Source organism: Neolamprologus brichardi, chromosome 7 (genome assembly GCF_056152115.1).
Source record: "Neolamprologus brichardi isolate AB-2024 chromosome 7, ASM5615211v1, whole genome shotgun sequence".
In the NCBI taxonomy this organism is placed as follows: Eukaryota; Metazoa; Chordata; class Actinopteri; order Cichliformes; family Cichlidae; genus Neolamprologus; species Neolamprologus brichardi.
This window is the reverse complement of record NC_142110.1, coordinates 41,753,192-41,897,370: the sequence shown is the minus strand read 5'-3', so window position 1 is coordinate 41,897,370 and position 144,179 is coordinate 41,753,192. Positions and strand designations below refer to the sequence as shown.

Here is a 144,179-nt window from a genome sequence, read left to right as displayed (position 1 = left end):
CATTGTAATATTATCTTGGTAAAGATTCTTTAAAAAACTAAACGTAACACATGTTTATCTGTATATCATGAATTATTCTCATGAATATCTGTATTCATGTGAATAAAAATATCGGTCGTTATATTGGACTTCGCTTTTGAGTTTAAAGCTATAAGATGATTTAGAATAAGTTATGAATAAACCTAAACATGAACAGTAATAACCAATAAATTAATTGGTTATACATACACAAAGACAATCGAGCATGCTGCCATGTTCATCCCAAATAATCAGACCTTCTTTCTTTAGACTTTTTTTAGCCTGCTGCTTACAACATTCAGTCTTTTTTTTCCCATTTTATATCTCAGCATCAAGGATAGCTGTGGATAGTCATGTTCTCCACAGCTGTCACAAGTCAGGCTCAAGGTCAATATAGCAGCATGTTCAATAGAATTTTCTTGAGGATTTTCAAAAATTTGGCACACTGTTTTTTTGTTTGTTTTTTTGCTTAAAGGGGTAAAAAATCATTTGTTTGTTATTTTCTTTGTTTTTGCTTTTTTAATGTAAACATCAATGTCACTATGACCTTGTAACATCTTGCTGAAAGCAATATCTCAGGAACATGTAGATGAAATTGTATTCTGTTTGCGCATAAACAGTAAACCTAATCTGCTGGTCAAAGGTGAAGACCACGGTTATCTGAATACATATATTATATGAGTAAACGTAAACTGCAGTTTCACTGGTTGGCAGAGGTATACCACAAGGCAGAGAGTTTAGTCTCTACTTCTTTCTTAATCTTTCTCAGTCTTTTACCAAGGGTCTTTCTCCTATGCTGGCTTGTTCTTCTTTGCCATCCCTTCTTTCTTTCTTTCTTTCTTGCCCCTTAGCCGCAGTGTCCTTGAGAAAGCAGTGACTTTGCCGGTGAGTGTAGCAGAGCACATCACTCTCTCTCTTTCTCTCTCTCTTAGACTCTCTCTCACTGACTCTAACTCAACACCCTTGCACACAAACGCACCGACACACACACACAAACATTTGGTGGGTCCATAACACAACTGTCAAGCAGGACCACACTGTAAAAGTCTCTTTCCTTTATACTCCATGAATAATTCATCATCACTAACATTGGCTATATGGCTTTATGCAAATGTCGACAAACCTATTGCAGAGGAAAAACTGAGACAGTTGTTTTGTATCGAGCCAACCTTTTGCCCATTTACTTCTCTTTCAGGAAAAGATAGTAAATGATCAGCAAACTGCTGATACAACCAAAAGTTGTCATTTGTAGTCAACAGTAATATAAAATGTTGTGATGATGATCAGTAACTGAGTTACTGTTGAATTTGCTTGGTTTCATAATATGACGCTTTACAAAATTGGATTTATTGCTGAAGTTCAATTACTGTTTCTGATGGTTTGTTACCGAATTCTGACAAATTGCCCTCAGTAGATACTGGAGTTTGGCTGCCAGCATGGAAACACGATGCCTCTGTGCCCTCCCCCTCATTAAAACTGCCCTCCACTAATCTTGGATCATGACAGCCCATTGTTACAGTTTTCCATAGCTCTTAAAATATGGATGGGGTCTGATTGTCTGCTTGTAAGATGAGATGTGATAGACTCTTGTTGCTGTTTGTTCTCGCTCTCTGTTTTCCATTTGTATTGGGTCACCGCTTTTTCCTGCCGCCTTGCGTGTTTTCTGTAGGGGATCATGTATCTTGTGGATAAGTAGCTGCAGTCCTATATATGGAACATGAGATTTGCAACTTTATCTGCAATGTTTGCTCAAAAAAAGATTAGAAATCATTTATTTATCCCATATTTGAGAGTCTGATTTAAATAATATTTACTGCAGTGTAATTTGCATATAGTCTGATTCTTCCTAGCAACATTACATAGGTTCATTTGAGTAGCTCATGATAGTATCTCATTGCCGCCATGTTATCATTCATTCACTCCTTGTCTACGTGTGTCTTGTTCACACTTCCTTATGTAATACATACAGCTGAAAATGCTTCCGTAGCCATGGTGAGCAATCCCAATGGGAAAAGTTGAGCCTGAATCGCTTTCTCACTCTCTTTCCTTCCTTTGTCTAATGCCTTGGTGCAGTTTAATGCTTTCCCCGCATGCGCACACTTGCACACAGATGAGCAGGTCAGAATCTAAAAGCAGAGAAGATGCAGATTTTTAGTCACATGTTGTTTTAATTCATTTGACCAAGAAGTTGTTAAAAAAAACCAACAGACAGAGCGTGAGGATGGTTTTCTCTGCTGCCTGCTTTCCTTCTTGTTAGCGACCTTGACCGTGGTGGCTGGACATTTGGCTGTGAAATACTTGCACAAGAGTCTGCTTGAGAAAAAGGCTCTTTTCTCAACCAAAGCGCATTGGACAGATAAACACCTTCACCTGTTGGATGTCAGTCTTCTAACCTTATAAATTGTAAAACAGCAGCAGCATTTAAGTTCAAGTGACAAAGCCCTCTAGCAGCAAAAGTAGCCATGACAGAAGGAAAGAAGGAAGTCAGAGTTGTCACAATACTACAGTTTCAAACTTAATACCGACACCCAGGAAAATACTCGCATCTTGATACCATTTTTGCGACAAAAAACAACAAAATCAAGAGGCATGCAAATGTATTCACATATAGCCCTGTTTATTTCCAGTGCTTCTGGTGATTTAGAACCGTATTTGTGGTGTTGATGAACTAGAGTTGTTAAGTTCGGCTGCCACTCTTTCAGTATAGTGCTGTTAGACTTTTCTCACCTTCAAGGGTTTTTTTTAGGCGCACACGTAAAAAAACATGCTATCTTGTAAAATTAGCACCGTCTGTTAATGTTACAGACAGCCAGGACTGGCAATGTTTGCTGCCTAGCTCCGACACTAACATTATTCATTATTGTTTTATTGTTAGTCACAGCTGCTAGATCAGGGATGTCAAATATTACGTCCAGGGGCCAGAATCGACCCAGCAAAGACTCCAATCTGGCTTGCTGGAAGGCTTTGGAAAATGTGGGAAGAAAAACTCTATTTTTGGACTTTTAACTTCATTTTCACAAGTTTTAGAGCTTTTCCTACACGAAAGTAATTAAATTATAGATAAATCTGTAATTCTCCACATTACTTCTTGCAATTTAAGCCCAAAGTCATCCTGACAGATTTCTTTAATTTACTACAACAGCATTTCTTTATCAGCATTTCTTTATCTCTGCGTTATATTAAGATATCTCATTGATTAAATGCACAGTTAAACTTTTTACACTGACAGAATGGGAAGTATCACCAGTCTGGCCCACATAAAGTCAAAGTGGGGTCTATGTGGCCTGTGATATAAGTTTGACATTCCCGTGCTAGATACTGCTTTAATAATAACTTAATGGACAGCTATAATTGCTAATAGTTAAATGGTTAACGTTAGTGTGTGCCGGGTTAATATTTATAATAACAGTTTAATACAGTATGCCAATGCTGTTGAAACAGGAACTTTATTGACCTCTCATGATTCCTCATAAAGCTGAGCTGTCAGTCTTCAAGATGCACGCCAAGTTTGTTGCGCTACCGTTCACGCGTTCAGCTGCTAGTGGGGAAGGGGCTGTGTGCCTGCCTGTCCTGCTGCAGTGCTTTGTGAAGTTGTGTGAAGTTGGAGGAGGAGAAGACTGCACTGTTCTTATGAATACTGTTGCAATCATTTTTAATATCTATTAGTATCTGAGTATTAATGTTGTTTTGCACTTCTCAGTAAATATGGGGCCTACGGTACCTTTGCAATTAAAAAATGATCATGTGCTGTCACATTTCCAGAGTTTTGGTATTGAAAGGTACAGTTAGTGTCCGTCCTGTTGACATCCCTAGTTTTTATAGTAAACTTTTGAGTACAGATGTGTCAGGATACCAACTTCAGTCCAAGGGGGCACTGTTCCTTTCCTGTTCTTTTTTTCTGCTTAACTGTGACCATGATAATACTGTAACCTTAGTCAACTGTTTCTTTATTTTAATCAGTACAGTGAAGATAAATTCCCCCCGATGACTTGGTGGTGATTGGCTTCCATTTTGCAAGTCCAAAATATAATTGGTGCTTTTTGATGATTTTGTGCTTCCTTTTAGGAACTATTGAAATTATTATCAGGCCCAAATTAGGAACACATGCAGTTATGCATGAGCAACGATAAATGTCAAGTCAGTAGAGGTTTGTTATTTTTTATTTACTCTGTGACATATGTTAATCAAGCAAACCAGTGATCAGACACACATACACAAGGCTAGAGAGTCGATTTCTTGCTTTATGAGAGAGATCCAACTTGGGTTTAAAAATAACTAGAATATTCCTTTCATTTTAAAGTGTTAATCTTATATGGATATATCATCAGATTAGATATAAGATAATCAGATAATTAAAAAAATGGGTCAATCATAATTCATGCTAAATTGTTTTTAATTATTCATCAATAGTCCCTGTGGCTTGCACGCACGCACACACACACACACACACACACACACACACACACACACACGCACACACACACTCTGTAAGCCTTTTCTGTTTCCCTCATTCTGTATATTTCGATCTTTTCCCCGTCTTATCTTCTCATTTCTAACCTCCCTTCTGGTCACACTCTGCCCCCATCAAGTCCCACCCTTCCTTTCCTTTCTCTCTCTTCCTGTTCCTTCCTCTCGCCTCTGAGTCCCACCGTCTTCTCCCCTGAGTCGGAGAGACAGACAGGAAGGAAGTGTGTAATGAGACAGCCATATCGAGCACACAGCCCAAATTGACCTGCAATGAATGGAGGCACTGATCAGATGCTGCTAAAGCAGTGCAGATTAACAAGCAAGGGGGAAGGGAGAGAAAATGAAGCTCCCTAATGTGGCACACGTTTTAGGAATACTATCAGACATACACAAACCGTTTTTTTAGGTAACAGGAATATATGTGTTCACACAGGGCCTCCGGTAGCTGTTATTATTTAAAAATGAATGTGCTTTTTTCTTGCTTGTTGTTTTACTGAAATCAATAGTTGGTCACTTCATCTGAAAGGTAAAGCAATCTGCATTCAAGACACTGTTTTCTCTGCAGTATGAACACAAGACAGAGAGGAAATAGCTTGTGAGTGAAAATGAGAAAAACAATGACAAAAGCAAGAGAACGAATGGCAGGACACACTCCTATTACTCTTATTATTGTCAGAAGTGTTACTTTATATCCTTGCTGGATATGAAAATACTGGATGTGATTTAGCTTTTGTAGTAAATCTTGCTAATCTGCTCATCTGTCTCCACTCGCCACACTACTGATTTTATTAATGAAAATGGAACGATAGAGGGAGCGTGGACATATTATCACTAACAGTTCTTTGTGGTCGTGTGTGTGCGTGTGTGTGTGTGTGTGTCTGTGTGTGCGCGTGCCTTCGAGTTTGTCCAGTGTATCACAGTAGAAGACCATTAGGGGATTACTTCACATCTGGATAACCCTAGCTGTTCTAATGAGTTCACGACTGTAGTATGCATTTCATAATTTGGATGGCTTTAACAACATTACATATTAAATCATTTCTGGCCTCGATTCTGCCCAGATCATTTTTAATATTTAAGCCCAGTGAAAAACCCTGTTTTGGTGTAAAAAAGTTATTGTGAGGATTTACTAAATATGTGCACTGTCAGTTTTTTGACTGAAAGGTGTGGACACAGACATTTTTGTGCCTGGCCGTATTGCCAACGTGTTTGAGTTTCCCTTTAAGAGCACAACATTTGGAGTAAATCACAAACATCATTTACGAAGGTTTTCAGCAAGTAGTTCACTAAAACCATAGCTTATATTTGTGTCTGATGTGGGGATGATAGTTGCTGCCAGAAGTGCTGATATATTTGGAATTCCAGATGAAATTGTTGTCAGAATGACCACCTAACAGCACCGGTGGATTGCTCAAAACTGTGCGTTCAATACCAAATCTATGCCTCTGCTCTGTCACACTTCACTGACTCATCACCCCAAATGTTTAGGGCTTTGCAAGTCATATTTATGGTGTTCAAACATACTGGTATTTTGATGAAGTAGAGCAGAACTCAGAGAACTGAGCTTAACGTAGGGTGTCAGAGGGAAGTGAAGAATCACAGTACAAGGCACATGGAAGGATCTGTCTTTTAGTGGTTATTACAGTCAGCCAAGCTACGTTTTAGCTTACAGAGTATCAGGTTTTTTGACACATTTCTAAACATAAATTGATCCATAATGACAATGCCAAGAACACAAGAGCATCAGCATCTCACCAAAACTCTTTCAAGGATTTTGCTTCTTTATTATGAAAGTACGGAAGCTTTTTTTTGATCGGGTTATCTCAAAATGTAATTTTTATCTCCAAATTTCATCTCAATAATTCAACATTTTAAGATAATCTGAAATTTTAATACCTACAGCCTCACATCACATAAAGAAAAAAAACAAGTGCAGAGCATGCATTTTTCCACACTTGGCACAGTAACTTTAACTTGATTACCTTAAGGATGGTTTAGGATTCTGAAGTTAACAATATTTGATGTTTTTCTGCACATCATACAACTCAACTAACACAGATTTTAAGAGGAATAGTCTATAATGAAGTAGTCTTTCTTGGGATAAATTCCCCTTCTGAGGTGTCAGATTTATCCAGAGAACGTTTCTCTCACCCTACCTTGTGCAGTATAGAGTCTGGCCTTATATCAAACATGTGTTCATTCTCCTTCAGCTGCCTCACATTGATATGAAATGCCCAACTGGGTTCATAGGGAAACAGGAAACATGAAACCTACTCTTACATTGTAAGATACCATCTAAAATATGTTTTTTACATGGTATTTTGCAGTGTTGCTTGGTGCATTGTGTTATTACTGAAATGAAGTGGCTGCATGTGATTTTGTGAATTAGCGCATTGCTAGTAGATTAGCTAGAGAACTTTCCACTCCCACCGGCGTATGTTTCCAATTGCGACATCTTGCTAATTTGCCCTGGTTAGTAGATTTGGCACTTTGATCTTTCTGTGACCCATTTTTTTGGCTTTGGCCTTACCTGGATCTTTGCCAGAGTAGTTCCAGGTAAACATGAATAAAGTGCAGTTGTAGAATGTATGATAAAGTCCTTTAGGATTAAAAGATATTGGAATTGAAGTTGTTAATGGAATGTCAAAGTGGTAATAGCAGCAATAATACATTTTCATCCTATTTTTTCCCCCAACTCCTTTGTAACAGTGGTTTATTTTATGTAATTTTTGTGCTCTATATCGAGGAATTTAACTGACTTCATCACCAAAGCATTAGTTGTTGGGCGTGGGTTCTAGTTTCATGTAACCTTGATTCAAAAATCTTTTATATTTTGCTAATAAGCTGTTTGTTGGCGATACCCAGCCTTTTTATTGGTTTCTGGTGCATTTATATATTTTACTGGGCACATCAGTGCTTCACGTTATTTTTTTAACCCTTTAGCAGCAGTAATGTGTGTTTATAACCAGTCGCACATGCACGGACCTGCTCAGGCACACACAAGCAGAGTGGTGGGTGGCGCGACAGCTTTGTGTGTTGGCAAACATGAGCTTAGCAGTGAAGATCCTTTCAAGCAGGATTAAGCTGCTAAGTGTTAATGGAATAGACAAGTAGGCCAAAGACCACGAAGATATCACTTACACTGCAACAATCAGTGTCAGTGGGTCTGTGTATGTGTGTAGTCATATGTAAAATAGACAGGAAGTGTAAGTGTGGCAGATTATTTGTGGAAAAACACAGGAGAACATCAACAGGACACACACACAGTATGCACATTCACAAGTCCTCTCACACTAGAGGCCTGGCAGGACCATCTGTTCCTGCTGAAATCAGCACAGCAGGAGCCTACCAGTGTGCACACACACACACAGAACACACTCTATCACACACACACGGTTGCAGCATGCTTCAGTTCTGGCATAGTGATAGTCTATTTATTCCCCACACTGACGCAGGACAGTACTCATACAGTTGAGTTGAGTAAGTTGATGTGGATACACAAATACATACTATACGTATCAGATATACAGTAAATATATCTGTCTGTAGTTTTACACATATGTGGAGAGATTGAGAGATAAACTGCTAGACAGACAGGTAGATGGTCTGACCTACTGTCAGCAGGAACTGCATACGTGTTCAGCTTTCTCCATTTTAATAATCGACCGAGGGGACTAACACTCCCCTGTCAATGTTATCTATTTCCCTTGCAAAGGCAACATCAGCATTTTCTATGCTTTCTCCCATCTCATCAGCACTTTGCTCTGACCTATCCTGCCCTGCACCTGGACACAGTCAAGGAAGAACTACAGTGTAGTCATTTATAGTTCCCTGTAGGGTAACTGAACACTATCATTCTTCAAGAGAAACAGTAAATGCATATTTTTGCAGCCTACAATTTCAGATCGCAAGAAAGTCATCACCCAATAATAAGGGGTGAAGGAATCAAAATGGTAACTAAAGGGTCATATGTGGCCTTAGAAATCAATTAATGGGTTCAAAAAGTTTGACCTTGCCTTGTCTTGTTTATTCTGCAAATTGAAAGATCAATTTTAGTCAATAAAGTGATGTATCATAAATTATCTGTCTCTTTCAATTCTCTTTTGCAAGGTCCTTGCAAAAGAGAATACTTTAGGTATGGTTTGTTTTGGTCTTTAATAACTTCTCAGGTGGAATTAGTTACAAATGGTTAATAACTGAACTGTTAAACGGTGATATTAGCATCTGCACATTTTAGTCATCATATCAGCAGGATGAATAATTAGCAATGAAAACACCAATTTATATTGCGCAATTAAAAAAAGATCACATGCATCACATTTTAAAATTGTTTCTGGTACTAAATTGATTTTCTGGATATAATATTAATTTCATATTGTGCAAGTATTAATAATGATCTTGAAAGACATACTAAATAAACATGAACCAGTATAGGCTGCATGTGAGGATACTAAATATACCAAGAATACTGAGACTGAGACTGAAAAAGAACTGAAGAGAAACAGCAGCCAAAATAGAAGAGGAGAAGAAAAGCTCGAGTAAAATGAACAGATCAGGTGAAATGAGCAGGGAATTCAGCAAATCAGGCGAGTTAGTAGGTGAAGTAATTGTTTGTGTATCCATGACTATTTGTATGTGTGCTTTGTGTGTCTAGTAAATGTGTCATTCAGATGACTTACAACAGGGGTCCCCAATCCCGGTCCATGAGGGCCAGTGTCCCTGCAGGTTTTAGATCTCTTTTAGATTGTCCCTGGGTCAACACACCTGAATCAAATGATTAGTTCATTACCAGGCCTCTGGAGAACTCCAAGAAGGTAATAAATTTAGAAGGTAATTTATCCATTTAAATCAGCTGTGATGGATCAAGGACACATCTAAAACCTGCAGGGACACTGGCCCTCGTGGACTGGGATTGGGGACCCCTGACTTACAACATGGGTTGTTCTAAAACATGTCAATAAACATTTACCTCAATATGTTTGCTAGTCTGCCATTTCTGAAAATACAAATGTTAAAACTCTTTTCATTAAAATCAAATAAAACAATTAAAGGTTTAGTCTACAAATTAATTTCCTTGGAAAATAGGTTGTACCATAACAATTCGATGGAAGTATAAAACCAACACCCACCAAACATTTGATAAGAGTCTAGTTGAAAGTAGCTGTGGCACAATGATTCTCAGGTGTAAAACTAATCTTAATAAAATACTGTGCACTGTACAGTGCTCTCCATTTTGGTGACTGGATTGAGGGTCATAGTATTAATGGGTTCCTCCTTGGCACTGTTTCCATGCTGCAATTTGCAGTTGGCATGACTCTTAATTACACTCAATGTGAAGTTCCCAAAGTTAGCAGTGTGATTTGAATGGAATTGACAAGAAAAAAAAAAGTCAAAAGACAATAGTGACCGCCTGGGGTGTTACAGAATGTGTCCAATCACAGACACAACACCTGCCAAAAGTACATATAAAAGTATTATATGTTATTTCCTAGTACAGCAAGTGTCCCCAGCAGTTCCAATTTAATGGATTACTATAATCATATTACAGTTTCTGCAAAACAGTAATATAACACAGTGCTAAATTCACTAATCGCATAAACAGTTGTGTCATTACTGAGATTACATAATTTATTAAATTATCTGTACAATTAACAGATAGAAAAAGAATCAAAACATGCCCTTTTCCTCCAACACTTCAATAATAGCAGAGCTATAATTATTAAGGAGTGGATGTATACATTAATTGTTATTACACAAAAGGTCAAGAACACAGCTGCCAGAAACGACAATCCACTCCTCCTAACAAAACATAGACTCAAAGATAAAAAAAAAAGCTAGTAGCGACAAACCCCAGACCCACTGGGATGTGTATGACTGTAGCCGAGCAGCTGCTAATAAAAGCAGTGATGAGCAGTGAGTCTCATAGCATAACTGTTTTTACAATAAAATCTAGCTTTCATAAGCTTTTCTGTTGGCTAAATAACTAAAGGGAAGTATGTGTCAACTGTGCCAGTTTGTGGACATGTTCTTTCCTGTGACAGTGCATCTCAGTCCAAGTGCATCCTAATGAAAAAGTCTGTAACTAGTAGTGCAATTAACTCATTTCTTTAGGGGAGTAAATTAGTAAGAAAACCATTGCTGTTGTTTTTTTTTTTTTCAAAATCTAATAGATCTATCTAATAGATTAGCATTTGGAGTAATAACCCCAACATTCACCAGAACCACATTTTGCTATGATGACAAAGTCACACACATACACACACACAAGGTGAAAACAACAGCAGCACAAATGACCTGTCAGTGAAGAAAGTCTTGATTATCTGTCTAGCGGACAGACTGTGCAATGTTAATGAGTGGTTGAAGGTTGTTTCTCCCACTGATAGATGGTAAAAAAGAAAACGCAAAAGCAACCAGTTGACATGTCTGCAGAGCACGATGATCGTAGCCTCCACAGTAGCACCAATAAACCTTCTCCAGTCATAATGAAGACAATGGGCCTAAATAAAGAGGGTTTCCTTTTAAGTGTCTTTCATCCCATGTATGTGTTTTTTTTGGTATATCAAAGACTCATTAATTTTCCTGAAGTGTGACAGTTTTTGCATCCAGGTTTCTGTCGCTGTCTTTTTCTTCATCTCTTCTTTTTAAATGCACACAGCACAAAATGCAACGTCTTGTCTGAGAAAGAAATCATCGAGTGTTTATAGAAGGAAACTCATAGTTCATTATGTGAAGGAGAATCTCCTATAGCCTGAGGCTGAATGCTGTTTACTTGAGCTATTTAGTCTTTGTCTAAGCATCATGCTTTGTTGACATATTCATAATGCTTCCAGTGGTTGTTTGCCTTGATGACTTTAATAAAACCATACACCTGGCAGGTTGTCCTTACCATTCTGTACTTTAAAAGTCAACAATCACAGCGATCAACAAATCTTTGTTCACAGAGTTTTTATTGTAGCAGTAAAATAAGGCCCTCAGCTCTGACCTATACAGGCCTGATTATATTTGAGTTACTACTTCGATTTCGGTCAGCATATTTGAAGAATCAACTTATAGTCATTCTATAGTCTAATCTGCTGTATGAGATATGAAGGTATTAAAGATGCTTTCTCGAGAGAATAAAGATAAGAAGTAATCCAATGAACTTGGGGAATCAAAATAATTTATTCAAGAAATTAGATGCTAAGGTTGGAGGTGGAACATAAATTGAAAAAAAGGACATCAAAATTCAGATGTGCATTTTTATGTTTTTAGAAAGACAACACACTCATTAGTGTCTCCTTTGAGCATGCCACCGCTTCTCTATGTTATCTCCTTTGCTGTCAAAAACCCCCTTCCCTCTTCTCTACCACAGCTGTCCATGTGCATCTCACTGTAACGCTTTCTGTGTTTCTGTCTGTCCATTTGTGTCTGGATCTATCTGCCCTGCTGTCTCACTGCAGTCGAGAAATAGACTGAGTAAACAGACGTCTCAGTGAGCTAGCACCTATTTACACTGTGCATGCTTCATCTCAACAAAGGTGCTTAGAGACATGGCTTTGGTGCATGATTCTGAATTTATTCTGAATATTATGCACCGCCTGGACCCACGTCTTGCGCTATTTTTGTGTGCTGGTTTCTGTGTGGCATGTTTGTCTAACTAATTAACACACGCATTTGCAGATGTTTTCCCAGATGCAAACATTATGGCACCAGTCACCCTCGAGATATCCACACATCAATAATGATATAACACACTGGCTATTCAGGTACCCGAGCAGCCTTTCAGGTGTTTGAGTGCCTGTGTACCTGTTTTATTTAAAGGAGATATGTGGGAAACTGTGTTGGTGAGGAAAGTATTCATGAGACCTAAAATACTACGCCTTGCAAATAGTTATGGGAGAGAAAAATCAACAGTTTAACAACTTACAACATAGTCTTAGCTTCCAGAAACAACATTCTTATTTATACCTGCTCATTTTCCTGAAGAGATTAGCCTGATTGCAGGTCTGCCTTACTGGAGTTTATGTGTTTGTTTAGAAAAAAGGGTATGACAAGCAACAGCAATCTTCCTACATTAAGTTTTAGCTTTTTCTCATGCCGTGCAGCATCTTTTATCTCACAAGTGCATAGATTAATCTCAAAACCGTCAATTCAAGTTAGCAATCTGATAATCAGATGCACTTGATTAATTGATCATCAGCAAGTGTGAGCACCTCTTTAAAAGCAGATTTTTTGTCAGTTTGCTGATCTGAAGCATTCAAGTGTGTGTCAAGGATAAAGGTCATCAGGAGTGATTTTTAAAAAGTTGCTACCCATCAATCTGGGAAGTGTTGTGAGATCATTTCCAAACAGTTTGATGTCCACCGTTCTACAGTGACAAAGATTATTTACAAAAACAAAAAATTCAAGACACCCCAAATTCAGATCATGCGATGCTCAGAGAAATTGAAAAAAACCTAAGAGCTACATCTCAGACTCTACAGATCTCAGTTAGCATGGTAAATGTTAAAGTCATGCACTCAAAACAATGTGAGAGACTGATATATAGGGATGGGAAGTGATAAGAATTCAGCGTTTCCAGTCCAATTATTGATATCATTTATTGATTTGATTCCTTATTCGTTCTGTTATGGATTCTCATTGGGCTCTCACTGGCCCGTCTTTGAGTGTCACCAACATCGCTAAGCAGTATATCTTAGATATTCCTATTATTTGTTCATGTTAGAGGTATTTCTGAACTTTTTGTTGTGATTAGTGTTGGGGTCGTTATAATGTATTACACATATTACACAAAACATTAAATAGACTACGCGTTACATTCCCATCCCTAATCATATAGTCATACAAAATATGATTACTTTATTTTAATTCAAGTTAATGCTGCTAGATGTAGTTCTACAAGCTATTGAATCATGAGCTATAGTTAGCTACAGTATATACTGCTTCTGCAGCTTTTCTATTTCTGTTAAATAAATATTGACAGGGTTTAATATTTCATCTGTTGTACATTTGAGGTTCTATTTAACTGATTTCAAGAAATAGGTGATTTTTTGTTCATGCCTTGATATGTAAAATCTTGAAATTGAACGTGGGCATACTTTCTTTTTACTAATACTGCACAAGACACCACAACTTCTTTACTTATAGTTGCATGTTTTTCATGTCAAATCAGTAATCTAGGAGTTCTCTGCAACTGTCTCAACATAAACAAAATGCACTTTTCTCATTTCAAAATATTTGTTGACAACAATTTGTTTGTTTTGTAATATATGCTAATATCTACTCTGATATCAGACAGAATTGTCAGCTGGTTCCACTCAGTTTCCATCATCAGTGTCACATTAGCTCCACTTTAACTGATTTCCATGGGGGAGATCATTCAAATTCCCCTAAATAATCACTAGAGACCCACTTATCTGCCTGATGTTAACATCATTTTAGGTCGACATTGATGGCTAAAACCCCCCACTAACTGGTTTGGCTGGTTTCTAAGAATTAGAGCAGAGTGAAGTAAAAATAGTGGTGTGGGTTTCTCTATATGTTGAATAGTTACCACGACATGCGTGTCCCCAAAACACTGGATGTTTAAAATATCTCTGTCTTTGGTCACAGAGCTAGATGATGCTAGAGAACAGCTTGAAAATTGCATTGATCCTGTCCCTATCACAGATTAGCTGATCGTTGTCCTCCCGTAGAGCTCGTTGGACCAATATTGTTAAAAATGCCAGAAATATCAAATATCAAAGTTGGATATAATTGGACACAATATTAACATATTTTATATTAGAAGAGAATGCCCTAAAGGTCTTCTCATCTGATTGCAAATACTAAACAAAAACTAAACTCTGAAAGGGAATACATTGTGAAAATTAGCTCTGCCAACGCTAATTAGCACACTCTGTCTTTTGTCAATCGTCTCCCTCCCTTCAGTCTGACTATTCCACCGTTCATCACATTCGATGGTTATCAGATGAGAAAGGTGTAAATTGCTACTCAGAGCCATCTCAGCTAATTCCCAATCTCCCTGCTATTTTGCCTTCATTTTTCTGTCTGTCCTCGTCCATTGTTTCTTATCCTCTGCATTATTCCTTTCTTCTCTGTATGGATGTAGTCACAAACTCTTGGAGAAGGAAGGGCATATTACAGGTGTGTTTTCCCCTATGCATAAACTTCTGGGATGAATATATTCAGTAAATGGAATGAAACTGAGATCATTTCTGCAAGTATGCCTGTGTATGTGTGTGTGTGCGCCATTTGCAGATATATCCATGTCTGTGTGTGCACATGCTAATGTCCATGAGCCACTGCTAGCCAGCATTAATGAGGTAAAGCCCCTGCCAGTCCCCAACCCCACCGCCCTTCTCAGGAGAGTAACACACAATCACGTGTTAATGACCCACCAGCATGGTGTGAATAAGAGGGAAGATGAAGCAAGTGGGGGCAGGGGTGTACAAAAAGAGATGGAGGGTGGATGCAGAGGAAAAATGTAATAATGGGTCAGTGTGAGTCCAGCACCACAGGAGACTTTATAAACAAACAGGCGGATATAGTTTGTCCAGGCAGCACACAGCCATTCATGTGAAAACCTGGTCTACTTAGACACCCTAGCTCCCAGTGGAAGACAGAGGAGGTTGTGCACACAGCAGACAACATGTTGTTAAAGGAAAGTATCAGTCCCTTTTCAAGCATTTTCAGTCTTCTTTAATATTAGGTTTAGATTATATTTTAGATTATTTATCATACTGTGTTTCTATCACTGTACACTTGATTTTAATTAAAGAAAAATGAGAAGGAAACTGCCATGAGAGAGAAGTAAAAGAGAGGGGATTGATGGGGTTGTTTATTACGGAATTGTTCTGGTAATGAGAATCAAATGGGGACTGGCACTTTGTTATTAAGCTTCTTGGCAGGGTGATTCTATTTTCATGTGTTTGTTTGCTCTATTATCATGTGCATACAGTCCTAAGTGGCCAAGGCATGTTGGAAGAAGACTCATCTCCCTCGCTCCCTCCAGCGACTAGCACTGGCTGTAAGTTAACTGGCAAAACACAAGTGTGCAGACACAGGCGCTGCTGCTGCAGCTGCTGCCAGGTGTATTGAAGAGGTAATAGTTAGGCCAGCGGCCAGTGGCTCAGAGAGGGAAAGCTGGAGAGAAAATGAGCTGCTGCTTCTGGTGGAGTCTGTTCGCCTGAGGGGCCAGCTCAATATCTGGAGTTGTTGTTTATCCGATTCCCCTGTCATCTTGCACCACTTTATACTTGTCCCATAGTTTACCACTTTCCTCCTTTTAGCCATTCTCTCTGTTCTACATGCTCCTATACACGGCCAATTCCAATTCTGTCATTTTTCTCAAGCCGTTCACTGCATCTTGTACTCTTTTCTCTTTTTCTCCTCTCTTGTTCTCATTCTTCGTGGGTCTCACTCACTTTTCTCAGAGGCTACAACATCACCACAGTTTAATCCCCCAGCAGGTCTAAGCCAGGAGGGATTGAAAAATAACTAGTGTGTTTATGCTCTCTGCCCCCTGACTTCACCCAACTAGAACCCTTTGGTGCCTTTAGTGTCTACCTGTCTGCTCCATGTGCTTCAGAGTAGTATTTTCAACAATGAAGACACTCTGCACACTTTTTCCAAATTACGACAAGAATTTTTTGTTTATTACACTATCTCAATGAAAAACAAAAAGGCTTTCATATTGCAATAGGAAGACCTTGATATCATTTCTCAAATATACGTAATAGGTCAGTATCGACTGATAATATCAGCTGATTTCATTTTGTCTTGGTTTGTATCCTAGTGCATTGTTTTCCATATAGATCAGAAGTCAGTTTTACTTTATTGTGTGTATAAAGTGTATGTGTATTTAATTATGTATTTAATTCTAACATCTGTCAACATTTTGGGGAAAAAATGTAAGCATTTTATTTGAAGATAAACTGCAAGCGTTGCAGCTGCAACCCGTTATTTTTTTACTGTTTTATTTTTCTTATTTTCAAGTGCTGTTTGTTCTGTGTTGTGTAAGTCATAACAAAGATCTTGTTAGCAGCATTTTTGTTTTTGTATTCATATAAAAAATGTAGTGAAGGAATAGAGGTGGACTGTCCCGCACCGGCATGAACTTAAGCCCCCTGACTCTGGTAGGGCTTTGAGCAGCCAGTTTGTGTGAGCACATTCAGACATGCACAGCTCTGTAAATGTCATTGCTTTGGGTTGAGTGTGGCCAGATGCGCCTGTGTACTGTCACTAGTGATACTGTTGACATTTCATTTTGTGAATAGGAACGTTGTGTATCTGTTCACCTCAGCTTGCTCCATGCTGATAAAACTGGCCTGCGTTTTCATAGAAACACGGGATATTTAGTCTGAGCCATAAGATGAGCTAAGGTAGTAGTCGCTTTGATTTACTTTTTATAGTCATGAAGTGATTATAAAAGCTTTAGAAAACCATAAAGGTCAGCTATTGAGCAGCTATTGAATCATTTGTCATTTGTTTGTTCTTGTATGTTCTGAGTTTCTGCAGGTTCTCTACGTATTTTCTTTTCAGTATTTCTTTACAGTCACTTCTGTTTTTATTTCTCTGAAGGTATTAAAAGCCAGGAAGAGATAAGGTTAGAAGAATCATTACTGTCACAGTTTTTGGAAGGCACGCTCTGCAACATAACAACCTGCTTCACCAAGCCCTAAACACTGTATAAATTTAAATAGATTTTTAGGTCCACTTCTGAGTTTTGTCAACCGCTTCTTTTTTTTAAAAAAAGTTTCTCCCTCTTTGTTTTTAAACCTGCAGTGAACTGAAACTCACTACTTTAGGATAAAGCAGAAGCCCTAAAGTGATTTTTCACACAGTTTTGGCATCGTATTCGCTTATACGCTGAATCTAGTGACACAATACAGCCATGTCTTTTTACAGATAAAGACAATAAAGAGCATCTTATAGAAGTGTCGACTGGTTTGCATACATGTATGAATCAAGGAGAGCGTGTGATGCGTGTAACCAGCGTATGAAAACAAGCACATGTTTGTAATACATCTCCCACCCTCGGACTCCAGCCAGCTGATGAAAAATGAATGAAGGCCTGTGCGTGCGTGTCACTGTGTTTGTGTCCACATGCCTAGCTCCGCCAATCAGCCAATCTGTCAGATCTTTTACACAAGGACAGACCTTGCACTCCTGCTGACAGGATTGTGTACATGTGAGTGAGAGACAGAGAGCGAGTGAGTGCAAGTGAGTTCAGCTGGCTTAGACAGATGTAGGTTGCAGATGCGAGTATGTGTGGTAAGCATGCAGTCATAATTAATCTGTTTTTTGATTGTTTTTATTTTGTGTCTGAGAAGAAATGGTGTTGCAATTCATCTGTCACACATCCTCTTGTGATCAAACTTTCATCCTTTTCTCCTTCTTTTTTTTCTCCATCTATCAGAACTTCCCTATTGTAGAGTGGCAGCCAGAGTTAAAGAAGAAGAGCACATGAGGAGCGGAAGCAACGTGGCATCAACATCCTGACCGGTAACCTTGCTTCTGCACCCCACCACGTGCCCGGCAACTCCAGAAGTGACCGTCAGCAGGAAGGAAACAAGTGACCACTCCTCCTGCAGGCATGGTAATAGACTCTGTGTCTGTAAGTGCTGGAGGCTTGTGTGTGTGTGGCTGTGCTAGTGCATTATCGGCAGTAGAGAAAGGACTTCTTCAGATTGTATGATGTAAGATAAGTTGTACTAGATATGACAACAGAGAGTGTGTGTCAGAGATAGAGAGATACTTGATAATAGATTGTGCTGACAGGAGTTTTTGAGTGTGTAGTAGAAAATTTGAACTTAATCATTATTGTTGGGAAAAGAGGAGAAGGGAATGAAAGAGGAAAAGGAAGTTATAAAAATGAAGAAGAGCCAAGGAAAAGGTGGGCGGTGATTAACAGAAAGAGAGAAAAATGAAGGTTTAATCATTGTTTGGCATTTTCTAGATGACATTCTTGTAACTTTGCAGATTTGTTCTTTTTTATATTTTCATAATACTTGTTCTACATTATTACACCAGTGCGCAGTCACTTGCTGACATGCTAAATGAGGCGTAGATTTGAGGTTCGTTCCTTACATAAGCAAAGGCACAAGTGAGAGAGATGTTACACATCTGCCAAAAAAGAAAAAGATGCCATAAAAAGAACTACCATGTTGTTTAGGAGGAGGAGAGGTTGGCTGAACAGATCAAAGAGAATAGAGGAGGGAGAGGATGACAAGTGGAAGCAGATAAGACCATAAAAACATAAATCAGGGACAGGGGCATGAGACGTGAAAAGTATGAAGGATGTTGCAAGCAAAAAAGTGGGGTAGAAAAGGAAGGTTAAGAGCCTGAGAGAGGTAGAGGTAGAGCACAAGTGAGAGAAGGGATTGATTAATGGTCTTGGCCTGTGACAGTGGGAGCTGTAACCCTGAGGGGGGAGGGGAGTAGAGCATAAGATGAATTATTAAAAACTAGAACAAGAGGAGAATGGAGGAAAAATGAGGACAAAAACAAAGTAAGTAGAAGAGTGGTTTGTAGAGCAGGGAGAAGGGAAATAAAGAAGGAAGAAAGGAAAAAGGTGCTAGGGAGGATAATCATGAATGATTGATAGAAATGGAAAGAAAACAAGATGTTACTGAAGGTGCTGAGGCTGGACGTTACAGAAGAGGTCACATGACTGAGCTCATAAATAACCAAGCTTAATACGACCAGTGCATGCTTGTGTTGCAAAAACAGTACTGTGATTAATCCCGAGTTTTGGTGATGCAGCAAATACTGACCTTGGCAAGGGTGCCACTGTATTAAAACAGAAAGTACACAAACAGCTTCTTCAACCTCTGAGTTTTCTGGATTTGAATAATACACCTGCCCAAAATTTTGGTTGTGGTTCCTTATTCTGTATTTGTCTACCTTAATGTTTAGGTCCCACTCATACAGGGCTAGAGACTGGTTGTGTATTCCCTTGGCAACAGGTTGAAAGAGGCTGCTGGCTATTGCTAGTTGAAAAGAGCATGAAATGAAAAGTATGTGGTCTAAAACCTGGTTCATGGTGGTGGCTTTCATACATCTAGGATTTAACAATAAAAAATTTGCATTTTTTCCTTGCAGCCGATAGTTGCCAGTGGATCAGTGATCTGTCTCTAGCTCTAAATGAATGGAGCTATCACCTTATCGTTTGGCATTACCAGCAACCTCCAGCAATCACTAGTTGTTATGAAACGGCTGTGTGCAGGCAGGAAAAGGACCCAAAGTCCACACTCCGGAGACAACGTAAACTCAAAACAACAGCTTTAATGCCGAACTCAAAGTAACAAACTTCAAAATACAAAGAATAAACGCAGGCATGGAGCCAGAACACGCAGCATGATCGCGACACGGACACAGAGAAACACAAGGCTTAAATACACAGAGGGAGCAATCAGGGAATGGGAAACAGGAGGGAAACACAGCTGGGGCAACTCAGGCCTAACGAGACAAAGGAAGCCAAACCAGACACATTAACATAAGACCTGGGCCTTCAAAGTAAAACAGGAAACATAACACAGACACGCAGACTTGACATGGGGATACAGCAACTATGGATCACAGACAGAAAACCAGAACACTAAAACTCTATCAAACCCACATAGAAAACCTAAACTAAGAATAAACCTATAACCCATAATATAATGAAATGAATAAAATCAAAGAACCAAAACTGCAAAACACTGGGCCGATGACCCAGGCACCCTAACACTAGTAACCAGTCAATAAATACTCATTTTTCCCTAGCAACTGGTGGTTACCAGTCACCAACCAGTCTCTAGGTGTGTGGGATTGAGGCCCTAGTTGTGTCCTTGTACTTTATTTGCTAACTCCTTCATTTCTGGGGAGTGCACTTTCGAATCTGAAATGTGAAGCACTGTTTGTTCATTTGTTTTTTTACATTTAATAATAAGCATATGAAAACTAAATTAAAGTTTGTATGATTTTTATGTTTTTCAAAGTGACATAATCTCATGTTATTTGTTTTTTATACACAATATTCTGGTATATTTTTCATGTGCAGATATGCCATTATTTAATACTTTGTAAGTGTGCCCCCAAAACAGTGCAGTGTCAGTTCGTTTGCTTTAAGCACCCAGGTCATTATATTTTACAGGCAGGCAATAAACCTATAAGCCATGCTGACACATTACCAGGAGCAAAGGACAGAGATTTAAAAAAAGAATTCAATCCTTTATCACAAAGTAGGTTGGGTACTGTAGTTTCGGATTGGGGGATAAATAAACTTGACTGATTACACCAGGCTTTAGATAAATTAGATGAATGTCATCCTGGCTGAAGCACATTTGATAATATTAATGGCATGCTTAACACGCCATAAGGTTTTATAGTAGTCTCCATTTCCCATTTCATCCCATGTTTATCAGAACTCTTGAGATGCTTGCTATGAAGTACCTATTTGATATTTTGCTGCAGCATGGAGTGTGATTTTTGTTTATATATTTTGATGTATGTGTACCCTGCTATTGTGACCATGTGTGCGTAATTTGAAAAACTGCGAGGAAAAGGGAGTGAACAATAAAACAGAATAGAGGGAGTGTGGCAGGCCAGCGTGCCAAGCAGAGTGCAGATAAATCACAGGCTGAATTTTTAATGCAATCTCCCCTAGGCTGTAGTTGTTGCAGAGGAGACACCGAGATGTTTGTTTTTTTAGTATTTCTTCTCCCTTCACTCAAGGCCTCTATTGTGACAGCTCTTTATCTCCTTCGACTCTTCGTGGTTTCATGTGGTGTTAAAGACATGTGACATTTTCACAAGCACCACTTCTGATTTGTTTTTTCCCAGATATTTATAGGTGGTGATTTGTTTTTCTGGGTTTTAGAGTAGCTTCACTGTGGCCTGTGTTGTCAGCTACAGTACATACAAATCTTTGCTTCCTCTGTAGCCTGGTGAAAATATTAAAATCCTTAATTTCTGACCTCCCTCCATCTCCTGCAGATGTGTCACTTTTATTTTCTTTGTTTGGTCCTCTTTTCTCCCTTATCTCATAGTCTCTCCTCACGTTACCTAGTTCTGTGTGCTGAGCACTCACATATCATGTTAGGCACATGCCTTATTAAAAGGAAAAGCACACATCTCATCAGACCCCCCCACCCGTGTGAGCAAACACACACATGAAGTACACTGAAAAAAAATTGGCTGTAAATGTATCCCTATCTCCTTCCCAATGCAACTAATATTGCTCCACCAAGTCTTGTCCTTGGCATTGGGTCACATAATTTATAGCATATGGCTACAGAGAGACAGGACAAGTCAGGGGGAGCCTAAAAGAGACTGGCAGTAATGGAGAGGAAAGACATCAGAATCTGATGCTTCTTGTGTGAAGTAGCTGCTACTGGCAGGGTGCGTGCCTGGCTGCAACACCTTGAACTCAAATGGTTTTATTGCAGACCATTAGGGACTGGATGAGTGGTGATGGATGGAAGTAATGAAAGTAATGTGTGTGTGTGTGTGTGTGTGTGTGTGTGTGTCAAACACACTGCGTTCGATGTGATTGTGTGGGTTTCATGTGCGTACGTCATCCAAATTTAAGGTGTGATGCGAGTATTAAATATTTGTTGGATTTTTGCTGTGACATATACTAAATTGTCTTGCATCGGTGTATCTGCATGCTAATAGAGTAAACATTAAGCTGTAAATGCTGTGTAATGCAGTTATGTAACATCAGGCTGCCAGCTGGTTAGCTTCACCAGAGCTTGAAATGGAGTGTAATTGGTAAGTGTGTGGTCTAAAAGCTTCATGCAACAATGGCATATGAAGGTATATGTGTACACACATACACAGCATGGTGTGTGCTGGTGGCTTGCAGACAGTTAGGATTTAACTATTAAAAATGTGCATGTTTCTAATTCAGTTTTCAGGAAAGAATGCCAGGTAAAAGTTTACTTCACAATGTTGTTAGTTATTTTGGATGCTTGATAGGCTTGGATAGTCATACCAGTGCCACCCAGTGAATTTGATGTTGCTCCTTTGGATTGTGCCACAAAAATATGCCATCATAAGCTTGGAGGCATGCTTTGATGGGATAGACTGTCAGGAACCAGCTCCCAATTCTCATCCATAATGTGAGAGCTCTGGTGGAATGATCTTTGTAGTTAAACAGTGAAGTTATGTTTAAACTGTGTTAATATAGTACATGATTGAATTTTCATCACACCCTTACTATATCATGTCTAGCATTAACCTCCTAAGACCCGGACTCTTCCACGGCATCCATTTTTAATTTCTCTTTGATATTTGGGCTGATTGGGACCTGATGAATGTAAAAACAAAGAATTCCCAGATTTTTTTTTACCTGATTTTTGTTTCTAAGAAAAATGAGATCCATATATGAATATATTTTTTTTAACGACCCCTAAACAAAAACAGTCACCAGAGATCATTTGTAGCAGACACAGCTCAGTAACAGCTGCATTACACGTTCCAATTAACAATAACAGTGAGAGACCTGAACGTCTCTAAACCTGTACGTCTGCGAGAACAGTCCTGAGATTCATAATAATAACAAATACGTTCTAATACCCAGTAAGCTTTTGTTTATACACCGACTTTATTTTCCAACTGCCATTAAAATGCATACCAAAACATAATGTGCTGATATTGGACACAAACTGATTTTGACACTGGGGGCTGTTGCAGATATCGAGATCATGATCCTCGTGTTATAATTATCATGTGTGATATGCACACATGCTCGCAGGACTGGGAAGCATACTATCCAATTGACCTCTAATTTATATAACAGTCAGGTTTATCTCAGTAATCCCTAACAGACTGATGGTACATCATCAACCTGCCAATGCAAAAGAATATTGATCAAAATGTCCCAAAATCACCTGTGAAACTGAGAAATCTCTAAACTCGTTCAGCATACTTATCATCTCACTAAATGTCTACAACATCATGTCAGTACACACTGACTCAGGGGGTTGATTCTTTACAGTGAGCCCCATTTAACTGCTCTGATTTACTTGGTGATCGGAGCAGCTGGGTAACAACTCCCCCCACCCTTGCAGGTCGAGTAGTTCTTGCTCACATACATAGATACAGACACTCTCCTCGCAATTTGGTTTATGGCTGCAGAAGCTTCCATTAGCAACAGCTCATAAAGTTTGCAACCGTCGGTCTGTTAAACACTGTTCTGAGAAGACACACAATATGTGGTAGTCACTGCACTTTAGGTACACAAAGATACTCTCACAGCAGGTACAATCATTTTCTCTTAAGTAACAAAACTGTTTTGGTTTTATTTTTTTTATAAAGGCAATCAATACTTTTTGTTTATTTTTTTGCATAAAAAATACTTACATTTTTTTTTTCATTTGGCCACAAATTAATTCAGAGAAATAATGCACTTTTAATTGATAAAAATTGTTCATGTGTTCTGTTTGTTAAACAGCTGTTTCTACATTATAGTACTGTGTCAACTAAGCCTGGTTCTCAGACCTTTTTTGGTATGTCTTCCTACGTCACCTGGCTGTCTGTGTCCCACCAATGGGGCCATCTCACAGATAACTTAGATAACTTATACCCATAACCTGAGAAGACAGCAGTTGAAACCACACCAAACTGACTGAATTAAAAAATTCAACCCGTCCGTTTAAGCCTCGGTACTCCAAATTAAGATATGATATCATGGTTTTTATTGGTGGTCTATTCTTTAAAGCTGTCTTAATTTACTCCACCAGTTTGTCTTACCAGACTGTTAGCAATTCACTGTGACTGGAGTGTGTAACCCTGCTAAATGTTCTTGTGACATTCGTTATACTGAGCTGCAGAGGCTGTAAGGCTGCAGTGTTGGTTTGTCATTCTGTTAATGGCTTTAGTTCACTCGCTCTATTGAAAGAGTGTCAGCAGTTGAAATACAAATTGGACTATTTAGTATTAAAGCACCTTAGCAAAGTTGGGATGTTTTATAAATATAAATATAAGCAGTGCTTTTCAAATTGCTTAAAGTTTACATGCAATTTCCTACTGAAAAATCTTGATTGTTTGAGCAAAAGGTATGCTGATTTTGAAGTTGACCAGCACATTTTAAATAAGTTGAAACATTAGTGGGGTTTATCAGGCTTCTTTTTATCAGAAAGCAGACAAAAAAGCAGGGAGCATAGCATGCAGTCTGGGGTGGACTCAGACACGGGCCTCTTTAGTGGCACCTGCTCAACCACGTGAGCCAGACAGCACCCTAAGTACTAGTGTTTTTACCATTATTTTGCATCATTTTTACAGCACCCATCATATAAGTCTATGACATTTTTTGACAGATATTCCAAAGAATATGATATCATATTTCTGAATATTAAACTCTTCTTTCTGTGACAGGTCAGCACACCTGTCAGGCATAAGCTTCCACACACATACTCTTGTAATATACCTTCTTGCAGCTGCTTCCTATATTTAGAGTGTATATATTATTTGTTTAATATCCGTCTGCCTGTTTGTGGCATTTTTGACAATATCAGTAATATATTCTAAAAAATATTATAGCAAATTTTTGAATATTAGTTTTAAAATGTATGAGAGATGTATACAGAAAGGATGATATCCATTTAAGAACCATACTTCCAATGTAATTTGTCAACAGACTACAGTGAATAGAGAACACCTTCAAATTGAGGGAAAAGCTCACAAATCCAAATGCAAACATCAGGCAGGACATAGAGAGAACTTCTGAACAGTATGGTACATCACTCTGTTTTTGTTTATTTAAAATAATCTTTAGTTATGAATCCCCATAGCTTCCCTAATATGTTCCATATTTTAGTCTTTTGATGGCAATTTGTTTGTGTGCCAGGATATTGCTCCCACATCAGTTTGATACATTCACTGGCTTTCATGTTAGATTAAATTATTATTGATATTCAGCCATCTGTAGTTGGTAACAACCATACACAGAAATCTGTGTTAAGGTAAATTGCACTAAATGGAATGTTATTAAAAATTTGTGGGCAACTTTCAACTTTCAAGGGTTTTTTTTGTTTTGAAGAGAAAATGTTTTCCAATTGTTGCTTGCTGTGCCAAAAGCCTTGGTTTAAGGTTAAGGCTGGGATGGTACTGGTTGGGGCTCGGGCTAGCATAGGTCCACAGAAAATGAATATCAATCATTGTGATGTCCTGTCAAGTGATAGGAAGACGACTGAGTGTATGTGTATGCATGAAGGCAGTCCTTGGATTTCAAGTAGATTGATAGTAGCACTCATGCTATACTGTGAATGCTACTTGAAAAAGCTCATCACTTCTGGGCATGTGTTTGCGTGCTGTTTCTGATGCCTGGTGTGCGGTTCTCTTTGAGTAGATGTGGGTATGTGTGTGCAGTGAATAAAGGAAAATGTGGGTCTTGGAGATAAGCAGGTCAGCTTTACAGCTTACTAACAGCACCCTCGTTTTGAACTGTATGTGTCGTATGCATCTCGGGCTCCCCAGAACAATATGATAACCCCGGCTGTTTAAAAATGAACCCCATCCTTAAGATCCAAGCAATCATGAAACAATATCTTGACTTCTTTTTTAAAATTAAAAAAAAAAAAAATTAAAACAGGAGAAAGCAAAGCGAGGGAAGTAAAAATAGACAAACCGAAAAGAATTCCAATGATCATAGCAGTAAAAGAGAAAAGTTGAAAATAAGCAAGATGAAAACCACAGTGACAACTCTAGTTGGTGTTCTATTTTCATGTACGGTCACAAAAAAATCCAGACAGTGAAAGAGAGCTGAAATTGAGATTATAACAGAAGTGATGTTGCTACTAACCATCCAAGCACTCAAGAACAGAACTGAAATAATGTCTTACAACAGATATTAATTATCTCTTGTATGAGTATTCCTGTTATTAATTAAACAGCTGCCACAGAGATTTTACATTATGTGTATTGCAGCAAATTGTATGCATTGATAATAGATTGTAATACATTTTCAATGCAATTATGCTGAGCAAAATTAGAATAGCTAATGCATAACACTCAGATGTTTAAATACTTTAGCACTGCAGTTTTTTCCCCGCTGAACAGTTAGCCTTGTAAACCTCTATCCACTGAACTCTGTGAAAGGATGAGGAGTGTTTTCATATGAATCCACATAAGCACCGTGGACCCATCTGGGTGGTATTAACTGCAGGACACAAATCACAAAGGCACCGTTCCACCTGCTCCTCTCCTTCTTCTCTTTACGTCGCCAATTTGTCTCTGAATTTAGCCTCTGGTCGCACAAGCATTTCTGTCATTTATCCTTGTTAAAGATTCTGCACTGCTCCCTTCGCACTCCTCTGTTGTTATCTATTCTCTTCCTTCTTGGCCTCGGTGGTAGGTGCCTTCTATATTCTGTCATTTACCCTCCCTCTGTGCTACCCGTTTCTGAAGCCTTGCACCTGATATCTTTGTGGTGTTCCCCCTTAAACCTCTTACCAAGTAGAATCGAGCATGTGAAGAGCTGACATGAATTCCCAAGGCCAGAATATCTGAGTGACATGTGGGATGGACTCAGTGAGATGAATTTCTGATAGCCATGTGTGCGTGTGCATATGTGCTAGGGTCAGTGGCAGTAAATAGGAGCTGTCACTGAAGTTAGAATTGATTTCTTTCCTATAAAAGAGATAACATGTTCTGTGAGCACAAAAGCAACTTGGGCAGACAAAAAAGCCAGTTGCACGCACACTTTGTGGGATAGCTGTGTTGCATTTTAATTTTGTGTGAAAGTCCTTAGCAGGGCGTCTAAAGTGTTTGTTTGATGGATTAAAGCTCAGTCTGTTGTTGAAGAATCCTTGCTGCAGGGAAAGGAAGCTGTTTTTATGCGTGTTCGTTTTACAGGTATGCAAGCCCGTGTGTTATTGGTTCCTGTACGTTTTAATCTCTCTGTTATTTGTCATTCTCCCTTTCAGAGGTCCTTTCGTTCCTTCAGTAACGATGACCGCCACGTCATGGCGAAACACTCCACCATCTACCCCTCCTCTCAAGAGCTGGAAGCAGTTCAGACACTGGTATCCACTGTCGAGTGTGCCCTCAAACATGTCTCTGATTGGATGGATCAGAGCAGCTGCGAAGTCCACAACCAGTTTGACAGCCAACCAGCAGACAGCACAGAGGAGGACGACCCTGGTGATGAGCCCAGCGAAGAAACTGAGGATTCAAGTGATTGCTACAGGTAGGCAGAAGAAACGCACAGTGGGGCTTTAATTCATAATTTTTGTTGATGTTTTTTTCAGTTAATGGATTATTTTGTCACTCAAACACAAAATAATTATTTTGTCAAATCTACAAACCATAACCAAAGACGTGTAATGTATTACATCAACAGTTCAGTAAATATACCTATGCCTTTAAAGCTCACTAAAGACATTTTCACACATGAGCTTCGGACAACATCAGCATAATAATAATCAATCAAGTGTCTCACTACAAAAAATAAAGTTAACATGGGTCTATGCCTGGGTGGAGCATGCAGGAGGCATGGACACATGACATCCACGCCAATGCTGCTACGGACAGTTATCTGCTCTATTCTCTGAAATTTGCATTCTCACATTTGGTGCCTCCTAAATGAGAGTTCACTCCTCATTTAAACACTAAAGTGTCAAGTGTACAAGTTGTGGATTTAGTTTAGGTTTTGTACAGGGGAAATGACTTCCTAGAGAGATGTCATCACTTTGAAGCCACCAGGGACTTTACAAAAGATAAGATTGTTCTATCTCTCCACATGTTGAGGAAGTTCTGTGGCAAATAGCTGCATTTATAAAAAGAAAGGCACAGTTGAGAAGCCTGAATTTCTTCATTCTTACGTCACATAAACAACTTTAGATTTGTTGTTTATTCTTCTTTTGCAACCTAGAGTACTGAGTCACTGACAAAAAAATGTCGGCACTTATTAGTGTTGTTTACTTCTCACAGAGACTGTTCATGCTAAATACTTTTTTATGCAGAAGGAAGAAATGAGGTAAATACACTTCTCTGAGGTAGAAGGATCATATGTTGTTCAACAGGAAATGAAACAGCCTCCACTGGGGGCTCCTTCTTCTTGAATCTTTTTATTAATGGTTCAGTAGTTTTTACTGATATCTTGAATGGCCTTGTCTGATCTTATTTTGCTGTGTGAATTGGAATTTTAGTATTTTAATCTTTCAAACACTTTTGTGTTTGTTAGAGATTCAGATATTACGCTGATGAAAAGAGGTTTGGATGTCCCGTTGAGTCGACTTCATGCCTGCAGTGCAGTTCTGTTTTTCAGGTCTCGCACAAAATTGTAGGTTAATTTTATAACAAGGTTATTGTTCTCTTTCATCATATTTAACTCCCTGAGAACTAAGCATGGATTCCGTCTTTGATATTTACTAATTATGAATTAAAGTGTTCATATGCACATAGCTTAAAATCTCATACAAGAGAAGACTTTATATATTTATTTATTTATTTATGTGTTTACAGGGAGTCCAGCGGTGGCGGCTTGTTGTGTGGAGTGATGAGGATCGGCCTAGTGGCCAAAGGACTCCTGATCAAAGGTGACATGGACCTGGAGCTGGTGCTGATGTGCAGAGACAAACCCACACAGACATTGCTGGACACTGTCTGTCACAATTTACCCACACAGATTGAGGTTAGAGACACACACACAAATGCACCGAGGCATGCATGCTTCTCTTGTTTTTTCACTTTCACCTTTAATCTTTGCATTAAACGCACAATCACATCAGTCTGACAAATGTAATCCAGGAATGCACTATTTTTACATCACACTCTTCTTCAATGTCAGAAATTAAGCCGTTTAAATAAGCTTCTACATTTTCTTCCTGAATTCACCAGCTCTCACTGTGTTGTGCTTGTGAGTGTTGAGGAGAGTGTCATGAGTGGTAGCGTGAGCATAAGTAGGCAAGTGACAGCAATATTGTCAAGTGAGAAGTTGAGAGGTGTTTGAGTATGTATGAGTCATGTGTGATTAATACTCTCGTCATTACGTCAGTGTCACATTTCCTCATTAATAAGTCATGGCAAAGAAGTGAGGTCCTGACTTTCATACATACAAGATACACACGCATACACTTACAAACACACACACAATACAGCTCTCTGAAGGACAAGTATCTCTTGTTTACAACCTGTGACTTTGACCCCTGTTTGTTTTATAATCTAGGATTTATACCATGTGTTGTTTCAGTTGGGTTACACACCATTTAAATTATTTCATTTGTAGGATATACATCACTGCAGCTTGGTGAGGGGATCTGACTGGAAGGGAAGGATTTAGCAATATAACAACAAATGTAGGGAAACACTTTCCAACGTGGCTGGCAAGTGCAGAAATTACCCAATAAATAAATAGTGCCAGAGCACAACCTCTCTGCTCACAATTACATTTTGAGGTGGAGATGGAGAAAAAGAGCCTGTGTGTGTGTGTGTGTGTGTGTGTGTGTGTGTGTGTGTGTGTGTGTGTGTGTGTGTGTGTGTGTGTGTGTGTGTGTGTGTGTGTGTGCGTGTGTGTTTGTTTCCTGTGGGTGTGTGCACACAGAGAAATAATCTCATGTTGCGGCCCAGTGACCAGCGATTTTGAATTTCCCATCAGAGCCAAATGGGATGTAGATGGGCCCTCTGTGACTCACTGCTCATTTAAAGGCCAACTGGAATGTAGACATAGCCCAGATATACTTGTTTTTGTCACTTATAAAGACTAGGTAGCTTATTTTCCTTTAATGTTGTTTTCTAGACTTAATCTGGCTTAATCTTGTCAGCTACTCATGGCCAACTCAAGCTTAAATTTAGCTGAAGAGGGTAAGGTCTGTTTTGGGCTATTACAAAGACTTGAATTCACTGTAATTTCAACCATTACCAACCGTTACAGTACACTGAGACTTAAAGTGCACATAACAGAAGGCAGGCAAGAAAATGATTGGACTCAATTAATGATGTCAGAATTGTGTTTGACAGCGTGAGAGTTCAGACTTGTTGTAAAGAACAGACTAGCAGCCCGAACACTCAGGAACGCAGGCAAACAAGCGAATACAGATCTTCCTTATTTAACTTACACATAAGCTTTATTTGACATCCCTTTATTCAATATTTTTAATCACTCATGACTGTATATGCTTCATCTGGGCCTCTGTGTGTGTACTGATCTTTGCATGTCTTGTAGGTGATATTAAGCGTGTTAATTTGTTTAAGTTTGTTCTATACAGTACAGGTGTGTTAAGTAACGGTTGTGGCTGCTGCGTATGCTGACATGAACATATTAGCATAAGTCATCATGTCGTAGTGCTGACCAGCGAGGTCAACTGTAATTAATTTCTTCAGAACAAAGGTTGAATGATGCACAGTGCGGACAAGGAAACAAATGGGTGTTGAGAAAAATACATAAACAGTGTCTGAAAAACTTATACAGAAGATTTGCCAGATTTCATCAGATATTACTTGATATCTGTGTCTTCAGTAGATTTTACAGCTCTTCCAGAGTTTTATATAAAGGCTATTTGATAATTAGATGCAGAAATTGGGAGTCTATATTCTAACCTGCCAGTGATTTGAAAAAACAAAAAGTAAATATCTTTTGAAGAGTCCATGCGATCTTTCTGTCTTCTTACACAATCAGTTCTGTGGTCAGAAGTATCCCTGGGTGTTTTTATGGTGTCCACAAGACTAACTACCATCACTCATTTATTTTCACATGAAAACTTCCCCTTATTAAATCTATGTCTGTTGACACACAACAGAAGCTGACAGGAGAGAAATATGAGGTCACAAGCTCGTTGCCTGAGGCAGCCATCTTGGTAAAAACGACAACAGAGCCTAAACTCACTTTGAAGATTACCCTCACCTCACCGGCCATGAGGGAAGATGACGAGGAAGAAGAGGAGGAGGAGGAATTGGATGAGGAAGAGCAGGAGCTGGAGAATGGGGAAGAAGGAGAAGAGGTGGTGGAGGGGGAAGTGGAGGAAGAAGAGGAAGACCCAGAAAGCAAAAATGGACGAGGTAGGAACATAGGAATAGAAAAGTTGTTCTCTGTTTGGCCACACCTCAGCACATGCACAATCAATTGGTCTTTGTGTTAACTATGTATATGTTATTAGAAAACTCCACATTTTTTGTCAGACAAGAGGTTTGACCTCATGAACTGATGCTGACACAGGACAAGACAGGTACAGGCAGAGGTGGGTAGAGTAGCCAATCATATTTCAGAAAAACAAATACTCAAGATGAATGTTTTAAAAATGTCGATATTATTTTACTGATTTGACAGCCTGCTACACGGTGATCCAGGTTAGTTGCTTTCAAGTGTGTAAGTAGAACTTTCTTCATATGATAGAAAACTAGTATTACACAGTGCTTAGAGTCATCAAAGATGACAAAAAAAATCTCCACAAACAAGATGCTGCAGACAAAAATATATAAATGCCAAAACAAGGAAGCATTAATAATGATCTAAACCCCTGAGGATGGCTAGTCCCTAATCTAGGAGCCAAGAAAAATGCTCATTCACCACAAATCTCAAACTTTAAGTGGGCCAAAGCCAGGAGCTGTGAACCTATCAGGGCCCAACAGGCTGCTAATAGGTAGGAGATCAAAACAGCATTGTTCTTAAGAAGTAGTGAGTGGATTAACAGTTTTTAATGTCACTCCTGATTTTCACAGAAAACCTGTATAACAAAATCGAGGTGATAAGAGATTAAGCAGCTGAACTTTGGACCAAGTGCAGCGACATCTTGGCTGGAACAAGTATTAAGTGTATTACAATAGCCATTAGTCGATTCGATAGAATAGCGTTTGTTTGTTAAACCTTTTGGAAAAGGGAGACACAGTTTGTCAATAATTCTTAAAGGAGAATTTATTTTAACCTGGATCGTTTGTCATTAAGGTTGTAGAGATTTAGGGTAGCAAGGAGCCACACAAATCTGGCAACTCATCAGCTGACCAAATCATTGTTTGTGTGTGAGGGCATGGAATTTTATTAACATTATTCTACATTATATACACCAGTAAGTAAATATGTTTTTAAATTGCATATAATTTTCCTTTCCACCCTCGCTAAGTACTTGGTTAAATGGGGTCGTTTGATTTTTGTTTTTTTTTCTCTGTATTATTTTAGGATCTTTACTTTACGGTAAGAAGCACCTTGAGGCAACTGCTGTTGTGGTTTGGTGCTATATAAATTAAATTTAGTGAATTTCAAGTAGAGAGCTTCTCTATGCCCCATTCACAATAGTACTTTTTTTTTTGGCAACCAGGAATCGAACCACCACCCACCGTTTAGTAGATGACCTGTGCTACCTCCTGAGCTACAGACCCACTCGTGCCGGCCACACCTTGACTGTTCTTCAGTCTGTCTGGTTAATTTGAATTGGAAAGCCAAATTCCAAGAATAAAGCAGAATAAAGTTTGGCCAGTGATGTTTTGTCCCTTGAATCTGCCACTGTAGCAGCAGCAGTTTTTCATGGCTTGTTGCATTAATGCCTGAATTAGTCCCCTTATCCAAACCAATTATTACAGAAATACACTGCTCCTAAATGTTTCAGTTACTCTAGTTACTTTATGACATTTTACAAAGTAATTAAGGAAAATCGAGCTGAAAAGCTCTGGTGTTCAGTCTGCTAACAACCCATCCCCATTCCCCTGTTTTCATGTGTAGCAGTTACTGGTTATAATTGGTTGTGGGATGTAAGATTGGGAACCAAGGCCAGCAGGCCAGTGAAATCAATAAGCAGCCAGTAGCAAGCTGCCCATCTATCCTGTGGCTCTCATCCAACTAGACACTCAGGTCTCAGAGAGAGATGAGCGATAGCACGAAGGTTTGCCGTACATCATTCCAGATGCCTCGGCATGATAGAGAGGACCCCTCGTATTTTCTCACCAAGGGGAACACATCGGTTTGCACACATGTTCACTCAGCTGCAAGGAGGAGGAGGAGGCCACACACACACAGTCATATTTTGTAAAAATACCTGTCACACTGGATATCTAACTCTACAGGTTTATGGCGATCATATTTTAAAGTGCAGGGTCAAATACTTTTCACATTAACACATGCAACAGCCGGCATAAACACCAGTGGTTTAAGACTAGTGGCAGTGCCTGTTTTAGCTCTGTTTAGGCTTGTCAGGAAATGATTAGCAAAATATTAGGGAGATTAATTATCCCTAAAAAAAATTGTTAACAAAAACTTTCCATGTTTCCACGAATGCAGATTGTTTCCATAAGCTCTAGCTGAAATGTTAGACGGTGAATTATGTCTTCTCAGCTGATAACAGGTGATCATTTATACAGTATTTTCCAGTCACTTTAATCCCATTTGGGAATTGGGGTTAATGTTAGTAGGGTTAATTTTATACATTTGACAAGTTACATTTTTATGCTACAGATAAATATTTTATTGAAGATATGCACATGTTTTGCATGCATGTGTGTGTTTTACTCACTGATGCAGCTCACTTGCTTTGTGTGGTAAAGGTGGGGGGGTTCACTCCTTTTTTTAAAAAAAATCTCCCTCTGTACTCAGTTATAAAGGGTAATCCAGAGAGAGATAATGATAAAAGAAGAGCGCTGATTGAGAGAACAGTGGGAGGACAAGCGAGAGGAGAAAGACTAATGATCTGCTAGTAGCTGAGCTGTCCAACACACAGCTGGGCCCAGTCTGACAGACCTTAGGATTTACCAGGACACGTCACACTGAAACATAGATTGCACACTAAGGCATGCCATTGTCAGGAAACGCTACACTGCATTTTATAACGCAAGATAAATGCTTTCACTCCGGCACGCATCGGACGCATTTGACATTTAAAATTAATGCCTCTCGAGGCTAGGATTTTCTTTTTATGGGAGACTGATGAGGAAAATATTTACCTAGTTGTGTTTTCGTAGAGCCCCAAAGGGCTCTTTAATGTGTTTTATTTTATCTCCAGTTGGTCCCGCGCACAATAAAACCTTCTTTGGAAACCCCATGTAACGGCATTCATTCATACACAGCTGCGTTTGATTCAGCTTGCCGTGCATATCACTGACTTTGTGCTGTTTCTCGAGTAGCAGGCCAGTTGAAGCTGCACTAACCCAGCCAGCCCTGTGTGTAGGGCAGCATGAATCAAATGCTTACATATAAAAGTATAATGCTCTACTTTTACCAACCATGATGCTCTGACTAAACCCTGCCTTGATCCCTCTTGTGTTGTGTTTGTCTCAGACTGGGTCAAACTATCTTAGATTTTTTTTTCTTTTCCTTTTCAGTTCTACTTTAGGAGCGCTTGATTCTGTGTTTGCCCAGACAGGTTGTTGAATTGCTTTCTCTGCACCATCATTTTCTCTATGAGCCTGTGAAAATCAAGTGCACCTTAAGTAATGCAGAAGACAAACAAAACTGCTATTTTGACTCCTGCCTGGTGCAGACTGGATCAAAATAAATAAAATCCTTGTCAAATACATAAAGGAGAGATTGATTTACATTGCTGGGCACAATAAAAATGACTCGATATGCTCCAACTGTGCTCACACACAGTAAATCAAACACTCCTTAGGTATTTGTTTTGTGTATGTCTGTGGGGGGGGGGGGGGGGGGGGGGGGGCTCTCCATCCCACAAAGTTGTCTCTTCCTTTGTAACATTGGTTGCTCTGATGTTTTTTTTAGCCACTGAGTGGATTTAAAATACTAAACCGCTATTCAGTAGCTTGTGCAATTTTCAACACATCTCTTTCTAGGATGGACAGTAAATTTATGATAATATGTGGTGCAGTCAACACACATTTGACTCATCCTAGTGTTGAAAATGGCACTCCATTTAAAGAGTGAGGAGCCCTTGATGCGCATCCATTGCGGATCTGTAATCCGTGCAGCGAGTGAGCACTTTGTACAAGGAGAGAGCAACTTTATGGCATGAAAAGCACCTTGTATGTACCAAAAATATCCATGCATGTGTGTGTGTATGTATGCTCACACACACGACTTCGGGTGTGTCTGCGTACATTCACGCGCGCAACACTCAAACACACACACTCAAAGCTGACGTGTGTGTGTTTTACGTTCTCTATATTGGGTTGTTATTGTTTTGTGGCAGTGTTGGGTGCTGCTGCGCAGAGAGTGGAGGCTGAGGAGGAGGAGGAGGGGGAGGTGCTGGATAGACACAGATGTCTGTTGGCCCTGGCAGCGCTGCGACACGCCAAGTGGTTCCAGGTCGGCACCCACTCACTTCCTGTCTTCGTGCCCGATGCTTATTGTAGCCTGACGACTCACCCAGAGAGAATAGTCAGATAGAACTATACTGCCTGTTATGCACACCCAGGGAGTGTAAATGTACTGATTTTACTAAAATAGTAAAATTGAATGTGTATGTTAGAACAAATGCAAATGCACTAATGTTTTCTTTTGTCCTCTAATTTGCATTTCCAGTTTGCAGGATGTTGTTTTGCAACATCATGGCAAAAAAAGCCACTTTATACATACCTGCTCCAAAAGTTTAGTGTAGAACTGGAAAAGGGTAAGATTAAAAGTTTTTTGTAAAAAAGTATCGTAGGGCTACAAAAGCAATGGTTGATACTTGTTTTTCTTTTTGGCAATTATGTGAACCTGCCTGCTCCGTACAACATGTCAGTGCTTCCCTTCAATTCTCCTTCCATACCCCTTCCCATCTATCTCCCGACTCATTTACCTTATTGGCAAAAAGAAAGAAGAGGAAACAAAAGAAAATAGTGGTAGCCTGTGTATATTCTAGAGACAAACACAAAACACAAAGAAAAAAATAATAATAAGAAGAAATAATAATAAACATATATGTTCAGTAAACTAATTGAACATCTTTCGCGACGCAGAGTTTTAGAAAGATCCAGTCGCTTCCTTTTGACTGTGGCTTTGTGATTTTCTGCAGGCGGTAGCCTGTATGTGTTTGAACAAATACCACTGCTCCTATACTCAGTTTGTTCCCTTTTCTCCTCTCCTTTAATCTTCCTCTTTGCCTCCCTCTGTCTTTTCCTTCCACCATCTCAGGCTCGAGTGAACGGACTCAAGTCCTGCGTTATCGTTCTCAGGATACTAAGGGATATGTGCAATAGACATCCCATCTGGGAACCTCTGAAGGGATGGGTGAGTGTTGTGTTCGCCTTGTTGCTCCTGTGTTCAACTACTTATCATCTGTAAATCATGTGTTTTATGATTAAAAACTAGGCAATGTATGTAAATGAAACAGGTTACAAATTGAGCTACTTGTGTAGATGGTTTAAATACACTCACTGGACACTTTAATATGTACACCTTGCTAATGCCAGGTTGGACCCCCTTTTTCCATTCAGAACTGATTTAAGTATTCATGGCAAGGTGCTGGAAACATTTCTCAGAGATATCAGTCCATACTGTATGACAGAGTATTGGGGTCACATAAAGAAAAAAATGTTAGTGTTCATTTTGAGAATAAAGTTGAAATAATATTTTGAGAAAAAAGTCAAAATGCAGCGATTAAAGCTGTTGTTTCAAGTCAAAGAACTGCCACAGCTGCTACACCCTCTGCAATATGCCTTTTGTAGATACGCTATTGACATTGCACTTCACACTCAGTCTTAGTGACATGAAAACTGTTTCTCTTTTAGCACATAAGCACAATGTGGTGATAAATGTTGAAAAGATGGTGCAGAAAGCTACATCTAGTCAGAAGGAAAAACTGGGGGAGAAAGTTGTTTCACAAACTCATCTACGCGAGGCATTTTGTAAAGCTTATATCAGCCCTAGTAGTTGTTTCACTTAAATCTCTACATTTTGACTTTTTTCTAAAAACAATATGTTGAGTTTAATCTGGAAATTTTGACTTTATTCTCCACATTAACAATAATATTTTTGTTTCTTAATGTGACCTTCATGCTCCTTCATAATACATCACACAATAGCAGCAGATTTGTCGGCCACACTTTTTTCTTATATTCTGTGGTCTAATTTTTGGAGATCCCATACAAACTATAGCCTCAATTTTCTGTTCTTACCTAACAAGGGTGGCATCAAGTTCCTGCGGCTGGAGCCCATCTGCTCCAAAATTCAGAGTGTTGTGCATTCAGAGACACTTTTGTGCATATCTCAGTTGTAAAAATTGGTTATTTTGCATTCCCTTTCTATCAGCTTAAAGCAGTCCGACCATTCTCTGACATCAACAAGCCCAGCCAAGCCCATTTCTTTAAAGTTTACAGATGGTTGTGTGGAGAAACCCCAGTAGATCATCAGTTTCTGAAATACTTAGACCAGTCTGTCTAGCATCACCAACCATGCCACATTCACAATCACCTAAATCAACCTTCTTCCCCATGCTCAGTTTGAACTCTGTTTTTATGTCAACTTTTTTCACAGCCCTTGGAGCTTATCTGTGAGAAAGCCATTGCCACCTGCAACAGACCCCTTGGGGCAGGAGAAGCGCTGCGCAGAGTCATGGAGTGTCTGGCCTCAGGCATACTGCTCCCAGGTACTTGGTGGGGTGTATTCATGAAGGAATTTGGCTACATTCACACTGCAGGCGAAAGCCCATCAAATCCGACTTTTTTGACCCCATGTGACCCATATCCGATCATGGTATGACAGTGTGAACAGCACAAGTCCGATATTTTCAAATCCGATCTGTGTCACTTTCGTATGTGGTACTGAATCCGATACATATCTGATGTTTTAGAAAGCGACTGCTGTTTGAACGGTCAAGTCGCATTAAATCCATCTTTTACATCACTGACACAAGACAGACGCCAATTACCAGTGCCGGAGAAGCGCCCGAGAAGACATCGTGAACGCTTCCTGACCATCCACTGTAGATGTTAGAGAAACTGTTGGGAAGACAACGTTGGAGAAACGTGAACATTTTATTTGTACTGTATAATCTGCAGATTCTGACAGAAATCTGCAACTATCCTTTGAAGCACCGCTCCTCTCTAAAACAGCAATAAGGATAATTATTAGGCCATATGTAAATAACAAAATAACTTTATAACTTAAGGCAAAATTGGGAAACGTAAAGTCCGAAACAAGTCTTTATATTAAGGCCATCAGTCAAACAATACTGTTTGGTCTGGGTCTAAACAGAGCGCGTTGTGTGTGAAGTCTTCTTTTGCGCATGCGGGCCGCTTTGAGGGTTCACACTAGAGCGCGTTTGCTGTCACAAAAATCGGATTTGATTAAAAAATTGGAATTGAACATTAAGTCCTGCAGTGTGAACGTGGCCTTAGTGACTGCAAAGATTTGAGTAGATGAGGATGTATTTTCATACAGTTTTCTGGCATTTCTTACGAGGAGAGCTAAATAAAGTTCTTAATGTGGGTAGATGAGGAGATATATCACAGCTCTGCTTGACACATTTTTGAGCTGTTTTTAAGAGAGGTCGAGACATTATAAATGACCCAGCAGAGCACAGCTGTCTGAAGCAGGTCATCATTATGGAAGCATCTTAATTAGAGCTAGCTTAATGGCTTCTTTGCAAAGTGTTCTGCATCACTGGGTAAAATTGTCTTTGAATAAAGCTAATTTACTTTGGATCGAAAACCAGTGTTCTCCTCTCGGACTGGTGCTTTTCAAGTGCCTACTTTGAAGGACTGAAAGGAGCTATTTAAAAGTGGAAGAGTGGAAGTTTAACAAACTGCAAATAAAAAATAACCTATTTTAATTCAAAGGGAAATGTATGCCACACTAGAAGGTGAATGTTTATTTACCTACAAGATGTTTTTCTCCATTCATTTTAATTCTAAGATTTTCACTGTCTCTTTTAAAGTCATGCCCAATTAAATGCTGCTGAGCTGCACCGTCGGCACAGAAAGTGACAATGACTGACTTAGCATGTCTGTGTGTCATCTACTGTCACTTCCCCCAGGAGGCCCAGGTTTACACGACCCGTGTGAGAAAGAGCCAACAAACACACTCGCCAGCATGACTGACCAGCAGGCTGAGGACATTACCTTCAGTGCACAGGTACACACGTACAATGTAGTTTAACTATGGCATTGCTATCACCCAGTGCTTCTTGCCCTGAGCTGGCAGTTTGTGGGAATCACTCAGCAATATGCCCATTAGCAAGACAGGAAGACCTCATTGCTGCCCCAACCACTCATTCTGCGAGCACACACACACACACACTTACATTCAGTCACCAGAAAGAGCTGTGTGGTGCCGCATTTTAATGATTGGTGTAGGAAGCTATTGCCATTGCAAGCCATAAATCCATCTCTGACACCTCGAGGACAGTATTTATGCGCGTGTGGTATTTGTGTGTGTGTATGTGTGCGTGTGCCGTCATGTCCTTTGACACACACACTCGAGCGAGCAGGGCAGCCTCTGAGCCTCGTGGCTTAGTGAATCTTGCCGTCCATTTCCTTTTGAAGGCAGCCTGGACGAGGCTGGAATGTCAATGGGGATAATTGCATTGGAGCAGATACAAGAGCAGATAGGAGAGAGAGAGCTGTTCTGTCAATGAGCTGCACCAGGTGTCATTAATATCTGAGACACTCTACCCCCCTAATAGATTTATATTAGCAGAGTCTCTATGTGCCATTTGGTTATCTGTTTGTGTAGAATGGGGATGCATGTAAGACACTGAGCATGATAAGTTAACATAAAGACAAATGAGTCATTATGGCTGAATTTGGGTACAGTTTTGGTGCTGTGTGGTGCAAGATAAGAAAGTGTTTTGAGGTTTTTTTTAAATTGTATATTTAGAAGTTTGCCCATGCATTATCCAGCTTTATACTCCTATGTATTGCAGATTCACTTAAGTACAAAATGTCCATTGTTGTTTAAGTTAATTTTCTCGAGGTTAAGATTGTTGCATCAGCAGAATATGTGACTCCTCATCGGAACAGTTCTTCTGTCTCAGATATTCAGGATATAGCAAACAGCACAGACGTGCTGTGAGTTATCACAGTGTAAAGAGTGAAGGAGCTTCTTACATGTGTTTATCGACTCTAGGCTGTACATAAGTTAAATATTGTAGGATATTTTGACTCTCTTTATTTAGACCACCAGTTGCATCCTTTTTAATGTTTTATACTGTTTTTAAAATAATTTAATAATGTTTTATAATGCTAGTAAACATCTTAAATACTGCACGCTGTGCCTCTGTTGACATCCAATCTGTCTCATTTCAAATGCGTTTCTCAGCCTTCATCATCTTTCTTTTTGTGTATGGTGTGTGATTTGTGTTCAACAGCATGCTCTCAGGCTCATGGCGTTCGGACAGATCTACAAGGTGTTAGAGATGGAGCCTCTTCCCTCAAATAAACCATCGCAGAAATATCCGTGGTCTGATAAAGAAGGTGTGTATCTTTTTTTATTCCCTATTGCTGCTCTGCCTGTCCATCCAGTTCTAGATCAGACAAGGCCTTGGCTGTCTGCTCACACTTGTCATGACCTTTCTGGGTGTATTATGTGTTTTCTATGCACTTCTGTAGCACTGCCAGCATCATCAGAAAGGCTGACATATTAATCATAATAAAACTAGCTTCAGTGATGTAGCTATGTTATATACATTTTTTACTGACCCTGTCTCCAGTGCCACACTAAGGATTTTAGCTTTAGTGAAATTGCTTTAGGTTGTGCATGCTTTCTGCAGGAAAAAGAGAGACTCACAGAAATCTCATAAGATCTTGAGCTGGCACATAGCCAAAGTGACTTTCGTGGAAAATCGAATCGGGCCTTTTGAAATTTTGATGCTGACATGGAAAAAGCATTTATGGATTAAGGTGCACGTAGGGCACGATCTGGTATGTCTTCCTCATTGTTTGACTGTTTGCTGGTCTGCCTGTCGGCTCTGTTTATCTTCTCTGTGTGTTCATCCGTCCTGTGCTTGTTCTCTTGCATCGTTTGTTCTCTGTGACATTGCCTTTGTGTGTTTTTGTCATACACAAGTGCCACATGTGTGAGTTGACATAGACATCTCTTGTAGTTAGTGATTAATTAGTAATTCTCTCTGTGTTTATCTGTGTCTCTTGATTTTAGGGTTAGGTTTGAAGAGGCCATATGATGATGGAGCAATGGATGACAAGGACCTCATCAAGAAGATGAAGAGGAATCTAAGAAAAGGTACAAGGAGGAAGACAAATCTAATATTGTAGTCTGCTTGTTATATTTTAAAGCCTAACGGTGCGTATGATTCAAAGTATGTTCTTTCATCATTCGATTTTCATGATTTTATCTACTGAGAAGCCTCACTTATCTTCACCTTGTCTCTCTTTTGTTGCTCCCTTCCTCTCTTTTTCATTCCTCTGAGACACATCGATGCTATTGATTGTTGACATTTTAGTAGGCCACCCAACCATTCCTAGCATTTTCTTTGTACAAGGAGAAGATGAACCACAGCTAATCGAGGCAAAGAGGCATTTCTATATATTGGCAAAAAGGAGGAAAGTGATTAAAGGCACCTTTATTCCTCATAAAAACAACTTGGCAGAATGCTGAAAAACATTACAAATTACCCTGATTTTTCTCTACTCTGTCCAATTTCAGCTTTTATAACTTTTGCATTACAGTTATTAAATGTACCCTGGTTTGCTTTATGTCTTACTATTACTCTCTCTTACCTGTTTTTGGCCTTAGTCCTGGACAGTAAAGCCATAGACTCCAACCAACCAATGAATGCCCTGATGCGGCTGAACCAGATCCGGCCAGGGCTGCAGTACCGCCTGCTGTCCCAGTCAGGGCCGGTTCATGCTCCAGTCTTCACCATGTCTGTGGACCTAGATGGAACAGTTTACGAAGCCTCTGGATCCTCTAAGAAGACTGCAAAGCTTCACGTTGCAGTCAAGGTAAGCTTGATTTCTGTGTTTGATTACATTTGTGTCTATATATTTTTTAAACATGGTTGGTTAGAAATGTAGCCTCACAGCAAGAAGGGTCTGAGTTCAACTTGCTGGCTGCTGTCTTTCTCTTTAGCAGTTGCATGGCCACAGGTGTGAATGTGAGCGCGGGGGATGTCTATATCTCTATATGTTAACCCTGTGGCAGACTGGCATTGTGTCTAAGGTGCATATCTCCTCCCACCACATGGCAGCTGGAATAGGCTCCAGCATCACCACTAGGAAGAAAATGGATGGATAAAATAACATATAGAGAACAGTAAAAAATAGTCTTAATAATTTCTAATGCCTCTCGCGGTTGCTGTGACCTAATGTCTGACATAAGCATTCACTTGGACTCAAGGATGAACTGGCTAAAGGTCACTGTGACCTCAAAATTGCCACTCAACAACACCTTTGCCATTATTCAGTTCCATAACTGAGGAGCAGAAGATTTAGATTGTGAACACATTTTACATTTGATCAAATGCTGAAATAGTGACACTAATTTTTGGGGACCACCTATTCAAGTCTTCAGGCCACATGTCATATGAGTCTGGACGAGCACGGATTTAAACTCCAACTTGGCAGGTTGGCAGTAGCCTGAGGCCTCAAGGAGGTAATTTCAGTTGGCTCCCTGAAAAATTTCATAAGTTCCAGCTGACGCCAAACCTGTATGGCTACAAATATGTTTTTGCCTACATATACCTGCTGATGTGTTTGTGTGTGCGAGGAAAGATGGAGGTGGGCAAATCCATGTAATCCCAAAGTGGTTGTGAACAAAGAGGCTCTCCAGAGCACCGAGCTGGGATAATCCGCTGTCCGCTCCATTCCCATAAAAGGCTATTTCTCCCCACCTCTCCTTCTTTTCTGTTCTCCTTCTTGCTCACTTCCTTTCTCTCATGTGTTCACCTTTTGATCTCTCTTTTTCGCCTTCAGTTTCTTTACCTCCTGCTCTCGCTCTCTCACATATACTCTTACTATAGGGGCTGGTTGACCAGCTGTGACACAATCAACGTCCTTCCCTCCCTTCTCCTCTCCCTGTCTGTGTGCTGCTGTCTTGTAAAGAACTTACATTAAAGTGATATGATACTCAAATCAGCCAACCATTGTACAACTGAGCCATTAATACTGCAGTATTCCTGCCTCAAGAAGAAAGTTGAAATAGATTCTCAGCATGCTTCTTTAATTCAATCTTTTTTGCCTGATTACACTAATGCAGTCTTCTCAGAATGAAGTGATCTGACGTAAAGGAACATAAGTGAGTTCATCAGAAATCATGTTCATATTGCAAAAGCAATGTAAGATTGTTTGATTAGTCACTTTAAAGGTTTTATTTTTTATTTTGTTGCTTTAATGCATATTAGCTCTTTTAGGTGTCTTTGCTTGCCTTTTTCCTTCCTTTCCTACCTTTATTTTTACTTCCTTGCCTTCGATCTCAAGGTTCTCCAGGCAATGGGCTACCCGACTGGATTTGACTCAGACCTGGACCCCATGAGTTCAGACGAGAAGTCGGACAGTGAGGGGAAGAGCGAGACCTCCTCGCACACTAGCAATAACCCAACACACTCCTCGGACAGTTCCAACACACTTGAGGTAGGGAATGAGAAGTGTGTGTCAACAAATGAAAGCACACGCTTAGTTCAAATGCTTTTTTTTAATCTGGTAAAATTTGATTTGATTTGAGCTACTGAAGCATAATAGGAAGTCAGTGTGGTTTAACATGAAACGCACCTAAATCACTGACATTTTCATACCATGTGTCATCTCCCATGTTAACTGTCATATTTGTTATTTTATAAATAAATGAACCCACTTTTAAATTAAGTTACTTTAATACCTTTTCACTCTCCAGGTGCGAACTCAGGGTCCCATACTGACAGCGAGTGGAAAGAATCCTGTCATGGAGCTAAACGAGAAGAGAAGAGGCCTCAAATATGAGCTCATCTCTGAGAGTGGAGGCAGCCACGATAAACGCTTTGTTATGGAGGTGAGAGAAAAATGTTTTTGTTACGGATCTTGTCAAAAGCAAAAGTTTAAAAAAAAGAAGTTGCCTTTGAACATTGCCTGCTTTTTCAGTCATTTTCAGTGAGTCCAGTTTTATAAATCCATATATAGTTGTATCTATGTATATGCATTAGCCTTATGGCATATGGGTTGTCTGCTCAACCCAGTAAGGAATGCCGGTGTCCCAGGTCAGGCTGTGTTAAAAAAAATGTGGTCATACCAAATACTGGCTTTCATCTTGTTAGAATTGTAAAAATTCAGTTTTTACCATATATATTATATTTCTATTTGTGTTTGCACGTTTCAATAAATCAGTGCACTTATTTCCTATCAAAATACATGTATAAAGAAATGAGGTCTCAAGCCTTGTGCGCAGTATTGTACACAACCAGAAACAGGCTCATCACCCGGTAGAGTCAGTGGGGTGGTTTGTTTTCCGACATGCCTGGTTGCTCCATCGCTCTGCTGATTGATTAGCAGGCCTGCTTGACAGCAGGGCATCCTTAAACAAGCCGTCCTGTTCAGCAAGACTCGCTGACTGACTCACTGATGACTTCAAAAAACGTTGCCTTTGGCCCACATTGTGCGATTTTTAGCTCTAACAGATTTGTACTATAAAAAGTGTGAATACCCATAGAAAGACCTACATCAATAAAATAAGAGAGAATTAATTGTTAATAAATCACTACAGGTCCAAAATGTAGTATGTTTTTGTTTTTCCTTAAGCATAAAACACATTTCTGTGAATATTTGTGTGCATGTTAGGTGGAGGTCGACGGGCAGAAATTTCGTGGGGCAGGCCCCAACAAAAAGGTAGCAAAGGCCAGCGCTGCCCTAGCAGCTCTGGAAAAACTCTTCTCTGGTCCCAACGCAGCTGCAAACAAGAAGAAGAAGTTATTGCCTCAAGTAAGGAGAGACACACTTATGCAGCACAACCCTGACACAGAAGTCCCTGATTAACTCTGTAGTATGTGCATTTACACTGAAATAACAATAAACTATTAAACCAGTCTTTCTGTCCTATTTTGCATTACTGTTATACTCTATTTCTGATCAAAAAGCAGTTGGAGAGTTTGCCCAATGTGTTCCTCTATCAGTAATCAATAACACTTTGTTTAGACTGATTTAACAAGTTTAACAGATCAGTACTTTTATGAGATCACCCCTCTTCCGCTTATGTTGTCAATAACGCTATTTCCCATATAGATCTCTAAAAAATGAGACCCAAATGCATTAGAATATTGTCAGTGTTACATGCATGTTTGATTTGATATGTTCTTACAGTGCCACTGCATTCATGCGGTTCAAACACACATCTATCTAGCTTTATGGCCAGCTTCTGATCTTGGCATTGTGATTGTTAATATGTGTACTCTGCCTGTGTTCAGACCAAAGGAGCCCTGGCAGCAGCAGCAGCAGCCTCAGCAGTAGCAGCTCAGGTTGCCAGAGGAAGAGGAAGAGCGGCCCTAGCAAGAGGAGCCTTCGTCAGTGCAGCTGCACCTGGATATGTCACTCCAGGTAGTGAAGGGATTTTGTGTCTTGTTATGTGACAAAAGAAAAAGTCACCAGTTTGCAACACTGTAAATGTTGCATTTGTTGTTTTTAGATAATCAATAATACACAACTAGCACACTTAACATTTTGCATCTTAATCTTAATTTTTCTTCTTCGAAAAATGCACATCACATTATACTGGACATGGTTTTTAACTCAAATCTCTGTTCCCAAGCTTGCCGATTTCCCATTTTACCACTGTACAGAATTTCTTGGCTAAACTGTATTTTATATTATATTTTTTATTTGACATGACAGTTTCTGCAGATCTGGCATTTTCTTTTTTTCTTGGCCTTAAAATTCTGACATTTTCCTCTGCTTTAGGCCGCTCACTTATTTTCCTGTGGTTAAAAAAACCCCCATGCATTTCCCTGTAGCTGTATTGCAAAATATCACAAATACCCTACAATCACCTATAGAAAAGGGGATAGCAGTAATTTGTTGAGAGCAGATAAACTGTGTAGCATAAAAACCACTGCAAGATTTATCTTCATTATGCTTGAGGAGTACAGCATCTACTTAGGTCTCAAACTTTAAACCCATAGCTGTCTGCTAGAATTCAAAGTGGCCAAAATAGTCATCTGAAGTTACACAAAAGCTGAAATGTGTGTTAGTTTTGGATTTAACAAGTGCAGAATTGAATTAGACCTTGTAACCTCTTTCCCAACAGGCTTTGGGACACCGTATGGCTACAGCCCTGCTGCAGCAGCTGCTCCTGCGTACGGTACGTGCCTCTTCGCGTCCACTCCTCATCAGCTCAAGCCTCCTTTTTCCATCTGTAACCTCCCTCCATCTCTCTCTCTCTCTCTCTCTCTCTCTCTCTCTCTCTCTCTCTCTAGCCATTTGTGGGTAAATTAATGAATCTTCAGTAGGTTTACACTTACAGCCCTTGTCCTCGACTGCTTTTTATATCCATTTCTTCTCTTTTCTCAAAATGATTTTAAAATCTTGACCCTTTAAGATCCAAGTTTTAGCGTTTAACATTTAATCTCTTTGTTGTCTTTCTACAATCAGATCTGTGCTTTGGCTAATTGTCCACTCAGTCCTTATGTGTTAATCTGCCTGTTGCCTCTTACACCCTCATCTCTTATGGTTGGACTGCTGCTCTATCAGCACAGAGTGCTGTCGTCTGTTTCAGGCTTTCATCTAAAATCATCCAAAAAACAATCCTGATTGTGTTTATATCAACACATCTTCCGGCATTGCCTTCAAATAGTTTAAATGCAAAAGAGTAGAAAACTAAAAAAAATATTTGAATAGTTACCTTGTTTCTTGACTTTTATTAACCTTTTATTAACCTGAGCCCTGTTCGTAGAGCCATCATCCACATTTCTGTTTAGATTAGCAGAAGGAATAGAACGAGTTCCAATTTTTTTTTTTGCCAGTACTTTTAAGATACACACCAGCTTTCCATCAGTAGGACTGCTGCTACACTGTTTTCTTGTTCTCAGGACATAATATATACTTATACTTGACCTTCAATAGCATAGGTATTTATATACACATATTTACCTCAACAGAGTGAGTCCTGTGCAGTGGGACTTTACATGTAGTACTAGGAGGCCTCGCCGTCCATCTTACAGCCTAGTTTGAAAGGGTCTTATGTGCTAGAAGAAACTACCTTGAGGGCCCCAGGCAGATTTGTAACAACCCCCTGAGAACCCAACATCCCTGAAAATGAAATCCACCTCAGTTATATGTTTATGAAAGCTGGAACCCAGTGTTAGTTCCCAGGCAGTTTCAACTGGGTTTTTTTACATGTTAGTGCAACACCTTTCCTTGCTAAAATAGTCTGCCTTTGCTGGCGTTTTCAAATAGTTATTGTTTACCAAAACAATACATCAGTAGCTGGCCTCATACTAAGCAACTGAAAAACAGTAGTGTATAACTAGGCTATTAAATGCCCTGCATGTTCTGTGGAAGCACATAAATTGCTGCATATTGTGTGCACCTTTGACCCGTTACTCATCCGAACATGTCACGTATCCTGGCTTGTATAACTAGTCCTGACCTTGAACTTACTCTGAACCTTCCCACAAGTAAGTAGGAAGTTCAGTGGAGATTAAAAATATGCATTGAACTAGATAAAAATATAGACACGAAATGTTTCATCCACACAATTTGCAACAGCACAACGTTTGATGTCTCTTTAGTGTTTTGGTCTCTATCTCTGCACTTGTATTCTGGGACCCTGAAAAAAAATAGCTCTGCAAGAATAACAGGTAAAAAAAATAAAAAGCAACTTTTGGCTGCTCACTTATTCGCAGGGGGTCGCCACAGCAGGTAGCTCTGCGTGTTTGATTTGGCAGATTTTTACGCCGGATGACCTTCCTGACGCAACCCCAAAGTCACTTGTGTCTCCTCGCTGTTCAAAAATATTTCCCCTCTAACAGGCCTTGATGCAGCCTGATAGTGTAGCTCCACTCAATCTAAGGCCACACTTACTTTAGGCCATCTATCTTCTGATTATTCCATAAGCTGTTAGATTTATTACTACAGTGTCAGTTACGGAACAATGCAAGCACCAGCTTCTGATTCATTACCTATTTTTCAATTGATTCTTTCTCTTTATTTTACCCCTTCATTCCTAATTTTAAAGCCTTGATCATCATTATTAACATTACCAGTGCACACACTAGTGTGATTGTGTGATAGTGTGAAAAAATCTAGGAAAATCCAGTCTGATTGTCTAAAGGCCCTGCTGGTCACCATATTCCAAATCATAATAAATAACGGGATTGTGGAATCAACGCTTTTAAATTGACTCAAATAGACCAAATTAACAGAATTAAAATTAAACTTTAGCTTTTCTTTTTAACTCCCGCTTTGTCTTCTGTGGTAAACTACTAATAAAGGCTGTCACCTCGTGTGCATACATTCCTGCTTTTTCTCACGCAGTTACACTTCTACCTCTGGGAACCTGCTTGTCTAGTGTGACGGGTATTTGATGGACATGCTCTTAGCATAGTGAGCATTGGTTATTTGTTCCCCAGAACTCATGCAGAGCTATGCTCTTCTCATGTCTCCCCTCTAGGTTTGCCCAAGAGAATGCTTCTGTTGCCTGTCATGAAAGTGCCCGCCTACCCCGTCCCCCACTACCACTTCTTTTAGCATAAGAGACACGCCATACCAAAATGCACCTAGGTTTTCTGTAGAAGGGAGACAGTTTTTTTTTTCTTTTTCTTTTTTACAGTATGACGAAGGGGAAAGGATTAAGGACTTGAGCTGAAGATTTGTAAAAGTGCTTTTTTGCTTATTTTATATTGTTTTTGGTTCCAAAAACTTTTATGAATATTAAAAACCCTGCAGGTTTTAAGTTCTTAAGATATAAAAACATTTAAAAACTTGAAGGATTTGTACTGTGAATTGTTACCTCATTCTATGAGTCTAAATAGTAATATATCTATCGATCCATATTTCTATCGATATATATATATATATATATATATATATAGCCTTTTGTTATTTTGTTCTTTCCTTGCTAAAGACGATGATATCCTTTGCAATATGACACACACATCACACATATTCTGTGTACAAAGAAAATAATGTGAGTGGTGTGAAAGATGTATAGGAATAAATCATCAATGCTGCAAAATAAAGTTTATCTTCAATAAAAGCTGAACAGCTCCTGTTGTATATCTCATTTAAAGGCTTTCAGCTACGAAGGAACTTAATAGAGTAGCACCTTCCTCTTTGGTTCTGTTTGGACTGGATTTGTACTTATGTCACCTAACGTAGACAGATTTACCTATCTTTTTTCAAACCTGCAAATAGTACTATAAAACCTACACTATTAAACCTATAAATAGTACTAGTACTGTTAATATTCCAAGCTCATGCATTTGCAAATATTGAATTTCAGTACCTCGTCACCTCTCAATTCATCTCTTTGACCTTCAGCTTAAAGATTACTCAGAGAAAAAGACAAAGACGACAAATGATGAATTTAGAACGCCCTTGTTAGATCCTCCATCTTGCATTCAGCTGCACGATCTCATTACTGCATGTGGAATTAATATTCGGCAGGTTTCCCGCAGCTCTCAGAGTTAACGCCTACAGTATTGCATTTGTTGTAATGTGAGATAACGGCAGTCTTTTGCAACAGAAGAATACTGACATTGCTTAAGAGGACCTCACTAGCATAAATCATCCTACAAATAATAAACTTAATATGTTCTGCACAGACATTTAAATCAGTGTTTTTCATCTTTGCCTGACATTCGAGTTGTAGCTCCATCAAAAATTCATGTTGATCACAGACATTTACATAATCAAAAGCATGCAAATGAAATCATACTTCACCGTTAGCATTTTCATGTCGTTGTTTCATAATTTTCAGTGTCATTGTCAGTATGGTTTGTTGTGTTTGCTCTTTTTTTTTTTCCCTCGATGCTAAGCACCAGCACCAATAATACCACTAAAACCTGGGCTTAAAACTATCCTCTGTAAGATGACTGTAAAGAAAAAAACAGTCTTTACAAATAATAACTAAGAGGAAAATGGCTCAATGTAAATAGAGTGCAGTGAAGGTGAAACTCAAGCTTATTCCATCAACACACCAGTCAAAGAGTGCCAATCGAGACAGAGTTCTGCACGTGGCCCTTCAACCACGTCTTGGTCATCCAACCAGCAAGTGATAACCACACCCCCCTTCGAGGACGTCTCCATGGTTACGGCTATGAGGCGCAGCCATTGGATGAGAGGACCCAATGTCTTGTCCAATGGTTGGTTGAGCTCCTCTGAGTTGTTTTAAAGCCCTTAAATAATCTCTGTCCTTCTGAGACCTTAACTTCAATCTTACACGATTGAACACTATTACCACTTCTTCCATTTTGTGTTTGTTTGTTTTTTTTCTCTTATTCTTTTTGTTCAGGTTGATATTATTTCAATGCATAAAGACCCAAAGACCCATAGAGAATATTTACTGGTTTTAATATTTAGGGAAATATGTTTTATGGCTTTGTTGCACTTTAAGCTGCATTAGTTTAGCATAAAGATTGTAAGCAGGGGAAAAGCTAGCCAAGCTAAGCTCAGGAGCTCGCATTGTAGAAATGTGGCTGAAATTAAAGCAGCAGAAACTAAATTATCATGATTTAGTGTCTTACTCTGTGCACCTTTACAGAGGTGCAGACAACCCTTTGAGTCTGGTTGCAGGGTGGTGCCACCAAGGATCAGGCTTGTTCTTGGACTGTGCAGCCTGAATTAAAAGCTTGGGTTCTTTGTTGTGTTCCCCGAGCCTTTCCTCAGCAGTTTTTGCTGTGTAATAAGGCACATTGTCTTTCTGTCCTATCACGATGGTCCGACCCAGTGAGACAGACCTTTAACTAGACACTTCTTTTAATGTTCTGACTGGAAAATGTACATTTCTTCTAAAGCGACCAGTTTTCTTCTGAAAAATCAGCTCCACAGCCACGAGAGGTATTACAGATCCCAATAACACAATTTAGCACAGTGTGTTAAATAAACTAAAAGTGCAACTATTAGTCTTCCTGGTGCCCCTAGATGGATTTTATTATTTTTGGACAGAGAGAGGCTCGCTGTTTCCCCCTGTTTCTAGTATTTTTGCTAAACTAAGTGTCCTTTGGATGCATCGTCATATTCATTAGACAAGCGGCATTGATCTTCTCATCTTCTTATATTCCAAAAAAGCCATTAAGAATATTTCCCAAAGTGTTTTGACTATTGCTTTAATTTAATATACAGGACATTTCTACACACATTTCTACATTCTGCGCTATTTTAAATACACTCATATAGTTTATATACTTATATACCACTATAAAAAAGTGTACTAATTAATCAATCTTCCTTTTTCTCTGATCTTCGTCACTGCAGGTGGTCTATTTATTGACAATCCTTTCTACCAGCCGCGCACCATCGCTCCTTTTATCATTCATCTGGGTCCACAGGATCTCTTCTCTGACTTCTAGAGGCAGCACATTGTTGGAGGCGCTCTTCACACTTACCTGGCTGCACACATGCCCATCTGTTTCTCCGTCTAATGCGGGCTGCCTTTGAATCACAGCTGATGGATTCACACATTCAGAACGGTTTCAGTTTGATCAGTCTACTGACGAAACTTTCTTCCTGAGAAAAAAAGAAAAGGCAGAAACTATCTGAACCATCGACCGAGAGGCACAAAGCACCTCTTTCTGTTTCCTCGTCTCTTCACCCAGATCATCTCCTCAGAGGAGAGCGACTTTACAACAAGCAATACTCGGATTTTACGAGAAACGTTCAGCTGTGACTGTGCAGGGCTGGGCTGGTCTTTCTTATAGCAATACACCTGAACTCCTCTCTTTGAGCTTACTTATTTACTTGAGAAGATGTGAATGTCCAACAAAGTTTTACCCAACACAGCATTGCAATAGCTTATTTTGATTGTATATTCAATGTATGTGTGCGTGTGGCTATAATATAACATATATATACACACACACATATATGTATGGTGTATTTCTATAACAACGTGTTGACAATATTAGTATATGATGATGTATTTATGTAAATACTCTATAAAATATAACTATTGTTGTTATAAATTATTTTAGAATTATAAAGTGTAATGTAACTGTAATATCACAGTATAGCTTTCTTCCAATTTTATATACACTGAGCAATTGAAGCTAGTTCTAGGAGAGGCAATATTATCTTTGGTATTCCTATAACCTGTGCTGTTAGAATAATAATGCTTCCTTCTTTCCTTCCTTCCTACTTTTCCTCTATCTTTGATGTCTTTCTGAGCCTTTCTGAGCACGCTCTCTGCTGCCCGAGGTTTGTTTACACTGCCCGGACCAGAGGTGCTCGCTACTGAACACACTTATAACCACACACTGACACAGACAAACGCACACTATTCCTGTCAGAAAGCACATTTTCTATAGTCTCATTGCTGGCAGGGAATACTGTTGTTACAGTATGTGTATGCTTGGATGTACACGCTCCTCCCTCTTCCATTAATGGACACACCACCACCTCGGCACAGATCACACATCAGCTCCGTCCCGCAAGCCTTATAGGGACCAAAAGCACAGCTCACTGGCACTTCACTGTTTCTTCTTTCTGCAGACACACACATTCACACACATTGTTTCCTCCGGCTCTCTGTGGCTGTTCTCTGCTGAAAGTGATGCTGCTGGTAGCGAAATCACATTAACATCTTACAGGTTGGGAAAGATACAATACAAATTAATTTTTGGGACAGTTTTTTCACACAATGTGATTTGGGTCATCAGGAGTTTGGACTGAGAATGCAGTTTAATCATCGTTGTACATGAACGTAGTTAGTAGTGTCAAAGCTGTCTTTGGCCTCATGTTACCTTACCTGAAAATAATTTAAGTATCAGATTCGCATTTGGTGTTCAGCTCGGTTGTATAAGGGAAGAAAAAGTTCAATCTGTGGATACGGTCATAGCCATGTGTCTCTAAATATTGAGGCTAAGATGACCAGGTCAATGACCACAAACTTTTGACATAATTCTACAGTAAAGGAAGGCAAATTAGCTTTTCATGTCATCCCAAAATTTTGAGTAGTTGATTGTGTAGTACTACTGTTATAGCACATTGTAAATTTATGTCATAAAGTTACTGGCAGTTTAGGTAACTGTAAATTCTAAAGCAGTTCAATCAGATTTTGTGTGGATTTGATTTTGCGGCATCAAATTAAGCACAATCCGTCCAGATCAGCTGATATCAGTGCCAGCCCACGTCTGCTGGTTATACACAGCCAGTGGTTAATCTCATGTAAACTTCACTGTTTGAGGCTGTAGTCACTCAGACCTAGAGACTGGTAAATGACCCCGTGGCTTATGGTTGCTTTGGTTGCAGATGAACCTCTCCCCTTTTTCAGTTTACATGACACTTACTTCATGTTCACTACCGCTTGGACAGCAGTCAGTTGAGTGTTTGCGGACAAATCTGCTTCTGCACGCAAATTATAGGCAACCTGTTAGTGACGAATTAAAAGGAGGTTTTCAGTACGTCACTCTGTCTGTGATCGATTTCACCGGGCAGTGGTCGTCAACCATTCACTCAATACACACGTTTCCCTATCTATGGAAGGTTGCCTGTCTCTAGGCTTGTGTGGCTTGTGCACCTCTGCAGGCCACTTTGCAAACCACTTTCACCCCCAAACCACATTTCATCATGTATCTGACTTAATTAGTGTGTATGTGATCAATATGTTCGATAGTTTAAGACTTTTCATTGATGGCTGATCTGTACAAGGGATCTTGCCCACAACACAAAATGTAAATCGCCGTTGCTGTGCATGATGTTTGGGGTTTTTTTGTTTCTCACATGGTTTTGGAGGTTTTTTTTTTATCGCTGTTCTTTCTTATTTTTAACCTTTAGTAGAACCAGTCAGCAGAAGCTACAAGATGTGCATCAAAAACCTTTGATTCTCCTCACATTCGCCTTGATCTGGGCGCAAGTTTGATCTCCTGTGTTTCTGCTGGCTTTGATTCAACAAAAAAAAGACATCTGAGAAAAAGCCGATAGACACAGCATGACTCTAAAGTCAGCGTTTCTAAACAATAAGCCGAATTAGAGTGAGATTTTTTTGACATTACTACGCTGAAAATGAAAAGAACTTGACAATTTTTGCAAGGATGGTGATAATTGTCGTGCGACTGAGAGGTCGAGTAGCAAAATGGAGGCTGTTGTGTACTTCCTGTTCCCATAATGTGTCTATAATCTGTAATATACAGTTATTAAATCTTCAAACTTTCATTTACAGTTGTTTGAAATCCTAATGACAGCCTGGCTTTACAAGAGTAAATATTACTGCTCTGACATGGAGCACAATTAAGTTAAGATGTCTCACACAAACTAGATCTCGGTTTATTAATTGACTGTGGGTCTGTGCTGTGAATGACTGTTTCTTGCTTTTCAATCTTTTTATAGTGGTTTTCCATTAAAGAAGAGAGCTGCTCTTGTTTGATCTCTAAAAGTGTAGAATAAAGTTTAGAGCAGGCTTTGCTCTTACTTTTCATTTACATGTGAAATTCACGTGGAGGTGAATAACTTTGAGGTTAGCTGTGTGGAAACAGACCTCTATCAGCTGAGAATTTCTTGCCCTCCTCCCTGCCCTGCCTTCATCTCCCCCTCTCTGCCCCTTTCTCACTCTCCAGATGGCCCACATTAATAAGGCAGACAGTCATACCTCAGTGAGCAACCTTTTCATTTCCCCTCAGACTGTACAGACACATTGGAGGAGTCACCCTGACTACTGACCCAGTCCTTTTAGTCTGTTGGCCGGACAACCGTATTCAGACGAAGGGTGGCGAGGTTGAGAGCACAGAGAAAGCGGGTCAGTCTAAACCTGGCACAGGCAGCTTGGCGGGAATGTGCAGGCAGTGGCTCCTCCAGTCAGCAGTATTTTTTATTTGTTGGGGAGGGAGCTGCTGTCTCCTAAATGATACCACCATATCTAAAAGCATCAGTTTTCTTAGTAATCTAGGAGATGAGAAATCTGCTTGATGTTTCAGCTGAGAAAATATACTCCAAGTATCCAAGTTGTTTGGGGATTTAAAAGAAATTATCAAGAGAGAGAGAAAAATAAGAAGAAAGAGGAAAAAAATCGAAATATACTTAAATATAGTATATTGAGAGATTGAAGGGAGGCTGACTGATGAACTGACTAGATATCTTCCTCTTTTATTAGGTCAGTAACAAAACCAGCCGTACTCCACCAAAGTGTCTCAGAATAGAAAATATTGCAGTGACGTGTTTTTTCTGGAAACAAAAAATACAACACTTATGAGCGGCTTGAAAAGAAATGTGTGAATAATGTTTTAGAACATACTGGTTGTCTTTTCTGGATTCCAGTCCCACTGATGGATGTCATTACTACTCTAGTAGTCCCCAAGATCACTATAAACGAGTAAACAGCAGCACACAGACACATCCCTGTTATTCTACATCTACACTGCCTCTGGTGGGCGTTCAACAAAAACTACACCTGTAAATCTAAAAAGCACAAAAGACGCACGAGCAATACACTCACGCATTGTACTCAGGGCTACCTGACACGCACGTGTATGCAACAAGACAAACACACACACACAGAAGCACACATGTACTCAAATGTGTAAATATTTCAGCTTTTACCGACAATAACAGCCAAGCGCACTGAGTCGACATGACACTCTTTGCTCCATGGATTGAGTATTTGTGAACTATGTGAGTCACACAAGTGGTTGGACCTTGTTTGTACATTAGGATATGAGCCATGTATAGCTGAGAAAACACACCCACACCTGCTCCATTTATTAGTGCTTTATACTAGGCTGTCTGTAGCACTGCACATACATTGCTTTTTTGTTGAAATGGCAGTTACCTGTGTGATAAATTAAGCTATCAGAAGAAAAGAAGAAAGAGTGTTGTCTCCAAAAAGTGGCAACACATGCAGGAGCTTTGAGTGTTTAAATTCTGAGATAGGTTCAATGGTTTAAGAGATCGGAGAGATTTTGCTCCCCGTTTATATCTGGAGATATAGCCATGTTTCCCAAAGGCCCCTCTTCTCCTCCTGCCAGGTCAAAAAGGAAAATGCATGAATGCCTTTGGAAAACAAGGAGGGTTTTTTTTTTTTACTACACGATGGGATTCATCTACACACCAAAGACTACGAAGCCTTTGCTGCACAAATCTGATCATCCTGCAGTCTCAGAAGTGAGAGATGTGATCTGTCTAGACAGTTATGAAATGTCAGGAAAGAAGGGGGGAAACGAATGCTCTCCTGTGTGTAAATCTGAAAGAAAACCTGTCTTGCTTACTCTTGCATTAGCACAGAAAGTTGGGGTTTAAATCTGGGGATCATGCTAAATTTGTCTGGAAGCAACGAGAGAAGTGCCGTAGGAAGACCCGGAAAGTCCATCTGCAAGTGATTCTGAAACTCTGCAGAGCTGCAGAAATAGATCCTGGATTATGTTTCCACTGCTTAGGCACAGACTAACTGCAGAACAGATCATTTTCTCTGGGTGTGTGCGTTTATGTCAGAGGGTGGGGCGATGGGGTATGTATTAACACACCCACATGCAGACGCATGCATACACACATACATATACAGCACTGCAGTCACATCAAGCATGTTGTTGCATACTTCCTGGGCATAATTCATGGATTGTTCACGTCCATCGTCCTCCTGATAAATGAAGTCTTTTGGTTGGGAATGTACACAGTTGTTATGGTGATTGTAGAGTAGAATGTATTTACTCGTATAAAGAGTAAACTTGTTTTTTGTAGAGAAGCATATATACAGAATATATATGGATAAATACATATATATACATCTATATATCTTTTGAACTACTTGTGTGTAAGGGTTGTTTTGGGTGCATCTACCCTGTTAGGTTTCATATTTCTTTTTCCCCTTTTTTTAATTTTTAATAATGATGTTTTGGCAAAAATAGCATCTCATGAGTGATGATTGTTTTCTTTTTCCTGTAAATATCTTCCTTTTTTTTTTTGTCTTTGACCAAAAGGGGAATAAAATACACCGTTTTATGATGCTGCCTATGAATTTATGAAGTGATATCTGCTCACAGAATCTATTTGTTCCATTAAATGATCAAAGTTACATTTTGTGAAACTCTACAAGGTTCTGCTTAACAGAGGCCACTGATAAAGAATGACAAGCGTGATTTGAACTCGCTGTATAGTTTGTTTTAATTAGTAGCAGCATTAACATCAGTGATGATCTGTGGTTGTCACTGTTCTTGACATACAGTAACCAATGCTTGATGAACTGAAAATAAAACTGAGAAAGTGCTAAAATCAATATCTGAGTATCTTTTTTTTAATTGTCTCACACTGATGCCTATCAAAAGGGCCTGACCATAAAATAGATCTAGATTTTTTTTTTCCAAAATACAATACTGTGCAATAGTCTTGAGACAACATCATTTATTTGTATTTTGTTATGAACATGGGAAATGTGTACATCAAGGATGTCATACAGATTTTACATGGTGGGCCACGTACAGCTCACTTTGTTTCTACGTGGGACGGACCAGTGAACATTTCTGTCAGTGTTTAATCCCTGAGATGTCTGAATATAAGGTAAAGAAGTTCAACTGTAGTTTTTAGTTTTTCTACATAATTGTAAGAAATGTCTAAAATTACAGAAAAAAGCATTTTACTGAAATTCCTATAGAAGATCATTAAACAAACTGGGACTTTACTATCATTTAATTGCTTATCTGTTATTTAATTACTAGGTCTTTATCAATAGAAGCTGCAAAACAATTTAAAATTTGATATTGGACGTTGGCTTCCTTATGTTTCCTTCTCTGTCAAGATGATCCCACACTGCTTCAATATTGTTGAGGTCCAGGCTCTGGAGAGGCCAATCTATTACTGATAGTTTCTATCCAGGTATGCTTTTTATTGTCTGTGTGTTTAGGATCATTGTCATGCTGAAAAATGAAAGCAGTTTCAAGTCAGATGCTTTAAAGATGGTGGATCAAAGTCTGACGGTTTCTTTATGTCACGCCATAATGTCAGACTCAAGGTTATGGACAATAATTGGTAAGTTTGTCTAAGAGTTTCAGCACATAGTGGTTTAGAAACATAAGCTGTCAGTCCTCTCTAAAGCAGTACTGCTTATGGCTGAGTCTGAGTATCCAGTGACATCTCCAGTAGTCAACACCATCAACGCACAGCCATAGCCGCCAATCATCCAACTCAGCAATAAGTGTCTGTGCGTGCTGTTTCCTAAAAAAACAACAACAGAGAAAAACGACATGCCTTTTTCGTCTGACAGAAAGCAAAGAGGACAGCAAGGATGACGTCTAAACTCGCCAGACTATGACAGCCATCCTGACAAATTAAACCCTGCTCAGTATTAGTACATTGTGTCAATTGTGGTAGAATTAATGCATTAATTCAGGCTTAAAGTACAGTTTTATGGTATTATTTTCCCTTGAAAATGAAGACAGAGGTGTCAAAAATCTGAATGGGATGCTCCATTTGCATGCCAGCTTCCATTAACATGATAAAACCTTAATACAATGAAACAACTGTCTTCTATAAAGACTTGTTTTACAATGACTGCTCAGAAGTAGAGGAGGATGTACGTGATTAAAAATTAACTGAAGCAGAAACACCACAGTTTGAAACCTGGCTTTGTGCACGCTCGCTTATGTACACACTAATCTGGAAAACTAATAAGACTCAATATAATACCAGAGTCATCTGTATGCTAGGTGCAGACACTGTGGGGTAATAAATGACCTTGGACTGCCGACAACTTTTTGGGATGGCCTGTATTGTATTTCAGCTGGTAACAAGAAACGGCGATATGCTCACAAATCAGATTAATTGGACACGACTCATTCCTCTCCCCCTGACAGAGGACATCAGTGCCTGTTTATAGATGACAACATTGCTGGTGAAGATTTAACAAGGCCAGCAAACAGCTAAAGCCAACACAACATCAAATATCAGCTCTACATTTAGAGTAGCTATTTTATTCGAATGCCACAACCACACGGGATCTACATCCAGATTGTATGGTTGGTAAACTGTGTGATAATTCTAGCATATTTTGACAAATATAAGACTGACTGGTCTGCAGTTTTATTTCTTCATTTGAGCAAAAGAGGCCCATTTTAATTAAGCAGGTGTTTATGGGTGGTCTGCGGTTCGATCCCTGGCTGCATCACAAAGTATCCTAGGGCAAGATACCAGAGCCCGATTTGCTCCTGATGCGTTCTTTGGTGTGTTCGTTTTAGATAGATGAAGAAAAGTGTGTGAATAGGTGAATGAGACATGTTGTGCAAAGCACAAGCACATGTCATCACACCTCTAACTACAGTGAGGAAGCAGAAAACTATCTATTCTTCTTTACTTACTTATTTGGCTATGGTTGGCTTACTGTATAAGATTATCAACAATCTATTGCCACAACCACATAAACAGTTTGTAGCAAAATATACACACTTTATTAGTTACCCCTTGGTAGTACTGGTTTGGTCCCCTTTTTTCATCATTCATGGCATGACTTCAGAAGGTACCAAACATTCATCAGAGATTTTGGTTCATGATGACATGACGGCATCGTGCAGTTGCTGCAGATTTGTCAGCTACATGATTGGAATCTCCTGTTCTACCACATCCCAGATGTGCTCTATTGGACAACCATCAACAGCCTGAACTGCTGATACAGAATAGGATGGATTTATTCTTTCATGTTGAAATTTGGACCTTTCCATCTGAATGTCCCAGCAGAATCACGACTCATCAGACCAGGAAACATTTTCCAATCTTCTATGGTCCAGTTCTGGTGAGCACATATGAATTGTAGCCTCAGTTTCCCATCTGGTCTTCTGTTGCTGGAGCCCATCTAGGTTCAATGTGTTGTGCATTCAGAGATGCATACCCGTATGTAACAAGTGGTTATTTGACTTACTGTTGTTGTTCTGTCAGCCTGACCATTCTCCTGTGACCTCTGGCAGAGCAGACTGGCAGAGCAGCTCTAACACCTTTACAATAACACGTATAAATCCACATCTTTATTCCTATTTGCTAACATATTTGAAATCTCAGTAATTTAATTTAAACATTACCACCTTTGACTTTTATAAAAATCATATTTCTCAGTCCATTTTCCTAATGTGAGCTCAGTACACAGCGACCTCATGTATAAGAAAATCAAGTCCAAATATAAAGGTGCAGATTTGGTGGTGATTTGTCTACTGAGACTGATAGGAGAAGGCACCTAGTCCATCTGATATACACAAAATCACGACTGGCAAATGTTTTAGACAGGAAGTTTTCATTATTTTTCTCCAACACTCCAAATCTAACTCAAAAACCATGATAATCAAATGTCACGGCTCTCGGCTTCCTGCGAGAATACCCTCAGGCTTAATTGTTCATTAAGAAGGCAATGATAGCAGAGTAATTGGCCACAACAGAGATGTGTGAAATTTTAACCGAAGCACATATATTTCCTGAAGCGGTGGAGGGTTTACATTCTCCACAATCCTCACCTGAGCAAATGAGGCAGCAGAGATGAAACTAACAAGATCCAACGCTCAGGATTTTCACCTTAACACCTGAAAATATCCAAACATTCGCACACCATCCATAAAGGAAGAGGCTGAGTGTTATGTAAAAATTAGATTACAACTGAGTGTGAATAAGTGAACACTCATCTCTTTGTCTCCTTTCCCTTCCGTCAATAAGAGCAAAATAGGAAACACAAACAGATACATGATCGATGAAACAGAGAGCAGGGGGGGGGAAGTCAAAATAGCTGCAGAGAGATTAAAAATAAAACCACAGACAACTTACATCTTTGATCAAACAGCTAAATTCTTTATGTATAAAGGTTTTTCAAGAGCCTTATTAGCCAATATATATACCAACTAGCGGTGCAAACGATACACAAAATTCACGGTTCGGTTCGATACTTTGGTGTCACGGTTCAATATTTTTTCGATACAAAAAATGTTCATGCCTTTTTAATTTATCATTTATTAAAATTATAAATATATATTTTAACCCAAAAGTACAGTTTTTAAATGTAATATTGCTGAAACAACAAAATAAAAAAATAAATCGAGAAATCACTCATCTTTGGAAAACAGAGTTTATTACAGAGAAATGGCTCTTTCCAAAATAAAAGCTATACTATACGCTTCTTCTGGGCTATATTCTCAGCAGCATATTAAACATATCAGGTCCCCATAAGGAGAATCATGTGCTAACGGCTGTCTAAATGACTCGGGTTAAGTTTGTAGCATGTGTGCTTGTTGTTTTTGTCTGCTTCCACTTGTCTTTGCACTAGGATGATGTCGGCGTAAATGTGCAGTCATATTAGTTGTGTTCCCACTAGTGTTGTCAGCGTTAATCTCGTTAAAATGACATTAACGCCATAACGAGGCAAATCTCCATTAACAAGTTACCGCGGATCGCCCCGTGCTTGGGGCTGGGTCAACACTTTAACAAGCTAACTGCGCTAACGCACTAGTTCCCACCAATGTACCGGTAATTAAGCATTGCGTGCACATCCAACATACTGTTTTACTTTTGTCCATGACACGCTTACCATCAGGGTCATGTTTCACATGAAAACCATGATAGTTCCAAACACCAGATCTGAATGAGGGTGGGGGAGGCTCAATTTCAGGTAGCGTTGAGGCAGTTGCTATGTTGCCACGAGCTTAGCTTCTGTCTTGAGCTGCACTCAGTGGATCTGCACTCACGTGCAGCCTAGGTGGAGTAGTCGAACGCAGATCCACTGAGCGCTCAACACAGACAGCATCGACAGAAGAAAAGTTGATAAAATAAATTTAAAAAATTGTATTGTTCGATACATATGCGTACCGAACCGAAAGCACTGTATCGAACGGTTCAATATCGATACGAGTATCGTTGCACCTCTAATACAAACTACTTATTTTACTTATGATGTAGCCTGCTTTCCAGCTAGCTAACATGACTGAAGAGCTTGATTTTATTTGACAAAGTATTTAATATTTAATATTTACACCCAGTGATTAAAGTGGGATATCAGAGGTAGGGAAACCCTAAGATCGGGAGTAGCAATGCAGTGTGAGGATAATAATCACTTAGAAATCCATCTATCCACTTATCCTTTTCAGGGTCATGGGGGGCGCTGGAGCCTATCCCTGCTGTCTTAGGGCAAGAAGCAGGATACATCCTGGACAGGTCGTCAGTCTGTCGAAGGGCTAATCACTTAGAAATGATTCAGTTAATAATTCCAGTAGATTTTCTTTGTTTACAGGCTGTGATCACGTGTCCTGTGCTACTAATATTAAATGCTATTTGTGGATCTAACGACCTGAATTCAACAAGATATAAGCAGATGAGCCATACGGCTTATTTCCCATAGTATACAAGGTACAGTTCAGCGAGTGAATCTAATATGAATTTAAACTCTAAAGAGTCATTCATTTTTACATATTTATTAAATTAAAATTCTGAAAGTCTAAAAGTTCTTCCATGCAGATCTCCAGATATGCTACTCTGCGGAAACAGCTATCATCAAAGCAGTAGTTGTAGGAATCTACTGTGGCGGAATATATTTTTATTACATACTAAATTTGCAGCATTTACTGCTGTTGAATTTATGAATTCTGTTTTCTAACAGGCTCCAGAGGCTCTAGAGTGAAGTCAGGGTGGAACATTTTTCCACCTTCACCCTACCACTCACCCCTTTGACATCTGAAGCTAAGCCATATGAATATTTAGTCTCAGAGATAAACATATCAAAAGAAGCCAAGTTCAGTCTCGTGTGCGAGTTCACAAGATCAGGTGCCAGGAAGTTCATGAGGTTGTAAAAATACTGTCACGCTGCCCCTCTTAGGCACATTCTCTGACAGACACATAGAGTTCCATCCCTGATTCATACATCAACAACCATTAAAGTCCAAGACAGCACCCATCAGCAGTCCCTGTGACATTCTATTTTGGTGCTTGGTGCCATTTGTTTACAGTCCTATACGCAGGCTAGAAAAAGGAGGGGGATAAAGTGTGAAGCAGATTGCATAATGCTGGCGTTTGTTACCTCCAGTAGCTCCCGGTATGCTACCGGCTTTCCAACTTTTCATGCCTGCTTCTTTGCAATCTGCAGCTGCAGAGCCAAGCTCCCCACTGCCGTCGTCACTAAAGGTGTTAATTTATCGCCTAGATCTAAGTTATAAACACTCCAAATGATATATGTGAGACCTCCAGTTCAACTAGTGCACATTGCACATATCATACACTGAGGCGAAGGCAGAAAATAGCTCATCCCTGACACAGATAACAATGTACCCATCATTTTGAGGCACGTTCTTTGAGGGAGAAGATGAGCGATAGAACCGGCGCCAAAGTGCGTACAAGCTACGAAGAGCTTTCCATGGATCTCGAGGGAAAAGGCTTGTTTAAGTGTCTGACAGACAGGCTGTTTTCACAAGACATAATTAGCTAGCAGAAACAGGTTTATTTTCATCTTTAAAACTCTCAGAACCTCCCAAGAGGACACAAAGAGAAGTCTCATTATATCAACATCATGGGCCTCTTTTATCTCTTTCTCAATTCCAACTCGAGACACTGAAGAGGATATTGACATGTAAGGCTTTTTTTGTGTTATTTTATAGATGCTGCCTTCAAACTCAAGCGGTATAGGAGATAAAGGAGCAAAATACTAATAAGTTTTAGGTTTTAAGCTTTAATTCATTTTGTGGCTTCTCAATACTTTAATAGCTTTAAAAGTAACAGTGATTCCTTTCTCGTTGAAATTGGTGGAAGGAAGATATTGATGGGAGTGAGCAAGGTCACACACACTCAGAGGGTAAGGTGATGCATTTACCTATTAAAGTTCACAGTTACCTAAAACAGAGAAGCAGCAGTTTCTCTCACTGGACTTCAAGTTGAGCCCAGATAACAACACTTTTGCTTAACAATTATAATGGTTTACTTTAATGACTATCTTCTATCATCTTACCGTTTTGGCTTCTCTTACTGTGCAAACATAATTAATCTGTAGCATCGTCATGATCACAGGGCGGTCTGCTCCCTTCTGTTTTTCTTTCCATCCCTGTTTCATCTTATTCCTCCTAAAACCTAATCATAAAAGGTCCCAGTATGCAAAATACTGAATGTGACAACCAGGATAAAGTTTTTTCACATCATAAACAGTTGGCATTTCAAACCACAATATCATATTGAGACTTTATCACTTTAGCCCTGTGTTCCTGTAAAGTTCCTTTTAACCTTTATTCTATTTTATATTGTTTGTCTTTTTTTAATAAATGAAGATGCAAAATAACGGAAAGACACGCAGATATTCTTCTGTTGATATCTTTATATTGAAATTCATGAAGTATACACAGTGCATTCTACACTATTACAATTTGCACACGTTGATAATGTTTTTGTCGTTGGATGATAAAGCTACGTTTTGGCATTTAATTAACCAAACAGCAGTCTGACTGAAAAGCTTAGAGCCAAAAAAAAGAGCCCCAAATAAACAAACGAACATTAAAACATTGTTGTGAATCAAACTGTAGCACGGCAGCAGGTAGGTGGGTACAAGTAGGCATCATTAGTTATAGTTACAGAGTAGAAAATCATAAACAAAAACTCAATATTTAGGTTTTTTTTTTTTTTAAATGTTTCTTATTTACAACCCAGTGCCTTCAGAGGGATGGCCCTTAGTTTCTTTCAACTTCATGCGGACTCCTCCTCTGACATCACTAGAATACAAGCCAATCAGATTACACCTTTCATATTAGAATTTATACAATTTACAATAAGTTTGAAAAATTGCGCCTTTTCTCTTTTTTTTCAGTCTTGCAGTAAATTATGAATAGAAACTAGAATATTGATGAGCTCCCTTTTGAGTTGGCTAAATATGAAAACACACAAGCACTTTTTTACATCAACCCCCACAGACTGATTATCCTGATCCACACTCCTGAGCTGTTCACAGGTGTCTTCACATGTGTGGCCTTTCTGTCCCTGCGTTCGCAGGAGTGTCGGTCGCCACCTTAATGTTTAAGTCTCCTCAGCACTGTGATCTGATTGAGAACGTCGAATGCTCCGAGGCACGGATTCATCGATCTGTTGGGGTGTGGGGTTAGCGGGGCTTTTGCTCTGAGTTGGAAGCCAGTAAAGCAATCTAATCCCTCGATGCTACCTCTGACTGGATACAGGATTTAATAGCATAGAGACACACAACAACGCAAACTTTAACTTGTTGCATCATCAAGCACCCAGGTCTTGTGATGTTATGCGTTCTCTGGTTATTCCCCGCTCTCGTCTGTGTCTGTCATGCTGGTGTTTTGGACTGACCTCTCGTTGACAGAGCACGGTTTTGCTGCTGACTGCATACCTTCTTTCAGATCTCATGTTATTATAACCTTCTGTGCAGGTTGACATGAGGGACTACTTTTAACTAGCTTTTTTAAAAATATATATATATACACACACGTGTGTCTGCATTTTAGTTCAGTGTTTTTTAACCCCCAAAAGTGTGACTGAAATGTGCCTGGCGTGCTGCACAACCAAGGAGTAAATGGGACCTTGGTCAAAAGGTCAAAGATTGCAGTGCAGCTGGAGGCGTGGGTAGAAGGAGGCGGGGCTTAAAGGTGGGTTTCAGTGCAGTAGGAAATCAAACTTTCTGTCTGTGTGTGTTTTCCGATTCAGACTTGCTCTAAGCAGTGCATAAGCTTTCTGGCAAACGATGCATCGCTGTGGGTTTCAGCTATCCTCACACTCTCACAGTACGCTTGTGCAGCACACACAGAGGCCTGCGTGGTTTTGAGCTTTTCTTTGCGCCAAGTGACCCAAACCAAACAAACCCTGCGTGTGAAATTTGACACGAGGAAAGGTTAAGCTGTCGGTTAACATTACAGCAGCTTTTATCATAAATTACATAATTATACCAACCGCCTTTTACCAACCTTCAGATCAAGGCTTTGTCATCAAACCTCTCGTTAGCATCGTTCATATACACGCTTGAACATTGAAGCAGACTAGACAAACAGCTTGCATGCAGGCGTACACTCACAACCTTAGTGCTTTTTCTTTCCCTAGGGCTTACGCACACTTTCCAGCTCTTTCTTTTGAACACACACAGTTTTGCACATTATTTTAGTCAAATATTTATCCACTCAAACATCACCTCACAGTCGAAAACAAAGCAAATTAACATGCGCTCTTACATTCACACATACGTTTCCCCTTTACGCAAGCATATTTGACAAGATACAAGAATAAAGCAAAACAAAACAGACAACAACAAAAGGTATTGTTCAACGTAAATTAGAAAATGCTCCGTTTCAAAAAGGCATCTATTAGCTCTCGTACCTAAAACAAAACATTTACAGGGACTGGTAGTTTTGTGCCAGTAGTTTAGAAGAGAAGTGCACACAGAGCGGCAAGGAAGGACGGAGTGTTTTCTTCTCTATCCCGTAAGGACAAAGACATTTCAGGTGTCCTTACCTTCCTTCTGTGGGTCTTTAATATCAGCAGTACAAAGACAGAAATAATTATGCTGTTTTTTTGTTATTTTCATTTTTAAACACTTGTCTTTATGTGACTGCTGGAAGCACACTGTCTCAGAGAGTGGTACTGCTGTAATTCATTCATCTCATGTTTGCAACCCCTTCTCATCAGCGGTGGTTGGCTGCAGTCATTCGGGATTTGTGCTGGGCAGATTAGATCAGGAATGAGGGAAACACGACGATATTGTTGTTAGGAGGAACACAGCCTGTAGCAAAGTGATCCTGGGATTTAACGGCTAATGTTCATGTCAAAGTTATGGCCCGGTGGGTTACGTTAGAGGTCCGGAGGTTTCAGCGTGATGAGTTGCGCCGATCTCCAGACATAATCCGGTCGAAACTGGGTGGATAGGGAATGTTAGGTTAGGTGGTCTCCTTGCCCTGGGTCCCAGTGACGGTTTTGATGGAGCTGAGTGTGCGGTTGAACCAGGTCTTCTTGGCGGCCTGCACCTCATTCAGAGCCAGACCCAGGTGGTGCTCCAGATCCTGGATGAAAGAGAGCAAGAAATTACAGCCCAAACAGGCAATATATCTTATTTACTGCTTTCACTTTGCAGCTTTGAGTCCAACACAAAATCCTCAACTTTCCTCATCATCACTCCAAGTAATCTCCACACAGAGCGCTTTGTTGCAGTCACTTCAATGCATTTTCCCCCCTTAAGCCTCTATTTAGAAACTAGACCTCACTTTTTTCACTCTGCTCACATCGGTTTTTAAGAAAACACTTAACACAGCAATGTTTAAAAGCTCCCCGCTATAATAACAATGCTTCTTTTCTGATTCCATTACATGCTAACATTGATTCAGAGCCTGTAGTCACAGCACTGTCCTCAATTAGTAAATTAAATCGAGCTGTCGCATAAAGCTGCAGGTTTCTTCAACTCTGTCTTCTTAAAAGAAAATGTTCTGCTTTCATTTGTTGGGCCTGTGCTGCAGTTTACTGCTGCTGCGCCTGTTCAGGGGTGATAAAGTAATTAGAGCAGAAATGTGGCCTCCTTTTTTTCTCCTTTCAACACAGATGACACAATATTTTACTTTCAACTTTAAGAAACATCCCATGTCAGAATAATGAATGACTCACACTCTGACCTCTGGACCCTACCTGGATTTTGCACTCTGCCTCCACCAGCTGCAGTTTGGTCTGAGCTAGTTCCAGCTCCATCTCCCTCAGCTGGTTTTTCAGAGCCTCCTTCTCTTCATCGGTCTCCTCGGCTCCCCCGGCAGATGCTGTGGTCACAGCGACCCGTACCCGTCCCTCCTTGTTGAAAAGACTGCTGCATTTCTCGCAGCCTTCAACTTTCGCCTACATATGAGGGGGAGGAAGAAACAAACAGAAGAGGTAAGAGGACACTTTAAGCCTGAGCAAGGTTAGAGAAGAAAGAGAGACGGAGTGAGAAAAAGAAAAGTTAAAATGGAACAGGAGAATGCCCCAAATGTTTTTCCCCTCACCAAACAACTGTTGTCTCAATTGAATGCAGATATTTATAGCTACCCAGCTGTCTTCTCGCTGTAAAGTTTTCATAATGATCACCACTTAGGCTGCGTCCAAAAACCCCCATAGACTTATGTGTTAAAACAGATTTATAGCCTGGTGCTAAAAACAAAACAAAAAGAAAGATTTCTCTCTCACCCTTCTCATTTCTAAATAACTCATCAGGCCTGGAAGTCTGCTTCACCTCAGTGAATGGAACATCTCACCTGTGTAAAGTGTTGATGTCTTTAATGTAATTATCTGAGAAAATACATGCTGTGCTGTGTCACTGATTGTGATGTTCAGCCAGTCAAAAAGTGTGTGTATTAGTTTGTTACTTAGGATCTAATTGTTAGCCTAGGTTGACAGTGCGAGCTGATAACTCCACCTTCTCCTAAATAAAAAAACAAACAAACAAAAAAAGATGCTGACAGGTATGAAATTAAAGTCACCGCTAGAATCATAGTGTCAAAATTCGAAGGGTTTTTGTCCGTTTTTGACCCATAAATCATGAAAGTGACCTTGAAGACTTTGTTGAATATGATCCAAATTTTAATGGATTGTTAACATGACCTCGCTCTACACCCCTACAGAGTTTTATCAGAATTTATTGAAAACTTTTTGAGCTATTTGTTAAATTCCATGTTTTTGAAGAAGGCATATGAAGTCTGTTTGAGCAGATGAGGTAAGTAAAAGTATTATTTACTTTCAGTTGCTCTTTCTAAGTTTGGCTCAGGATAACCAGACTAGTAGGGCGACTCCTCCGAGATTATTCTAGACAGATCAGTGCCTGAGTTGGCACCAACATGTAGGACTGTCGACAGGTTTACATTCAGGGTTGCTTGCCACAGTAACAACAGCCGACTGAGGCAGCCGGTGGAGACGCTTCCTAAAAATGAATATTTTATGAGAATATTTAATTTGGATTAAATGTGGCCAGTTTTAAGCTGAATAGTAATTATATGTAAAGCTTCCAGTCTCATTGTTGCAGAAGTGGCCTTAATGAAGCAATGCTTGAGCTGCAATTGGTGCTCTTGTCACTTCAAATTCAGTTTTAGTGAGTCGCTGTCAGTGTGTTTATTTAAATATCTAAAAAAAAAAAAAAAAGCATCTGTGAGCAGCTACAGCAGTTGCTGACAGTTAACAGAATTTCTGCACCATTAGTAGTATAGAAAAAAACTGCACAGATTTACCTCCACACAGGCAGAGAGGTCCTGCTGCAACCTTTACATGACCTGACCTTGGTGCACTAAACATTTTGTGAGCTTCCTGCCAAAACTGCCCTTTTCTTATATCACCTACTGTTTGAACTAATAATTCACAGGCCACAGGTAAAACTGCTATGGCCTCCTCGGTCATACTCCTCACTCTTCCCCCCAAAAGATCTGATTTTAAACATTACATTTAACTACAGGTTTTACTTTAACCAGTAGGTTCAGTCAACTTTCTTGTTCATGTAATCTTTGACTCAAAGCTTTCCAGACAGTGCTAAGAACCACTCTCTAGACAGCCGGTTATCTCTAGACTAAGTAGGCCCTCTGTGCTGGGATGCCAGAGTAACAAGAGTTGATGCTCATTTTAAATATAATTGGTCAAAAAGGCTCACTGGTTTCTTTTGTATGTATTGGGGGATGGGGGTTCATGTCATAGATTTTACGGTAAATGATCCGTCCATCGGCCTCTCAATGCGGTGAAGTCGTCCCCTATCCAGAAAAACAGCTCTTAAGCATGTTTCCACGTCCATGCTTGACTATGCAGGGGGTGTTCTTTGGGTCTGAGTCAGCATTTCTTGGCCTGTACATGTGTCTTCCTGAGCACGGGGACCTTGTGCTGAAAAACTTCACACCATTACTGCATGGTGTGCTACCAGTGGAGGTGCCTCTTGGCGACTGTGCTCCTAACTGCCTTCAGATCATTAACAAGCTCCTTCCATGTACTTTTGGGCTGCTCCAAGACTTTTCTCATGATCTTCCTCCTCCCATGAGCCAAAATCTTGCATTGACCTCTACATCTATAACAACTGGTTATTTTATATTTCACAACACCAACTTCTTGGTGGTCTTGAAGTCCATTTCAGCCAATCTTGCCCCTGATGTCTTTTGATAGCTCTTTGGTCTTGCACATGGAGGTGGCGAGGTTGGAATGGAAGAAACTGATTCTATCGACAGGTATATGTTTAACAACATAAGTTCAGATCAGGAGTATCTACAATTGATTGATAATCTGTGGGATCTAGAATTGTGGCTGGTTGTAGGGGATCAAATACTTATTTCACTCACTGACAAGCAAATCAATGTATATGAGGCTGTGTCTCAGATGTTAAAACAGGTTATCTGTTCATCAGAAGTTTCTTTAAGCAATGAATTGAAACCTGCTGACAGAGGAGCCCCTTACATGACAGCTCATGGAGTAATGAGAGGTAAAAATTGTAATACACTTTGTAAACTCATAAAGTGACAAAGTTAATCCTGGCTTTACGTCATGGTTACGTCATTTGGATTGATGTAAAACTCACCCTGATTTTCTCGAGTTCTCCTCGCGTAGCCGTCTGTTGTTTCTCTAGTCGTTCGCTCAGCTGGGAGCAGATCTGCAGAAAACAGAAAAACAGCTTGGTTTGTTCACCCACTTTTAGACAGAGCTCGTCAATTAAACCAGAGGAACACTTTTCAATTAAAATGAATACTCAATACCAATATTCTTACAACCAGCAACAGAAAATCTGTACTTCAAGTCTAGCTTTTTCCGGTCTCTGGTGCTTCAACACAACTCCAACAAGCCACAAAAAGCCTGCTTAGTTTTTCGGCCAACAACAATCAAAGATTCAAATCATTAATTTACCTAAGCACCCAGCCACTGGGCTATTTTAAAACAAAAAAACTAATAGTAAAACAAAGTATACACAGGAAAACAGGAGGAAAAAAACTCCCTTTCAGAAAAAGTTTGATGAATATTTATGAATGAAAACTGTCCATCCCCATAATATGGTAAAAACACAATACAGACAGAGTTATAAGAATAACATCAGCACTCAGAGAGCACCACTCCCCCCGTAGGGCAGGGGCTATACTGAAACTGTGATGTTTTATAATGTTTTTATTATAACATGCAGATGTCACTCTGTTTTTATTATCCTAGGATGACATCAGTCAGTTATGGCATCATTGTGACCTTGTAAGGTGTTGAATTGAGGTGGTGTACAACTCTCTCCATCGCTTTTCGTATGACATATTTCTTGATATGGTTTCTTCTTCTGACCTTTTTATCGCTAACAATGAAGGTCAAGGTCAAGTGCTCATGCCCCCCAAGGTCTAGGATATTGTTGAGAAGTTTGAAGATGAAAACAAATTGTGGGTAATATACAATTTTTACTGGTTTTCACAACTGGTGTGTCTTTTACCAAAATTAAATCACCTCAAGGTGTTGTTGGCATCTACTGTCATTCAAAATTTGAAAATGATATATTGAAAACTGTGGATTGACTGCTAACAAATAGACAGGTGTGTTTCCCCTACTGTGTTTATAGGTTAATAAGTCTGTATGGACTTTATCCTCTTAGCTTTAAGTACATTAGTGGTGTCATAGGCCTTATGTATATTCAAATCTCCTTTCCCCCCCTTCTCCTTCAAACAGCTACAAGCATCCTGAGAGTCAAAAAACACCCACAAACTTTTCCTGTAGCTTGCAGACGGACAGAGAAATCAGAGTGCAACGAGTTATCCTATAAGAGACATCAGGCCATCTACAGACAGTCCATCTATCTCGACATCTACTTTTGCTCTTATTCTCTGTTTTACATACATTATATTGGTGACCCTAATCTCTCTTTTTTTACTATACTTATCATGCAGCTATCTTTCCGTCCTGTCACATTCTCCCTCATATTGGCCGTTACTATATCCAGCTCCGTCACTACTGACCTCTTATCTCTTCTTTTTTGATCTTTTGTCTGTAGTCCTGCAGTTTTAATCTCCCTGCATCCTTTTTAACTAGTGGAGCATCTGTTTCTTTTTTGCTTTTTTCTTACCCGAGCTGCTGAGCCTTAAGCCATTCAAGTCTTCAGTCAGTTTTTGTCCCCATTTCGGCAGCAGGGATTTTACTCTCCTTCAGTTTTTTTCTATAATTAGAAGGAGGACTCTAACAGGGACATAGTGAGGAGGACAATATGTTCTGATGGGATTTCAAGCCTGTGAAAGATGGGGGTACTTGTCAATCTTAGGGCAAGGAATCGTTATCGCTGCACCATCTGCAAGCAAGCTGTAAATGATTATTTTGCTCATTTAAATTCAGGATGACCACGGTAGTCATTTTCTCCATCCTTGTTATCAGTTTTCTATACCAATGTTTCACAGTAATAATGGGTTTTGCACTCGTTACTGAAGGCTCAAGACCCAGAGGGCATTTTTAAAAAAAAGTTTTTTATATTCAATTTATTCCTACAAAACAATCTCAGCCTTATTTATTTTAAATATTTTCACTTAATAATTTATCCGGCCCCACGGTAACTTTACTGCCTGAGGCACTTTTTGCTTTCTTTCTATTGAATATTGCATGTAAACATTATACTTATACTTACAGTGCAGGAACTGCAAGAACATGCAGCCTTAATTACTTCATCATATTTTCACAAGGAGCAGATAATTGTGCTGATGCACCCAATTAACAAAAATATGTTGTCCAGAATGAAAATATCTTATTAAAACCATTAAAAGTAAATCAGATCAAATTTATTTATTTAGTCAAAACTGACCAAAAACACAGACAATGAAAACAATCAGAATTAGAAAAGAGAAAACAAAGCAATGCTAACAGAACCCAAGAGACACGAGCGCTAGCACGTGCTGCTTCACCTGGCTAGCACCCAGCTAGCCTGCATCTATCTACAAAAGCTCCAGTCCTAGAACAGGGATTGCAATGCACCACTTGACACCGTTTTTAGCTCCACCGTTAACAGACTTGTCTTTGTCCTCATGTGCTCGAGGAGCAATTAGCACACAAAGCTTTTTTTGGCTATATTTCCACAGGAAAAAATAAATAAATAAATAAAACCCCCCAAAGAAACTCTTGGCATTCACACACATTGAAAAAGCAAATTGCTACGTGAATAATCATTCGCATTATCTATGTTGTAAACAACCCAGGCTATTTTAGGGAATTCCTCAACTTGTCAATCCCAGCGGATTGAATGTTCCCCCCTCCCCCTCCACACACTTTGTTCATTTTCCCCCTCTCTCCATCAATCACCCTCTTCCTTCCTGTCACACTTCAGTCTGCTCAACACAGCTATCAACCGCAAGCTAGAAACCCGTAATACACACAAAAACCATCAAATCCGGTCTCCTCTCCTCGGTGGCACATTCGATAACCGGTTTTCACACTTGCCGTCAAAGCCAGTCGACGGTTATTATTTTTAGACTCAGGTGAAGTTGAGGTCTGTTCCTAAATTAGTCTTCTTTCTATTTCTGTTTCCCTCCACAGAGAGGAATAAGAGGTGGATTGTTGCATAATGTCCCTGCGCTGATGGTAATAGCACTTGATCTGGGTGAGTTTATATTTAAGCACGAAGTGACAGGATGAGATCTGAAGAGGAATTCAGACAGACGGAACTTTAAATATGCTTGCAGGCTAAGCCATCAAAAGCTCCGGGTTCAGTTAAGGAACAGCTCTGCTTCAGAAATGAGATAAATGAAGGAAAACAGAGCGCTCTTAAAAAGTATATTATTTTTAAATATTTATGAGTGGTCCTGCCACGGTAATGGCTCGATAGAAGCTTAGATATGAAAAGACGGGCTAAGTAAGGAAAGATAAGTGGTGTAAAGCGTCTCAAAAGCTCACTTTCAAGGGAATCAGAGCTCCACATAATCTAATTCACAATTCAGTCACACACACAAAAACATAATTATAATCCAAAAATAAAAATACCATGATGGTTTTTCTGGTGAAGCTACTTGAGTAAAAAGCAGAACTTATCAACAATGACAGCCAAGCGTACGAAAAAAGTCAAAGAGAAACGAGTGGATTTAATTAGCATTATGCTTCGAGATATAAATGAACTAAAAAGTGACAAACATTCAAGCACTGGCTCAAAGTTATGTGAAGACTGCCAACTGCTGGCAGCTTATGCTCTCTGAATTTTTATCCCAACCTTCTGAATTATTCTTTCTGGGTCACTGTGAGACTTCAGTGGATTTCAGCCCGAAACCATTTCAGCAGTAAATGCTTTAGTCAATTTTCTGACACTTTTCCATTCTTTGGTTTTTGATAAGATTAGACAATATTGCATATTGATACATATATACTGTAGTCATTTTGGTTAGAATTATAGAAATGAAGAAACAGAAGCTGGCGACACCACCTCTGCTGGATTGTGTGTAAAAGGTGAATTTGCATTTTTAAAGTTCAGCGTACTATGAACAATGAAACAACTCTGGATGATTTGAATTCAATGTGAAAAGTCTGTCCCTGCCAGAGTAACATACATACAACATGCTCCCAGTATATGTGATTATGATGTTCCCATTTTTATCCTATTCTAAACTCTCGCATTATTTCATTAATTAAATATCCTATTACCTCATTCATTGCTTATTTCTGTATTTCCCTTCAGGTACACAGTCACCAGCCACTTTTTGGTATACCTGTTATACTGCTTTTTAAAAAAATGTAATCAGCCAATCACATGGCAATAACTCAGTGCATTTAGACATGGTCAAGACAATCTGCTGAAGTTCAAACCGAGGACTGGAATGGGGATGAAATGTGATTTAAGTGACTCTGAATGATACATGGTTGCTGGTGCCAGACAGGTTGGTCTGAGCATGTCAGAAACTTCTGATCTACTGGAATTTTCCCAGACAACCATCTCTAGGTTTTTCAGAGAATGGTCGAAAAAAGAGAAATTACCCAGGGAGCAGCAGTTTTCTAGACCAATTTGCCTTGCTGATGTCAGAACTGCCAGACTACTTTCAGCTGATAGGAATGCAACAGTAACTCAGATAACCAAGGTATGCACATAACATCTCTGAATGCACATCACATTGTACCTTTAGGCTAATGGACTAAAGCAATAGCAGACCACACCAGGTGCCACCCCTGTCAGCTAAGAACAGGAAACTGAGGCAAATGTTTGCTAAGGCTCACCAAAACTGGACAACACATTAGAAGAAAAACATCACCCAGTCTGATGACTCTCCATTTCTGCTGCAACATTCGGATTCACAGTTTGGCATAAACAACTTAAAAAGAGGGATCCATTCTTCCTTGGATCAACAGTTCAGGCTGGTGTTGGTGGTGTAATGGTAAAGAGGATATTTTCTTGGCACCCATTAGTGCCAAATGATGCTGATTTGGCCCACCACAGCCTATCAGAGAATTGTTGTCGACTCTGTCCATCCCTTTATGACCACAGTGTGTGCTCATTTTCTAATAGCTGCTTCCATCAAATATTACACCATATCTGTTATTTTGGACATGACATATACTCAAATGGCCTACACAGCCACCAGATTTCAATCCAATAGAGTACCTTTGGGATGTGGTGTAAGGGGTGATTCATATTATGGACATGCAGCTGAGAAATCTGCAGCAGCTCTGTAATGTTATCGTGCCAGTATGGATCAAAATCTCTGAGGACTGTTTCCAGCAACTATGCATTGACAAATTACATTAGCTCGGAAGAGAAATGAGGGTCTAAGAGGAACTAGTAATATGTACCTATAATAATAAATAAAGGCCAGTGAGTGTATATGCATTATGATCCACCTGTCTGTGAGGGTGGGGAGTAAAGATGTGGTTTTGAAGCTTGAACTAAACGGAAAACACAAACTAAAATAAGTTTATTTTTCCAAAATAAGCTTCAAGAGAACTGTGATAAAAACTAGGGTGTGACAGTTTCCACTTTTTTACTTACATCACATATATGAAAGTGGAAACACTATTATTAGACCTGCTAATGTAACTATTCAGTTGCACACAGTAAACTGAAAAGTGAAAGTAGGCATATAGTAGGCACACAGTACATACCTGCTTATATTCTCCAATAATGGACCCGTTCTTCTTAATTTCTGATTCAGACTTATCGAGCTCTCGTCTGCACATCTCCTTCAGCTGTAGATAAAACACAGAGATACAGTTCTGCTGTTACACGGCAGAAGCCAAGGACAGAAGTGGGGCCCCAGAGACTGTGTGACTGCCATGAAATGTAAAGGAGACATGGAAAGGTATTGGCAGACACCAAGTTCAGGGCAATGTCAGGGCCTCTATGCAACCTCTGCTCGAACACATGAATCAGTCACAGCTACACAAACTCAACAACACTACAGACACTTGGAGGACAACGTGAAACATGCACAGGATCAGAGGGCAGCAGGGTCTGTACTCTGAATCTTTACTTGAACTTGAGAAAATAACCATCAAAGACTGACAACCTTTGATATCTGAGGTTTGACTATACAGGAATGTGGTTTTAAAATAAATGATTTTCTGTATCTTTTTTTTTTCTCACTGGAACAGTTATTGCATTTCTGTAGCAACAGATACATGATCTGGACAGAGAAACCATAGTTTTCTTCTAACCATTATTAAACATGAGCAGTACTGAAAGAAGAATTTACAGCTCAAAACGTTACAAAATCCTAAATCATTTCTACTTCTATCCAACTCCCGGTAGGTGCATACTACTATCAGCCTACACATGTAATTCAGCTAGTAAGGTGTTTGACATTTCAACTCATTTTGAATTTCTGTGTGAAAAAGAAAAAAGAACCACAGTGAAATGCAAATATTGGCCAAGTTATAACAAGGGTCTGTCTGCTGCAAATAGCTCTACTTCAAATTTGATTAAGGGCAACTGCAAGCTTAGCACAACCACTGGTGGCCTATTAAGGAGGAAGAGATGCCAGCGCTGCAGCATTAAAACAGCAACTAGCTTTTTTGTTTGGCTCATGTTGTCACTACATTATCAGGTTGATATGTATGGCCAGGGAAAGTAGTTAGATGAGTTACTTTATTCCAGAGAGAATCCTGTAAGATAATGGATTACCTTTGGACATTATAGTATCATGTGAAACTTAAATCTCCATAGGGTTCAGTGCAGCCATGAAAAATTAAGTACACAACATGATTCAGTATTTGTAGAGCAACACTGAGGAGCAACAATAACTTGAAGTAATAATTTTCTGTATGACTTTATCAGTCTTTCATATTGTTGTGGAGAAATACACTCTTCTTTATAATGGTCCTTTAGTTCATTGAGGTTTGTGGGCATTCATTCGGCTCTCTTTAAAATGTTAAAATAGACTTTGACTGGCTAAACTAAACTAAACTAAAGACTATTTTCTTTTCCATTCTGTTGCAGATTTACTGTTGTGCTTGGGATCATTATCCTGTTGTATGATCCAATCCAGCCAAACTGTAGTCTCACGTTTGACTCTAAAATACTTTGGTATACAGACGACTTCATAGTCGACTTAACGAGTGCAAGGTACGCAGGTCCTGTAAATGTCAAAACAAACCCAAATCATCACGCCTCCGCCACTGTGCTTGACAGCTGGTATGAGGTGCTTGTGCGGATATGTTTGTATACAGCGTTTGGTTTTTGCCAAAGTGGCACTGTGCATTATGGCCAACTAGCTCCACTTTGCTCTCATCTGTCCAAAGGGTACTGGTCTAGAAATCTTGTGGTTTGTCAGAGGCAACTTTGTAAATCTAATCGACTGTTCAGTCATGTTTTTTAAATTGTGTGGTCATGAACTTTAACTTTTAAGGTGCTAACTGAACCTAAAGTCTAAGATGTACTTCTTGGGTTTCTGTAGTGTATTGGATCATTAAACAGTCTAACCTTGCTGGGACTTCCACTAATGGGGAAATTGTCAAAACCTCAGCTATTTTACAGAGATGGCTAGATTTGTAGATCATCAGTTAATCAAGTGCATTTGATTAGCAACACCTGGTTGCTAATTACTCTCTTAATTCCTATGGAATAGTATATTTTGTTTTTTACTGTATGTAGGTCATCAACACATTAATGTAGGTATCATTAATAATCAAATTGCTTGTAACACTTGAAGAAGAAGAATGTAGCAATAGCAAGCACCCATCCATTTTCTTTCTTCCACTTATCTAACTTTGGGTTGTGACTGGGCTGGAGCCTATCCCAGCTGCCATACGCCGAAAGGCAAGGTACACCCTGAACAGATCGCCTGTCTCTGGCAGGACTAACAGAGAGACAGACAACCATACACACTCACATCCACACTTCTGGCCAATTTAGAATCACCAATTAACTTAACCCTGTTCATGTTTTTGGAATGTAGGAGGAAGTCAGCATATCCGGAAAGAACCCACACAAACACAGGGAGAACATTAAACTCCACACATGAAGTCTCAAGCGGGCCAGTGGTTTTATTTTTCTTAAAATATTTCTGTAATTGAAAATATGTGGAGTTGTATGTATGTGGAAATGTGTCTCGTGCAGAGAAACTGCCTGAGAAGCAAATATACAGCCAGAAGAACATGTACAAAAAGATGGCTGTGCTTAACATTTCCCAAGTCTGATGTAAGGCTTCAGGTATGACAGGGGTATATTCATCACATAACGGCTGTTTTGTAAAGACTTGAAGGTCAGAAAAAAATCTGGTCTCATGCTCACTATGAGCTGTGCTTCTAGCTCAGGAAAGTATAAAATGTGGTCTTGTTTCAAAGAAAAGCAGTTCCACACAGGCTGTCATACCCTGCAAACGACAGAGACGAACAGAACTTCACTGATTGAGAGTAAATGCAATATTTCTTGTGAATCCTGGACCTGTCCACAATAAAAAACTGCTCAGTCATAGCAGGTCACCTTAATATTTCGACTTCTGTTTCAGCAGTTGCTTCCTGTAACCCTGTGTTTCTTATGACATTTTGAGGAAAAACAAACACATTAGGCATCAGCAGGAAACGTTTTTTCCCCTGGCTCCGTTTCACTCTAGATGAGAGCGCGTTACATGCTCTAACCTGTGCAGACTCTTCCTCCAGCCGCCTCTTCTCATCCTCCGACTCAATCAGCTTCTGTTTGGTCAGCAGCAACTCTTTATTTAGGGCGTCTGCTTTCTCCTCGGCCTGACACACACATGCACAGACACAAAAAAGACACCATAACCCAGTGCTCAGTAGGTCAATGAAAGTCAGAGTCGCCCTACTTTCTTCTTAGTTTTCTCTCTCTTTTCAGGGAATTGGGGAAAAAAAAGTTTCTGTTCAAAAACACTTGCGCTATCCTCTTTGCTATAACCTTTTTTTAGATGTTCTAACAAAAGTGACAAATGACAGTTTAACAGCCCCACCCAATCCTACACAAATATTGTTCTTCTTTGGCTTACATTGTCAAGGTCTTTGCGCAGGGCTATCTTGCTGCTAACTAGTTCATGTGCCAAGTCATCATTTTCTTGCTCCAGTCGCATGTTGGCCTCTTGCAAACGCCGATTCTCCCGCTAGATGGTGAATGTAAGAGAAAAAAAAAGCAGTGTTTAGAAAGAAGAAAAGAGAAAAACAACCACAAATCAACACAAAAATGTTAAAAATGAAATAATCAAAGCGTTTAAGACAGACGACACTGAACACGGAGAAGTGACGATCCACCAAAGAGGAAGGAAAGCGCTGAGATAGCTGAGCAAGGAAATGGCGTTAAGTTTGATTGTGCAAACATGTCTTACTGGTTCAGCAGTTTCCAGAGCGATGCGACAACACACATATGAAACCGGGAGTATAAAAGTTCACTCTGATCAGATGAAAACGTAGCCGCAAAGTAAGAGATGTCTGTAATGTTTAACAAGACATAACCGGTTTGTACATCATTAACAGCAATCTACAGCTGTAGTGGGAATAAAGTCGGAGCACTTAGCACAATTTCTAACACCTCTCCTTCTGTTTCTAGGTCAACGTTTCCATCTTTGTTAAAACATTTCATGTCCGTGTCACTTTTCTTCTTTTTAAGCCGTCTGATCCTGATCCATTTGTACATGGATTTACATATCCTTGTATTAAAGTGTGGACTACACAACTCCAGCTCGCCTTTTATTATCACTACTATGACTCAAACTGGCGTGAATATTTGACTTTACCGTAGAGCGGATGAAACCCTCTTATATGGCAAAAATAGAAACACCCCAAGATCAAAACACGTCTTTGGACACGCACCAAAAAAAAGAAAAAAAAAGAAGAAGTGATGGATGATCTTGTAGTGTACAAAACCATCTTGTTACCCTTGAAACCTTGAAATGACATAATGTATAGTTAATGGCTTTTCTATGGCCTTGTAGTTTTTATTTACTGAACAAGGACTGCCAAGGTCCACAAGAAATATAGATTTACTTTGTTCAGCTATGAATGTCACAGAATATAGTCGCTGCTTTACCACTATGTGGTAATCGTGGGGATGACACATAATTCATGAATACTGAAATGGTTAAACCAACCAACCACTAAAATAATAATGTTACTATATAAAAAGACAGAAAACAATATAAACAAAAGCTAAGCAAGATCTGTATCATCCTAATTCTATTAATATACGTTTTCTGAAGAACTCTAATCTGAACAGATATAATTTTTAAAAAATATTTTAAATTTTAATTTTACTGCTGAAAAGTTTTGTAAATTGTAAGTCATTTAGTAACCCACTACAAAGGCATGTTTAAATATCAACAAAAACATGACATTATGAGCTATAAAAGCATGTAAAAATATTTCATAATGTATTTTTAAATAATATGCACCTACAGCACTATATGAGAGCATGCCATCTTTTTAATTTCACAGCAATAACATCTAATTTATATCTATAAAAGTTGAATTATATAGACCTAGTAACTAGCCAGCAATGAGCTGAGACTGTCATATAAGCAACATCTAACACCCCACACTTTTAAACCTTTTCTCAGTGTTAAACATATCATTTTGCCAACAGAACAAACAAATCAAACAATACTGAAGCATGGGTATGTATAGGTAATTTATGCCACACCCCTTTTCCCCAGGGGGTCGCCATGGCAGATTTGTCCAGGCAAGTCTATTAAACACTACACCACAGAGCAATGCAATGAATGCAAAGAGCCAAAAGAAATAACGGTTCTGTGTATTTGGTAGTGGAGAAAGATCAAAACATTCTGGGGAAAGATTAGAGTGACACGTGAGAAGAACCAACATTAACAAAAATGATACAACATTTTTTGTTTTGTTTTTTTAAATGCCCTGCCCAGCAGATAAACAACAGACATAAGAGGAGGAGGAAGAGGAAGTTCAACAGAATAACTGTTTGTTATGAACCATGCAGTTTTTGTTCTGCCGTATTTTTATTGTTATTTTAAGTGATGCACTGTGCCACACATTTTTTCCCTGGAAAAGGAAGGATGAGACTGCTTTATGCTAAATAGGAAGAGCATATTATTCTTGTTTTGGCTGGTTTCTTTTTTCTTTTGCAATTTTTTTTTTAAAGAAAAATATACTCATCATTTTTTAACCATCCTGTATTGAACATATCGAGACAAGAAAAGGGACTGAAACACTTTGTTAGAAAAACCACGTACCTCATATCTCTCGATGGGGGCCTCCTGTTGCTCTTGCTGCTCCCGTATGGTGTGGTACTCTTTTTCATATTTCTTCAGTTTCTTCTGGCTGATCTGTTGAGCAGAAAGAGCAAAACAACAAATGATGAAGAAAGGAAATACAACTAGCTTACTAAGTTTGGTTTAATGTGATGGCCAGTGGAGAGGTTTTCAAGTCTTTTGCAAACAAAGACAGAAGACTTTTAATCTTTGCTCGCCTGCAGCTTTATTTATTCATGCATTTGAATAACATGTAACAACACGCAGGGTGGTATTATTGGCCAATTTGCTACTGTTTGTAACATCTAATCTTACCAGTAGCAATTTATAAAGAGATAAAATTAATATTGAGGAGAATTGAAGTCATCTCATTGGTGCGACCCTCCACGATAGACCCAGCTTATCATGTGGCTCCTTGGGAAAAGTACAGTGGGGCAAAAAAGTATTTAGTCAGCCACCGATTGTGCAAGTTCCCCCACTTAAAATGATGACAGAGGTCAGTAATTTGCACCAGAGGTACACTTCAACTGTGAGAGACAGAATGTGAAAAAAAAAATCCATGAATTCACATGGTAGGATTTGTAAAGAATTTATTCGTAAATCAGGGTGGAAAATAAGTATTTGGTCAATAACAAAAATACAACTCAATACTTTGTAACATAACCTTTGTTGGCAATAACAGAGGTCAAACGTTTACTATAGGTCTTTACCGGGTTTGCACACACAGTAGCTGGTATTTTGGCCCATTCCTCCATGCAGATCTTCTCAAGAGCAGTGATGTTTTGGGGCTGTCGCCGAGCAACACGGACTTTCAACTCCCGCCAAAGATTTTCTATGGGGTTGAGGTCTGGAGACTGGCTAGGCCACTCCAGGACTTTCAAATGCTTCTTACGGAGCCACTCCTTTGTTGCCCGGGCGGTGTGTTTTGGATCATTGTCATGTTGGAAGACCCAGCCTCGTTTCATCTTCAAAGTTCTCACTGATGGAAGGAGGTTTTGGCTCAAAATCTCACGATACTTGGCCCCATTCATTCTGTCCTTAACACGGATCAGTCGTCCTGTCCCCTTGGCAGAAAAACAGCCCCATAGCATGATGTTTCCACCCCCATGCTTCACAGTAGGTATGGTGTTCTTGGGATGCAACTCAGTATTCTTCTTCCTCCAAACACGACAAGTTGAGTTTATACCAAAAAGTTCTACTTTGGTTTCATCTGACCACATGACATTCTCCCAATCCTCTGCTGTATCATCCATGTGCTCTCTGGCAAACTTCAGACGGGCCTGGACATGCACTGGCTTCAGCAGCGGAACACGTCTGGCACTGCGGGATTTGATTCCCTGCCATTGTAGTGTGTTACTGATGGTGATCTTTGTTACTTTGGTCCCAGCTCTCTGCAGGTCATTCACCAGGTCCCCCCGTGTGGTTCTGGGATCTTTGCTCACCGTTCTCATGATCATTTTGACCCCACGGGATGAGATCTTGCGTGGAGCCCCAGATCGAGGGAGATTATCAGTGGTCTTGTATGTCTTCCATTTTCTGATGATTGCTCCCACAGTTGATTTTTTTCACACCAAGCTGCTTGCCTATTGTAGATTCACTCTTCCCAGTCTGGTGCAGGTCTACAATTCTTTTCCTGGTGTCCTTCGAAAGCTCTTTGGTCTTGGCCATGGCGGAGTTTGGAGTCTGACTGGTTGAGGCTGTGGACAGGTGTCTTTTATACAGATGATGAGGTCAAACAGGTGCCATTCATACAGGTAACGAGTGGGGGACAGAAAAGCTTCTTACAGAAGACGTTACAGGTCTGTGAGAGCCAGGGATTTTCCTTGTTTGAGGTGACCAAATACTTATTTTCCACCCTGATTTACGAATAAATTCTTTACAAATCCTACCATGTGAATTCATGGATTTTTTTTTCACATTCTGTCTCTCACAGTTGAAGTGTACCTCTGGTGCAAATTACTGACCTCTGTCATCATTTTAAGTGGGGGAACTTGCACAATCGGTGGCTGACTAAATACTTTTTTGCCCCACTGTAATCGCCCACTCCTGATGCAGACATGTGTGAGATGTGTGGATTTTCAATGCCCTTAGTTAAGGGTTCACAATCAATGCACTACAGTGTTTGCATACTTTGACTATATACTTTTCCCCATGTTGAAATCTCAACATTCATTACCTAATGATGTTGGAAGACTGAGGTAACATGACCTCCATGTTGTTCTCTCTCAGTGTGTTTGGTTGCACGTTCTCCTCCACAAAGTACAGAAGGTTATTCAGGGCAGCAGGTCTCTAATGCATCTATCCTTTTATTGTCTTTTTTCTCACATCTACGGCAAAAATTTGGTTCTCCAAAAGCTCATAATTAAAATACCAATGAAGTACAGAGAGTATCCACAAACCTCCCGAAAGGTTTCAATCAACTGCAACTACTAATACTGTATGTAGGTGCACAAACATATCTGCACACGCATGCTCATGTGTAGTAGCTCAAAAACAGAACTATAAGGTATGAACACAAGCTAAAACTTTGACGCACCAAACTTTTTTTTAAAGTGTCCAAGAAAGAAATTCAAACTTTTATGGTTTTATTTAAATTTCTGGGGTAATTTGCATATATTAGCATTAGAAGTCATAAGGCTGGCAGATGAGAAGAGGAAGCTGGTGCAACAAATGCACACTGAGACAACATAAATGACCTGGTTTGACCCTGAGATTATGTCTTGAATACAGTTTGTGAGCTGAATGCACAACACAAGTACTTATCTCATACTGACTTTAAAAATCTAATAATGATAATGACCTCTGACTGCAGTTAAGTAAATAGTTTGCAGACTCCCAACCTGGAAAGACACTTAGCACTGCTTTAACACTGCTGTGAATATAATGTAAAGTTGATAAGATATATATAAGATAATATAATTTAGATGATACAAATGGCCTTGGTTAGGTTTTGTATCTCTTATAGTTCCATGACTTAGGAAGCAGGATGTTGAATTTTTATATATATGTTCATTTTCCAATGATGTTGGTTATTTTAAAAATATGAATTAGGGTACATTAAGAAACTAAAAAAGGAGAAGGGAATACATTTGAAATTCAACGAAGAAAGTTATGAAAGTTGAACTACGAGAATAAATTTGGAGACATTTTTTATAATTAATTTCAAGATTCCGGTCACCTTAAAGGAAGCGACCTAATTGTTGCTAACTTAGCTATCTTAAGGATAAAGGACACTCTTTCGAGGATGCCAATGTTCACATTTTGGACAGAGAGGACAGATGGTTCGAAAGAGGAGTGAAAGAAGCCATCTATGTCCACTGTGAGCGACCATCTTTGAACAGAGGCGGTGGTTTACGACACCAACTCTCTGCCATCCATAATCCAGTTTTGAGATCCCTTCCCAGACGCCTTAAGGCCCACTCACACCCTGGGCCATCTGACCTCAGGAATTCGCATGATAAGGTGGGGCCAGGTTTCACAATGAACTCACCCGAAACTCTGGCTGATTGGGACCCACACCCAGTTCCACACCTTAGCTCAGGCGATTAGAGGATCATCAGGGGGTCCTTTTGTCCCTCTGTGGGGGGACACTCCCACTAGGTTTATATCTGGGACTCTCCACCATTTGACCTTAGAACTGAAGAAGCTTCTCGGATGAGAGGTGAAACATCTTCAAGTAACTTAAAGAAGTCCAGACGCTTTTCTTTGCAAGCTCCTTTGACTAATTGTTGCTACTTTGACTTCCCGAAATGAAATAAATACATTTAAAAAAAGGGGTGTACCTGGAAAAAGATCACATAAAGTCAAATCTGAGATAAAGCTTCCAACACAGCTGCAACCCAGAACAATTTGTAGTCCAGTCAGCCAGTATCTTCAGTCATTTCAGGTTAGTTACTGATACAGCCAGTCATTACCCCACATTGCTATCCAAGCTTCAAATTACTCTGCCTTGTAGTGATGGGTCGTTCGCGAACGAAATGGCTCTTAGAGCCGGGTCTTTGAAGTGAACGACGCGAGCCGACTCCTTATTGGGAGCCGTGAGGGTTTTTTTGTCTTTCTCTCACCCTCTCTCTCGCCCTTTTTTCCGCTAAACTCCGCATGCACGGCCTGTACTTTGCGCTGGGCAGAGGGGGGAGGGGCGTTAGTTACACTCGCAGTAGCATAGGAACAGAGCCAGAGAGAAAGAGAGCGAGGGACAACAACATCGCATTAGAAAGGTATAGTAATCATCCACTATTTTCAGTTGCAGATGATAAAGGATTCAGAAATCATGCAGGCCCATATGACAGAGAATGTGCGTCTTTTTTTTTGTTTTAATATTTTAATTTATATTTAATTGTGTTGTGGTTTGCAGTGTTTTGTGTTTCACGTCAAATTTGTTTAAAAGGAAAAACCTGAAAATTTAAATAGTTAAAAGTTTAAAATGTAAATAGTTGTTTTTTGTATTATATGATTTATTTATTACATTTTATGTGGAGTGTATAAATAAAGTATATTTACGGTGGCCCTTAGAGACAAAGCACGTACAAACTCCAAAACACGTACAAACTCCTAAGCACGTAAAAACTCAGAAGCACATACAAAAGACAACAGAAGTGCTCCAGGATGCTAGGGCGCAGTGTTGAGCTTTTGTTACCTAGTGGCTACACAAGCCAGGAAGTATCAACAACCGGATTTGGTGTGTGGTAGTAACAGGTAAATGAACTTTTTTTTTTTAATTATTTGAATAAATATGAGTGTTTGTCTATAAATACACAAACAATACACACATGCTTTCAATTGTGTAATTTAAGTGATCTGGGTAGCTCTGTTTTGGAAGTTCAGTAAACGCTAGAAATGTGTTTTGGAGTTTGTACGTGCTTTTTGGAGTTTGTATATGCTTTAGAGTTTGTACGTGCTTTGTCTCTAGGGGCCATATATAAACATATATGAATAAAACCACTTTTTTTACATTAGTAATTCATTTTCTGCATAATTTTATATTATTGTTAATGATTAAATAATTAAAGCAACAAAACAACCTGAAGAGCCGGTTCGGAGCCGAAAGAGCCGGCTCTTTGTAGTGAGCCGAGCCGAAAGAGCCGGTTCTCTAAAAAGAGCTGGAAATCCCATCACTACTGCCTTGACTGAGATTTAATTCCCAGTGAAGTCATTACAGTAGTCAGTGACCTCAAATGAATTCTTGGAATTATTTTCTCTTGCCAGATAACATACTTGCTACGGGGAATCCCTAAAGAAAAAAAGCAGCACAGATAAGTGTAATACTCAAAGACAGCATATAGAAGAAGTCAAATAAGCCAAAAGGAGTATAAGCTAGAAAATCTGTGTTTTTCTGGTGGTTATGATTTAAATTCAAAAGTGATACCTCTGATTTATTTCCAGCGGATATTTCTTTGCTGAAGATCATTACATGATCTGCCTGCTGCCCAGCTGTCTAACCAAAAACCAAAAACTTCAAATCTCTCGGCCTGCTGGCTCCTTTACAGAGTCTGTGCAAATAAATATCACTGCCCAAAGTTACCTTCAAAGTCAGGTCCCTTAAACTAGGCCAGACAGTTCAAAACAGGTCAGGACACAGGTGCGAGTGCGCCTGTTTGAGATAGTGAAAAAGACACGTGTGTTTGATTTATCTGTTAAGGTTGGGGTAAAGCACGGCAGTGACCCCTAGTGGTATTTGAGAAATACTGCTTGAAAATCTCTTTTACTTTTGTGCATAATGATCTGCGAATGATCAACTAATGATCATATATCACATATTTGGTACCATAAATTTTGTTTAATAATTTACTGTTCAGTTGGGTTTGAGGTTTTCTGAATATTTTAAGAAAATTATCTGTTTATTCTTATTAATACAAAATATGACAATAAGACACACGTCTACTATCTTTAAGAAAAAGCCAGGTTGAACAGGTATAAGTACTACATGCTCTGCTTTAAACTAACCTTCATGCTACAGGCCAGCTCCATCAGTTTCTTTGCGTTTTCCTCAGAGCGGTACCTCTTCGGAACAGGGACACGAAAGAATTTGAGAGCACCCTCGAAGTCTGTTTGGATTAGATCATCTTTCGATGTCTGGGGAAAAGCAGATAAAAGGTAAATTAGACATAAATTTACATTACTCAAGCCTAAACAGCCTGTCAAGGAAAGACTCATTTCCTTTTTTGTGAAATGAAGAAACAATTCTTAAGACAACATCCTGGGTTTGGTTAGGAACACGTGAGCACTAAGATAAAGACTGTGTTTGTGGCCAAGTCTATAAATCTATGGTAAAATAAAAGTTGTTTTATTTTGCCTGTTTATTTTATGGATGGAACTGTGTTCTTCAAGCACAACGTCCCCTTAACAAAAAGCACGTGCACTGCTTTTAGCACAGAACAGAGGGGTGAGGCCGCACATGTCTCACATGCATAAACCTTTTAGAATTTGAGGTTCTGTTGGCACAAGCTCTCCATTTCTGTTTCCACTCAAAGCTTCTGGCTATCTTTGAATGCTCATTGGTTTGATGCTACAGTCACACTAAGGAAGACGGCGGTTGGAGCACCACGACCAAATTTATTGCAATGAACTTGTGATCTCGTTGACTTTTCTTTGGTCACGTCGAAGACGGGCACCAGGTCAGTAAACCACTTGCAGTCAGCTGCCATGCTGAAAGCAACTTTTGTGTTTTAAAAATTAGACTGAACTTATTTGCAAACCTTCACCAATCTGCTTGAGAGTGACTGCAGTCTCAGGCTGCCTCCTGCCAGGCGACCTGCATAAATACTTTACCCAGATGTTGAGGGTGTTGCCAACAACACAACTGTAATCTACGCACAATCATCAACCAATTTCACCTCATCACAAGGAGGTTGCTGTCCCATTTTCACTTTGGTGTGGCTGAACAATAAAATAATTTGTCTGGGCTTTCTTACCTTTAAAAGTGCCAAGGCCACATTGAAGATTACACTAATGCCCTGAGGGGGGAAACAAACAAAATGTATTGATTAATTACTGTTGCTTGATGTTTTAATGAAAAAAGCGACTGACAAAAATCACACATAAACTTTGTCATATGCTTATTCTTGAAAATATAAAACACCTAAAGTGCTTTCATAATAAAACCCCATATTTAAGTGGTGTGCTTGTTTCTAGGGATATACTTTTACTAAGTTTAAGTATGTGGATAAGCACAACGGCTGCTCCTTTTCTTCCCAGATGATTTGTTAAAGCGGTCTGACTTAATGGGGTAACTTCATATCTCTCCACAGGATCTGAAGACAGCTGCTCAGCTTGGACCGCTACACCGGAAGGTCAGACTTTACCCTGGTCTGAGTTATTGTGTGATCTGAAACAAGTCTCCCTGGGTCTGGTCATAAATTCCTAAATCTTGAACCACATCCCAAGTCCTGCTGCTTTCTTCCACCATCACTGGACTGACATCATTCAGCAGATTAATGAGACGAGGGTTTCCCTATATTCAGAGTTTCAATTCCCTGGGTAAAAAATGTATATCTATGGTACCTACGGTGCTGTGAAAAAGTCTTTGCGCCCTTCCTGATTTACTACAGTTTTTATATTTGTCACACTTACATGTTTCAGATCATTAAACAAAGTTTAATATCACACAAAGATAACCCAAATAAATTGTGTTTTTAAACAATAATTTCACTGATTAAGGAAGAAAACGTATCCAAACTTATCCAAACTTACCTGGTTCTGTGTGAAAAGCAATTGCCCATCTTGTTAAATCATGACTTAACTGTGATTAACCTAATTTTTGGAAAGCTGAGTTCGGTTTTAGTAAACAATATATTTGCATAATGACTGAAACTAGCAGATCATTCTCCTTGATCAAGAAGCTGACCTCAGCTGAAAGTGAAGAAGTCACTTGGATGAGTGACGAAACATTTCTTCCACTAAAAACGCTACATCCAGATGAATCGAATCAACTTTTTGGGATTTCCTTACCTGGATGATTGAGCATCCATCAAGACATCTTTGTCTAATATCTGAATTTGTTTGATGATCTGAAACATTTTAGTGTGACAAGAAAAGAAAAATAAGGAAATCGGGAAGGGGAAAACCCTTTTTCACACCACTGTATAAAATTAATTTCAGAATCCGAGGTGATTTCCTTCTTGAGTTATCAATTCAAACAATTTCCAGAAGACTGGACCTCTGACCTTGACCTCAAGGTTTAGGTCACAGAGATTCAAACTCCTCCAATATTTTTTGTAGACACACCTATGGTATGAATTTAAAACGTCACTTCATTCTCGAGTTATCACACTCACAAACTCGGGTGTCCATGTCACATCATGTCACCTGCCGGATTGGCAGGGTAACCACAACACCCCATCAGCCTTTAACATCTGAGGGCATTTCTATGCCATGAGTTAATAAGTCATTACCTCTGTCGATTGAAGTCACTGAGGTTTGTGTTTAGATTACGAACCTCGCACAGCAGCAGGTCGATTATATGGAAGACCATGTAGAGGGGGAACTTGGCTGTGAAGAGTGTGAGGAACCACTGTGAGGCGTACATGTGAGCCTCCAGGCCCACATTCAGGAAATGGTTGTACAGGTCTGGTATATATTCCTGGAACAGACACGTTGAAAGCAAGAAAAGCAATAAAGACACAAAAGGACATGGCGTTAGAGAAGCAGATTGAAGAATGTGGAGGAGGGGGAAAAGGAAGATGTAATAAAGAAAAAAAGATAGCATATGGGGGGGAAAGGAAGGAGAGCAGCAAGAGGTCACTTCAATTCTACTTAAGTGCTAAGTAATACACCTTGCTGGTTTTATGTATTACATTATATAATATAATAGTATATATCAGTGCACAGGTGCGCAGAGCATTCAGTTATACAAGTTTATATCATACAAACCTGCATAAGTCTCTCAAGCTGAAAGAACTTGCAATGAAGATCTTCAAAGTTTTGCTTGAAAAGATCCCTGAGCCCATAATCAAACATGATCTTCACCAGGACACTGAATGCTTGCTCCTCTGGCATCTAAAGAAAACCAAGAGATTTACTTATTAGTGCCTTAAGTCAGTTCAGTCATGCTGAAAACAAGGGTTTCACATGAAGTCAACTGCAAAGTGCCCGAAGTAATTCTAAAATGTTACTTTAAAAAAATCCTCTGGTCGGATGCTTTATAAAAATGGCCATTGTTTCTACACTAGGTGGCACTGTAGGCATTTCTCCGGACCACAGAGGAGTTTTAAAACAAGCTACAGGTTTCAGATGATCACTGTGACCATATTGTACCAAAAAACCCCCAAAAAAACCCCTCAACCCCAACATTAAAGCCTTATGACTATGCAGAGTTCTGCGGTTAAAACCTTTGCTAGAGACACATGCGTGGGGGTTACTGCGACATATACTCCTGAACACAACAACAAGATTAGGAAGTTGGTCTGGACTCCAAACACCTTAGATCCCAATGAGCAATTGTAGGATATGCTTGATCCCAGTCAACACAGCCCATCCCTAGAGGGGACCTGTTTATTCCCCAGAGAGTCAGAGCTGTTTGGGCAGTGCAAAGGGAGAACTACTCAATATTAGGCAGGTGGTTTAATGTTGCCGTCTACATTACAGAAACTAATAAAATCTCTAAAATTTCCTTTTATAGGTACTTATTGACCAAGTTCTGAGAGACATTAAACATAGGATGGAGGATGTAATAAATTAAGCCAATCCTCTGGTGTTTGTGAAAGCTGGAAGGGTATCGATGTCAAAGGAAATAAAACATCCCCGCTCAGCTATGACACTATATTTGAAATACTTTTTTTTCCCTGGACATGCTGGTATGTAAACTCACGTGCAACAGCAGCACTGCAGCCAAGAAGGACTGTCCCTGGCAGTACCCGATCTCCTCATCGTAAACAGAATAAGCCTAAAAAAAAGAATGCAGACAGAAAGAAAGGTAACAAACTAGTGTCACGATAAATAATAATAATAAAAAAGAAATTAATGTATTTGTATAGTATAGCATACATTTTTTTTTTTTGGGAAGTTGCACCAAGGCTGCAAAGAAATGTGTAAATACTGATCTTGTGCTGCATTTAATTGATGGTGAGAACGTAATTAGTATACCATATATCTACATTTACAAGAAACATTAAACAAAACACATCAACAGAACAACCAGTGACTGCCCACAATTACAGTAAGCCAAACAAAATGAAACAAATATTTTATTTTATCACCCTCAGCACGCTGGTTTGGCTACAGAGAGCTTAAATTATAATGTGTATGAGCTGTGAGGCAGTATAATAATGAAGAAAAACTGAATAGGACCTAAAGAAATCAAGTCTAACTGGATAGATTCAGAAACAAACAGAAAAGCAAGAAAAAAGGTGACTGAAAGAAATGTTGGTATAAATGTTATGTATTAAATTGCTTTGGGAGCTAGGGAGAGAATCAGGCGAAAGGGCTGTAGTGGCCTACTGAGCTACAAACACAAATTATGAGCATGAATCAAACGGACAAAGTGTGGATCAATCCATACATGCAGGAGAGGGAGGGCCCGCTGAATTATTTAAACACACCTGAGGAGGTGGTTGTCTGGGAAGAGATGGATGTCCTCACCTGAGTTATACATAATAAATGACATGAAACTAAAAACTGAACGCACTGCAGTCGGGACATTTGTGACGAATTATGGAGGTATAGCTTCAGATGTATGTATGCATATTATTGACGCACGTGCTCGTTTTCATGAGAAAGAGAGCACAGATGCTCGATGATCAAAACGCCAACGTTTTGAATCAAACGCGCACACCAAACTACACGTTCGATTGAAAAACTTGTTTTGCTTTTCAGTCTTATGAACTCACTGAACCACCCAGTAACCCAGTGAGAAAGTAAATTAATGAGCGCTTGATTTTAGCGTTGGCACCTTCAACTACTGCTCTACAGACCTACTGTGGAGCCAGTCATTTACATAGTAATTATATCGTATTCCAGAGAAACGTGATTCAATTTCACATGGAGATTATTTTTATTTCTAACAGGTTTCATCAAGAACGACGGCTGCAAGCTAACCAACTGCGTGTTTCTCACCTGTAATTACATGCAGTTTTATAAAAAAACAACTTCAGTGGGTGTGAGTTTACAAATCTATGTCAGGACACAAGCTGTCTATTACAGCTATTTATACTTCTTAATATTTAAAAGATTTATTAAATATTATGTGAATTTTAGCTTTGATTCAATTTCATGTAGTATATTGAGCCAAATCACAACAACAGTTATGTCAAGGTGATTTATACCTTAGGTAAAGACCCTACAGTGTTAGAAAGACTACCCCCAAAAAATCCATTTTAACAGGAAGAAACCTCCAGACGAGCATGGAGGGTCAGCCATCTGCATCGAGTGGTTGCAGGTGAGGGGAAAGAGGAAAGAAGGAAGAGAGGATAGGGAGACGGGACAAAACAATCTATGGGAGGGAGAAAACAAAATTTAATGACCTGCAGTAGTGGTGCATAAACATCTGGCAGTGAAGTGAGTTGAGTGGGAAAGGAAAAAACTTCATGCATGCAAAGACCAAATGCTGCCTTTTATAAGCAGCAAAGTAAACTAGCAGTGCACATTAAAGGTACACTGTGTAAAATATCACTGCTACACATCAGTAGATTGCAGATTGGCCGCCATTCATCTGAAATAAGTACAGGATGTCAGTCCTCCATTTATCTCAGCTGGAGTCCACGTCTATTCACACTGTAGGAGGCTGTAAAACTTTGTGAAAGGAGTCTGATATGAGTCGACGAGTCAGTGAAACTCACTTCTGTCTCATACTGAGGTGAGTTGTCGAGCATATCTGGAAATTTTCTGTCGGTAGGTGTTGCTGTTTTGGTCACTGTTAGCCGGCGTTATTGAAACTGTCTTTGAAGCAGATCTGACATTCTGACACTCGGTGAATAACCTCTCTCACGATGTGAGACTGTAATAAAACTACTTAAGAGTTGCAAAGATTTTTAGGGCATCTGGTCCCAGCATTAGTTGACATTACGTTTAGGCTTACATTAGCTGGCTCGTAACCAGCTGTTGTTGTTTAGCCAGCTCGTTCCAGACATGGGACGGTCGCATGCCTAATCTGCTGACAATATCAGGAAAAAACAAGCATGTTTATGCACATTTTCATGTGTTCAGAGCATGAGGCTTGAGGTGAGGAGGAAGAGGATGAGGTGGAAATGAAGGAGCAGAGAGAGAAGAAATGGATGAGGCAGACATAATAAGAATGGGATAATTAAAATATCCATGTATAAATAAAGACTGAAATACCTATTTGTGATCTTTAAATTAAAAGTAATTTATGAGGCGTACTACATATGCGGCCGACCTCTAGCTTGAAACATAAAACATAATTAGGCGGAACAGCGACGCCCATCTCAGCTCAGATGGTGGGGCAACATGGCAAACATGGCAGCCACTGCTCCTATGTATTTTTAATGGATTAATTCCCAATTTATGACAATGCACTGATTATTGGAAGATATAATTATGCACTAATCAATGTCTATGAGTACGATGTTCTTTTTTCTATTGAATAAACTAAAAAAAAAATGACTCATTGTAATCTTTAAATGCAAACATATCAGATTATCTCCTGGAGTGTCTCTTGAAAACCTTTAAACTGCTCACTACTACTACTACTCACTAAAGCTTAACATTTATAATAAGTGGGAGCCTCATTTTAATCATCTCTACTTAAGCCACTGGCCCGATATCCTTGAAGAGCACTGCGAAGTATTACTACTATTGTTCTTGACCCAGTTTATCACTCCCTATTATTTCTTCATTATGTGTATTTTATGCTGTAAATTTACACGCAGCAGAAGTTAATGTGGGGGAGAGTGGGGAAAAGAGTGCTGCCGACTTGTTTCTGCAGTTCTGCTACCAAATGGTTTACACCTCATTTGGCATACAGCTGTTGCAGTAGCTTTGTGCACTGTGTGAATCCATTTTAATGACTGCCTGGATAATGCCCTCTGCTGACTTCAGAGGAAAAATTAACCTCCTCCTTGTGTGTTAAGCGTCTCACCTTGCAGATCTTATAGAGGGAGTCTTGTCCATCTCCTCCAGTGTCTTTGAAGTAGTCGTGAGCTGGAAATGTCCGGTTAATGTCCCTGGTGATGGCGCTGTCCTGAGGGGACTCCTAAAAGTGAAAAGAGAAGAGAGAGAGAGGTTAAAGTGGACTTAAAGGAGGTGAAGAGGCAGAGGCAGGGTGAAATTCAGTAACTAAAACATTCAAAGCCATTTTTATTATTCGGTCTCTGCAAAAAGAGAAAAATAAATCCGCAGAGACCCAGCAGTGGTCAGTGCTGTAGAGTATTTGCTGGCCTGCCTCACACATTACTGAGATTTACAGTATGGGGCAGGAATAAGAAGTGGTAGGACAGAGTGTTCCCTTCCACCATACAGACTGTCCACAGCTCAGTGCCTTTTTATTTGTCTGTATCTGCCCACCCCACTTTGAATCTAATAATGACCACTTCTTCTTATACGCATTATAAGCATTAGTTTCTGATGGTATAGTACATATGCAAACAACAGGCACATAACACAAAACAGATATTGTTATTTACTTGGTAAACATGTTCAGTGAAACAAATAATATACTAACAGCTTTGTTTTTTACCAAAAGTGGAAACTAAATTGTAATTTCATTTGTGAAATGTTGCATGTAAGTACACACTTGCTACAGATTCAGTTCTTGGTTTGGTGACTTACTTGATGTCAACTAGATGGTCATTTGGGAAGAAAATAAACTGAGACTGAAATACTTTACAGCAACTATAAACTGAATTTAACAACAGCATCAAGTTTAAGACATATTGTATTTAGAGAGGGATAGATGGATGGCTTAAGCAGTTATTATCCAAACTGCTGTGTGCTCTTAAGGTTTTGCTATTGCACGCTTTTTTTCTATAAAATTGAAAGCACATGCCATCAAGGTTAATTATTTGACTGTTAGGAAAAAAGAAGTTATGTAATTTGATGTAATACTATCATGCTACTGTAACACAACACAGTTCTATTTGGTCCCAACATCAATATTTTAGACAAATTCACATTTGTTTTAAACTAATAACCCAATTTTGCTAAAAAAAAACAACAACGCAGAATTCAAATTCAGAAAGACTACTTGCACTTTATTATTATTATTATTATCATTATTATAGTAGTAATAACTTTCATAGCAAGTTTATATAACCGGTAAGATATCTAGCAGCCCTGGTATATTTCAGTGTTGACCAACTAACTGACTTGGGCCATGCAGCAGGACAATGCAATGGCATGGCCGACTCAAAGTGCAGACCTCAACCCGACTGAAATACTGTGGACCTTTAGAGAGCTCAATATAAACAAATGCCCGCAAACCTCAATGAAGTAAAGCAATGTTGTAAAAAAGAGTGGGCCAAAGCTTCTCCACAACGATGTAAAAGCCTGATAAAGTCATAAAGAAAACTATTACTTCAAGTTATTGCTGTTAAAGGTGGTCCTACAAGCGACTAAATCCTTAAATGTGCTTAGTTTTTCACAGGACCGCATGGCTGTATGTGCGGAGATTGCACACAGTACATATACAAGCCTGGGGAAACTTATTTCTTTGGCATATCACTCCACAGAGTGGATATACTACACACACATAGATCAGTGAATAATATAATCTAAACTAGCCGTGCTTTGCAAAGATTAATCACCACTTAATTCATTATTCATCACAAGTGAATTTCAGAGACACGGCCTCTAATAAAAAAATCTTACTCTGTAACTCCCCATTTGTATACAACAAATCAAACACACTTTTAAACATAGCTTTATGTAGCATTTGTGGGTAAAATAAGTATAAATTTGGGAACATGTATTGGGTGATGTTCACTGAACTTTGTAATCTGGTACCGGGACCATTCTCTCATGCAAAATGAGGGAGTTGGCGCGACAACAGAGGGAAACACTTTCAGTCAGCGGTGTAAACCTATAATGTCTCAGCCAAAAATGTTAAATTAACTTTTTTTTTTAATTGTAAGGAAAATGTTTCCATTACATGCTGGAAATTCATAAATTACACCTAGAGTTATTTGCTTGTATGTTTTTTTTAACCATTGCTGAAGGGTACTTTAGCATAACTAAACCTTTATTAATCACTACAGGAGATCAAATTCTGTCTGAGAAAACAATCCTGCAAACCCATCCTCAAAGTAGATGTAAACTTAAAACTTAGAAAACTTAGAACCCTTCATTTATATCGTCAGTGTTTTCAAATCACTCGTGCTCCCTTTGTAGCTAATTATACCTTTTTAGTCACTCTGTTACTGTACCCATCAAGTCCCTCCTTTTTCCGAGGTTTCTGTTCCAACTTCCACAAAGGAAGAGAGTGTAACAAAAATAATGCAAGTATGAGAAGAAATGCAGGAAGAAAGGGATATTTAAACAAAGCAAGCTAATGGGGATAAGAGACCAACAACAGTGGTCCACTCCACGACTAACACCACACCCTAAAAAACACTGAGTGTGTATACATGTATGGTATTGTGTGAATTGTAGACCTTGGGAATATGGGATGAAGACTTTATGTTCTGTTCTGCCTTCAAACGACTGTTTTAGAGTAAATAATTGACTTTAAGGTTGAGGTTAAATGAGGTTATGTTGTGATAAAGGTTGGTGTAAGGCTCAGGCAGTTAGCTGTGACGGTTAAAAACCAGGGAAGGTGTTAAGTCAGTGAGTGAAAGTGATTTAACTAGATAAAATTCAGAGTAATTTTGGTGACTACAGAGTTGGTTTTTTGGTTGTCACAGAGCTGGAGCTCTGAATTACACTGTAGCTCTCCTTCAATCTGACATACACAGTAACATATCTAATTATCTGAGATTAGTCATGTTCACGTTTAAACACGGTCACCTTGCTAGCAGCAAGTTGGACCCCCATTTTACTTTTCCACGCCATAGCTTCAACCAGCTGCTAGAAATGTTCCTCACAACTTTTGGTCCACATTGACATGACAGCATCACACAGTTGCTACAGATTTGTCAGCTGCACATCCAAAAGTCCTCTATTGGATTGAAATCTGGTGGCCCGGTGTGGAGGCCATTTGAGTACAGTGAACTCTTTGGCATGTTCAAGACACCAGTTTGGGATGATTTGAGCTTGTGACATGATGCACTATCCTGAGGGAGAAGGCTATAAAAAGGTGGGCACACTGTGGTCATAAAGGGATAGACAAGGTAGACAACAGCACTAAGGGTCTCAAAGTATGTCAAGAAAGTCTTCTTTCGTTCAGGCACCTGAACGATGGATCCATGCTTTCATGTTGTTTATGGCAAATTCTTGATGTCACAGCACAAATCAAAACTCATTAAAAAAGGCGATCCTGTGTGAACTGAAGCTACAGTTTTCTGTTCTTAGCTGACAGGAGTCCCACCTGGTGTGGTCATCTGCTGCTTTAGTCCTCTGCTTCATGTTTCGATGTGCCCTCAGAGACGCTCTTCTGGGATCAATAAAGCATTTCCCCCCCAGACAGCTGCTGCTCACTGGATATTTTCTCTTTTTCTGACCATTCACTGTAAACCCTTGAGAGGGTTGGGTTGTGTGGGAAAATCCAAGCGGATCAACAAGACTCTGACCAGCCTGTCTGGCACCAACAACCATGCCACATTCAAAGTCGCTTAAATCACTTCTGTTCCCCATTCCAGAGCTCGGGTTGAACTTCAGCAGGTCATTTTGACCATATTTGCAAACCTGAATGCACTGAATTGCTGCCATGCGACTTGCCAATTCGATATTTGTATTAACAAGGACAAGAAGAACAAGAATACCTAATAAAGTATATCTTCTAAGCTTGGCAGGACCTCGCCATAAAGTGCATCAGTAAAATCCAAAGTGATTGAGATATTTAGCCTCAAGGGTACTAAAAAATCCTCACTTGTGTCCCAGAAATCTATTTATTCAAAGAGAAAACCATTGACACAGCTGATTTTAAAGTGCACATTGCATCCAATGTGGCACATCACACAGAGCTATAGTCTCTCTGTGAAAGATAACCATCCATGTTTATACAAGCACCACTTAGCCATACTTATCGTAAGTGTTTAGAGCATGCACAAAGACTTCTGACATAATGGCCAATTAGCTTCCTCCCTATCTGTCAGCTCAGTTAAAGAAAAGTTCAGAATTAGAGTAGCACGAGAGAGGAAGAAAATGCATTTAGTATCTCAACATAATGTACGGAAGCATGAGAGGAAGTGAGAAAAAGAAACACAGAGGAGTAGAAAGAGAGAAATCATGAAAGATAAAATGGAGCTAACTGGAAAATTATAAATGGAATTAGAGTACATTAGAGTACGAACAGAAAACAAACAAAAAAAAACAAGACCAAAAAAAAGACCTCAGAAAAAATTATATTGATTCATGTCAGAGCCCAACTAATATGGGACCAATATCACTACCGATTACCAATATTTAATGATTAAAAAAAACAAAACACTATCTGCTCTTCTGATATTTCAGCTGATATTTTTCTATAATTTCCCTAACATTTGATATATTTAGTTATTCATTTACTTGTTCACGTGCTACCTGACTCTCCTTCAGTCCGCTGCTTTTTGTATTTGTATTTATAAACGCCAATATGGACAGACTGTAGTACAAGCTACCAGTTAGTCAGTCTCTACTTGAGACCACTATGCCCATTAAAGAGGGCCTATTTTGCTAATTTACTGCTCTATATTGATATTCTATGACTCCACTAAATGAGCTATCCACAATTCCCAACTTAAAATAATTCCTATTTATCTTACAGTGGGCAATTGCACAGCTCCTCTCCTTGGTGCATACTCTGTCTAAAAAACACATTTTAGCTTCTTTTGCTCTCACTTTAAGCCAACTTGTTTTTCCTGATTGGAGCTGTGTGCCTGTGATGCCCTTATCAATGACAGACATTTTATACATAAGTTTACAGAGTAATCTCAAGCTTGGGCTTGCACATGTTACTGAGCTAACCTTTGTAAAAGTATTGCAGAATATAAGAAAAATCTTATTTCTTCCCCTTTGAAGCAGCCATTTTCTCTAAAGTGGACTCAGCAGATATGTTGTTCTAAGATTCTCGGAGGACTTGCCACAATTATTTATTCATTTGCATTTAGGTTGTCTCAGATCTGCCTAACTTGACACGGCCTTTTCTGTAGTTCTCTCTATTCTCGAGAACACCAGCCTGTTTCTGTTTAAAAATCTGTACAAACATTACAGATGCATCAGAGCACTTTTGACTATCAGTAACAAGTACTGCTGAGACACACACCACCCATAAACTGAGTGAAAGTCCAGGAACAAAACATTTTCTGACAGAACACCAATAAAATGTCTTCACTGGGGGTAAGCCAAAAATGGCTGAGCTACAGTGCAAGTGTGTGTGTGTGTGTGTGTGTGTGTGTGTGTGTGTGTGTGTGTGTGTGTGTGTGTGTGTGTGTGTGTGTGTGTGTGTGTGTGTGTGTGTGTGTGTGTATCTAAAGCTCGGAGTTAAGCACTAAACTAGAGCTTCCGTGAGAAGGCTGAATAGCTAGCTCTCTATTGTTTACGTCCCCGATTTTCTCTGACTCAACACAATAGCTGACATGTCACTCTGTTATTCTTTCTCTGCTCCTAAAGGACCCTACCAAGACACCAAGAGAACATGGGGTGATATTTATCAAGCTTGCCATAAACCTTTCACCCTGAACAAAATAATACAGAGTGCTGCATTTAGATTATTTAACTTGATTTAAATGTAAATGGCAGAATAAATGGTGAATGTTTTACTGTCCCGTTTTAAAAAACGTAAAAAACAACGTAAATATAACTGAGATGAATTCAGTGATTCCTTCTCTTTTCTTTAAAATGACTGGTAAATAACACTTGCTTAGGCTTCCCATAGTGCAGTTTCCTCACCTTAGCATCAGCCATAATTAAATCTTAATAGTCTGTCTCATGCCCTACTTTCTGTGCCATTTGTGCACTGGTTTCCCCGCCTCAGCAAAAGGAGAGCAGACAAAATATGAATCTCATCAGAATAGAAATGACAAAAGAACAAGTAATGTCAACTGCCACAATATTTTACATCAGTTTCAGCAGCATTCAAATTCAGCTGAATAGCTGCAGGCAGAAATATGCTGCTTTTCGAGAGATCTGACATTTTGACTAGTGAAAACTTGGGAAATCAACAACAAAATTCAAAATTTAACCTCAATTCTCCTTGTTTTAGTTCAGATTCAGTTGAATAGACTGAAATAACATCACATTTATTTGCCTAGTACAGATACACAATGCACAAAAATGCTACAAAAACAAGGCCACAAAGCATTGAGTAAATCAGAAGAATCTCACGTCCACCAACAGCAAAAAAAACATTTAAATTATCCCCACATTCATGATTCACAAAAGATAACATCTCACGCAAACCTCATCAGAAATTCAACACCTTTGGCAAATAAAATATTTTGCATTTTAGCATTATTTTAAAAATGGAGTGGCTCTATTTTCTCAATCTGAAACTTACATAGTTCCGACTGTTCATTACATGCATTATTCAGTGTTCAATGTGGGCAAGAGTAAAAATCTTTGGAAGCTTTCCAGAATACACCTCACTTACAGTGCTCAGGTTCCTCTTGTGTATTTAAAATAATCAGTTTCTTAAAACAGCTGCATCATAAGTCAGCCTTTAATGACACTGCCTGTTTTGACTAAAGCAGGACGATAAAATGATCTCGATCATTTTCCGGGGAAAGAAAACCCTCCATAACAATGATGATAACAGACGAGTAATTTACAAGAAAAAAAAAAAACAGATTTGAATGTGGGTCAGCCCTAATTTGCTGATTACACTATCAGACTACAAGAGGGCAATGTAGATGACACATGCAGGGCCAAATCAAAGGTAAAAAATAATTTTTAAACTAAAAATACAAAGCCAGTCTCAAGGCGACACAAAGACTTCTAAGATTGCTAAATTGCAGTTAAGAGAGGCCCTAAAACAAATCAACAATATGTCTTCACCACCATTTTAACAGGTAGTTGTACTCCTCACTAACTATAGAAAGACCAACGTACTAACACTATCTTTGCCTTTTTAGTCATAGCGGAATCGTACTTGTGACGGGAATTGGACAAATCACTTTATCATTAACCTTTTCCGTGACAAACGATTTGTTTATCCAAGTAAAAAAAATCCAATAAATGACACTTTTATCCATTAAAGTATGTGACTTCATTAGGACAAAAGACAAAGACGCTGTATGCTCATAAAGACATTTAAATTTATTCAAATGCGCTTTGATTACAGCCAAAGAAAAGGATATAAGCTTCTGGATGTTCAGAGTCATTTTAGTTTTCTTTCTTTGCATCTACTGAATACATTTTCATGACCTTTCTGAGTTTACTAATCAGTCTGTTGCAGGTGAACTATGTGCTCATTTACTATTGTGCCCACCAACAATTCTTTTCCTCTCTCTCACAGAAGAATGCTGCATTTAAGCTACAAATGACTTCCTAAACCAGCTGTAGCGGCCACATTTCCTCTTGTTCTTTAAAATCTTACCCAGCGTGCCATAGTTGTTCCTCATAGTCACCAGTGTGATGTCCTTGAGAACATGGAAGTGATTATTTTCCCACAAGACAAACTGAATGTGTACGCAAGATCAATGATGTGTCACCATTACACGCTCAAATTTACGACACTGTACCTTTAAGTTTTATAGTATCTTTTAAATTAGTCAACTTTAAAAGCCATCAGTCTTTACAAATTGTGTTTACAGCAGAAAATTTCAACAGAAATATCTAAAAACAAACTTCAGTCTTTTTAATCAGTAAGCATGCTGCTAATCCTACCTAGATTGCGCAACATTTATCACTTTACAAGAACAAAAGGAAAAAAGTGAGTAGAAAAGAAATTTGTATAGTTTAACAATCAAACATTCAGTACGGCAATATTGTACACTTGTTTAGAGAGTGAAACAAAAATAGGAAAGATTACAATATTTGGCATTGCTACGCAGATTACAGTATTTAAAGACAACATGTGAATCTATCTACCACCACAATACTTCATACTCACATACACTCACGAAACACAGAGGGGAAACACTTGAGGGAAGTGCAGCTAATAAAGAAATGAGCAAAGGGGAAAGCTTCAGTAGCACCCTTGCTGGAAAATCTTAAACAGTCCAAATTCAGCCAATGGTCGCATCCTGACATATCTGTAAACTCTCATACACAACAAGCACACATGAATGAATAAATGCAAAAGAAAAAAATAAATAAAATAAAAACATTTTTTAAATTGTTCTCAGTCATGTTTTTGCTCCTGGTTAATTTTGATTGTACAGAACAGATAAACAATGACAAAAGTGAACTTGTGACATAAGTATAATTTGCAAATATATTTCACAACTCGCGTGGTTCAGGTTACTCCACAGTGAATGTGGACCTGACATTTTCATTTCTGTACGTGTGTACAGTTTGTGCCTTCCAAAAACAGCCAAGTGTTAATAAACAGAGCCCTCTCTAGCTGTTAGAGGAAATCATTTCCCAACAGTTTAAAATCGTGTTTCTATCAAGGCAACGATATATGTCAGTAGTCTGAGAAACAGTCATATTCATGTACACAAGGCATCGCCGACCCACCGCAAACTTTGAATAAAATCCACTAGCATTGATCTTTTATACACTAGAGAAAAGTGGAAAAATATCCACGAATACCTATTGAACTCTCTTTGGTAGTTTAAATAAAATGTATAAAGCTCGAATTTCTCTAGTTAACCAAACGCATAAAAGAAGACTCCATAGCTCATCGCAAAAGAAATTCCTTGCAAATTTAGAGCTTAGGACGGTATGCACACCAGTCCCTCTTCTTGTTGCCGCACAGAGGTAAGCCTGCTGGCAGAGTGAATGGGCTATTTGTCTGTTCTGATTGCATGTGATCCCTGTTCGTTTGCGTACACGTGTACTAGATCCCAAATGCAGGCACAGTAATGCAGTCACAACACAGCAAACATCTAAGATTGTACTAAACAAAAAAAAAAAAAAGAAAAAACAAAAAAAGGAATCATTTGAGATTATTACAAATATCTGACTCAGGATGTAATAGGATTGTTTCTCCTTACCAATCCAAAAGATAAGGGGTAAGGCTCACAGTTGAATGGTTATTCATATGAATGCTAATGTAAATGCTTTTGGACAGTAACTGTGGGTGGAGCACTGAAAAATTTTGACTGGTCAAGTACTTCTGGCATTTCAGTCAGACGGTCTCGCAATCATAAAAATCTTTAAAGAACAATAGTCATTAGGAACAGCCCAAAGAAATTGTTCAGTTCCTTAAAAAAAGTTAATAAGTTTAGGCTTTTGTGGTTGAAAATATAGTTGTGGTTTTTTTTTCTTTGCTTCTTTGTTTTTCCTCTAACCAACAAGAAAAATCTCTTAAAAAAATAAATAAAATTAGCCCAAAGATGTACCAATAATCAATATAAAATAAGTGCAATAATACATCCTTCCTCGGCCTTTTAGTGCCCCAGAAACACAAAATCACATTTGCTACATAATCATAACAAAGGTGCAATGACATATTACTTGAAAGAGATATTCACTAATCATTACATCTGCATTTTGTCAGGTTAACAGTCATATGCCAAAGCTGGTTACCATACTATATTACAAAGAAAATGGATGTAGTGTGCAAACTCACAAATCATTTAAAGACATTTGTGAGCAACATCAATAAATAGGTTAATCTAAAATTATAAGTCGGTAAATCTAGGTGGGTCTACACCTACCTACTCCTTCAGCGACAAGAGAGAACAAATATTTAAAGAAAAAAGTTGCATCATTTTTAATATTTAACACTGATTTATGGTATGAGGACTGAAAACCATAATTAACGAGCTGGCTATTATCAGTTAGCTTCAGTACATCGATCCTTAATCACAGAAGTCACTTGTTCTGTTTGCATTCATCTATCTTGCGCTTCATTCAGTATTACTTATGTGACGATGATCTGGCAAATGAAGTGAAATCACTTGATTTCAGAAACGGCACATTTAGTTTTTCAACACAGTTTCAGTAAGGGTTTTTGTTATAACAATTTAAGGATTCACTTAAAAAAGGAACACTGGTAGATAAACATTTTGTTCATCCTCAAGTTACTTTACGTCTACGGCTCTCATATACTTTTTTTTTTCCTTATTTCAACCCCCCTCCACCTATCATGCCTGTCCTTGACCATTTTAAAACATCATAAAGAGCCACTTTTTTTTATTTTCATAGATTTACTCTCGACTTATTCTACTTGCCAGCTGTGGCTTGTGCAGAGAGGATGCCTGTCTAACTTCCAAATGCAACAGAAACGGCATAGGCTATTCAACGCCTTGTTCCATCTCTTTACAGCACATTTTAGCAGCATTTTAACAGCCATCACTTCAGCCGTTTCTTACGTGTCCAAATGCCAATTTGGCAAAAGTGTTTACCCTACACGTGACATGTTGTACCAGTTCTCATCTCCCCGTGACCATATCCCCACCCCTTTTCAGCAGAACCAAAAAAAGCCTTTTTGGTGTTCCTAACCCCACAGTTGCTGCCGCTGCGCTGCAAACAGAAAGAGCAGAGACGTTTGAGGCCCTTCCTGAAGGCAGAGTTGGAGAGGCTGTAAATGAGGCAGTTACAGAAGCTGTTACTAATAGCCAGCCATGTGGTAAGGAATGATGCTGCAGGGTGGTGGTAGATCCCTCCACTCTCCAACAGAAAGTAGAGGATATAGGGCAACCAAAGGATATAAAACACACTAGTAATGCGAAACAACACCATAGCATAACGTCTGTCTGGGTATGCTGATGTGGACTGCTGATACTGGGGTTGGGACAAGTGGGGTAACTGTCCTTGCTCTACTGTACTGTTGTCCTTGACCACAGAGCCAACTGCGATTCTTGGGCCCTGCAGTTGCTGAGGTCCATAACGTGCATGGCGCTCACTGATCTCCCGGGTGTGCTGTCGGCAGATCTTGAAGATGTTTGCGTAGGTGAAACAGACTGTTAGAGCAGCTGGAGCGTAGAGCAGCGTAACAATGAAGGTTGTGAAAGCCCGACTTGTCCTCCATTCCACTGCGCACCACTCCACAACATCGCCATGATAACCAGGTTTCCCCCATCCAAGAAAAGATGGGAGAAACACCAGAGCAGAGTAAAGCCATATCAACACAATACAGCAGCGCACTCGACAAGGTGTCACTAGGGATGCATAAGTCAGAGGCCGTGTGATGGCGATGTAGCGGTCTACACTCACGCATGCTAAAGACGCCATTGAAACCGACTTTAAAACAGACACCATGTACCCAAACACCTGACAGGTGAGTTTGGGATCGAAGCTCTGAAGATGATGGAGTAGGGACAGGGAGGGGAAAAGGCAGCTGACTCCCACCAGCAGATCGGCATATGCCATAGTCTGGATGAAAGCACTGGTGGTGTGCTGGCTGAGCAGAGGGGCACAGTGAAACACAAAAATCACCACCAGGTTACCAGAAATAATGAGAACAGTCAGGAGAAGTATGATCGAAACTTCAAGGAGGCAGGTTGTGAAAATCTGGGAATAGCCTATCTCAAGTAAGCAAAAGGGAGCAGATGAGTTTGAGAAGTCAGCAGAGCTCTGGTTCAGTGGATCCAGCGAGGAATTCATCATCTTGGGCAGAAATATCTGTCCGAAGGGCTCTTCAAGGATACAGTAAATCCTAGAAGCCACTACTTTGCCCCGTCGCTGGGTAGAGCTCAGAGAAGCTGTATGGTTTCAGTCCAAATGCAGTGCTCCATAATGAGACTGCTGGCGTTTATCATTTCAAATGAATGAAAGACTGAAAGACCATAAAAAGGTGAGAAAGTCCCCAGGAATTGTCTTCAGAGCAGGCTGTTAAGGTTTCCAAATGATGCAATACAGGTCCTTTTCTTTTTCCTGTTTCGGTACTGCAAAATTCCCAGTTGAAGGCACAAAGAAGAGCAAAGAGACAAAAATTTGACTTTTAAGGAATTCCAGTCCGACTTGCTTGAAATGCCTCCCTTCCCTATATAGTCTGAGATGTCATCAACATCTGCTGCAGCTGCAGAAATCCCAGACTGAATCTCTCTCTTTTCTGTCTACAGTCCACAGAGTCACAGACACAGCTTCCAGTGAGGAGACATTATTGTTTAATGTGCTGCATACATAATTTACATAAAAGATTAAGCATCATTTTTATTCAGTCCATTAATTTGCTGGTCTTTCCTCTTCCCCCCCGTTTCTTATCCTCCAGCTCTGATTTCTTGCTGCCGTTTCCGCCTCTCTGCTTGCTCTTGCCTCAGTTTCTGTCTAGTCCTTCGCAGAAAGATCACAGCAGAATGCCTTGAGCTGTGAGGTTGAAGAAGGTGTGCGAGGTGACCGGTATTCAAAATGCACGCACGCCCACCTCAGCTGGGAAGGGCATCACCTTTGTCTGTAGTGGAAATCAGGCAGGCAGGCATACCGATGCTGGGAGAACCCCCAGTGTTCATTTATTCTCCTTTGCTGTCTCTTTCTCACACTCCTCGCTCGCTCTGCCTCTCTCTACAGAAACAGTGGCACTGAGGCACCACCCCCTTCCCAGTGGTTCCAACCAATGATCAACTGCAAAGACACGAGGCTGCCCTCCTTCCACCACCCTCCCACTCCTCCCCGTTCTTTTTTTTCCCCTTGGTGCCAGTGTTTCTCATAATCACCCCAAGACTTAAACATGATGTTTCACACTGCTAAAATTAGAAACATTCATTGTAACACAGAACTTGTGAATTTGACTTTTAAAATCTCTCATCGCCCCACAAACACAGGCAATCAGGCAGCAAGAATCTGCCCAGTCTCTTTCTAGACCCCAGTACACAGCATTTGTAAGTAAAGCGCTGCTGTAAGGAAAACAATAACCACATGTTTTAGTACAGCTTACAGGAAATATTTCTATTATTAATCTTGGAGCAATCCACACAAGGAAAAAACAAATAAAGAACCAACAGCCCCACCATAGCTTTAGATTTCAATAGGCCAATGCACAACCCTGTATACAAGTTAAACCAGGTGTTAAATATATGGGTTTAAAATCTGCATCTATAAAGAAAAGGCTATAATCATAGCCTTTCTTAATTATTATTAGTTCTTAATTATCATTACTGTTTTTATCATTATCATTATTACTACTACTCAACAGGGGACAACTCAAATTCAGAAAAGAAGGCCAAACTCAAATTTTATTGTCTCTCATCAAATGTTTATATCTGCATTATACACAATAATATAATATTAATGCACAACACAAATAAATCACCTTCTCCCAAAAATCACATAATTCAACACAAGACTACCAAAGTGGTTGCAAAAACAAAGCAAACAAACAAAAAACAAATTTTAGTTTGAAACTTTTGTGAACTCTGTAACAACTAAGCTTCAAAATAAGCTTCAGCTGCCATACAGATGCAGTTCCTGCCTTTACAGCCAAGACGCAAACGTGGCTACAAAAGACACGTAATTATTTCCTTACACCAAACTAACAATAAGTCATGATTAAGAGGTTTCTAAAGAAATTTTAAGTTCCAAGAGACACAACTGGCAACATCATGTGGACATTAAAAATGGAATGGCAGTCAAATGGGAATTAGTATTAGCACTGGTTTTAACAAGTGGGGACCACAATGATCCCCAATGTACCTCCAAGTCAACCAAAGCTCAGAAACCTTTCCACAGGAAGCAGAGGGCTCACAAGACACTCCTGGTAACATGCTGAAATCAAAGGTCATCGGTCAAATCTAATCATTCTAAAATACTGACTTTCATAGCTAAATTATTCTGCTTCTGATGATTGTTAGAAATAATTAAGACTGAGTGTAATCAGTAAGCTTAACATTATATTATTCATTTTATTTCTGACTACAATCATTCTGATTAAAAAGGGAATCCTACATAAGAAGGTTGCATCAGATTTGATGTCCAAGTTTTACTGTCTCAAAAACAAGAAAAAGGGGGCTTATCAGTACATTGAAATTCAAATTTTACCATTTTGTTTAACAATGATGTTCATTTGCACTAAATAACTGAATTCTTAAGGCACGTGCACTAAAACAGGACAATGACAGTGTAATGTTAAAATATCATACAATTTATATAAAAATAACACCTTTACAATATTGCTATGTTAGCAAAACAACATGTTCCTTTAAGTATTTATGTGACGTATATATTGGCAATGGCATTTTTTATAGAGCACATTTCATTATACTTCAATTCAATGCACTGAACGCAGAAGATTAAAACATCTGTGTAGGTTTATAATGATAACAGGTCAGCAGGGAACTTAAAGCACCATCAGCACACTTAGATCTAATTCTGGGGACAGTAGTCTGCACCTGATGACCTGAGAGATCTGACTGGGTTACAGACACTGAGCAAGTCAAAGATTTTAAGGGTAATTCTGTAACAAACTAGGAATCTGTGCAGTGACTTCAGTACAGGAGTAATATGTTCAAATTTCCATGTAACTGTAAGGACACTGGGCTGATGCATTCTGAGTGAATTGTCCTACTGATAATTTGGATAATCCTTCAAATACAAATACAAAAATAAAATAATCTAGTTTGCTCAATGTGAATACATGAATCAATTTCATGAGTCAGTTTCATATTTTACTTAGACATTTTCTAACACTTGATTTTAAGTAGCAGAAAGCATTTCTGAGATCTAAATTGAGATCACTGTCTAAAACACTGTCAAGGTTTCAGAGACTCTATTCAGCTCTAAAAAGTTTCAAGACATCCAACAGTTTATGTCATCAATGCCACCTTTCAGTTTATGAAGAGGTAAGATCATCATGTTTGTGATCTGCATAAGGATGATTGGCTATACTATGATTGTTTAATTTCAAGAGTCAATAATTATCTGTGGCTATAAAGGCAGGGAGGAAGCGAAGGAAGTACTAAACATCTACACTGCTACATGGCACCAACTTAATTTCTCATGACATTCTCAGGTTGTTTTAATACCTTTCATATTTCTGAATGTTTGCACTTTTAGTAAAACTTTGTCAATGAACTTGTTTGTGTCCTGATTCTGCACACATGAGCAGCGAGTTATTTTAAACCACATAATGTGAGGATTAAATTGAATTACTCAATATAGAGCACTAAATTTAGCAGCTTCATTAGGTAGTAATTACTGTCATATCTAGCCCAGCACTGTCAACATCCTACTCCTAATAACTGTCTGAAGACTGCAGAGTGTGCCTCGTGGTGGGCAATTTGGTGTAGCGTGATGGAGACCCAAACATACCCACACAGTCACACACACGCACACCAGCCTGCACCTTTCTCCCCCGCAATCCAGACACACTCCCATGCTTTCACGCACCTCTTCTGCTCAACACACGAGGAGCTAAAAATAGACGACAGCAGGACTAAGGGGCTGGAAGGAGGAGTGGAAGGAGAGGAAAAATGAGGATGGAAGTCCAAAAGAAAAACAAAGCTTAATAAAGAGAGAGGAGGAAGAGCTGGAGGAGAAAGATACGCAAAGCAGAAAGAAGCTAAGAGCTAAAATATGAGTACAGTGTGCTGTCCCGTGGTCTACAAGCTCTGCACATGTTAGCCGTCCATATGATGCTTCCCTGCTTAGCATCCGCTCAAGGTCAGGTGTTCAGCAGCTGACACACACCTGACAACAATAAAACAGCCAAAAACTGCAGTACAGTCTGATACCTAAGGCCAAGGAAGGAAAAAATGGACAACAACAACAATCAACAATGATAAAAATGATAAAGAACACATTACTGATAGTATACTTTGCTTAGATGATCTCGTAATCATTTGTATTTGTTTGTATTGCAGGGTTTTTCCTTCATATAGGAATTTTCCCACTTATAAATCATGATGAAGGAAAAAAACAACTGAAACAAATAGAGACCACACAACAATCAGCAATCCAAACTCAAAATAAACTCCATCTTTAACCTGTTCTTTGTCGTCATCATTTCAGCAGGTGTTTGTGGGGGTCCAGTAAGTGCATTTCACTATTCTCACTGGTAGATTTTTAAAACCAACGGAGTTCGCATTAAATCTAAAAAACAGTGCAGTCTGTCCAGATCAATTTGGCTGTCAACATTAAGCACCTCTTGCAGCCATTCATCCAAAAAAAAAAAAAAAACCAAACAAAACCAAAAAAACAAGTTTTCCAGCCTCAGGTCGTTCACTTGGCTCCCAGTCCAGACATTTTTGCTGTAAAGCTTTCCTTGTGACACCCATTCAGAGCAGTCCCTTATCATCCTTCTCATCTCTGCTGCCCTGCCTCTCCAGGTTACAAAGAAACTCAGACTTACCATGAACTGCTTTGAGTATGATTCCAATTTCTCCACTTTTATCGACCCCTGGGCTCTATTCTATGTTTTTGATGTAGTTGTTAACTCACTGAGCTAAACTGTTAGCACCCAAGTTTGTTAGGTTTAACTACTTCATCGTTTTGTTTTTTTTCTTTCTTCTTGCTCATCTTGCCATGAGACAAAACCAAGTATTGCTGTAGGAAGCTCGAGTTAATTGTGAAATTAACAGGTAATCATGCTAGTGCTTAGGGCAGCTTATTTCTTTAACAGAAACCCCACCACTGCCATAGTCTCTGCTGGTAAGCACTTGTGTAGCCAGTAGATTTCAAGGCCAAGATTTTCATTTTTGTCCACTAGTCATTGTTCAGGAATCCAGATACATTAAACAGGTAAAAAAAATAAAATCTAAATCGACAAGCTAAGGGTTTCAAGATTTCATTTCAGCAGATGCCCAGCTTTTTGTAATCTCTGCACAGAATCTTCACCTACACGCAGCCAAAGCCTGCTCAAACATGACTGGCCAACAGCACTAGGAATACAAACTGACTAGAGACAAAAAGTTTCTGGTACCAAACATTGTGAGCTGTGATACATATACATATGCAAAATCTGTTTACAGAGATTATCTAACTATCTAACCAAAAGGTGTCCAAAGGGAAAAGAGCTAACTGATAAAAGCACAAGGCAAGAGAAGTATATCTACACATTAGTGCAAAAACAAAAATAGATTGAACAAAAACCAGAACAGCACTGAAATGCTTTAATCTGACTTTCTTAACCTTCTGGGATTGGCTGTGTAAGTATTTCAGTTTCTGCCTTCAAGAAGTCTGAACAGCATAAACCTATGGGACGGATGTGTATACAGTCACACAGAAAAAAATGAGAAAGATATGCTAGGATGACAAGACAGCAGGAGAGGAAAGAGAAAAAGGCATGATGACAGTGTGATAAATCACAAACGAGCACCCAGACAAGGAAAAGCAATGAGATGCACGACTTGACATGAACACAAATGGGCGCAGTTAGAAGCCAGAGAGTGTCAGAGTCAAGTGTAAACAAATACAAATAATTATAAAGACACAAAGACAAAGAGGCAGGGAGACAAGCAGACACATTCAGGCAGACAGGTAGTTAGAAGTGATTGCTTGGCTCTCCACAGGAGGCTGGTGCGGCAGGTCTGAGGATCACTTTGAGTCTACACATAATTGTGTCACACAAAGTGTGCCCTTTTGCTTGGAGTAAAATTTCAACTATTTTGCCCACCTATCCTAGGCTAATGAGACTGAAACATGTTTAAAGACAATCCAGTAACACCATTATGAACCATGCATGCACCAGTCATATATACTGGACAGCCACTTTGCTAGCTCATGTACACGGCTAAAAATGCTAACACAAGCAAAGTTATGCCTATTTCTCTTTACGACCTTTCCTCCAAATTCCATTCACAACAGCATAATAAACTGCTACTTATAACCCATTTAGTCAACGTATCTGCTTGTGCTGCATTCCAATTGATTATTGCAATATAAAATAGTTTCTTGCGATTTAAAATAAACAAATACTTATAACTTATATTATCCCTTGTTGTGATCTGATGTCCACATTACTGTTATCAAGATAAATACAGTCTATGAAAAAAATGCTAAAAACACTATTTCACTATTTAAACTGAAATAGATTATTTACTGTAAGGTCTTTTACTTACTATATGAAATGGAAAAATACAATAAAAACATGTCACGCTATGATACGGTGACACTGTTTCTGTGACGCGCTGTAACAACAACTCGTTGTCTGCCAGTATACATCACGTTGCCTTTCGTAACATCCTCCTCATTAAAATCATCTGCCAGTGAACCTGAGTGCTGCTAAACCCAATTATTTGTTTTCCAAACGTAGTTAACTCCATCAGTGATTGGATTCTACTCACAATAATTTATGGAACTAATGCAAAATATGATGAGTTTATTGGGCCCTTGTGGAGTGCTAACCAACCCTCATATGGAGGAAATTCATTGGACCTCATTGTGAAAGTAACAGGGTAAATTTCTAACTATAATTTCTGCTTCCGTCAATACCCCGCTTTCAGTTAACGTGGATGAACACCAAGTACAGATAGGGTTAGAGAAGAAAAGATGGAACCAGCAAGGACATCGTGTGAAAAAAAGCGCAACAAAGCACAAAGAGATACACATAAACATAGGCTGAAAACTGAACACACTGAGAAAATTAGGAGCTAGCACATGGTATGTGTAAATGTCAAATCATGTGCCAAAAAATGGCAAAGAATGAATGAGCCTCAGCAGTACATGAGAGAATAAGAAAATTAACACAATGCGAACAATAAGTCCTTCCTAATTTTTATATACTATATTTAGAGTCCCATTATGCAGCACATTTCAAAACCTGCATATTTTTTATATTATATTAATAACAATGTATTTTCTTTTTTAAGCTACCTATAATCTTTCCATTCTTAAACTGTTCTTGTCTAATTCACTGAGTTTTAACAAGTCTAAATAAAATATAAATCCTCTGCATGTATTTCCCTCCCTTTCAGTGGGCTCCAGTACAATCCTGGAATGCTGTCCTGCTTGTGTAATAAATTCCCATCCAACATCCAGTCCAAAAGCTATCAATATGTTGGCACAAGGATCCGTTGCTCAGATTCCACTCATGCCATTCATTTTAATGGAAATACAGCATGGCTAATGTATTATTTTGCAAGAGCTCTTTTTGAGCAGGCACTCTTTTCCAACTATTTACCTAGCAAGTGCAGGAACACAGAAAATGCTTACAGGCAACACTAGAGATAATAGAAAGGGAAAAGGTGGGTGACAAAAAAGAAGGTCAGAGGGGAAAGGAGGAAGGCAGGGAAGGGCAAGGTTAACATCTTGTCACCACCTGAGACCAAGTTTGCTGCCCTGCAGGTCCTTGCCTTTATATAAGAACATCAGACAGAGTTGTGGTCAAAAAATAATAAATAAAATTACATAAGCTAATGCACTGCTCTCAGTGCACAAGAAGGGTAGCCATGTACAAATAAGGCCACTTAAAAATGCCACCCCCACCCAGCTAATAGGTTCTAGGAGTACCCCCCACCCCCTTCTCCTGGGGTGCATCTGCTTTCCAGTATTCCTGTGTTCGTTTACCTCAGAAGTCAGAGGTGGGAGTGATATTACTCCCAAGTTGAGCATATTCCAGCAGTAAAGTCGATAAAAGCAAGGCAAAAATTGGATTTCTTTTGCTCCTTATCAAGTTAGAGACATTCATGCATGACTATCAATAGAGCACAGTGCTTATTTTTTGCACCACTGCAGCATGCTGACAGACAGAGCCTGCTCAATGCTCTGTGTGTGGTTTATTTAGCCAGTGACAGATAGACAACAAAGGCAGCACAGACTACAAGTTTTACAGTTTTACTACCGTTTACATGAGCAGCCGCCATATTGGATTGTTAAGCATTGCTAAGTCAGGACTGGTGGGACTGCTCTGACTTTTCAAGTTGGAAGTCAAACTTGAGGGGACTTTCCAGTTAAGAATTCCATCTGGAAACTCTGAAATACTGACTTCCAAGTTCAATTGCAATTTTTTGGTACAAACCTTTTTTTATTTCTTGCTGAACCCCTCATTTCTTTATATGTTGCTTTCAAGGAGCCAGACTTTCTTCTAATTTTCTTTGAAGGTGGTGTTGAGCACAAGTTCTCAAGGCTTTTTTAAGGACTTTCAAAGTCTTGTTTGGACAATGGCTATTTTTTCCACTAGTTTTCAGACTAGTACTTGTACATGATCATTTTACCATGATTTCTTTTTGTGGGGCTCAGGGGGTAGAGCAGGTTGTCGGAAGGTCTGTGGTTCACTTCCCGGTTCCTGTAGTGTGCATTAACCCCAAAACCCAAGTTTGATCAGAATGATTGTGCGTGTGTGACGCTAGACAAGACACAAGTCACCCCTGAAGCTTCCACACAAGCTCACACAGATGGACTACCACAAACACATCATGGTGCTCTGACAACCTGAAACTTAAATGCAAGCTGAATATATATATCAGAGCAGATCTCCAGATCTACACACTAGCAGAAGTCCTAAAAACTCAAATAAAAAGCTCGCAAATCAAACAGTCTATGTGGTTTAATATAATACATTTCTGGCTCTATATAGGGACAAAACTGAATCATGTTTTCCTCGTCTTAATGTTTTTGATCTTTTGAGTCATTTTTGAAAACATCACAGCTAATATCTTAAAGGATTATTCCCTTTTCAAAATGACTGATATGTAGTTACAGGCTCTAGACACTATGCTTCTCTGTTACTGAAGGTTTCTAATGGGGCCATTAACAAACCACTAATTTGTTCTGGAAAAAGATAGGTGTGTACACACACATAACACAGAGTGTTATCATCTTGAGCGATCTACATGGTAACAGTGGTTATTATCACAAGTTTGAAGCACATGAGAGAAAAACTTATGACACAAGGCCACTGCTGGCCTCTGGGGTGTACTTTGAGTTGCTAAATTTTAACTAGGACTGAAGCAAAAAAGAAGAAAACAGTAACACATATTGTCTGGAAGTACAAACCAAAACCAAAAAAAACACATAACATCTATGAACTAAATGTTTCCGATCTGAAGATATAATCTCTTGTATTGCACTATGAAATCTAAAGTGACACCAATGAAAGGACAAAACTGTTAAAAGTTAACAGTCTATCTCAGTAACTGTATAAGAAATCCTCAGAGGGGATAGCTCACTGATGAGCCAAAATAATACAGGTGCTTCATACTGCGTGACTTTATTTAAGGACTGCTTTTCTAATCACTGAACAACCTGAATTGAAAGTGTTTTCTACTCATCAGTAATAGATTTGCAAGGCCTTACCTTTGTAATGAGTGTGCGGTATTCTTCTACCAGGTGGTCATTGTTATGACAGCCTGCCAGGAGCTGCCAAACCTCCCCACGGAGTGCCTCAGGAATGCCGCTCCGCACCAAAGCTGGCAGCTGTCTGGGACGCACTGATAAGTTCATGTGCCTACAATGGGGAAAGAAAAGATCAGTTTACCAAATATATACTAAAATAAAATGATGTTTATTTAATTATAATGTTTTTAATGAGCCATTATCATCCCTATTGATGACTGGCAGGGCCAAGACCAAGATGACAAGTGGGGCTTGATACCACAAGAAAAATGATTTATATGCAATCACACCTCACCTAATCGATCAATACACTCAACCAAGGACTCAACAATCACTCTTTCAGAATGCAACATATGAGCTACTTTTGTACAGCAAACGCATGACAACTTATTTATCTATTAAATTATTTTTAATGTGTTTTATTTTATCCCCATCTTACATTCAGCAGCAACAAAACAACAGCTAATAAAAAGCAATAGCCCAACAGGAAAAAGCAAGAAAAACACATAAAAACTCATTTCAATCTTTTCTTTCCTTCTTTACTTTCACTTTTAAATCTTAAGCCTGCTGAGAGTGTTATACCCTGCACGCAGATTTAAATGAACTCAGGGATCTGCCAGCCCATTAGTGTTAAGAGATACAGAGGAGAGGTAGACACGCGCGCACATGCACACACACAAAAAAAGGAGAAGGCAAACTTGGAGGTACCTTGGCACTAACTATCGCCTGACTGAAGCAGACAGAAAAATCCCTGAATCCTTAATGATTCTCTCACCACCCCCTCACCCCCACCCCCGCCCCCGCCTTTTCTTAATTCATGCCCCCTCTATTTTTCTGGGTTTGTTTTGTTTATTTGTCCCGGGCGTCAGGTTATGCAATACGTGGCATTTCTACTGAGACCAAGATGGGAAACTGCGTACATGTGCGTGTGCATGCATGTGAGAGTGCATGTGATGTAAGTAATGCCAGGCCTGGTCCTCGGGGCATAAGATTGTAAAGGGCTTTCTGTGATTTGCTTCTCTGTGCTCCATTCAACAATGCCACAATACATACACACACAAAATCACAGAAGCACACGAAGAAAGCCTAGTGTTATGACTTGCTAGTCTTATGATTCCTTTCTTTATTTAGCCATTGTTATTATTAGCAAAGAGAGATAAACATAAAAAAAACCCAAAAACGAATTAATCGCTTTAATGATCATATCATCATCATTGGGTCCTTCTCAGAAGGTGTTTTAAAAGCCAAATCTAGTACAATAGGATAACATCATCATACTATGTATATACTGTAACAATTTAAAGTATATTTCATCGTTGCACTGAAATACAAACAACAACAGACAGGGACAAAGACAGCTGAATATTAGAGCTTGTTTGCGTGTTCACTTACAGCTAATTAAAGCTTGTGCACTATTCTGCTCATCACAAGCTTTTGATTAAAAACTAATTCCACACTGGAAGAAGGAAATCATCTTAATAAGCTTAATAAGCAATAATCAACAACTGCTACCTGCTGTTCTTTCCTTCACATGGATTACACTGCATCTGTGTACAATGACTTCAATGGCGACGGAAGTGGAGCACGAAGAGGAAAACACCTTACCACTTGGATAACAAATCTCCCCACGTCTCCAGGATCTTCTCTGCACACTCCTTTGAAACATCACCGGACCCGCTAAGCAAGGGCTCGTCATTATCTGTGAAGAGGGGCGGGGGGGCAATCAATTTTTTTCAAAGCAACAATCCATGACTATACCTTCTTAAACATTTAACTCTGTCAACAGTTAATCTTTACTCCTGTGTGTACAAATGAAATCGTTAAAAAAAAAACAACAACAACAATTGGATATTTGTTTAAACCCTACTTTGATGTTAATATGCAGCAACTGAGAAAATGGATGTGCTTATTTTAAACTTAATCTCAGTAAGACTGTTCATAAAAAAATAAATAAATAAATGAATGGGGATGCATGCATTTTACCACTCGTTGCATCATCTCTTCTTTTATAAGGCAGTTTGATGAACAATGCATAATGTTCCCCATTCTTACTAAGTGTATGACTTCAGTGGCTCAACACTTCAGAGCCTCCTTTTTCAACTTTTCTTTGAGTAATGATGTCAAAAAAGGTTTCACTGTGTGACAGATCTGGACTGCATGCAGATCAGTTTATCACCGGATGGGAGCACATGTTATTCCAAACCTGTACGTTTAGTTCAACATTAATGGTACCATAACAGAGGCTACCCTTAGTACTGTGTGCTAATAACAAGGCAAAAGATCCCTCTCCTCTTTAGTCTGGAGGAAAATGTGTCCACGACTGCCAAGAAGTATTTCAAATTTTGACATGATAGACAATTTTTCACTTTGCAAAAGTGCATATTGCAGTAAACAAGGCCCAAAGAAACCAGCAGCAGTATTTTAACTAAGATGTTACTTTTAAAATATTTTTGTAACATGTAGCTGGTATCAAGATCAAAATAAGAATAAATTGCAAAATGTAACAAATGAACCAGTGCTAAGTTGTGTTAATGAGCTTTTTCAAGATTACACCAAAACGTGTATAGCTTCTAAACAAAAAGCACTTTGTTTAAAAGGGTAAATGTTACAATTATGTCTCCTTGGCAATCACTCAAAGCCTATTTCAAGGGGCCACGCCTTTGCTGTTTTGGTACAATAGGACTAGTAATAGGAATGATCTCCCAAGGACCTTAGACAAGAATCAACTATGGCTGTCTTTAAATTTAAGCTGAAGACACAAAATTCTTGTCAAACTTTTGGAAACTGCTAATCTCTGGTAGGGATGGGTACCGGTATGGCACCGGTTCTGACATAAATGGTAGTAACCAGACCGAAAAGTAGCGCACATGTCGGTGCTTTATTTTCCTGAGATGTCATACACTTTGGATTCTAGCCAATCATTTTACCTTCCCAAGGATAGTAGGCGGGCCCAGGTACGTACGTTCTTTTAGAGCAGAGCTACAGATTAAAAATGCTCAAGGCAAAGCAGTCAAAAGCGTTTTTTTTTAAAGCAGAGAAATGCACCGTATTTGATAGCTTGCTGCAAGACCTCACACCGAGCACATCTACTGCGGGTGTGGCGCCTGTTATCGGACCCGGAGTTAGCAACATCCCCCAAGAACCCGAAGAGGAGAGTCCTGGCCCGTAGCCCTGCCAGTGTAACAGAAATGCTGACGGATGATGATGGCAGCAGCAGCCGTTCTTCTCTGGGCGAGTAGCTTAATGTTGTTCGTATGTAATTTATGTTGAGTAGGCTAACCACGTTATTAAATTAATGCATGTAAGGTGAACTAGCAAACACCGTCGTAGTTACATGTGGCTGTCTTCTTGTTTGATGGCAGATACTCCCTTCACCCTGGCCAAAAAGGCTAAAATGATCAAAGAAAAAGTGGAAAACAGCTGAACATGAGAGGTTTTTGGACCAATTTTGTGTTCTCCATTCTTTAAGCACAGGTTCGAGCACCGTTTAAGCACCAGCACCGTTTCAAAAGTACCGGTTTGGCACCGGTATCGGATAAAACCTAAACGATACCCATCCCTAATCTCTGGACATTTGGTTTAAACATGGGTTGTTGCTGTGTTGTTTTATGTAAATTTGAGGAACCCCTCTTTTAGCTATTTTTGAATTGTAAAGCATTTTCAATGTGCTGTATAAATAAAATGTACTTACTTTTAGACTACAAAAGTGAATAACAAAAAAGTAGCTGAAAAAGTAAGGCAGCATTACAAGTACCTTCCTCTTCATCGTCCTCGGGTGGGGAAGGGACCATCCCGCCAGGCCCAGTTGGCAGGATACTGGGACTGGCTGTGGTCTTCCTTTTTTCTCTCTCGGTTTCACTTTCCAAACTCACCACCTCATAAAGTGTGTCAGAGGCAGGGCTCTTACGCTCTTTACGCTCCATCTGAAAAGAGAAGATGTGTTTGACCACAGGAAAAAGTCCTAAGGTTTACCTTTCCCTTAAATCCATACGTTTGACTCTAACAACTATCATTAACAAATTAAAACTTTCACAAAAAGTTTTCAAGGGCGTATGTGTGAGTTTTCAACATGTAGTAAAAATGTGAGGATATCATCCCCTGAATAGCTGATGAAACATTTGTTACTTCTTTTCTTTGTTCATATACCACTTAGTAAAAGGCACAAAATATTGCATTCTACCACTGCAGGTCACAGCTAATATCTGGTCACAGAGACCATCGGCTAAATTAATTTAAATGCAGATTGCTTCATGATTTGACAAACCTGTCGCAGTTTAAGGTAGAAAGTCTCGGTGTAGCTGCGCTTGCTGAAGGGCCAGAACAGCCTGTCATTTGGGGAGCACACTCTGACCCTCGTCTCCAGAAGAAAACGAACGGGCTCTTCCACCTCTGTAATCACCAGGTCCACTGCTGTTGTCATGTACATGAATTTATCTGAAGGGGGGAAAAAAGAAGTTACAATATTATCTGTACTTACTGACCGAATTTTCCATCTACAAGTAATTAACATATTAAAAACAACTGTTATCGTTATCATTCCTTTTTACAATGTCCATTTATTATATCCTTTATTTCTCTACAGCTTGGCTTGGGAAAACTTCTGTTAATAACCGCCACACTCAAATACTTCTGTCACATACTGGCATCAAATATTAGTGAATAAACAGCCAACAAGCCAATAAACTAAGGAAATAATCACTAATGAAAACTATTTGTGTCTTATATAAATCTTAAATTGATTCTTGGCTCCTACCTTTAGGCGTTTCCTCATTCACAGCCTGGAACTGAGGCGTGTTGGGGTTCCAACTTCCTGTGATGATGTAAGACTTCCCGTCTGAGCTCTTTCCCATTGACTCCTGAGGAGGTACAAGTCTCAAGAAGTTAGCAAACACAGAACAACAAACGCATATATACACATAGAAAAGTGAAAAAGGGGCCCACCAGGTCTAGCAAGTGCATGTCACTGTTCTTCACATTTTTCCCAGGGCTGAGCAGGAGTCCAAAACACCTAAGGAAAGCACATATAGAGAAAGAAAAATGTGCTAGGAATATGATTACATAAGGGGGAAAGAAACGCGAGGCATACGACTATGAATTTCTCAAAAATAAAAAAATAAAAATTGTTAAAAAAAAAGGTCACACATGTTACCAATAATAGCTTCCTGAAATGATCCTCTAACACAGACCAGAGCACGGAGAACGTTAAACACTCCACTAAAATTGTCACCTTCTCTAGGTTCACAAATCAAGAACAAATCATGGCGAGGACGAAAGTCTGCAAAAAAGGTAAAGAAATGTTTACATTTCCACTGATTTATTAAAGTGTGGAAAATGAGGCGCGTCGGAGACAGACTGACCTCGATCACCACCTAACAACGGTTCTTGACATGGACTGACATATGGATGTGAAGGTGTTTATTACAGAGTGACTTACTTCTTAAGAATGTCTGGTCAACTTTATGGACATTTATGGCCGTTTACATGAACTTAGATTGTTTCCACATTCTTTTATCAAGTTAAGAGCCACCTCGTGTGGTTTTTTCTCCTCTTTTCTTTCTTCTTTCTTTTTTTAAAATAACTCATCTGAAACCACTCCACTTCTCTCAGTTAATTAGAAACAACTTAAAAAGAACTCTGAACAAAAAGATCTTCAATGCCTCAGAGCACGATCATCATTTATGAGAAATTTAGACATATTTGATCACTGCATGAAACTAAAATTCACAAAAACACTTAATCATGAGGACTCCAGGGCACTGCTTAGTAAAATGCTGACCTATAAGGCTATATTCTGAAGATGTGTGTGCATGAGAGTAAAAGTGTTTTAACTCTTTATATTACCTCTCAATAGCCAGTTCTTTATTTGAGGTTTGCTGAACATAGATGACAATTTTCTTGTCCAGTCCTGCACGCAGCTTGAAGCTTTGCTTGTCCTTGTCTTTTGCCACAGCGCTGGATGTGGAAAAAGAAGAAATAATTTTACAGTCTAATACTTAAACCTTAGCATTACTTAATTACAGAGTGTCTACAAGCTGGAATTTCTCACTTTTCATAGGCTTGCTAATTTAATTTTATCAAAGAAAAAACAAAAGCAGGCCATGAGTTCCTGCATGTATAAACCGCTGGCTTGGAAGTTGGAACACTAAAAATAACCCAATGCTAATAAGGAGGAAATACGAGTCGGCTAAAAATATCCACGGGCATATTTGTGTTTGTTTTATTTTGTTTTCCAAATAACCTGACCCTTTGGGCTGCTTGTCATTACATAGAAGTAAGTCGGGATTATGGGAAAATAAAATAAAAACAACCTGTGAAGAAGGATTGATGAAAACAAACACAGGAACTTTCTGTTGTTATATCTTGCGGTAAAAAGTGTGTGTGATTGGTTAACATCAGAGACCAAAGAATACTTTTTTCTTTTTTTTTGAAATAAATCAGTGCACAGTTCCTTTCATCATTTTTACCCAAACCAATTAGGGGAGACTTCCCCTCATGGGCAGCACCCATCCCAGAAAGGTTTGGGACTTTAGTAGTAAAAAACAACAACAACAACAAGTTGATTCTTAAAATTAAGGATGTATGCTCCCGTATTTATATGTGTAATATGTTGATTAAAACATTTTACACTCCAAAAGACAGCTAAAATTGCACTTTTGAATTCAATGATGGATTAAAAATTAGAATGCATGATGAGTGAATGTGACTCCCACCTGAAAGTACCCTTGCCATCATCCTCCCTAATCTCCAGGCTGACAGTAAATGTAAACAAGTCACTGTCAGGGGTGAGGGGGGGAGCCTGCTGAGACGACAGAACTGCCCTCTTAGCTGACCGCCGAAAGGCTGTGGCAAAGCTGTACAGTATCCTACTAACCTGCAGGAGCAAAGTAAATGCGCACAATGAATATCTATCCCAAAAGACAATATAAATTTAAAGGTCTTCTAACACAGACATTTAGAGTGTCAAAGAAAAAACAGGCAAACTCAACAAAATATTGTATAAACACAAGATAACAGTTGCAAAGTAAAAAAACTGAAAGTGTTAAAGAGGAAGAATACTAACAAGCTAAAGCTTTCCAGCCAAATGATTTATGTGTCCTGTGCTGTAACCATAGACAATAAGCAAGGATAGCTCAAGTGGTGGAAGTGGAATTTGTCTGGTCATATTTATGAGGAACAGAAGAGACCTTCAGCAGATTAACCATTTTCAATTGTATTTAATTTTGAACTTTGAGTGTGGGGGCGTTGTTCCTGTGTAACATAAAGCAAGCTGTACCAGAGGTTTGCCAAGTCTCAAGAGGAGCAAGAGCTAGAGACAGAGCTTGAGACTGCCAAGTGTGAAAACACAAGGTGGTAATAATTTATTTACATCGTCTCCACTGAGGGGACTTTAAATGCACAGGTTTCACAGCGAGCAAAGTTTTTTTTCTGTCCACTTACTACTAAAGAGACATATGTGGGTGATAATAAACAGAGCTATCCCCCCAACTAGAGGACCAACGCAGAGTGGTTTTGGATCATTTCTAATTCTGGTAAACAGCACCGCTCATGGGGGGTTAGTGACTAGAGGGGTGGGGTGGGGGAAAGTGCTGTTATCAATAAATAACAATGCTCTTCTGCTCTTTCACGAGACCAGAGTACAAAGCAGCTTCTAACTTCTGCTACAGAAAGTCTTTGTTTTATCTCTGGTACAGTACAGGGATGTTAGGAGATCGCAGGGGGTCTATTTATTGAGAAACAACACTGGACAGGATGTAAAGAGATGGGGGATGAGTAGAGCTAGATTTGGGGGGGGGGGGGGGGGGGGGGGGAGAATTACCCCCTGTATTTGTACATGTAATACAATGGGACTGTTGTTCTGTGCTGCTTAAAACTCGACATCTTCATTTTTCACGAAGGAACTCTGTAGGCAGTTGTACGCCAGAACTAATCGGGGCAGGCAGAACTTAGTTTGATACAGAGTGCTTTTCGAATAGCCCCACAAAAGCCAAAATAGCATTAAGGTCTTATCAACTAATACCAGGTTTTCTCTGCAAAAGAGGCTGTCAAAAACAAAAGGGCAACTATTTCATCCTTTACTCCCAACAACTGGAGTTTCATTCAAAGAGTCTGTCCCTGATCTCAACTCAAACTTGTGAAATCGATTACATAATAAGTTTGGATTTGATCCTTATCTAAAAAATGCAGCCTTTAAGGATCTGGTGCGTGTTAAATGTCTTGTTACACTGTTTTTATTTCCACCCGGGATGTTTTTTCACACTTGCCAGCTTTTTCTTTCTTCATGTGCTTTCCGTGCACATGAAGCTTTGAGACATTCTTAAATGATGTCACGGTAAAAATCAGCTTCAGCGGCCAATTTTTGTTTCACTTTAATTGTGCTTCTTAGGATCCTAGAATACTTCTGTAAAACCCATCTACTGGAGCTGAACTGATGTGAATTACATAGACACAACAGATACACATCTCTGGATGAGAGAGGCAAGTTTTTGTCAAACCCCCCCCCCCCCCCAAAAAAAAAAAAAACCCAAAAAAAACAAAAACAAAAAAAGAGGCGTGGGTTTGAGTGTCAGGAGGCCTCTGCATCACCATTACAAACTAGCCTCTGGGTCATAATGGGAGGTCCGGTACAAAAGTGGGCTGAAAAGAATTGAGTGAATTGAGTTGTTTTTCTTTATATATATGAACAAAGATAGTTTTGGTAGTTTTCAGCAAATTAATTGAAAGACTTGCTAGGGCCCTGGACAATGATGAATGCAAATTTAACCATGAAAAAATGTATTTATCCAAATGCAAGAGCCATTTCACCATAATACATATGGTTAGTTTAAAAGACCTCGGTCAGAAAACAGAGTTGTTAAACATGTCTTAAGAGTTGTTTACTGTGAAGTTGAAGCTCATGTGATGCATATGACAAGAGCAGCTTTCTCCCCAAACGAACAGGTAACCAAATGGGCTGACTCACTACAGTCTAATAATCTGAATGGGAGGCCCAAAACAGCAGGAGATGCTGTGGACTGGTTTGTTGCTATGGCACTTGAAGGAAGAGAAGGGTGGGTGCAAGATGAAGAGTGCAAAGAAGAGAACAGAGATGGCCAGTATATTTTTAATTTGAGTTAGAGTATTTGCATCAGTGTTTTAGTGAGTATGTGTATTACAGATGGGAGTCTCGGAAACTGGATAACAGGATGAAGTATCTGGGGGCTCAGTGTGACACTGAAGGAGACGGCTTTCATGATGAAGAAATCAGGTCACTGAACACTGAAAGCAGAGCTTTAACCCAGTTTCATGAGCGGGTACCTTCTTCTCTTCCTTTACATTTCTGCTGAACCTACTGCATACACTGCATTACAATAATCGGCAGATACACCAATCATCTCATTACAGGCTAGGAAATTGTTTTGGGGCATTTATGTGAATGTTAATTTAACACACATCACCAACCTAAGCCATGCTGCCTAAGAGCTGTGTCCTACCCCAGACTTCCTTCTTGAATTATCGCAATCACAAAAGGCTCAGAAAACTTGACTTTGACTGAATCCACAAACACTCCACTGATTTAGTGCCCGTGGCCCACAAGACCCAAAGAAATCAACACCAGCATCCTAATGCCACATCAGGTCACCCCCAGAGCTGCTGTGTCCACAACTCAAGTGTGTGCACATGTATTTTACTTGAGGAGTGCAATAGTGTGAAATAAAGAGACGACAGTGCCATATATAAAATCAAGAAGCTTTCACTCCCCCTTTTGTTCACTAACTGAATAGCAACTACATTGCTTGTAAACTTTTTGGGGGGTATATTAGAGTTGGCTACTCTAGTTGTTGATGTGACCTTAGCTTGGAAAAGAGTGCCTTATATACCACATAGTGGTATTAAGTTAGACAAAGACAGTTGCATAATCAGTGAATGCTTACCGCCTCTTGGATTTGGCAGCGAAAAACATGGATCCTGAAGATCTCAGCATTATAGTGGCTCTCAGTGAAGGCAAAGCAGTCACTCTCCGGTGTGCCATCATGGCCTCGTACGCAGAACAAAATCTTATAGATCGGATAGTTGGCAATCTCAGTGTTGTTGTGTGGATCCAACAACCTGTTAATAAAATTACTGTTGTTTAAATTCTTAAAAGCAACAAGAGTGTACCAAGTTTGGACATCTGCACTAGAACTAATCCACATAACTGACCGAAAATCTATATTTTCTCCCTACCTGACAGTCCCTTCAGACACGCCTGGCACAGACAGTGTAACATCCAGGGGGAGTTGGCACTGCCCTCTGAGGATACTCATCATACGGAGGGCCTCTACCTCACTCCGGGGGGCATTGACTGAGGCACATCCTAGATATGTCAGCTGGCTGAACACGACGCTGTCCTCATCTGGGATCGGGCTGCCAGGACTACCTTCTGATGATGATTCATCAGCTGCAGTTATGAGAAAAGACAGGTAGTGAAAGAAAGAAAAGGATAATATTATGACATCTATTATAATCTTTCAGCTGTACAGTCTCATGCAAGAGGAGGTTAGAAAGAAGGAATGGAAAAGTAAGAGAAGGTTAAGGAAAAAATATAACATCAATTGGCAAAATTCATGAAATTCAAGGAAACCAAGAACAAAATGGCAACAGTCCTCATCCTTTAGGAAACAAAACGAATGAGGAAACAGGATGGTTTAAAACATGTGATGTAAAATATGATTCAACTTCATCTCATCCTGACTTGCCTCTGTATGACCTCTCATTCAGCTCACTCTCTTGGGCTGTCTGAACAGGAAGCACCATTTCCAGCTTGGGTGGTGGTGGGGGTGCGCTCAGTGGGTCAGTGCCTGGGGCTACAGGTGACGCTGTGGTATAAAGGGCATGATCGCCCCTACCGAGATCATCCATCCTTGCTTCTGACGCAAGGCCAGCGTCAGCCATTGATGGGTCCATGAGGACATCTTCTAGCTCCCTTTGGAGCTGCTGCTCACTTCCATTGCCTACAATCTGATGCACACACATAGGTGTACAAACACACACACACACACACACACACAGAAATAATCATGCACCCAACCACAAAAAAAAGCACAGAAAAAAAAAACAATTTAGCCAGAATTAAGAGTATTATAATTGCAGTTTGCAGTTTGCAGAAACATGCGGTTGCTTTGCCCATAACAGTGACATGGAAATGTATTTTGAGCGACTGCAGCGTGTTTAAGGTATGAATCACTTGTTTCAGTTTGGCCATTAAAGATGTATCTCAGGTATATTTTAATATTAGTACATTGTATTGAGATCACTTTGGGTGGACGTATCAAGACTTTAGAGTTATGCCAACACTGATTATAAATGAAAGTATCAACTGAAACCTTGAGCTTGGCCAAACAGCACAAAGTGAGGTAAATGCCTGTTCCCTGCCTGCTGCAGCAGCATCCAAAAGCTGTATAAGAAAAGGAGATCAGCCGGTAGGGGACACTGTTGTATTGATCATTTAAAGATAACAAAAATGATGTAAAAATATAGAACATTTTTCCAAACAGATAGAGTAAAACCTAATTTATGTCTTTGGCAGAAAAGGATGAGGTCATTTGTCCATTGCTGCTGAACTTAATTATCTTAATATATTTGCAGGATGGATACTACCACTGCCAATTATCTTAGTGATACAGGACTATTAACATGATAAAAAAAAAAAAAGAAAGAAAAAGTATTCTAAACAAGCGTAAGTGTGCTATCAATTTTATATTTACATTCACACTTCTGACGTTTTGTAACTGTGTAGCTGTAGAGGGCCTTTACAGGAAGTGCTACAAGCCTGGGCGACTGTTGCATAACTACAGCCTACAGTCTAATTCTAACATCATCAAATCCAAAGTATTAAAGAGCTAAGGCCATCGCTGGACAGACGGCAAAATTACAGAAAGCACAAATAATCACAGACAGAATCACCACTGAATCACATCACAGGAAGAAAAAGGTGAATAATATACACAAGCAAGAGAGAAGCTGAGGAAAGGAAAGAGAGCGAGAGAAGAGACTGACCTTAAAGCTGACCCCTTCCTCAGAAATCACCTGCATAACAAACAACAAGTTTAGACACTGACTCCTCTGCTGACTGGATGGGCTGACTGGGCGGGAGATGTGCACAAGAGTGTGTCGGCAAAAACCAAAACATGATGCCAGGATGACCGCATGCCAGTGGATGGAGTGATTTCGCCATTGCATTGTGAGAACAGAGGATGTGTGTCACGTTCTGCTTTTTAACCATCTGACAGCAGGCAGACGATGGCAAAATACGCAGCGCAAAAACTTGATTTTATTGTTCATAAAAAAAAGGGCTGTGATGCTTTTACAGACACTGGTCTTATGAATGAAATATGAAAACTCAAAAGACAGAACACAACAGAAGGTCAAAGCAGAGCAACTTTCTAGCGAATGGATATTGAACATCTATGCTCTGCTGGCGCCATCTTCTGGGAACTTTACAGAATAACTTTCCTTTACAAACAAACAGGTATCGTACATGAGTGACATACAGTAATGAAAATAGTCCGAATGTGTGAGGCCGCTTCTCTGGTCAACTCAATAAAAAGAAACATGATAACAACTAAACTGAGAGACACGTGGACAAAATGCATCCTGTGAAGAGATCGAGCGGAAGAGGCGAGGAGAGGTAATCTGAACCCATTAGGGACACACACAGGATAGTGGCTGGCAGTCACAATTATTTCCTAGAAAGTCTTTATATTGTGAAAAGAGCCACGCCCGCATCACAAAGCACCGATATTTTCCCCAGCAATGGGTCAAAGCAAGGTTATATCACCACAATACCTGGATATCTTTCAAAGTTGAGCAGTGAATTCAACCATAGAAAACAAGCTGTGAGCCAGCCTCGCTATAGCACAATATCATATTACGCATTTAAACACAAGCACCTGACTGACACAGCAGTTGGGAAACGGTCTCCCAAAGCATCCAACTTAATGACACTCAGTGGCAACAATATCTGGCGGTGGATGCATGAATGACATCATTCATTTACAGCCTAAACAGCACAGGAAAACTTAACCAGACAATTTACCCTCAGTTTATGTGGATGTGCACAAATCACCAAGGGCTTTGTCATTAAAAGTAGCAAATACAAATACAAACACCAACTATGACCAACTACGGCAAAAAGGCAAAGTGAGAATGAGGAAGCAAAACAAGCAATGTTGGTTTATGGTTAAGAGTGTGAAATTAACAAACCCTGCTAGATGTTAAAAAAAAAGAAAAAAAAGATGGTTGTTAGTAAAGAAAACAGTATATTAGCAACATGAATCTGTATAAACTGTAATTCCTAATTTGCTTTTTTATGAGTTCTATTTCTAACAAATAAATAAAGATGAATAAACATTGAGATGTTTTGATATATGATGGTCCATCAGATTGAATTAACACACAAGGTAATAATAGTGACACCATTTAGTGTTGCGGACATTCTCTTTTGGTTTCCTACTTTATACTGTATAGTTTATTCTATTTATCTGATCAGGCCATCTTAACTGTTATTATTAATGAGTCTATTCAAAGTAAAAACACCTCTGGAATTTAATGGTCAGGCCATATAAAAAAAAATCTATCTATCTATCTATTAAAAAGCCTAATCTAAAAAAAAAGTTCCCACCTGACCCTCTGTGATCCAGACCCTTATGCAGAACACATTTCACCAATGTTTCTCCATTTTACATAACCTATGTGTTGTGTTAAAATAGGACTATATTAGCAAATGAATGACCCTCAAGAAATTGCAGCTGGAAGATGAGTGTGAATTCAGATAAAGAAAAAAATGTGTAAATAAAGACAGGACCTCTTATATCACGCACTCACTATGTTTTGATAAAGGTTTCTTAAGTAAAATTTAAAAAGAAAAACAAACACACATACACCTTGGATGCCAATGCTTGTTTTTGCTATTCTATGTCGTAGACATAAATATGGTGCAGTTTTGCTGTTGAAACTACAACATACCCCGTCATCTTGATGCTCAAATGCTGGAAAAAACATGCATTAAAAACATTTTGAACCCCTCTAACCACTTTGAGACTCTCTAACTTGTAATAAATGTTAGAAATATGAAAGTAAACTTGCAACTACTTGTGTAAAATTGTAAATTTATCTTAAAAAAAAAAAAAAAGCTGATTCCTGGGGTGTCAGGCTTTTCATGGAAGTTTTTTTAATGGGAAGACCCTTATGCCATTGTGCCTAAGTGACTATTAGTGCACCTAATCTCCAACAAGTCCCCCTTTTCTACCTTGTACTTCCATCCGTACCTACACCCAACCAACCTTACCTTCAGTCCTGTCTTTTCGTCATCACTACCATTATTAGTAGAGGAGGGTGTCTCGTCCCCCAGCCGGGACACAAGGACAAAGTCCTCACTGTTGAGAGTGGACACTGAGTCTGAAGACACGCTAATCTTCCCCACCGAGCCCTTGTCATCCATGGCTGCCGCTGTTAAATTCAGCCACGCTGCTCATGAATGGAAGACGGAAGGCGGAAGTGGTGGGAGATGATGAGCAAAATCCCCTAGAAAAAAATAAATAAAAAGAAAGAAGCAGAAAACAGTCATGATGAGATGAGATCCATGAAAAGCATCTTATAGAAAGGCAAGTGGCTCTAAAAATGGTGAAAGTACTTGTGATTCACTTTTAAAGGTCTTTTGAACACCCCAAAGAAAGAGGTCATTCCCCAGAGAAAGGCAAAAAAACAAAAGAGCGCAAAACAAAGCTTAGTTCAAGTGAAGGTGATAGACAAGAGAATAAAATGATGAAGCAATGAAACCAAAAAAAATCAGAGAAAAAGCATCTGTGGGTTATTTAAAGCAATTTTATATGCTTCAGAAGAATAAAGTAAAATAGTTTGCAAAAACAGCTGGATTTTACATGCATTGCAAAGCTATGGTGATGCGAATGACAGTGAGGAAGTAAGGAAAAAGCCAACTTTTTACAACCATCTATTTGACCCATGTTCCGTCTACAAAGTCTCAGCTGTGGTTTTGCACTAATGAATCACAAGTTCACAAAAATACATTGAACAATGTAAAAGCACACACTAAATAATCTGCAGTGCATGCACTCCTAAATGCATCCCTGCAACACCAACCAGCCACCACAACTGCAAATAACAACTTCTTTTGACTCTGCTGGTAAATTACGACTGTGGGATGCCACTGTGTAGTTCACACTGAGATAAGAATTAGTATTAAGGTAGGGAAATCCAGGCAAAGCTCTATTATTAGTATTGAGGCATGAGGTAACTTCTAAACAAGAGAGGTGGCAGGAAATACCCATAAGCATTTCTGGCCGTTTCCTCTCGCTGCTCCTCCCTTTCCCTTTCTCTCTTTCACTTCTCTTTTTGCCTCATCACTCACCCTGCAATCTATTTTTCTCAGTGTCCATCTTTGCCCTTGCCCTTCTTGCCTTGGGGAAAAAAACCCACCCAAAGCAAGTAGGTTTAACAATGAGAAAGTATCAGGACAAAAGGTCAATTATTAGAGATAACACTAACACAGTCACACTGACCCAAAATAAACGTCTGTATTAGTGATTTTGCTGCTGATATCAATGTTATTTTTAGGCTGCAATTTATTATTGACAGCTTAAGGTTTATCCTCTCGGTGTATGTCTCTGGATACTGTGGCTCTCGCTTTTCAAAGCAAATGAATTCATTTTCAAAATGTAAAATTCAATTTCAATTTAGTGATGATCATTTTCAAACCAATAAATTGAATTTCAAATTAGGCTAATTCATATTCAGTTTGTAAAAGCATTTATTCAAGTTACAATTCAGATTAAATCCAAGCAATTCAAATTTAACTTATTCAAATTCAGTTTCTGATGGCACAGATTTCTGCCCATACTAGAGTTTCACCTTTATTTGACTTGGAAAAATAATTTGTCGCTCTATTTAAAAAAAAGTCATTTGTAAAGCTGCAACATTAATTCACTTACTATTAGAAGAAAACAGGAATAACCTCAAGTTTCCTTTCAGCACTCTAGCCAGGCTGAGAAAGAGTCTGAGCTTTGTTGAACTTAATTAGTAATGACTTCATGAATTTCTTCACAATTAAAATTTTCACCATTAGAGAAGAAATTTTTTCACAGCAGTCCCACAGATGTATCATTATGTACAGCACCTATAAAACTGCTCTTATTTATTTTAAACTTTAACTCTCCAATTGATCTTTTGAAAGTTAGCTTCAGTAAATACTTCCTCAAAACCATCAACCGTCATCTTTATTCGCGGGTTATGTACCACAGGCCTTTAATGTGGCAGTAATTAAACCATTACTTAAAAAGCCTCTAGTTGACCTGTTGTCTAAGTTGTCTTAGCAAATTATAGGCTAATCTCCAGTAGTCCTTTTCTTTCAAAAATTCTTCAAAGAGTAGTTGTAAGCAGCTAACTGATCACCTGTAGATGAATGGTTGATTTTAAGAATTTCAGGTTTCAGAGCTCATCACAGTACACAAGCAACATTAGTGGAGGACTCGATACTGTAGACCACAATACTTTATAACAGAGATTCGGTATTAAAGATACTGCGCTACAGTGGTTTGAGTCATATTCTCACAGTACACAATAATTCAGACTCCATAATTAACAACAATAGGTTAATTGTATAGGTTAATTATGGAGTTCCACAGGTCTCTGTGCTGGGACCAATACTTTTTACATTATAGGAGCTTCTCTTAGGCAGTATCATTCGAAGGAATATTTTCACAGCTATGCAGATGATGTCAGGCAATGTGTAAAGGCATGTGTGGCAGAGTGTAGTCGGCAGTGCCGCGGCACGGAATGCGGACACATCTGCATGGCATCACAATCCTGCCTCGCCAGCTTCGGTGTAGGGTCCTGTGTTTGGTTGTTGTCAGTGTGTTCAGCTGCAAGCTGGAAAGCTGCAGCAGTGTGTGTGTGTGACTGTGGACAGCAATCGAGAGTCAATAAAGAATGCTGGAAAGCATGTATGTCTCGTCAGGTCTGCCGTGGTTTGTCACAGTAGTGCCGAAACCCAGGATGGGAGGCATGACGGACCCACAACCAGGCCAGCAAGTGGATGAGCTGGCCCGAATGGTGGCCGAAATGGTGGGCACACAGTGGGAACAGGTGGTGGCATCACGCCGCCTGCAGGAAGAGTTGCGGCACCGGACCCAGAGTCATGTGGAGGTGATGGAGAATCTGGCCGCTCTGGCCTGGTCCTGGCCGGCACTGCCGCCACTGCCACCGGCGTTCCCCAACGGTGTTGGTATGGTCCTGGTTTGGTTGTTGTCAGTGTGTTCAGCTGCGACCTGGAAAGCTGCAGCTGTGTGTGCGTGTGACTGTGAACAGCAACCGAGAGTCGATAAAAAATGCTGAAAAGCGTATGGATGCGTATGGATCCGGGTCTGCCGTGGTTTGTTACAGAATCTCTTAAGGACAAATGCCTAGATGACCTCTAATTTTCTGCCACATAACTCGGACAAAACTGAGGTTATTGTACTCGGTCCTAAAAATCTTAGAAACACAGCATCTCAACAGATGCTTACATTGGATGACATTGCCATTGGCCTCCAGTAACACTTAGAGGAATCTTGGAATTATGACCAGGATGTGCCTTTCAATGTGAGTATTACATGGATTTGTAGCACTGCTCACATTTGTGAAATATCACTAATTCTAGAAACATCCTGTCTCAAAGTGATGCTGAAATACTAACTGATACATTTATTACTTCTAGGCTGAACTACTGTAATGCATTATTTTCAGGTTGCAAAAATGCTACAACGACAGTACTGGCAGGACAAGAAAGAGAGCATGTTTCTCCCATATTATCTTCTTTTTACCCGTTTAATCCAGAACTGAAATTAGAATCTTTCTTCTCCCTTACAAGGTCTTGAGTAATCAGACCCCATGTCCTTAAAGACCTCATAGTATCATATTGTCCCAACAGAGCTCTTGGATCTCAGGCTGCTGGCTTACTTGTGGTTGCTAGAGTTTCTAAAGGCAGAATGGAAGGCAGAACTACCAGTTTGGATTTGGGAGAAAGACACTATCTCTACTTTCAAGAGTAGGCTCAAACCTTTCCTTTTTGATAAGCTTAAAATTAGGACTGCATCAGGTGACTCTGAACTATCCCTTAGTTATGCTGCAATATGCTTAGACAGCTGTGGGTTTCCCATGGTGAACTAAGTGTTTATTCTTCATTAAAGTCTTTTTCACTCTCTATATAATTATACACCACTAGTGCATTTATTCATTCAAATAGTAAATAATTTTAAACTGGTTCTCTCGCATGTGTATTTTGTCCCGTTTCCCTCTACTTGCCTTTCTTTCTCCTAACCCCCACCTGGTCGGGGTAGACTGCCCTTCTGAGAGTTTGGTTCTGCCACAGGATCCTTCCTGTTAAAAGAGAGATTTTCCTTCCCACTGTTGCCAAGTCTTTGCTCATAAAGAGCCATCTGATTGAGATTTTTATGTTATAGGTCTTTACCCTACAACTTAAAAGCACCTTGAGGCCACACCTGTTGTGAATTGGCACTATGTAAATTAAAGTGTTCTCTTTATCATTTCAAACCACTCTGAGGAAATTAAAATCTGATTATCATCTAAATATTCTGGGTTTTTTTGTTTCGTATGCTTTTTTCTTTTTAAATTTGTGTTGCAAAACGAGGTACAATTATCACGTGAGGCTACAACTAGTGTGCCAACTTCCCTGTTGGCAACATCTATTTTGAAAGGCAGAAACACAAACACCCGCTGATCTGAGCAGAGTCGGGTAAAACAAGTAATGTGAGACCTGTTGTGGCAATAAAACAAGAGCATGTTTAAACTGAATTGTCATATTTTCTTAGTAAAGAATTATAAATAACCACATATAAATAGATTTATTTAACATTTGTTATGTTTCATGTGTATGAAAAGCAAAAAAAAAAAATCAGCATGGCCAACTTCTTGGCAACCAGTTGGTAGCTGCAACTACTTGCAATCAGTTACCAAATGTGACAAAGTTAAACACAATCACCAGGCAACCTTTGACCTTTCCTGGTTGCAAGAAGGTTGTCTTATTTCGACTCTAGTCTGAATGAGCTATAACACAATCATAACACAAAGACCATTCAGCTGACAGCCAATTATGCTAACCTTTACTGGATAAATATCATAATTAATGCCAAGGAGTTAAAAACTATGTTTCACCCACTTTGTAATGAGGAACTGTGCGCACAAATTACACACACAGACACACACACACAGACACACCTCTATTTACCTTCTCCACCTGTTTCACTTTCTAATCAAAAAAGGTGCTCCCATGCATACCTGTCATGATCTATTCTGTCTTTTCTGAATATTAATGACCAACAAAAATATGCAGTGCTACTTTAACATCCCACACTAGCATAAACACAAATGGACGAACACACCACAACTTGCTTAGACCCTACCTTACAGGTTAGTTGTGCAACAATAATTTGATACACTGTGTACAATGTAGGTACAAAGTAACACAAATATATCGTTAGAACTAGTATATAATGAGAATATTTAATGATAACTCTCATTCTGCATGGGCGTTGTTACTTATGTTGCAACAGACAACACGGTTGCATGCGTGTCTATGGACTGTGCTTCTTTGGCAGCTTATTTACTCTGCTGATAGCTTTGCTGAGCAGATCATTTTAAAACATTGTCATTGCTGCTATTTCATGCATAGTTTGGTGATTTTCTAATCCCAGTATACTTTATAGACACATCAATAAGACTAATTAACTGTAACTACTAACTGTAGCTATTAATAAGCCAAATCTATACTGGTTTCTGCGATATGACAGTTTACTCTCATTTTGTGCTCTTGGATGTTTGGTCTGGCAACTGTCTTGTTCCATATGAAATAATATTAATTGAAGAGAATATCTGACAAAGTAAAGCAAATACCAGTCCAAAAGAAAACTAAGCATCAGACTCAGTAGCATTCAGACACGGTCCTTTGCATCAATCCCCAGTCTCTTTCATCCCTGCAGGCTTTCAATCTTGAGGATACTTTGCAGATGTTTACACTACTCTTGGCTCAAAGACAGCTGCTGTCCATTTTTAGCACAGTTGGCTTTTGTGTGTGTGTGTGTGTGTGTGTGTGCGCGTGCACACGTGTGTGTGAGTGAGAGAGAGAGAGAGAAAGAGCAAAAGTGCCTAGCATAATTCGAAAGTAGTGCATATTAAAGCTAACAGGTAAAATAAATTACAGTGGCATGAAGAAGCACTTGCCCCTTTCTTGCTTTCTTAGTGTTTTGTTGCATTTAAATGTTTCAGATCTAACAAAATACAGGTAAAGAGCAGCATTCATGGATCCATTAATTATGCCAAGTCACCCAGGCCCTGAAGCAACACAGCAGCCCCAGACCATCACACTTCTACTACCATGTTTGCTGATATGATGTTCTTTTTATGAAATGCTGTGTTAGTTTGTTACAAGTTGCAGTGGGATTCAAATCTTCCAAAAAAGTCCAACTTTTGACTGTCAGTCCACAGAAATTTCCCCAAAAGTCTTGGGGATCATTATCGTGTTTTTAGGCAAATGTGAGATGAGCCTTTGTGTTCTTTTTTGGCCATCAGAGGTTTTCACCTAAGAAAGCTCAGATGTCAATGGCTTTCTTTTGAGGGATGTATTCATTTTTGTTATATCTTTGTTATATCTTTTAGCCTACCTTACATTGTCAGACAGGTTCTATTTAACTGATCCAGCAGGTCTGGTAGCAACCAGGGCTGAAAGATTTGAGAAAGGGCCAGAAAGGTTTGGGTGGCCGTTTCCTCTTAATTAAATTAAATTAAATTATCTTTTTTTTAAATAACTTTTATGGGTTATCTTAGACTAACATTAAACTCTTTTCAATGATCTGAAACATTCAAGTGTTGTAAAAACAGGCAAAAACCTAAGAAATCAGGACAGGGACAATGACTTTTTCACATACAGCAACATATTTCATTCGTCCAGATCTTTATTCCTGTTTTAACTGTTTATATTTTTTTTCCAAATTGTTTAACTACTTATGGAAAGATGGCTAAAATAAACTTTAGGGATAGCTATAGTGACATCACTCACTGATTTCTGAAGTCCCATTGTGAAGCGATTTCCTGTTGCTCATCTTAGCATTTTGAAACTGGATGTGAGAAGTGAGGGGTGAATTTATGAAACTGAATGCTCACTGGCTCAACACTTGCCCATTACAAGTCATAAGCTGGATATTATAAGTCATATCCTGAAACTTATTTCTGAAACCAAGCCCACAAACTCGTCAGCACAAGCCCGGAGGCAGTTTTCTCATGTCTTTCAGACCCCAAAGCCATGTCCACCTTTTTTATGTCTAATAGTCAGGCCTTCTGCCTGCTGGTCCAGAGAGCATGTTGTTTGCTTTTCTTAAGGTAAATACTAAGACTTGCACTTTGATTTGAGAAAGCCAGATGAAACTTGATTTTATGCACATACAACAGTCAATACTATATACACCCATACATACATAAAATACATTTTTAAAAATACCCACTTGTGCTGGATGTCACATACCCTACAAAACACACAGACAGCTGTATTATGAACACAAATAGGCACTCACTGAGAAACACGTGCATGCACACACACAAACCTAATACTTTGACTAACAGGAGGCTCCAAAAGACTTATAATGGTTCCCTTGTCACCCCAGTTTCCTTTCTAACCTCACCAACAGAGCTCTGCCTGCTCCTGCCAAGATACACTGTTCCTTATCAACCTTTTCACTGCCTTGGTACACTTCCAAGAAGATCGACAATCGCTGCCAGTCAGTCAGGATAGCGACGATTAAAATTATCTGGGTTCTAAAATGCCTTAAATTGGAAGTCATTTCCAATACCTTGAGTGTTTTTAGCAAATTTAAACTAATTTGTTCAGTCAACTTTAATTTGACTTTTTATGTCTCATCACTATATGATTCTTTGTTTTGAGTAGCAGGTTGAAGAGGAGAGGAGAGGAGAGGAGAGGAGAGGAGAGCCCACACCCTGGATCCAGAAAGCCACCAAGATGAATCCAATAACTCAACTGTTCAGCATATTTCATAGGTTCATATGGATATGAAGCAGCAATAGTTCTTCCAAAGCTTGTTTCCCAAAATGTTCTCTGACTTCAACATGAATACTGTGCATGTCTATGAGATGCTACAAATGTGAAAAGTTACATTTACTCTGTCAAGGAGGAAAATAAAGTAAGCTCACGTTTAGCCTTAAAATGCAGCCAGGTTCATTTTGAGTATCTTCTTTCAGGACTACAACCTACATCGTCTACTCATTTATCAACTATAAATCAACACAAAGCGATAACAGTAGTAAAGTGGTGAGGTCTGTGTATCCCCTAAAATAGCTCACACACTTTAGTTTATGTTAAGTTGAAAACAGGAGGATACCATGTTAACCCATGTGTAAAAATACACACACTAGAAACACATGCCTGCTTCTTTTTTCTTTTTTTTGCTTCCCACTGCTATCCAGCTGAACGGGCTGTTCTGGGCTGCCAGCTGGGCCCTGTGTGCACCTCACGAGGGAGAGGAAGACACAGCCAGACACAGGCAGAGCATTCAGGCTTGCACCACAGTCCTTTTCAACCCGCCTCACAGCACTGATTTCAGCCAGGCGGAGATAGCAGGGGAAAAAAAGGAGCAATAGAGAGGAAAAGTGACAGAACAGCTCATCTACTACAATGGGAGTGTAACAGTACAGAGCAAAATCAAAGAAACACACACATAAACTGTATTTTATTTGTACTGTGTGAGCATCTAATTATCATCTTCATTCAGATTCACTGCAGGTCAGAGGCCCCTGGTTTAATAAAGTGGTATGAATGCTCTCGAAAGACTCGCGCTCAACAATAAAATGATCTCACGTGACTAAATAAAATACGGCAGGCCTGCCTTTAATTTCACAAACACAGAACTGATTGCAACAAACTTGTTCACTGTAAAATACTGAGCTACAGCCATGGACTGGCTATTCACAGCTACTTACTTAGTGGTGTTGTCTCTGAAAAATAGAGGTATGGCTTTTAAAGTAAAGCTGACACTTAGATGTGTGTTAACATGCATGCAACAATAGTTATGTGTGATGAACATACAGAAAATGGAACTGAAAGTGAATATGAATTCTCACTTTTGCATTTGTCCCTACCTCAGTGATAAATATGTATGTCAAAGTTTCTGTCGTTTAGTGAATTAACAATAAAAATTGAGCAATTTCTTATCAAAGTCAAAGCCCAGATGCAGGGAAACAAAGCAGCGCTGCAAGAAAGGAAGAAATAAAGCGTACAGCATCTATAACTCAAAAGAAGTGTGCAAATGGTCTGTGAGTAAAAATAGAGAGGTAGGTACAACCCTTATAAGATGAGCAGCTGAAATGACATGATCTAACCCTGCTTTTAACATGCAACCAAAGTTTCTGTTTCAGGTGACTTAACATTGAGTGCTATTTTTGGATCACACATCTAAAAATGTGGGTTGGTTTGTGGGTGGGTTTGTATTTAACCTTAAAATAGCTCTTCTATTTACTGAGTATCAAGGAAAAAACACAGAAGACAACTCTCGTGAGCAGTACATACAATGTTGTCTTGCAAGAGGCGCAGATCTGCATACTGATCTGAGCTCTCGGCCTGTGGTTGTTGATGAGATGCTATCTCTAGCTACAGAGTATGAGGGCGTGGAAGTGGACTGAACAGTATGTGGATTCTAATTTATTCAGTCGGTCCCTGCTGGGCAGCTAATACTAACCAGCTGTCTGCGGATATCAGGCTAATGTCTTCTCAACACAAACAGTCCAGATGATTGAGTGAGCCCACTTTTAGTTTCTGCTCGGTCTGTGTTCAGTGTTTTTGTGTGCACCTAGGTGATGACACAGATTTTAATGGAGTATCACAAGTGTTTTATGCAACGTGGGTATTCATCTAATGCAACCGAATGATTAAGATTCAAATACAAATCAGCTGCATCCATACATGGTACAGTACAGCTAGCTAAATATAGCTTTACAACAGTCTGCAGACATTTATTTACCAATAAACTGCTTCCCCCTACAGTTAATAAGAAGCCACATAAACTGAGGACGGAAATATATCTAATCCACCAAGTCATAACATTTAAAATCCAGAAGGTAATCAGGTCTTTTCTATAATTTTTTTTTAAATTATTAATTAAATTTGATTAACACTGAACATGAGGATAGCTGTGACTTGGGAAGAAGAGCAGGTAATTCTCTAACCACAGAAACACTTGCTCAGTATCTTTGGGGACGATACTGAACCCTTAATTGCCCCTGATGCATCCATCAGTGTGACACAAATGAGCTCAATAACTCCATAAAGCTCCAAAGAAGCAGTACATGCAACAAAATCCAGTTGTGCAAACTTAATTTTCAAGTTCAAGTTAAGGCCGATGCAGACTTGTCCAATTCGTTGGTTATTTGGCGGAAACATTATTTCCCCCAAAACTAAACCGTTATCACATGCCCAGGAACTTTTGAACTCTAATGTAACTAATGTATGAATTAGAGTCATCTCACCCACAGCACATGCACTGAAACACTAATCCACAACAGTTGGTGCCCTCGCCATTCAGTCTACATCAGTTGTCCAAAAACAGGTGTGTATGAGGGGTGTTACTCGCATCTCAGTCCAAAGCCAGATATGGAAAAAACATCTGAACAGTAGTGATAGAGGGACGCGCTAAAATCTATTCAGTTTGACATCTTTACTCTGCTTTATTGTCTTTAGTGGTTGATATTTATTATTATGGTGTAAGGGCCTAATAATAATATAATGTAATGACATATACTTATATTAGCTGAGCTATGTGCATGTCATTTATGTGTTTGTATTTGGGGGAGTGGGTTTGGTATTTGTTTATTGGTCACTTTTTTGTGATTGCTGTTTACTTTTTTGATTGTTAAGTGCACAAGTCGGTTCTTTCTTTGCTGATACAGGAAAGAAAGAATCTCTGTGAGCCATTTTCCAGATAACATATCAGAGAAGTGGCACGGCCCAATCTTAGCCTCTCAGTGGGTTTTTAAGTTGTCCCTAAAGTCACAAAAGTATTGATTAATGTTAAACAGATAACATAAGCGTTAATTACCATAAGTGATGAATGAAGTGGTTCCTGATATTATCAACACCACATAAATTAACAATCACAGCAATCTCATTATAGCGGTCTGTTTATCAGACAAATAAAGTACTTTATTGTGCATAAGCATCTGTAGTAAAACCAGCATTATGTATGTTATTGTGTAATGTGGAAGAAAAAAACATCATGCATAACATAATGCTTCCATAAAGTATAGCTGTGAATGTGCTGGCTTTCCTCCTCTTCTAATATAGCTGCTGATGGTTAATAGAACAAATATTTACATAAATTCTAATCTTTTTCTTTTTTGGCTTTGTTTTGTTCTTATCGAGCGCATGCACCGAATGCATTATATGCAACAAACTTTGCTTTGTAAATAAATACAACAGGAACAATCAGCTGACAGGTGGAAACTGTTCAAGCTCACAGACAGATAGACAGACAGTAGTCGTCAGCATTAAGTGAGAAGAATATGACATATAACGTCTGGTCAGTTTGTGTTGACACAACTTGTCTCATTAAAGAACTGACAATGTGCAATGTTAACAGTAAAACAGAGCAGAGAGGAAGCTGTAACACAGCACACACTCATTCTGATATATTGAAATCAGGGTCAGCGAAGTTAGTTTAAAAGGCTGAAGGGGACTACCCTGGAAAATGAAGCCTTTTGCGAAATGTTATTAATGTATTTAAACAGCTAGTTTTGTTCCAAGGTTGTGTTTTGGTAGTTAATGGGTCCTGCAGGGCAGACTGCCTAATATTTGTATGATTTTAAAAAAATAATAATTAAGTTATTCCAGGCAAGAACATCATAACCTTCCTGGTTATTCCCTTGGCACGTGACAATAACAGTACAGCAAATACCTGCAGGACATATTGTAACAGCACTATAAGTTTCCGTCTTCTTGAAACAATGACAGCATGAAAGGCTCGTTAAAAGCACCGTCAGCATAATTCTAATATCTGCTGCTGATCTTATGAAGTTATTGACTTGTATATTAATATCACATATGCCTTCAGTACATGCTTGGCTATTTGACCTTTTATTCATGAGGTCCCCACCGCACTGCATAACATACGGAAGGACTGATCCGATCTGATAATGAGTGCATTGATAAGTATTAATATATGTCCATATTCTGCACTACAGTGACAACTGCAACATCTACACACAATCTGGCATGCTTAGCATTTACATTCATTTCCATGTGGATATAGGCAAAACTGCTACCTGTCAGCCTATTAAACCACACCTGTCCCTGAGCAGGCACTAATCTATTTCTCTCGATTAAAACGTGCGAAGCTCGCTAGCTCCAGTGTTCACTTACTGCTTCAGTTAGCCCTCACCAACCTGCCTAACGTTAGCTAATACAGCTATAGCAGTTATAGCCTCAAAGTCAGACCAAAATGTTTAATCGAACAGTGAACATTTCCCCAGACACTTCCGTCAACACGACACAATCAATGCAAACTCTTAGGTAAATGGGTTGCAAATAACTTTAAGATAAATCCGCTGCCTGGCCCCGCGATGGACAGAGTGTTCATACAGGCCATTACAGTATTATGGCTGGATAGCTAACGCCTGCTAGCCATGCTACTCTGGCACTTCCAACCAACAAACAGGTATATTTCCTCCTGACCAGGGAGACAGTCACGCTTAACCTCGAGTATAAATGCGTGCGCAAGTGCAAAACAGCTTACCTTGGTTCCCACTTTTATTTTTATTCCAACGGCGGCTGGCACAACATTGCACTTCCCAAATAACATCAGCAGCCAACAGCATCCAGCCGAGCTGTAAACACAAGCCCAACCAACCCGCTGACAACCACACTGCGCATGCGTCTGTCACTGCTCCTCAGTCTATGCAGAAAGGACGCGCTGGCTGGTGTGCAGCTTTGACTGATAACACGAGTCTGTTTTGTTTTGTTTTTTTTAAGTCAGGGCTCATCTTAAATGAGAAGTGTCAAACACACTGGGCCAAGTAGGAGTCAGTTCTCCATTTTTCAAAATAAATGCAGTTGCAAGTGGTGTGAATGTCTGTGCTTGGCTCTGGAGGTTTTTATGGTATAGGTGGAGGTTTATATATCTATTTCATAGATTTTCTTATCTATTTCATATCTATATCATATACAGTTGCTGCTGTCAGGTGAGAAAGTAGGTGTAATCATGAAATATTCAGGGTGTGCAACTACACATAGACTTCCTGTTGCTTTATTCTTGGATTTCAGCAGCTTCAAACACTAATGTTTCATGTCTTTCATGACAAGGCAGACTGGGGTTTCACACTAGTCCCAAGTTCTTACCTTTGAGTGCTAAATTGGATTGAAGTTCACAAATTTACATCTCAAAATGTTCCACCTGCAGTTACAGGTTTTTCCACCTTCACTGGTGACTCATTCCTTTTCTTAGTGTTGTAAACATATGTGGTGCTGATGCTGACCATATAACTCCTTGGCTCAATAGTACAATAGTTAGTACAGTCAAAAAATAATGATATGTTCTCCTCTTGTATTAATTCATGCACTTCTACATAGAAGAACCTTTGTTTCCATATCTCCAAAAGTTGAGTCTGTTCATCTGGACGTAACGTTTTCAGTGGGAGAAACGTTTCATCACATCCAAGTGACTTCTTCAGTCTCTTCAGTCTTTGTTTCCATAGTTCACACTCAAGTTAATCAAAGGTAAACCCAGAATTTTGCAGTAGTTCAGTGTAGATGGTGCCCAGGGGTATGTATAGAAGGGATGAATCGGGTTGTACATGACCCTCTGAAATATGGTTCTCCTTCTCTAGTTGCCCGCACCCCAAATGCATTGGACTAGAGTACAATCCCACCACTGGATGAGAGCACGGATAGGACCATTAACTCAAGTACTTTACTCAGGTTTTATGTAGTTATACTTCATTTAACTA

General features: G+C 39.3%; 3 protein-coding genes across 8 annotated transcripts in view; 1 reads left to right on the top strand and 2 right to left on the bottom strand.

The window, feature by feature from the left end:
• Positions 1 to 57,574, top strand: part of strbp (spermatid perinuclear RNA binding protein) — an 89,005-nt gene extending 31,431 nt beyond the window's left edge. For 4 of the 5 annotated variants that reach the window (XM_006795540.3, XM_006795541.2, XM_006795539.3 and 1 more), the window contains exons 3-19: positions 17,885 to 18,064; positions 27,378 to 27,640; positions 28,918 to 29,086; positions 31,191 to 31,449; positions 35,520 to 35,635; positions 36,446 to 36,541; positions 37,787 to 37,898; positions 39,288 to 39,385; positions 40,620 to 40,725; positions 41,408 to 41,491; positions 42,005 to 42,213; positions 43,687 to 43,839; positions 44,099 to 44,233; positions 45,016 to 45,156; positions 45,639 to 45,768; positions 46,475 to 46,528; positions 51,643 to 57,574. In XM_006795540.3, the coding sequence (XP_006795603.2) occupies positions 18,062 to 18,064; positions 27,378 to 27,640; positions 28,918 to 29,086; positions 31,191 to 31,449; positions 35,520 to 35,635; positions 36,446 to 36,541; positions 37,787 to 37,898; positions 39,288 to 39,385; positions 40,620 to 40,725; positions 41,408 to 41,491; positions 42,005 to 42,213; positions 43,687 to 43,839; positions 44,099 to 44,233; positions 45,016 to 45,156; positions 45,639 to 45,768; positions 46,475 to 46,528; positions 51,643 to 51,737 (2,223 nt within the window). In that variant the 5' untranslated portion in view covers positions 17,885 to 18,061 and the 3' untranslated portion in view covers positions 51,738 to 57,574. Of the gene's footprint in view, positions 1 to 17,884; positions 18,065 to 27,377; positions 27,641 to 28,917; positions 29,087 to 31,190; positions 31,450 to 35,519; positions 35,636 to 36,445; positions 36,542 to 37,786; positions 37,899 to 39,287; positions 39,386 to 40,619; positions 40,726 to 41,407; positions 41,492 to 42,004; positions 42,214 to 43,686; positions 43,840 to 44,098; positions 44,234 to 45,015; positions 45,157 to 45,638; positions 45,769 to 46,474; positions 46,529 to 48,838; positions 49,469 to 51,642 lie in introns of those variants that run through there. The other variant, XM_006795542.3, reaches the window with a different exon arrangement.
• Positions 57,575 to 64,606: 7,032 nt separating this feature from the next.
• rabgap1 (RAB GTPase activating protein 1) lies at positions 64,607 to 143,095 on the bottom strand. Of its 2 annotated transcripts, XM_006795543.2 has the most exons (27): positions 142,970 to 143,095; positions 130,456 to 130,691; positions 128,166 to 128,195; positions 126,866 to 127,127; positions 126,354 to 126,567; positions 126,062 to 126,236; positions 122,861 to 123,021; positions 121,992 to 122,102; positions 121,092 to 121,158; positions 120,904 to 121,006; positions 120,415 to 120,584; positions 119,905 to 120,073; positions 117,756 to 117,849; positions 116,112 to 116,262; positions 94,903 to 95,016; positions 91,678 to 91,752; positions 90,741 to 90,866; positions 90,307 to 90,450; positions 88,784 to 88,825; positions 87,816 to 87,944; positions 81,855 to 81,947; positions 79,650 to 79,760; positions 79,288 to 79,392; positions 76,315 to 76,398; positions 70,811 to 70,882; positions 67,927 to 68,127; positions 64,607 to 67,310 (listed from the first exon to the last, which is right to left on the bottom strand). In XM_006795543.2, the coding sequence occupies exons 2-27, from the start codon at positions 130,606 to 130,608 to the stop codon at positions 67,188 to 67,190; spliced, it is 3,279 nt and encodes a 1,092-aa protein (XP_006795606.1). In that variant the 5' UTR covers positions 130,609 to 130,691; positions 142,970 to 143,095; the 3' UTR covers positions 64,607 to 67,187. The 2 variants fall into 2 exon arrangements, with proteins under 2 accessions (XP_006795606.1, XP_006795607.1); XM_006795544.2 differs by lacking the exon at positions 128,166 to 128,195.
• LOC102795096 (putative G protein-coupled receptor 21) lies at positions 105,351 to 107,508 on the bottom strand. Its single transcript, XM_035909821.2, has one exon. The coding sequence runs from the start codon at positions 106,551 to 106,553 to the stop codon at positions 105,351 to 105,353; it is 1,203 nt and encodes a 400-aa protein (XP_035765714.1). The 5' UTR covers positions 106,554 to 107,508.
• Positions 143,096 to 144,179: the final 1,084 nt, after the last annotated feature.

Bases quoted from the DNA above. Each gene is read 5' to 3' on its own strand.
- LOC102795096 (XM_035909821.2), bottom strand. From the start codon at position 106,553: ATGATGAATTCCTCGCTGGATCCACTGAACCAGAGCTCTGCTGACTTC.
- rabgap1 (XM_006795543.2), bottom strand. From the start codon at position 130,608: ATGGATGACAAGGGCTCGGTGGGGAAGATTAGCGTGTCTTCAGACTCA. The intron at 120,074-120,414 runs GTTTGTCAAATC...TTCTCTTTTCAG, and splicing joins TCTACCTTAAACTGCGACAG to ATGGAGCGTAAAGAGCGTAA. The intron at 79,761-81,854 runs GTACGTGGTTTT...TTCACCATCTAG, and splicing joins CCCCCATCGAGAGATATGAG to CGGGAGAATCGGCGTTTGCA.